The 144,179-nt window shown below is 43.4% G+C and overlaps 1 protein-coding gene across 1 annotated transcript; it reads left to right on the top strand.

Moving 5' to 3' along the window:
- Window positions 1-45,468: 45,468 nt before the first annotated feature.
- Window positions 45,469-129,552, top strand: LOC126213380 (uncharacterized). Its single transcript, XM_049941086.1, has 8 exons — window positions 45,469-45,644; window positions 53,259-53,532; window positions 85,641-85,804; window positions 96,711-96,817; window positions 104,119-104,294; window positions 106,801-107,009; window positions 122,799-123,424; window positions 129,475-129,552. Exons 1-8 carry the CDS (start codon window positions 45,479-45,481, stop codon window positions 129,550-129,552), a joined length of 1,800 nt encoding a protein of 599 aa, XP_049797043.1. The 5' UTR covers window positions 45,469-45,478.
- The last annotated feature ends 14,627 nt before the right edge of the window (window positions 129,553-144,179 follow it).

The raw sequence follows: 144,179 nt of genomic DNA, 5'->3' as shown, positions 1-144,179 counted from the left end.
GGCCATTGTACATCAGGAAAAGCTTGGTGGAGGCGTCCAGTTGATCTGATGCAAAAGAATTGACAGCTGTCATCTTTAACATAATGAAGAGCAAGGCCGAGCATGATGTCACTCCAAAGCCACTGTCAGCGACACCTCTGGCTGTGATCATGAAGACAGCGTGACGGCGCAGCTGATGATGGCTGTGAACTTCCTGTAGTGTGTGGGCAGCTTTCTCGTGACTCAGGTTGAGCTGCCCTGTCTTTTTGTTGAACATTGGAGTCCATATTGCATTCCAGGATGCCACTCCAAGTGTCACAGGCTCATGGTTTAGGCTGTGATTCTAAGACAAGAGCCATTTACTACACGAATGGCTGAGTACTTATATGCTGTAGACTATATTCATTAAAGACTTAAGGCATGTACTCTAAGCATTTTCGTGGTGGCAAGTGAGGGAAGTTTTGCCATCCTTCCGCTAGTGTACTGCAGCGTCGCATGTTGCTATACGGACCACAATGCCACTTGGGCGTGTTTTGCTTCGCAACGCGTAACTCTCACGCCTCCCTGCGGCGGTCTCTGTTGCAAATCATTTCCGCTCCAGAGTATTTTTGGACCAAATACGGTCGATACGCTAGACTGCCGTCCTGTTTATCACATCAGGTCAACCAGACTAGATTATCCTTTACACAAGAGCTCCTGGCGACTTGCTTTGTCAGCCCTGTTTCGTCTTTTAAGAATTATGATAAGAATTGTTTCCTTTAAGTCGATCACTTGATCTTACACATTGTCACAGGGCCCCTTGTCCTGCCCCTTAACTCAAACACCTTGGAACTTGTTCATTATAGGCTTTTCGCGCAAATACTACTCTCTATGCCCAACTTAAAAGCTGAAATGAACCAATTATTCTTAATACTATCCTCCTGTGCGCCCAGCTCCATTCTGTTGCTTTTACGCCCAGAGCATCTAATCCACCTGAATCTGAACAACGGCTGGGTCTTGTGCTTCGTCTTCTATGTACCAAAACAAGAACTACACAGCAGAACAAGTGCTGCTGTAGTGGTTGGTAGGACAATAGTCAATATTGTCTCTTTCCTGTACTGATTTTCCCTCTATGAATTTATATGCTGCAATAAGGTTTCCACGGAGACTTGTCCCTCCTGCTGGTTCAGAAACGTGTTTATAGACTGCGTTAATTCCGACCCTAGAGTTTGATTTGAACTGCTAAGATTTCCGGCAGGTAGCAGTTCCTTAAGCTCCCCTGGCCAATACAAGTGAGGCTCCGAAATACTCAGATGAGTTATCCCTGAAATCAGGTCAAGCAGACAGAGAGTAGGCCACATCATCTTGCACGCTGTTCCATTTAATAACAAATCACTCCCATTTAATTCTAGCCTCTTCGCTGGTTTAAGCTTCCCCTGATCAAAACAACTAGCCGCTACTACCATCTTGTTAGACTATAACGAATGCGCCTCAACCTTCTGAATGTGCAGTTCTGACTCGAGCACTTCTTTATAGCATTCTCTTACTTCCTTTTGTCCCATTAGCAATTTCACTGTGCAGGAATCCGGCCCCTCTCTTATATTTGGACAGACTGTGTATCCCCCTCAGAGGCATTTTTCTAATTTTCCTTCCTCCATTTGTACATATCTTCCCTTGTCTTTTGTAATTAAGCTGGCCGGTGTGGCCGAGCGCTTCTAGGCGCTTCAGTCTGGAACCGCGCGACTGCTGTGGTCGCAGGTTCGAATCCTGCCTCGGGCATGGATGTATGTAATGTCCTTATGTTATTTAGGTTTAAGTAGTTCTAAGTTCTAGGGGACTGATGACCTCAGATGTTAAATCCCATAGTACTCAGAGCCATTTGAACCATTTTTTGTTTGTAATAAACAGCAGTTGCTGCGTTTTTACTCTTACAAATTTCTTCAATGTTCTCCACGTTACAGGATTTGCATGAACTATGTAGCACCAACAATGTGCTTGTGTCCCTGTTACTGGTATAGAAACGGAAATATAAAATTTCGCTTCATCCGTTCTCACTGATGCTATGTCCATCTTGAAATAATAGGGTGAGATTTTGCGCTTGGATTCTAAAACGAACCTCAACTACGGTGGTAGTTCCTTCTGTACTTTAGTTAGACCCTTTAAATACTGCTCTGCCGACAGCAAATTTACCCCTAACTGACCCCTTACAGCCTGCTACATAGCCTCCTATAGTTCTCTCCCTTTCCCTTGTGCTTTCCAAACACCAACTCCTACGAACTGCAAGCACTTTGTCATTGGTACATCCCTATGTAAGACTTCTAGCTCAGTTTGTAGTTCCCTGGTATTCTGATTAAGTGCCTGTTCTGCAGCTCTGGCATACTGCTTTACTTTCCAGGTGAGTTGTAGTAGTCGTGTGTTATTCAATACATCCTTCTCTAAATCTCGTCTATGAGCAGGAGTATCTATTACTACCCTCCTCCTTTAATTCTTTGCTGCTCCTACTAAATGCACTAAATGTATACATAACCTTAAAAAAATGTTAATCTCTGTTTCCTAGGCCTTAATCTATACGGGTTCCTCATTACTGTTTCTTTCACAACTTCTTTTTTCCTCTTCTGATACCTTTCGCCTCACTCTCCATTTTTGGTTCACGTTCCTATCCCTGATTTAACTTTCGCACTCTCTCAAAAAGCTTTCAACCGCTCTACACACACAATTATTGGTCTCCTCGACAACTGAATATTGACGTTTACTGGTGATGTAGTGCCTATCACTTGGTATGGTCGCTGATACTTTGCAAAAAAACTTCTTTGTCTTTCCCTTAGGCGTATATGAAATTGACAGCGTCACCCGCGGATCAAACTTATACTGTGACATTCTCTCTGTATGACTCTCTAGTTTTCCCTTTCTTCACTTTCAATATGTCAAATGGTGATGTCGCTTTACGACCATATGCTATTTCATATAACCATAATCTTGGATTTGTATGCTGCTTTAAATTGTAGATGGAGACGATGTACTCCAAATAGACATTCTAGTTGGTTTGATGTGAGTCATTGCAGTATCCAAGCATGTCCCTGATCGTCCTATGCACTCTTTCACTTCTTCCATTGACTTGTCGATGGCGAGTGCTCATTCTTAACTTCTTCACATTCAGTAACTTACGCAAGTCCTTGAATAAATCTGACATGGAGTTCGTTCCCTGGGTCTGTTGTTATTGTTCCAGGCAATCCAAAATTCAATATCCTATTACTCAAAAGAGCTTGTGCCACTGTTTCTGCTTACACGTTTGGCATTGTGGCCGTTTCCAAGTGTCGTGAAAGCTGATTTATGATTGTGAGTACGTACTTATTTCCTGCAGGTGTTTTATTAAATGAACCTAAAACATCAATCCCCAGAAAAACCTTATGCTTTAGGTAACCCCCACTCTCGTTGGACACAAATCCGCTCTCAGTGTGCACTGTATGCAGTTCCGCAACATCTGTCTGCCTGTTCCTCCATCAATACTTTTCCACTACTCTTCTGCTGGTCGATCTGCAACCTCCATGACCGACTAATATGTGATTATGAGCTTCTTGTAGCACTCTATTCCTTAGCTTCTTCTGCGGCCCCAACTTGGTTTCTCTGCATAGGATTCCATCCTCCATACAAAACTATGACTGCTTAAAATACTGCTTAATTCTTCATCCGCTGTTTGTGGAACTTGCCATCCATAAGCTTATTATCCCCAATATGTAAAACTGCTACTTTTCTACTTAAGCTGCCCACATTTCTGTGGTTCTTCCCAAGTTTTATGCATAACATCAAAATCAAATTCACCTAGTCTTACAGTCCAATCTGACAATCTACTGGAAGTATTCTTTAATCCTAACAACCATTTTAATGCCGCATGATCCGTTATTACTCTAAACTTTTTACTGTACAGATAACATTTGAAATATGTTGTTGCATAAATAAGGCTTAATATCTCTTTCTACATTGTCGAATAATATCTTTCCACAAAATTTAGTTACCTTGATGCACTGGTTTCCGGATGTTCTATGGCTTCTATTTCTTGTGGCAAAACAAAATCTAGTGTATGGTTTCATGCATCACACGATAAATAAATTCTCTGTTAAAATCCGGAAATACCAATATCGGACTCGATGTTAAAAGCTCTTTTCATTCCTCCGAAGCACGCTGGCACTCTTCTGACCACAAAAATTTAGTACCCATTTTTAACAATTTGTAATATATTGATTATTCCTTGCTGCTGTAGCGTTATGTCGAAGCTGTGAGAAAGGACAGGCGTTCCAAGGCGTGGAAGCAGAGACGATGCAGAGGGCAGACGAAACTAGGAGAGATATTGTTACATGAAGTAAACCGTAAGGGGAGAGCCTTGCGAAAATGCAGTCGCTCCCAGAAGCGGTCCCAGGGTGTTAGGTACTCTTCAAGGAATTAACATGTAACCTTATATGTCGTCCAGACGCTGTGGTAGGTTGCGACCGTAGAACTTTGTAAACAACAGGCACGTAGTAGCGTATAAAGCCAGCTTTATACCAGCCCTGAGAACAGCAACGTCAGTAGGCTCACAAGGGGCAGAAAGAGAGCGACAACGCCAAAAACTGTTGACCCAGCAGTCCGTATTCCGGGGAGCCCGAGGGTCGGGCCTAAATAACGTACAACAATAATGTTGCAAGCCTTATTTGGCAGAGCAGTTACGTTCAGCTTTCAGCTGAACAATGTTGATACCAAATACGGACTTAGTTAGTGCAACTACATTAACATCCCCGACTTAGGAGCAGTAGAGGGGACCTAACTAAGCCGTGATTGGCAGGCACCTGCAAGAGACCTACGGGATTGGCTAGGTTGCTTTAAGTGGGAAAAACAGTGTCCCCACACGACTCCTTAAATTCCTTAGATTCCGCATTTTGGCGGAGTTCTCAGTCAGATGATCTGGGCGCCGCATCCGCGTCCGTCAATTCCAGCCTCAGTCCAGCACCACGTATGTCTTCTCTCTCACTTGGAGTGCCTCAGTGAACAGTGCCACATTCAGTGCGTTTTGTTTTGCAATTAAGTTATTGCCTTAAAATGCTGCTAGTGTTTGCTACTGTGGTTAGCAACCACCCCTGGGAGTTCTCACTTATGCACTGATCTGTTAAAACAGTGTTATTCATGCTTTTTCTAACCCTAGAATTAGCCACCAGTGTATTAGTTAGTCCTGTCTGGAATAAACAACTATTTGAAAACCCCGTTTGTCCAAGAGTCTCCACAATGAACTCCCTACCGAGTCTCACCACCTGCATTTCTAGTAAATGCCTGTACCAGTGTTGGCTCAGATAGAAGAAAACAATCAAATGCCTTTACTGTGAGTTGTCCTTCTGCCTTCTACTCTGTACCGCTCGGGAGCGCAGACTGACCAGTAATCCATTTGCTCCCTCTCCCGCCTATGTCTGGACATGACATAGGAACAATATTTTGGTGCCAGGTGTGGGGTTATTTTCGGTTTAACTCTGTCATCCCGAGGTCTTGACAGGACTGTCGGCTTTGAAACTCTGTTAGACGCAGCACTGGCACTGCAGTGAGAGCAGACGGAGCGAGAAGAAGAAAGAAGAAGAGGCCGGACGTGGATGCCGGACGCCGGAAGACGGGGCCAGGGCAGCCTGAGTTCACGGCTGCCGACACCGCGGACGTCGTGGGGGCGGCGGAGCGCCAACGAGACGTGGCCTTATCGCGGTCCTGGGAGGACTGCCAGGGCATCGCACCCACGACCCGAGCCAGGACAGCGCCGAGACACGTCCTTCAGGCGTCAGCAGGCGCCTTCAGCAGCGGCAGCGGCTTCAGTGGCTGCGGAAAGGCGATAGCAACTCGGTTCGAAGGACAGCACATCGGCACGCATCTGTCGGTACCAGAAAAGCGCAGCGCCAGCTACTCAACACGTCGCATTGCAAACACAGTGAGTCATGACGACCCTTAACTCTGCCTATACTGAGAGCGGACTGGCTATGGCTAGTATTTCAATAAGCAACACGTTAAAGTTGATCCCCCAGGCCTTTGATGACAAGAAGTCAAAAAATGGTTCAAATGGCTCTGAGCACTATGGAACTTAACATCTGAGGTCATCAGTCCCCTAGAACTTAGAACTACTTAAACCCAACTAACCTAAGGACATCACACACATCCATGCCTGAGGCAGGATTCGCGATTCGCACCTGCGATCATAGGGCTCGCGCGGTTCTAGACTGTGTAAGGAAATAAATCGTGTTTGAAAAATTTGTAAACAAAAGTTTGTTTTAATGTCCACGTACGATCATGAAACGTGTGAAGGTAGAATGCTGCAACCCATAAGGAAAATTCCTAGCGATTGCATTCAAAAGTGTGTGAAATTGTATAAGTGTATATGGATTCCCTTGAGTCAGGATCAATGGTTGTTCGTTGCCGCAAAAGAGGAAGGGTTGACAGTTTTGTGTAACGATAACAAGCCCACAGATGTACGAGTAAAAGGTACAGAAAAACTGACCTTTTATGGCAGGTGCAAGGGATATGGAACACAAGTTCATACAGTCTGAAGAAATCATAAGTTCTAACATGACTAATGAGGATATGGTGCCCGCTCTAAACATGCAGATTGATGGTTGTATAATTAACAAAGAACAAAGATACATATCGGAGCTGACGCTAGACATGCCGTTAGAAGATGTAGTACAGCATTTAGACGACCTCAAGGTCACCGGTCATAAAATAGCTGAAATAGAGGAAGAGATAGCAATCCAGGAACAGCACAGTTTCTTGGAAATCTCTTGGTATCATTATTCGTTCTGGTCTTACCTAGGAGTTGTATTACTGACTATTTTGTTTAAATGTTGTTTGTACCAAAATTGCAAATGTTTCCGAGATTGTTTCAAATACTGTGGAAAGGCGTTGGAGATAATTGTTGTGGCCAAATATGTGCGCGAACAACAATAGTAAATATGTGCGAAGGGTCATAAATGACACGCATCCAGAGTAGACGACCCCTCCAAAACAACGGTCGAAGTAGTGACGAGCGAAATGAGGACTCTGCTGCTTCAGCACGAAATGAAGGAAATATCCTGCTACCGATGCGAGTTCCATGTAGGGATCAAAGATTAAAAAAAAGACACTGCAGAAAACCCCCATTAGTAAATAAGAAACCAATATTGTGATTCATGTCACTCTATGTAAACTGAATAATGTAAAAATGTATACTATTTTGACATTCCATATATTAAATGTAACATTCAACTTCTGTTTTTTGTGTATCTGTGGTGAAAAAAGAAGTTATGGAATAAAGAAAAACAATTAACCAAAAATAGCAATTAAGTAAGTAAATGTATTAAATTTTGGATGTATATGTACATGTGATGTATTTTTAAGGTGAACATTTTGTAAAACAATCTGTGACAACGATGTTTTCATGTAAAGTATATTTAACAAAAGAGAACCATTTTATAGTGATGACCTATTATTGTAGGGAAGCAGCCTACTCACGCCGTATAAAATTCACATCAGTCTTTCCATTGTGTGACAGCCAGTCCGCTGTCTGACGTCATAAATGTTGCGCAATACTTTAAAAATCAGGTAAATAACCTGAAACGTTCCTAGCATGTCAGGAGTAATACTAAATCAATATGTGTTGAATATCAGTTCAATAACTAACCATTTTCGAAATTTGGACGTTTTTCTATAAAAATCATTGGCACAACAGAAAAGAGCTAGAAACTGAAAAATTTATATTTAGATTCCTTTTGCATAATAATTTAGTAGAAATAGTATTCTGGATCTCATAAATTAAAATCTTAGTTTAAATTCATGATTTTCTGGTTTTTATCTTAAAAATTAAGGAAGCAAGATAGATTAAGTAGGCGAATAAATAAAGCTAGGATGTTTAAATTTAAGTAGAAGGGAGATCCGCTATAATCATAAAGATGTGAGAAGTTTCAACAGAACAACTATAAAACTATAGCGAAAGCGTATCTCCAAAGGGCAAGTTCAGAGCTCGTCTACTGCGTGTAGTGTAATTAAATTAATTCTCTCGCCCAAAATATTTGACTGAGCCACGTCAGACTTTTATTATGATTACTTACCTGTGTGCTGATTGCACATTTAAATTGAGAGCTTCATCGTCCATCAGCAAAGGAAGCAATGATTTATTTGATAACTTAAAGTGTGCATTAATAGCCCAGCTGCTAGTCGGGAGAGCGGATTTAATCAGGCGTTGCCTTAGCCGTCCGCACCGCGGCTTTATATGTAAGAACGCTGCGCGAGAAAAAAAGGCCCTAGTTCTCTCCAGACGCTGATCAGCGCACCATATGTGCCAGGAGTCACGTCGCATCGGTATCATTGCTATAAACAGCCTAGGGTGCCGTAATAAGTTACTCGGGATACGCGTAACCATGAAATCGTTTTCGAGTGAAGTGTTAATTCTGGGATGACTTTAATGATCTATCTTTAGTTTGCATATGTCGTATTTTCACGTGCCGCCGCGGGACAGACATTCTACCATCATTTAGCGTGGCGTTTGATGAACATTATCATCAAATTATGGCGAGCATTCACTTAAACATTTAATTTGAACAGTTACAGTTGCGTCAGCGCATTAGACTCTGAACTGCTCTGGTAGTTGGATTGTGTGGATTCTTTTTGGTCTGTGACTTTCAGAATATAGTGAACATTTTAGAGTGAATCGTTTTTGATTATGAATTCCAGACAATCTTCTAATTCCTCAGAGCTATAAGCTGTAGCTATAAGTGTATTTCTTAGATGAAGTGGGCACTAGGAATTCTAATTACAGGCTTCACGTTTTGCTAATCACTTTCTGGTTGCCAATACTGTAGTTAGAGAGCCAGTGTTGAGAACGGCAAACAACAGCATTAAATAAATCATAGGAACATTTTAATAACAATATTTCCACCCGCCGCCCCACGAATGGTGCATGTGCCGGGAAAGACAAACAAAACATTTTTGTCATTATTCATTTCATTAAAAACTATTTCCACCCGCCGCCCCACACTATGTGTGCAGTGAAAAGTGATTTGTGTTGCGAGAAGACACTAAAGGACTGTTCATAGACTGAAGTGTTTAGCAAAAAATGAATATAATTAATATCATTTCTAGAGGTAAGATATTTTAAGCACAACAGAAGCCAGTTTACAAATTTGTTGGCTATTGATTGTCAACAAATTTCTTCCACAAGGGGAAGTGAAATATATTTATTTTTCATACTACTGTGGTGTTATCTTGAAGCTGTGAGAAAGGAGGACAGGACCTCCAAGGCACGGAAGTAGAGACGATGCTGAAGGCAGACGAAACTTGGAGAGATATTGTTACATGAAATAAACCATAAGGGGAGAGCCTTGCGAAAATGCAGACGCCCCCAGACGTGGTCCCACTTCAAGAAGTTAACATGTAACTTCATATGTCGTCCAGACACTGTGGTAGGTTGCGACCGTAGAACTTTGTAACCAACAGGCACGTAGTAGCGTATGAAGCCAGCTTCATACCAGCCCTGAGAACAGCAACGTCAGTAGGCTCACAAGGGGCAGAAAGAGAGCGAAAACGCAAAAAAACTGTTGACCTAACAGTATCTACTGCAGGGAGCCCGAGGGTCGGGGCTAAATGACGTATAATAATGTTGCAAGTCTTATTTGGCAGAGCAGTTACGGTTAACTTTCATCTGAACAATATTGATACCAAATACGGACTTAGTTAGTGCAACTGCATTAACATCCCCGACTTAGGAGCAGTAGAGGGGACCTAACTAAGCCGTGATTGGCAGGCACCTGCAAGAGACCTGCGAGATTGGCTGGGTTGCTTTATTAAGTGGGAAAAACAGTGTCCCCACGCGACTCCTTAAATCCCTTAGATTCCGCATTTTGGCGGAGTTCTCAGTCAGATGATCTGGGTACCGAATCCGCGCCCATCGATTCCAGCCTCGGGCCAGCTCCACGTAAGTCTGCTCTCTCACTTGGAGTGCCTGAGTGAACAGTGTCACATTCAGTGTGTTTTGTTTTGCAAGTAATTCCTCGTGCAACGACTTTCCTGGGCAGAAAACCGTAAATTTACAATCTTTTGATACACCTCAAGCGATAATAACTCAGATTATTCAATGGAAATGAGAGGAAAAATCAAGTGAACTTTGAGGCTTAATTCCGTGCACACCAGGAAGTAACTCATCGATCACAGATTTGCCAAACATACCTTGCCTTGTTGCCAAATCTCAGTTACATTACCAGCAGGAAGAAGACGAACTTATGTGATTCTACAGCGGGCTGGGAAGTGACCAGAGCTGGAGTCTCAAAGTCGCAGCTGCTACGGCCTGGAATACGTAATGCGTCTGATTCACATTTCTGTAACGAGGTTTAGGGATTGGAGCGTAGTTACTAATAATACTCAGAACTGACTGCAAACAAAGCATCATGAATCAGTAACTCTCATAGTTGTTTTTATATTTCTTTCGTAAGTGTACTCAAAACTAAGAAACTCATTGATGGACGTTGTTGTGCCTCGCCGATAGTCGAGCACTACAAACAAATAAAAATAAAAAAGAATGTCTGTGTGTGTGTGTGTGTGTGTGAGTGTGTGTGTGTGTGAAAGAGAGAGAGAGACAGAGAGGGAGAGAGACAGAGAGAAGAGAGAGAGAGATAAAAATAAAGAAAGGATGAGAGAGAGAGAGTAAACATCGTTATAAAGATACTGAATCATCTTATGTAAAGAAATCTTTCATTAAAATGACACGTTCCACATCATTACGAAATGTCATATTCGTGATCTATGGAACAAGTATTAATCTAATCTAATCTAATCATATCATATTTCTGACTAGCCATGAAGAGCCATGAATTACCGAAATTTTCGCCAATATCAGTAACCAAATTTAAACTTGAAAATAAAAGACGACGGTTTTTGTAATAAACCGGGACTCCTATCGAGACCCTTTCGTTCCTGTTAACTAACCATGAAGATGTCAGCATTCAGAAGTAACAAAGTGAGCACGCATTTGCAAGGTGCCGGGGCTAGCAGTGTATTTAACACTAAATTCTTCTAGCATCTACATATGTAAATGATGCTCTAAGCCCCCCCCCTATTCTAACTCCGACTTTTGCTGTTGCACAAGGATAAAAAAAAACACGCGAACTGACTCTAATCAACCCTGCCAGTGGAGTAGAAGAGAGTTTGGCACCTGCAATAATTTAATTTGATAAATAAGTTAAATAAACGAAGGTTTCATCAATAAACACTTCCGGGCTAAGTTGCCGTGGTCGATCTGTAAAACTTCTTCTACCTAACGTTTCGTTCTCAACTACGGAGAACATCTTCGGAGGTGAGTCAACGACTCAAGACGCCGGCCATGAAAGCCTACATGGAATGAAACGAAGATTTCATTAACATAGTGAGAAATGATGGGTTGCTCTACCGATTAACAGAATGAAAGTTCTGTCCAAAATAACAATATGATTTATTAAGACTAAACACAAAATAATAAACAAAAACACATAAACATTTACAATAAATCAAATTGGCTCAAATTGGATACTCATACAAACACTGTAAAGGTGAAGTTGTCCCTGAACTAGATTGTGAGGTTTAAGACGAAGCGGTATGTGGAGCCAATTCCTTGCCACTCAAATCTTAAGGGAGACAGACAGCTAACCTAACAATAATTGCTGCTACTCAAGACAGAACAAAGTTAGAAAAAAAACGAACAGGCGCGCTCTGCTGAGCTCTGATTATCACCTAGGAAAATCCCTATCTGCCGGTGCTGCGGACATACATTACCAAACTGTCTTCTTATCTCCCAGAACACGATCTGGCGTACCGGAGGCGAGGGCTGGTTGCTTCGACGTCCTCGACCGAAAGGCGACAGCCGACCACCTAGAGCACCCGTACAGGCCGAACACAGAACATTCCCGCCCCCACGACAGTGGCCGTGGTTAAACATTCCAATCAGCAACTCGAAAACTGGCGGAAAATTCCACTCCATTGCCGCAACACTACCATTCCACCAATGGAAATTCTTGGCGCCAATTTCTGCGCTGAATTTGCTACGTCACGGAGCTATGCCCTGAGCAAGTCAATCACAGTTACTATTATGCAGAAAGTGCGGGAATTTTCCCGCCACAACTGCCTGGGTACACAAGTCATTCCCACGCCTCGCTGGTAGCCCGCCAGAAAGTGTTTTCGCTAAGTTTCTGCGAAGTAACGGAACCTCTAGCCCAGCCGCTACTTCCGGCCTCTGCGGGCGTGCCTCTTGACAATGTCGGCGTCTGGAAAGCATTCACTCGACCCCTCACACCTGTCGGCTTACCCTTTCAAAGTCAGAAGAGCCCGCCTGTCACTGGACCACCCAGGTGACGAGAGACGCTGCATGGGAAGTCCGCGTGTGAAGGAATAGCAACTTCCCACCGCATGCAAATAGAGAGGAGAATCGTAAGATAGAAATATGAGAGGGGGCTCATGCCACCTCTCATTGCCCCTACGCCATTTTAGATTGTAATTGGTGAGCGGTTGGCTCACTTAGGAGCAAGGTAGTGAGTCAATCGCCCAAGAACAATCTTACAAACTGACTCCACATGCCGCACTCTATAAAAAAATCATTGTAACTGAAAAAATGCAGCTCATAGAGGGAGGATTATTTATGATGTAGCCAACTTCACCTTCTTAATATGGAACACAAACACTCACATCACACATCCATACCCAGGGAGCCCCTTCCAAACACCGATTCACACAGACATTCACGCTCTAAATATGGCCCGGGCATGTGAGCCAAATATGGAGCAGTTTATTCTTTACAATCAGAGTTGGAGTGCTCCGCAATTAAATGCCCAAGATTTTACAACAATTTGAATCATGAAACTAACCTGAACTCACTCACACATGATACTATTTAAGTTAACAATCTCTTTGTGAGCTTTCAGAATCTAGTTACAACCTCCGATTCATTCTGTCTCCCTGCAGCAAGAATAACCTTTACAAAATGTTCCCTGAACTGATGGTCCATTCACAATGACAGTGGTGGTATCTGCTTCAGTTTATGGGGACTTCAGGCACACTGTTTGCATACACACAACAATAAATACAAAATACAAAAAAAAACATGGTGTGGAGAACAATACAGTAATTTGTAATAAGAATTACAGTGTAAAACACAAACGCATACAAGGTATAACATACATTACAAAAACAACATAAGAGAAAAAAATTTAAGAGAAAGAACAAGGTTCATGGGGCATCAAATTGTGCGTGCACATTGCCCAAAGTTCACGACTGTGCTGAGAATGAGGCACTAAATCACATTGTTAGAAATATCCGTAGCACTTCACAAATTCCACAGTACTGACATCACATAGGGCTAAACGTCGGGTGTTGTTGCTACGTTGTTGCAACGGCAATAGGGTGTGCTGGAGCTTCTGCAGTACTCTGTTGAGATTGCACCAAGACCTACGCATATGATCACGGCAGTACGGTAGGAAGACATAGTGATAGGCTCTCCTCACGTCGATTAATTGTCTCTGAGGTCTACTTGCTGGGATACATCACTAGTCTAGGTCTCTTCTCTCGCTGGACAGTACTTTACGTTTCCCAATATTGCAGTTCGACGAGGGATGATGGCACGTGGAGTGACTCCACAAGTGTGTGAGGTCATCCATACAGGATCGAACTAGGAGCGACGATTGCTAAAACTGCTCTCTAATAGAGAGGAGAAGTTAGAAATGAGACCATTCATTTATTAGAGTGTGTGGCACGATACTGCTTTGTGTATGCAGATCGGCCAATACTAGTGAGTTGTAAAAACCCAAACAGGTGAGTATAGAGCGTCCCTTTCTGTCCTGAGGCACATGAGACGCCGGTTATGACACCATATGTTATCTTCTTCGTGTACTCACGACAACGTGGTCTGCCGCAGGGAATCCCTCCAAACGGCTGCCGCGTCCGGAGAGCTAGCAGGCTGTCGCGTGTGGGTCGCGTGTCAGGGTCAACGGCCAGCCTCACTTTCGCTTGTGGCCCGGCGAGGATCCCGCCTAATCCCTCAGGTATACGGCCCGGTGACTGTCAGCTTGCAGGACCGGACGCTCGCCCTCTTGCAGGTAGCCGAAGGCCTCTCGTTTTTGCGCTGGCTGGCCTCTGCATTGCCACGATACCCATCATCTGCACAGTTCTGATAAAAATCTTATGCCTAAGTTTTTCCCATGACCTTCTATGTTATAATAAATTGACCTAATGACACATTGATGGTCTGTCATTTCAGACACTCTTATTTTACGTTTATAGTTATTAATCTATAGCTATCATTTTTTAAAAAATCTTGGTGTATCAAATTTAGACATGGAAATAATTTATTTTGATATATGTGTAGAGACCAATCTCAGTATTGTACATGGTGTGTGATAACTGATGCTATGTAATGGATGAACAACTAAATGTGCGGGCCCGCACCAATATTACTATTACTTACATAGATCGACAGTAGACATGCTCAAGAATTAACTACCATATCCCAACGATCTACATTCTACGTCTTTTAATTAAATTATGTTGTTATGCAGGTCTAAGTTTTACTGTGCTATAAAGAACATGCAACTATGCTACTTTCGCTCGCCCGTCGTCCCTCCATCTCGGGTCTGTGGTTTGGTGACCTGAAAAATAGCATCTCAACAGGCGCGCGCCAAACACAACACTTGTGATAGAAAACCCCCACAATATTAATCTAGTTATTGTTAAATCATACAGTTTAACTTATCCTAGTATATCGTACCCTTTTTATTTATTTATTTATTTATTATTATTTTTTTGTTTACCTTATACAATACTCTTACATAATTCCTGTTACGCTGAGATGTCTCGCTGCTATTGACGACAGTGATGTGCGCGCCGTACGACATGGCCTCCGAGTTCTCACTACGCCTCACTGAAACTCTAGAGACTGGGTTAGCCATGGCTATACAAGACAATAAATTTATAGTTGAACTTAATTTTGTATGTGATGCAGTTTTAGCAATGAAAGCGCACCTTTCCATAGGCAATGTAATTTGACCAAGCCAAGTCTGGTTCCTGTTGAGGATTCAGTCGCCCACCACACGCCAGCTACACAGCATGTCACGAATATCCTAGTATGAGTCCCTGGTTATTCATCTGTGACAGTCGCAAGCATCATGCTAAATCCCCAACCAGCACATTGGCATGGTAGGCTTTATGCCCGCATTTCTACCGTCTAGGGCAACATTGGAGTCAAACGCTCACAGGTTCACCCCAACTTGCAAGACAACGATGCTGGCGCAGCTATGCAAAAAACTATACTGCCCATATTCATCCTCGAAATCACGCAATATACCACAATCTTGCAGTGCACTGACGCGTGCCTGCAAGCATTGGTATGAACGTCTCACGAACTGGTTGTGTCCGCTATGGAGCGTATCACGACTTCTCAGAGCGCTTCTAAGAGCACGTTCTTGTATGCGCCCGTTAGTGCAACATCTCGTCACTCATCTTTATCCCTTAACATGGACACCAGATAGGAAAGGACAAAAACATTGCTCATGGAAAGGTAGTGCCTCTTATCGCAACGACAGAGGAGATCCCGAACATAGACAAAAAAGTTAACAGCAGTAAATTCTTATGCGAGAAAACGCAGCGTGTTAATACTTTAACAATCTTAATCTATTAATGCAACGATTATTGTTCCCCGAAGAAAGGTTCATATCCTTGCCTATTCTACTATGTAAACCACTTAAACTACTATTATTCCACGAACTTCTTTATGTGAGAGAAGTGGTGGAGTCCTATGGACTAGCATCAATCCCTTCTTAGACTCCCCCTCCTCTGACGTGCATTAGGATTTGGAGGTCTAATTTCAGTCTCCTGGTTCTCCTGTTGTCCCTGATTTCGCTCTCTCCAATTACGGTCGCTTTGCCGTTCGTCATTCCTCCTGTCCCAGATTGCTTGTCTAGATTGAACCTGTTCCCTGACGTTCGGGTTTCTGTGTCTCTGGTTTCCATAACCTTGAATAGCGTAACCTTGATTTCCGTAACCCTGGTTTCCTAACTGACCAGTGCGATTATGTGATCTGTTGTCGTCTTCCCTTGCTGGCCCGTGGTATTTGTTATTTTGCGCCTTCTTCCTGTCCTTTGCGTCTTGTTTATCGAAGACTACTTCGAGTTCGCGCAGTAGACTCTTGAATGCATCTATGTCAGATCCACACTTCCCGACAAGTGTCTGTTGATACCTAACTGGCAATTTGGAAAAGCAAAATTTAATGATTTCTCCGTTGCTATATGGACTACCTAAAAACTGATTCTTCTTGAGTAACTCATCAAAAAATTTGGTTGCGCTCCTATGCCCGGACACTTCCAGTTCAGGACAAAATATTATTTCCTCTTTAATCCTATCTTGCGTTTCCTTTGACCAGTAGGTCCGCAGGAATGCACCAACAAATTCCTGATAAGTCCGACACGTCGCTGCCACGCCCCGCATCTTTTCCGCGGCTTGACCTTCGATGTGTCCACACATGAATTCTAATTTTGCCTGGGTTGGCCATGATGCCGGTAATAAATTTGTAAACTGCATCACCCAGCTCTTCGGATGCATCGACCCTCCATTTTCTTTGAACTTCTGGTATTTTAGTATCGACAGGAAGTGGTTGTTATCAAAATCCTGTCTGATCCTCGCACTGGTGTTGTCACTCGTTTCCGATACTTGCTCGTCTGCGGCCGCGGTGGTCTCGCGGTTCTAGGCGCGCAGTCCGGAACCGGGGGACTGCTACGGTCGCAGGTTCGAATCCTGCCTCGGGCATGGATGTGTGTGATGTCCTTAGGTTAGTTAGGTTTAAGTAGTTCTAAGTTCTAGGGGACTGATAACCACAGCAGTTGAGTCCCATAGTGCTCAGAGCCATTTTTTGCACGTCTGCTGAGTGTCCTGTTCTATCTTGCTGATAACTGTGATGTGCTACGTCTGTATCACAGTGGACGTGGCATTCAGCATTCACTCTTCTAAGTGGGCTACAATTATAGGAGCTATTACTCGCTGTTTCTGCGTGTGCATTGTTCGTTCCGCACGCTGTCACTGGGCTAGAGCACGGCGGGCTTTTCCTCGGAGACATAATCCTGTGTACTCCATCATTGGTATCCGAACGCGCAGTGCTCGTGTGCCTGTTTCGCTCTAGTTTTGATATCCGACTCTCTACTTCTTTCATTCGTTTCGTGATGTTCGTAACCGCAATATTACCTTGAGTCTTTAAGGCCGCTAGGGATTTGGAGTGGACTTGTGTCGCACGTCGCAAGCGCCCTGCGAGTTGAGAAGTTACTCTTGCGATTTTCATTGCCCCTGTTGCTGCAGTTTTGGCTAGGCCTGCTACTTTTTGTGCTACCATTGACATTTGTTTTGCTTCTTTATTGTTAATAATTCCCCACGAATTTCCCCTATATGCGAAATTATTGCCTCCGTGTCCTTCTTACGCTGTTCGTCAGCTTCTTCTTTCTCCTTCTTACGTTGTTTCTCAGCTTCTTCCTTCTCCTTCTTACGCTGTTTCTCATCTTCTTCCTTCTCCTTCTTACGTTGTTTCTCATCTTCTTCCTTCTCCTTCTTACGTTGTTCATCAGCTTCTTCTTTCACTGATCATAGGAAGCTCAGTATTGGGTTTACGTCATCTTTTTGATCCTCTTCAAACATGGGCGATATAACTCTGGACACCTGGGAGCTAGAGCTCTGACATGACCGATCTGGCCTCTGTCTGCACTCATTCGTTTGACTATAAACGTCTGCTACCGTCTCGACCTGTGTGCCTGTCTCTGTTCCATCCTCCAATTCACTATCATAATCATGGCCGCGACGTTGCTCTAAGATCGCGTCCAAATCACCGTGCTCATCAATGGCCCTGTCGTCCTGTCCTGCTAAAAATGTGCCCATCTCATCTGCGAACCTATCCCCGTCAGTAACGTGTCTCTTATCCATTATAGTATCCACTTTTGTTTTAGCTTTGCTCACTAATAGTCGTGCCTTACTTCTCGTGATCATTCATGAGAAACAAAATTTATCTAAAATACACAATAAAAATAATCTACTCCCTGTATTTTTACACATAGACATAAAATTTAAACAACGCTGTTCCAACACTGTAATTACAAGCACAATTTGATGTGGTACAGAAACCGCACACAAATCCGACAAAGTGCGATGTGGTACGGACACCACATCAACGAAACACAAAAAACAATGAACAAAAAAATATATACACTGAAAACAAAAACTGTAATTCCCACGCCTCGCTGGTAGCCCGCCAGAAAGTGTTTTCGCTAAGTTTCTGCGAAGTAACGGAACCTCTAGCCCAGCCGCTACTTCCGGCCTCTGCGGGCGTGCCTCTTGACAATGTCGGCGTCTGGAAAGCATTCACTCGACCCCTCACACCTGTCGGCTTACCCTTTCAAAGTCAGAAGAGCCCGCCTGTCACTGGACCACCCGGGTGACGAGAGACGCTGCATGGGAAGTCCGCGTGTGAAGGAATAGCAACTTCCCACCGCATGCAAATAGAGAGGAGAATCGTAAGATAGAAATATGAGAGGGGGCTCATGCCATGAAGAGCCATGAATTACCGAAATTTTCGCCAATATCAGTAACCAAATTTAAACTTGAAAATAAAAGACGACGGTTTTTGTAATAAACCGGGACTCCTATCGAGACCCTTTCGTTCCTGTTAACTAACCACGAAGATGTCAGCATTCAGAAGTAGCAAAGTGTGCATGCATTTAAAGATGAAGCACATGATGTGAAGTTCTGTGATGGAGGGACGAACCCAACAAGTAATCTGATTGTTAACTAAGTAAAATCAAATATTACGATCTGGTTTTTCTTATTAGCTGCTAGGTTTGGAATCTAAAACAAGGATACAAATTTTTGTGCCTGAGCGTCAATCGAACCACGCACCTACTGTCCTTCTTTATCATCCACAAAAATAGCTTAAGTATCAATTGCTTACTCACGAACAGTAAGATGTGTGCGTATTTGACCAGAAATAACGATACCTATTGCGATTTTTGGCAACACATGAAGAGACATTAAAAATGCACGTTAATTTTCACTAGCCTAGCACGTGATAGGGCTTCAAATGAAATTATAATTTTTTTTTACTTGATCAGGATTCGGACCTACATACTTATCTTTGGAGGAGGCCTAAAGAAGATTTCGGCCTTGGGAAAAGGAACGAAATGATTGAACTATACTGTTCCAAGGGATTCAGATCCTCGAAAGAGGAGATACGAATTCGAATCACAGTCCAGCACCAAATTTTTCGTCCCTAGTTCAATCAAATACAAGTAAATTAAGAGCCCTGTTCCTTAGAATGGCTAGCGGTTCATCAAATAAAATAAAATTTACTGGCGACAATATTTCTGTTTAACATGACTTTCGCCTGTGTCATTTCCCAACGTAAACCAGCTCTGCGCAGTTGGTAATGAAGGAACGTGATGTTTAATGAGGATTCTGGATTATAGCGTCTTTCTCTTGAGGTTGCCAGAGGTAAAGTAAATATTTTTGTGCCTCTTAAAAGTAAATGCCTGAACCCACGCATTGCACCTATGATAGTTCGTTCTACCAGACCACAGTGGCCACATTTCCCAGCCCCAGGAGTGTGCTGTAACGGATGATGTGCTTAGCTTACAAAATTAGTCACAGTGGAAAAAAATGCGAGTCTGTTAAATGGTTAAGAAGCAAGCAAGGTTCTGTCGCGGAGATTATGCAATTCTCATGTCAGCAGAATGTAAAGACTCTTCTAGGAATCATAGCCTCGATGTGAAGCCATTTTGAAATTTTCACTAATTCAGCAAATATCTTAGTTCGAGAAAATACACTGTGAAGTGTGATGTTACCAGGTAATTCGATGATGACCGTCATTATTACTATTATTTTCTTCTTACCGCTGCTGCAACACATGTGCTTGAAGATCATTTAATGCCTTTTGGTCATTATAGAAGTAGTTGCCCAAGAACAGGTTCTTTCCCTGTCTATGGAATCCTTTTCATGTTAATACCAAACATCAGCAATTACTCGTAGATTAGATTAAAACTAAAGTAATTGATGAAGACGTTACTTGATAACAAAAACGCGCTGCCTTTCTTAATTTACTTGCTCCTAGAAATGGCTGTCGAAAACTGCCAGCCTAAAAGCCAAGGGATCTTACTGCCTTCCGATGTACGTCACTGTCAGTTCTTCAATATGATTTGGTCGAGGTGACCTGTTTCAAGTTGTGTGTGACAGAGCATGCTTTAGAAAATTAATTGTTTTCCTTTGCAATGAACAGGAAGATTTTCATTCAAGCCATCCAAGTTCAAAATTTTCGCAATATTAGTTCAAATTTAATATTCACTTCTATAATGTAGGAAAATATTTCACAGTTGCAAAACCTTCATCCGACTCATTGACCTAACGCTTAGTCACTGACCATAAATTCTAGCTCAGAGTGACACCACTGTAAGGAATCTAATGTAGCGAAGACTGTTCGCCAGTGCTCTTTCTCACCGGAAAATATGCAATTCACTCATTGGGCTCCATTAGTACACTGAAACAGTAATTTCTGTGTGTATTCAATGCATACGGATTGTAGAATTTAGTGGTGCTCTCTCTTCCACTTCTTTATACAACATGCCTGACCTAAACAGGCCCTTTATCATTACAGACCCTGGGCAGTGCATCATACTGACAACAGTAATGTGCTTATACTGACAGCTTCACTGTTCGTTTTAGCTGATTTTGTAATCATTTAAATAAAACAACATGACCTTCCAGTGGGAGACATCTCGTCCCCTTTCCCCTTCTGTGAAACTTGTCAATAAGCTTTTTTTTTTTTCTTTTGCCTTCCAACCAGAGGAATGCGGCAGAGTACGGCCAGTAAACGATTCACAAACCACGATTTGGCACCGTTAGGACGATTTCTTTAAACATTGTCGTAGCTGAAGGAATTTAGTTTCTTCTTAAATCATCTTATGCAGCAACTTTCACAGATATCTCAAATAGGAAAAGCTCTTTATCCAGGTACAAAGGTTGGTAAACAAACTTCCCAAAGTTTGTGTCAGGTTGATCTTTTCGTCTGACAGCACTGCGTAAGTATTTTGCCTAAGAGGTATCACAAGTAGTGTTCCTGTACCAGTGGGAATCATTGGTTGAAAACGAGTTTAACACCAATGGATAAAGTACTGCTGAATATTCAAAATGATTATCAAGCAAAGTCTGAGTTCATCCACAAACTGAGCGGTATTTATAGTATTGAAGCTACACTGTGTATCCTTGTCTTCCTTGAGTGGGCATTGGAAGGCATTTACACACACTTACACAACACCATGAATACTTCAAACGTTGCAGCTACCGTTGCTCTCATAAACTAGTTTTGTTGTATTTAATTCTTCTGGGTCTTCAGTGTGCAATATATGTTGTAGATACAGTCTTAGACAAAAAAAAAATGGACCACCAATTCGTTCATGTAATGTGGACAATACAGTTGTGCTCCCTTCAGAATTCTATGTCCGGAAATATGATCGATCTGGCAACACTGTAGACTGCAGCTACTCCCGGAGGAAGTCTTGACTGCAGTCTGAGTACTTCATTCTTGACTACGACTGTAGTCATGATGTAAAACGCGAGACTAGCTAATACGACGTCTGGCAACCGAAAGCACGTGTCGAAAAAATTTTAATCGGCCCTTTCCTTTCGGTGCTGAAGTTATGAGTGTATTTCAAGCGAATCTACAAAATATTTCGCTTTCTGTCACATTGGTAATAACAGTTTGGTTCAACAATATTTTAGCGTGAGATTTCTTGGCCGAGAACGTCTGTCAATAAGTTTCTTAGTTTTGAGTACACTTACGAAAGAAATATAAAAACAACTGTGAGAGTTACTGATTTATGATGCTTTGTTTGCAGTCAGTTCTGAGTATTATTAATAACTACGCTCCAATCCCTAAACCTAGTTACAGAAACGTGAATCACACGCATTACGTATTCCAGGCCGTAGCAGCCGCGACTTAGAGACGCCAGCTCCGGCCACTTCCCAGCCCGCTGTAGAATCACATCGGTTCGTCTTCTTCCTGCTGGTAATGTAACTGAGATTTGACAACAAGGCAAGGTATATTTGGCAACTCTGTGATCGACGAGTTACTTCCTGGTGTGCACGGAATTAAGCCTCAAAGTACACTTGATTTTTCCTCTCATTCCCATTGAATAATCTGAGTTATTATCGCTTGAGGTGTAACAAAAGATTGTAAATTTACACTTTTCTGCCCAGGAAAGTCGTTGCACGTGGAAATCGCAACTAATCTCGTACTTTAAATAGCTGTTTACGAGTTCTAGCCACTATTGGTCTCGTAAGTGGAAACCAAGAGACGTCTCTCTTCCCTAGCTCTGTGGTAATGTGCTGACCTGAGAAAAAGCGTCTTTTATGGTTTGTAGTTCCAGTCTTGAGGACTGTAACGTTTTTATCCCTTCTGTGAAAGAGCTACAAACAGTCAGATCAAACATCGGCAAAGAAATCTCAAGAAAATACTTTCGGCTCATAGTGCAATGGTGAAAAACTTACAATGCTGAACAACAGGTAACGCCTCTTTCCGCTGCTGACAAACAAATTTTGAGTTTCTAGGAATACATAACTTTATTTATGAAATGCCACATTTGCATACCACTTGAGTATGACACAGCAGCCGGCCGAAGTGGCCATGCGGTTAAAGGCGCTGCAGTCTGGAACTGCAAGACCGCTACGGTCGCAGGTTCGAATCCTGCCTCGGGCATGGATGTTTGTGAAGTCCTTAGGTTAGTTAGGTTTAACTAGTTCTAAGTTCTATGGGACTAATGACCTCAGCAGTTGAGTCCCATAGTGCTCAGAGCCATTTGAACCATGACACAGCATACCAATCAAACACAGACAAAATCGAAATCTAATTGGGTAGTATTTTACTAATTCGTGCAGATAGGGGCAAGCTTCTGTACAGACACTCAGTTTTATTGACAGACTTTCGTCGCAAGGTTATCATTGGTAGTTTAATTTCATTGTTTATAATGCAGTGCACAATTTTCGTAAGGTTTCCTTTAGTGTTGTTAAAAGAATGGTAAACATGCGAGAGAAATTAATCATCAACGATATATGCGAATTCTCTGATGTTATCTATAACAGTCTGACAATGCACATGCAGTTTATTGATTATATGCATGTAGAAAACGTGTTCTGAGTTAAAGCTGTCAAACAAGGTTTGATGAAGAAGAAAATACCACTACTACCCGACTGCTAATGTAGAAAATACTTTTCTGACGTATTTTGGCATGATGCGCTCTCCCCATAGATAATACAAAAGTTTCGAGATGCATATGCTGCATGGCCTTCTATTAAACCTGAAAAGAACAAAATGTCACAGAAGTTAGCCCTTTTTCCACATGCGACTATTTTGGTTTGAGAAGTGAAGGGAATTATGTTCAAAGTTCCATTAGATTGATAACTTCAGCAGACAGCAGAATTGCAATTTTTTAAATGTAGCAGTGAATGTGTTCGAACTCGCGACGTTTACCATTACGATATGAGCTGAAACATAGCTACAGCGCGTCCAGAAGTCAACAACAATTTCTCCAGAAGTTCCGCATTCCACAGTGCTTTGAGCTAATGCATATGGCCGGATATAGACTTACGAGAGACAGGCAGTTACAGCTTTTCTTTTGCACTGTACGACGTTTTCAACAAACGGATAGCGCAATAGAGTAGCTCAAGTGGAAAGGAACACTTCCTATTTAAATTTCTGCATCCTGCACTGTTGGCAGTTCTGTGTAGGTGGCAGGTACGTGATTTTATTTCGGTAATTACAAAATAGAGTCGAATGTATGCACTAGGTAGCCGAGGCAGCTAGTTCATGGCAATGAATGTATTGAACATGTTGCAAACCACTACAGGGAGCCTGTGTGTCAAAATTCTCATCCAGTGTGGAGCAACGTTGTTATGATAGAAAAATGAGTCACAGAGAAGAGGATCGGTGGTCTGTTGTATTGATGATAGGTTCATATACTTATGGTGTGGGTTCGATTCCAGCTTCTGCTGATGATTTTTGATAAGGAGAGACAAATTCTATTCTCTTCTGGCTACGAAGAGTGAAGAAGGTATAATGGCATTGTGGTCTGAAAATCATGTTAATCACGATATTCCTTCTCTACCATGTAGACGTTAGGTTGACCCACAATAAAGTCAAGAGTCGCGACTCGTAGAACTCTATCACCAGTAACCTTTCTTATGCTAATTATTTATTTCAAGTGACGAAACAAACGCTATGTAGGGTCAAATAAAATGGTTCAAATGGCCCTGAGCACTATGGGACTTAACTTCTGAGGTCATTAGGCCCCTAGAACTCAGAACTACTTAAACCTAACTAACCTAAGGACATCACTCACATCCATGACCGAGGCAGGATTCGAACTTGTGACCGTAGCAGTCCCTCGGTTCCGGACTGCAGCGCCTAGAACCGCAGGGCCACTACGGCCGGCCTCTTTGTGTGCAGTCAACAACGATATGTGTGGGGTTCGATTCCCAGTCAGCACTGAACTCTTCGTAATATTATTTCTAGTTCAAAGATGCCCACAAATCATTGCTGGTGTAACAAACCCATATTTAACGTTCGTTTTCTCTAGACTATAACAGCGATAGGTGCCAGGTTGGAGTCCTGGGAAGGAAAAAATTAATGTTTCGCCTCCTCATTTCAGTTAAAACATCTAGCTACTGCCGAGAAAATTCGATATGTCACAGTTGATTGTGCTTCGATAACATTCCGATTAGGTTCTGGGTTCGATTCCCTGTCCAACACAAAGCTTTACCTCACGGCATTTCAAGTAAGTTACTTGTGAAAAAGCAATATTTAACATCTCTTGTATTTCGTTAACAGGGAAAATAGATGCTGGGTAGGAATTTGCGTCCGTTAAAAATATTTACGTTTTGTAATTTAAAGTTGATATTTGCTAACTGATACTGTCTAAAATCGAGGTATATCACTCTCTGTGTGCATAGTCAGGAATGACTGTTAGTTTCCGTCAGGCATGAAGTCTTTGCTTAGTCTGTATGACCTGGGTTTGAATCCATATGCAGAACGAGACAGTTCGTCGTGTCATTTGAAGTTCATACATATTCTCAACTAGCTGCTCGTGAGTAACTTAAATTTTTAATGTAATTTTGTGTTAGACAATAAGTACAGTATGTTACGTTGAAGAGGAAATCATGGATACGACGAACTTACTACGTGCATTAGCTATCTGATGTAATAATGAGAGTGGTAACATTTCACGTATGTCATTTATTGTAATAAATGTGAGCTTACAAGCCTTAAGGACAGTCTTATCTGTGATAAGGTGTTCCCTGATATTTGCTGTACCTTGGTATTACTTTACATATTCTCAACTAGCTGCTCGTGAGTAACTTAAATTTTTAATGTAATTTTGTGTTAGACAATAAGTACAGTATGTTACGTTGAAGAGGAAATCATGGATACGACGAACTTACTACGTGCATTAGCTATCTGATGTAATAATGAGAGTGGTAACATTTCACGTATGTCATTTATTGTAATAAATGTGAGCTTACAAGCCTTAAGGACAGTCTTATCTGTGATAAGGTGTTCCCTGATATTTGCTGTACCTTGGTATTACTTTACATCTTGAGTTATTGCAATACAGAGCAGTGCTTTCTAGTGGTGAATTGTTGGAACCATTTTCAATAGTCAAACGACTGTACCAAGGACCAATTAGAGGACCTGCTAGGCAGCTGCGTTATGTGGGTTGCATGCGAATCAGGCGAAATGCAATTCAGGTGGTTCGGATACTTTTGAGCACGACTGTACCTATCAAGTTTTCTTTCCGGTGTGTAAAGGCTGAATGACTACTCACAACAAAGCAAATAATTGTATCGTAGTCATTCAGTCGTCCAGAAAAGAATTCTGAGTTTTCAAACCAATCATACAGCATAGGGCGACTACCAAACCACAACATGCTAATTACATTTCCTGAAATTCAGTCTGCCTACATCCTCTCTTGTGCTGCTACAAACACCATTCTCTGACGACGTTCTTCATTCTGGTAGAAATATTCTGAAATATTTTATTTGGCGAAAGTTGAAGTGCCAACTTATAGCCTGTACAAAATAATGCTGAAAATAATATGGGTAATCGAGTTCATAATGAAGACTTACAGATTAGAAGTCATGAAAATTATGGAACGAATCGATTGACAGCATCCATCGTCAAGTATCAAGGAATCATAATCAGGTAATGGAACGAAGTGTGTGGTAGTACAGAAAAACTAAGAAGCTAAACACTGAATGGTTGCAGGTATCGGGAATTCTTTGTGTCATTAGCTACAACTGAAAACATTATTTACAGATATTAGCATCCATAGGTTTAATCCTGATTCGCAGGGCAATTGTTCATTATTTCTGGCCCTGTACATTACGAACGACTATACAAAGAGTGTGACTAAAATATTGGTCAAAGGTTTTGCTTCGGACGAGAGTTTTTCATCAGTCAGTACCATACTAGTCTTGTAACGTCCCCTTAGAAAAATTATGAATGACTGTGCTAGTAAACGTCTACGTTATTTGATACAAAGACAGCTGAGTAAAACTGAACGTACTCAGACATTTCTCTCTTTACTTATTCTGATCATCACTAAACTGACACACAATACTTTTTAGCCCAACGCAATCTGACTTTCAATAATCCCTACAAAAGAATGGTCCTGACTAACAATAACCTATACCTTTCATGAATCACTTACCTCAAAAAAAATCTTCGTTACTCGAAGTACTGTAGTACAGCGAGCGTCAATACTGGCAGATAAATAAAAGATTCTAACTACTGAAGGCACTAGCTACTGATGGGCATAGTTAGCAAATGAAAGATTCTGATAGAGAACAAACAATGTATTTACCTTAATAGTGTTCAAAGGTCATCATATATATATATATATATATATATATATATATATATATATATATATATATATACTCCTGGAAATGGAAAAAAGAACACATTGACACCGGTGTGTCAGACCCACCATACTTGCTCCGGACACTGCGAGAGGGCTGTACAAGCAATGATCACACGCACGGCACAGCGGACACACCAGGAACCGCGGTGTTGGCCGTCGAATGGCGCTAGCTGCGCAGCATTTGTGCACCGCCGCCGTCAGTGGCAGCCAGTTTGCCGTGGCATACGGAGCTCCATCACAGTCTTTAACACTGGTAGCATGCCGCGACAGCGTGGACGTGAACCGTTACTCGAAGTACTGTAGTACAGCGAGCGTCAATACTGGCAGATAAATAAAAGATTCTAACTACTGAAGGCACTAGCTACTGATGGGCATAGTTAGCAAATGAAAGATTCTGATAGAGAACAAACAATGTATTTACCTTAATAGTGTTCAAAGGTCATCATATATATATATATATATATATATATATATATATATATATATATATATATACTCCTGGAAATGGAAAAAAGAACACATTGACACCGGTGTGTCAGACCCACCATACTTGCTCCGGACACTGCGAGAGGGCTGTACAAGCAATGATCACACGCACGGCACAGCGGACACACCAGGAACCGCGGTGTTGGCCGTCGAATGGCGCTAGCTGCGCAGCATTTGTGCACCGCCGCCGTCAGTGGCAGCCAGTTTGCCGTGGCATACGGAGCTCCATCACAGTCTTTAACACTGGTAGCATGCCGCGACAGCGTGGACGTGAACCGTATGTGCAGTTGACGGACTTTGAGCGAGGGCGTATAGTGGGCATGCGGGAGGCCGGGTGGACGTACCGCCGAATTGCTCAACACGTGGGGCGTGAGGTCTCCACAGTACATCGATGTTGTCGCCAGTGGTCGGCGGAAGGTGCACGTGCCCGTCGACCTGGGACCGGACCGCAGCGACGCACGGATGCACGCCAAGACCGTAGGATCCTACGCAGTGCTGTAGGGGACCGCACCGCCACTTCCCAGCAAATTAGGGACACTGTTGCTCCTGGGGTATCGGCGAGGACCATTCGCAACCGTCTCCATGAAGCTGGGCTACGGTCCCGCACACCGTTAGGCCGTCTTCCGCTCACGCCCCAACATCGTGCAGCCCGCCTCCAGTGGTGTCGCGACAGGCGTGAATGGAGGGACGAATGGAGACGTGTCGTCTTCAGCGATGAGAGTCGCTTCTGCCTTGGTGCCAATGATGGTCGTATGCGTGTTTGGCGCCGTGCAGGTGAGCGCCACAATCTGGACTGCATACGACCGAGGCACACAGGGCCAACACCCGGCATCATGGTGTGGGGAGCGATCTCCTACACTGGCCGTACACCACTGGTGATCGTCGAGGGGACACTGAATAGTGCACGGTACATCCAAACCGTCATCGAACCCATCGTTCTACCATTCCTAGACCGGCAAGGGAACTTGCTGTTCCAACAGGACAATGCACGTCCGCATGTATCCCGTGCCACCCAACGTGCTCTAGAAGGTGTAAGTCAACTACCCTGGCCAGCAAGATCTCCGGATCTGTCCCCCATTGAGCATGTTTGGGACTGGATGAAGCGTCGTCTCACGCGGTCTGCACGTCCAGCACGAACGCTGGTCCAACTGAGGCGCCAGGTGGAAATGGCATGGCAAGCCGTTCCACAGGACTACATCCAGCATCTCTACGATCGTCTCCATGGGAGAATAGCAGCCTGCATTGCTGCGAAAGGTGGATATACACTGTACTAGTGCCGACATTGTGCATGCTCTGTTGCCTGTGTCTATGTGCCTGTGGTTCTGTCAGTGTGATCATGTGATGTATCTGACCCCAGGAATGTGTCAATAAAGTTTCCCCTTCCTGGGACAATGAATTCACGGTGTTTTTATTTCAATTTCCAGGAGTATATATATATATATATATATATATATATATATATATATATATATATATATATATATATATATATATATATATATATCCATTCATGACATCCAACTTCACAAATTTCCTTTTTCTGGCGGACACACGTCCAACGTCCAGATCGTCTGCTTATGGCAACCTCTCAAACTCCGCCATCTCTCTGCCCACATCCACCACAGCTGGTGGCTCACCTCCAACTGCGCAACGCAACGCGCTGTTCACATCTAACTGCCGAACACTACACATGCGAATATTCCAACAATGAGTCCAACCCGCCACAGACTGCACACAGCATAGAGAGTGATTTTCATACAGAGTGCTACGTGGCGTTACCAACATGAAAACCTAAACAGCCTACTTACACTCTATCTGTGTTCTTCACAAGTACAGTGCAATGTTCTTTCGGACATGCATGGATATATGCACGCATGCATGTCCGCAGAGACACCGCTTCGTATTTCTGAACAACACAGAAACTGCAGCATCGCAATTATGTGCCGACACCGGGGAAGCGACTCTCAATTAACACGTCTCCCCTATACGGGAATATGCATACTGTACCTGTCTATTTTATGTGTTTGTGTTGTAAAGATTGATATCGGGTCTGTCCTTATGGCCGCCATTTGTGTTGTGTGTGAATGTGTGACTGGTGGTAACATTTATGGTTCAGGTTTCACCATTCAAATTTAATGTGTGTAATGTATCGCGAAGAAGTGTACGTTGGGCATAAGTGTGTAATAAAATTTGATTGCAAGCTTGCTGCAGCATAAACACAGTATGGTAGCAGTGGATGGATTATAATGTTTCGGATCAATCTTTGAGATAAATAATCTTCTAATGTAATTCAAGAATTCAAGGCTCCTCATTCGTCGCTCATCTGACTGGATTCTCAGCCTAAAAATGTTGGCCGGAGAGTCTAGATACGCATATCGATGTTGGTCTATTGAATTTCCAGTTAAAACGTGATCGTGAATTTTATATTGCTGTTAGTTATACGGGGGGCTCATATTCTACAGAGGCAGCGTCCCACTGCCACACTTTTCTTAATGTGAAGAGGGGTGGCCGAGCGGTTCTAGGCGCTACAGTCTGGAATCGCGCTACCGCTACGGTCGCAGGTTCGAATCCTGCCTCGGGCATGGATGTGTGTGATGTCGTTAGGTTAGTTAGGTTTAAGTATTTCTAAGTTCTAGGGGACTGATGACCTCAGAAGTTAAGTCCCATAGTTCTCAGAGCCATTTTAACCATACTGGAAGCGTGTGCACCTGCACGATATAGCGACTTATTTGCCAGTATGTTGAGCCTTGTATTTTGTCGTCAAGGTATCGGTTGAGTTAGCCAGTCTTTGTTGTATTCTCGTCATCGCCCATTAGGTATATTAATTCACAGTTTATCAAATCTTTTGACATTGTTGGTCTCGTTTCAAATCAGAAAAAAGAAAAGGGCTGGAAATACTGTTTTATTACATTTTGAATAGAAAATGTGTTATGGAATTTTTAAAAAAAGTAAAAGTGGTAGACCACTTAGCTACGAACCATAGGATCACAGGATCTAATGCTGCTTGGGTAATTTTTTTTGCAATCTGTTAAAAAAAAAGTAAGCAGTTGGTGCTAAATCCCTTAGTTTATTAAGCACTTTCAAACTTCCCATAATAAGATTACAAAAAAGTGGGTTAGTGTCTTTTATTAGTAATAAAAACGTCCTGGGGCGCTGGTTCTAACCTCGGCTCTGCTTAATTTTTGAATAAAAATCAACAGCAATGGCAGCTGAAGACTTCCGGCATAAGAAATCAAGTCAGCCTCGTTTCGCCAATGGCCTTGTCAAAGACGGAAGACGGTGGACAGGCGATGGTGGTTCAGGACCCTGTCTTATCCTAGGGGTGGGAAACTGCCCCTATAAGACGGAAGAATTAGTAGTTATCAAGCATTAGGATGTAGAAAGTAATGAAAACCACTACATTAAAGGCACATAATGTGTATCCACAGGACATGGGGCGTGTAACTGAAAAAGTTTCATGACTGTCACTGCATTGGCAAAAGATTTCAAACTAATCCCACATTCGGATATCCTGTAGGTGACTGTCGAGGGTGAGGAGACCATGAGAAAGAGACTGATTATCCAGTAAAAGGGTAACATTTTACGAGTCGGTGCGTTGAACGTCAGAAGACTCAAAAATGAAATCCTAAGGCTAAGTCCAGATGTAGTGAGGGCCAGTGAAGTGACGTAGAGCCTGGACATCTGACACTCAGCCATTATTTGGCCATTTGCCAGCACCGTCTCGCTTCAAGTCCAGAAAAAGTTTTGTAAGGGTCTATGTAAAGAACAACAACACAAACCAAAGGCTAGGCACGTGGAGAAAGAGAGTAGAGACTGCTCCTCTAGGCTGGAGACAACCAAAAGAAGAACTACCTCCTGGTGATAAAGAGAGCTGGTGTGCCTGGGAGTCCCTCAACAGATTACTAACTGGTGTTGGGCGGTGAAAAGAAACTCTTGAAAAATGGGGAATAGGAACGCCGTGTTGGTCTGTCTCGTGCATAGGCGCCCCTTCCACGCTGCTGCAGCTGCTGTATGGCTGTCTGCATCACTGAGGCACGCACGCCACCCCACAACGGCGAGGATCTTCTCGCTAAACAATGGAGGTGGAGTCGGGATGGAGTAATTTAGTTTACATTGTCCAATATTTTAGTTAGAGCATAAACGACATGAGGGTATCACAGATTCTCTGTATTCTCCGTTGCACTGATAATCGCCAGGTAAAATTTGCTACTCTGATATGTATATGTCTACTTAATCGTATTAATCTTCTCCTTATATGCTTATAAAAAATTTATAAATTAGTTAGGTATATATGTAGATACACAGTTAAAACTTAATGAAGCCGTTACCAGTGGGTGTAGCTATTCGAAACAGAGGAAATTTGTAGGCATTTTGCGTGAAGCCCATGGTGACACGCGCAACATGGAAGCGACAAACGGTGTCACGCCAAAAATTTAGGTATCGATGTCAGAGAGCGCAGTGCCGCCATAGCAAGGACGACGGCTTCAACGTTTTGGAAGATGCTGATTCAAAAGTGTGCAGCGCCTTCCGTTTTACTGTTCTTGCTAACGATGAAAATTCTGAATTTTATTTTTCGTTTTCTGTACTGCTTATCGACGTACCGGTAACCGTCGACTGCATTACGTACCACCACTACAATGATTCTGGGTTGGCCTGAACGGTGGGCCCCGCACTGTGTGGACTCTGCCCGTGTTGTTACGACGCCCACAGCCGGGATGTCGGAAGCGGGAAGCGGTTCAGACCACAAACGGGAGATTAGCTGACCGCTGACCGCTAACCGCATGCTGTCACAGCGAGGACATGACGCACTTCCCACACACACACACACACACACACACACACACACACACACACACACGTAAACGCCTGGAGTATTGCTGGCGCACATCCACAATGGTCCACTTACGCAAATACGACCTGGAGGCGAGAAATCGCGATCCTGCAATAGTAGCTTCCCACTAATCGACAGATTTGTGCCAAACATGTTAATAAGAGACGGCACTATTGTCCCTTGCAGAAGAAAAGAAAAAAAAAGGCATGGGAAATTTAAGAGTACGCAATATCAGCAAGATTGGTGATTTTTATAGAAACACAAAATATTGCGCGGACTTCAATGCGGCGTGCTTTTAATAGTTTTCACAACATCTTTTGCCTTCACATCTGCAGAAAACCCACCATTGTAAACACGTCGTCAACACAGGTCGCTCAATCCTTTTGACGAGGCTTGCAACCGGCAGGGTTAAAAACGAACTAATAGATGTCCACCATTTAAAATAAAAATTTGTTGAAGCTACGTTACAACACAATAATGGTCATCGCATTCTAAAACAGCTTTTCTGCTTAAAGGAACGAATAATTTGGAGGAGTGAAAGTTGTATTGTGTCACAAATTAGCAAATCAGTCATCGACACCGTACTCGTCTGTACTGTAAACGTGTCTGTAAGCTTACAACCAGTGGTCTTGCTAACAAAACACAGTGGGCATCTGCTGTTCTTTGTTTCATCTGATACAGGATCAGTGATTTAACAAGTAACTGTGTTCACTATACTGCGTATCGTGCTGTGGTCGGTATTAGTTCTCATCAAGCAACACTTCTAGCGAGCGTAGTACTGCATTACGTTCACTAATAGGACCACAGACACAAGTTTACGGAAAAATCTAGTGAACAAATCGCCGACGCGAATGTAGAATTTCGGCGTACACCACTATTGGTAGCTGCTGTTAAACCTTGTGTTATTCACGTCCCTCCGGTTTACACACGCGAGCGAACCAACATTGATCACAGTGTATGAAGCTCTACAGTACGCCGTCCTACGTGAAAAGCTTCCGACAGCAAGTCTGCGCTAACTGAGGCGGGCGGGCAGCCGCGGTGCCGCAGCGCAGCGCTCGGCCCCCGGCCGCCCCCACACCAGAGGCGGCGCCGGCCTCTGCCGCCGCCGCGTGGGGGCGGAGCGGCGGCCCGGCGCTGACCGCTCTGCCACTGGGGGGCCGCGGCAGCTCGCAGGGCGGCCGCGCCTGCCGTCCAGCTGCTCCAGCAGCCGCGGCTGCTCTGACTCCAGCTTCTGCCGCTCTAACACGCACACACACACACACTGACAACTCCTCTAATAACTCGGTAGTAATATCCAATAACAGTAGCTCAATTCCTTCACTAATACAGTAACGATACGAGATGAAAATAATACTGGATTTACGGTTGAAGCCCGTCTTAGTACTAAATATCTCAACAGCTATCATTTCTTTCCTTTTGCAACGCTGTATCAGTCAAACTTATATGCCGTTCCGCCACGTACTCTCAAACTTTCCATGATTATATCGTGCTATTCACTTCAAGAAACTTACTGAACAACGAATTCAACTCAAATGAAAGACAGAACAGTCAAAGTAATGCTCTTCAAGTAAGCAAAACGAATATTCTCATTATGTTCATACGACAAATCACGGTCAAATATTTTCGTCACAGAGTCCAAATGTTTCCTCTACATTCAACGATGAATTTAACTACACGTCAGCTACATAAGCTTTTGCCTGACTGTCTGTTGAGAGTCTCTTCATTTATTACCAGAACAGGATGTTTCGTAACATTAACCAACCAAAAATCTTATATTCTTTTCACAAAACTCAAATTTCAAATGGTTCAAATGGCTCTGAGCGCTATGGGACTCAACATCTTAGGTCATAAGTCCCCTAGAACTTAGAACTACTTAAACCTAACTAACCTAAGGACATCACACACACCCATGCCCGAGGCAGGATCAGAACCTGCGACCGTAGCAGTCCCGCGGTTCCGGACTGCAGCGCCAGAACCGCACGGCCACCGCGGCCGGCAAAACTCAAATTTTCCCTGATCATTCTTCATAAATATTTCATACACTCATATATTTGTAAGATGTCAAATTGTCGTCCTTTCAGAGAACTGCCGCATAAGGTGGACGTGCTGCGTCAGTCGTGCTGCTATCAGTGGTCACGTGAACAGTCTCGCACTCACAGACGAGGTTCTGCGCGCCCACACAGCACTGACGCCCGCCGTATTCCAGGGGCAGCAGTGACAGACAGTACAGCTACCACACCTCAGACAAGACAGCTCGTGAGACCAGACGCGCGAACAAAAACTGTTCCGAACCACGTATTAGTAGTGAGACTACGGGCACCCACACTTCTGGCTCGTCTCCCCCCCCCCTCCCACCCACACACACACCACTGCCTCGACGTGCAGAGCTCGACTGGTGCCGCCAGAGCTTCACCTGGAAGAAGGAATGGCGCGCCGTGGTCTTCAGCGACGGCAGCAGATCCTGCCTGTGTGCAAGTGACGGTCGGTTGTGTGTACGATGCAGAGCTGGTGAGTGCTGTCTCAAAGAGTCTACTCTTCCAAAACACACTGGCCTTTCCGTTCACCTATGGTGTTTCTTGAGAGGACATGCAAAGTCTTGTTAAACATGTTCTTTCGCTTTTCTTGCAACAGGAAGATGGTCTGTTGTTCCAAGAGGATAATGCTCGCCCACATACTGCTCTTCAAGCTCAATCTGGCGTGTAAGACGTGTGGTAACTTCCCTAGCTGGCACGATCTCTCCAGTTGAGCATGTGTGGGATATGATGGGACAGGTGCGACATGTCAAGCGAGAACTCTTACACAACTAAGTGGCATAACATATCCCCGGGCTGTATTCACCATCCGTACAATCGACTGGATGACAGAGTCTTTGACGTACTCCACATGCAGTGTTGCAACAATAAATCTTGAGTGAGCTATCAACCTCCAAAAGCACCTACTTTTTTTTCTGGCAGTGTATTATCAACCGTGAGTCGCAACATTTGAAGACAATAATTCTATACTGTGAGATCATCAGCGTCCATCTTCTACCTCTAGTTCACGCTAGCCATATACATAAAATCACAAGTAACTTCTAGTTAAAATAGGTAACTTTGCCAGCCGTTGAGGCCGAGTGGATCTAGGCGCTTCAGTCCGGAACCGCGCGACCGCTACAGTCGCAGGTTCGACTCCTACCTCGGGCATGGATGTGTGTGATGTCCTTAGGTTAGTTAGGTTTAAGTACTTCTAAGTTTAGGGGACCGATCATCTCAGATGTTAAGTCCCATAGTCAGAACCATTTGCACCATTTTTTGGAAGTGTCCGTGGAAGCCTTGTAGGCTTGTTTTAGCTGTAATCCTGATCTGGCGACAATGATTTGCAACTCATAGGGGGTGTGGGGTTACAAGTTCTGACGTCTAGTTTATAATCAATATGTATTAAGGGAGAACAATCTGAAAATGGCAATTCAAATTTGTCGAAACTAGTCATCACTCTACACCGAGCGAGGTGGCGCAGTGGTTAGCACACTGGACTCGCATTCGGAAGGACTACGGTTCAATCCCGCGTCCGGCCATCCTGATTTAGGTTTTCCGTGATTTCCCTAAATCTCTCCAGGCAAATGCCGGGATGGCTCCTTTGAAAGGGCACGGCCGACTTCCTTCCCCATTCTTCCCTAATCCGATGAGACCGATGACCTCGCTGTTTGGTCTCTTCCCCCAAATAACCAACCAACCAACCATCACTGTACAATCAATTCTGATTTTGGCAAATAAAGTTTTTGTATCAGAAGACTTCACCATCTGAAGTTACAGAGTGTCTTCTACAAGACTGTCTTTGTGCCAGTTGCAGGGAAGTCAAAAAGGAATTTGCTTCTTTACAATGATATAGAAAATTATTGAGATAACTTATAGAATCGGTAGATGTATGATTCTGGAGCAAACAACCTCAGGTATATCAGTCCATCAGTACCCCATTCCGCCCCCAGGAGCGCCAGCGTTGTGCACAGTTAAGATGGCTGCTTTCACTGGTGTCGAGTGTGCTCGCTGTGTGTTCTGGTTCCATGAGGCGAACGCTGCTAAAACTGTTAGGTGGTTTCATTAAAGAGCGTGTTTATGTTCCTCGCCTAGCAAACAATTTAGCTGACCCGAAAAATCGAATCTACGCTGCTGTTGCACAAGTTACGCCCTATTTGCTGCAACGAATGTGGGAAGAAATTGACTACCAGTGAGATGTTTTCCGCATCATAAATGGTAGTCAAATCAAAAACAAAATTACACTTTTATTTCAAACTTGAGGTTCTTTGCTACGAAATGACACATCAATCGATTCTGTAGTTTTCTCAGTATATCTCTGTATCATTCCAAAGCTACTAGCTCCTTTTTGGCACACCCTGTATGTTTAGTATCATCAGTGTGCAGTTTTCTAGATTGCTACTGTTGACGAAAGAAGATCTCTGCCCAAACGCAACGTCGTTAAACCTTAGGCGTAGTCAGACTCTTTGGTTCATTTACACCCTGAGGAACAAGTGTTGGCTGTGGCAAAGTTTGTGTATTGCTGTGTGATCAATCCAACTGGAAAACAGGGACTACGTTGTCCAGTGTGGCTTGTGAGCAATGGGTAAACTGGTGGATGTTAATTGCTGCAAGTAATACCATCAAGCTGACCTTGCCGGGTAAGTAATTCTGGATACCTCGCCACATTCTGTGATTCTTTCTATTGTCTTTTCTGTCTTCCCACGAGTACATTTAGACATTAGAACCAGAGTGACTGGTCTCGTGACATTCAAGGCGTGAAATATCTCATGTGATAAAGTAATAATGGGAGGCACTGCCCAGGGCAGTCGGGCTCCAGGACATGTTCTGAGACCACCTTCCTCAGTAGTGCCGGTGAGGGGACAACTACTACTCATACCTACTTTGCTTTTTTTTCTCTTCTCAAAAATTAAAAATTTAATAATTTTCCTTTTCTAAATTGCACATATAATTTCATGAAGTAATTAATTACAGCTGTATCTTATACAAAAAAGGACAGAATACCTCCACGCGGCAGTGCACGGGCAACGGCGGCCGTGACCTCACCTGCACAGCCAGATATCGCTGTGAGGTGGGGGCTGTTGGTGTCGGCTGAGTCCACTCAGTGGAGCACTAAGGTCCGCAAAATCAGATGGCGGACGCTGGCTGTCCAAATGTAGACTAGGAAAAAAAGAAAATGCAGCCTTTGCTGGTGTCACGATGCCGTAGCCCTGGCGGCTATTTCGACAGTGAGCGCTCAGCGACTCGCACCGCAGCCCCCACTGCCTGAGAGAACAGCGCCGGCCGCCACCGAGAGTCGTCGTGAGCCTCCAGGTACCCACTTTGCCGCCGACTACGTATTTTCATGCGGCTGGGCAGACAAGTTGTTGTACTGCATTTACGACATTCTTAGTGGTCTTCCCTGCACGGAAAGCGAGCTGCCAGTAGTTCACACCACTCAGAAGCCCGTTGAGTCGACAGTTTGGCGCCAACCAGCTTCTCAGATGCATTTCACAGAACATCCAGCAAGCAACTAGATCTATCGGACTTACTTCATTGTAACTACCTCTGTGATTTTCCATGGCCTATTTCTAGACATACACTCCTGGAAATGGAAAAAAGAACACATTGACACCGGTGTGTCAGACCCACCATACTTGCTCCGGACACTGCGAGAGGGCTGTACAAGCAATGATCACACGCACGGCACAGCGGACACACCAGGAACCGCGGTGTTGGCCGTCGAATGGCGCTAGCTGCGCAGCATTTGTGCACCGCCGCCGTCAGTGTCAGCCAGTTTGCCGTGGCATACGGAGCTCCATCGCAGTCTTTAACACTGGTAGCATGCCGCGACAGCGTGGACGTGAACCGTATGTGCAGTTGACGGACTTTGAGCGAGGGCGTATAGTGGGCATGCGGGAGGCCAGGTGGACGTACCGCCGAATTGCTCAACACGTGGGGCGTGAGGTCTCCACAGTACATCGATGTTGTCGCCAGTGGTCGGCGGAAGGTGCACGTGCCCGTCGACCTGGGACCGGACCGCAGCGACGCACGGATGCACGCCAAGACCGTAGGATCCTACACAGTGCCGTAGGGGACCGCACCGCCACTTCCCAGCAAATTAGGGACACTGTTGCTCCTGGGGTATCGGCGAGGACCATTCGCAACCGTCTCCATGAAGCTGGGCTACGGTCCCGCACACCGTTAGGCCGTCTTCCGCTCACGCCCCAACATCGTGCAGCCCGCCTCCAGTGGTGTCGCGACAGGCGTGAATGGAGGGACGAATGGAGACGTGTCGTCTTCAGCGATGAGAGTCGCTTCTGCCTTGGTGCCAATGATGGTCGTATGCGTGTTTGGCGCCGTGCAGGTGAGCGCCACAATCAGGACTGCATACGACCGAGGCACACAGGGCCAACACCCGGCATCATGGTGTGGGGAGCGATCTCCTACACTGGCCGTACACCACTGGTGATCGTCGAGGGGACACTGAATAGTGCACGGTACATCCAAACCGTTATCGAACCCATCGTTCTACCATTCCTAGACCGGCAAGGGAACTTGCTGTTCCAACAGGACAATGCACGTCCGCATGTATCCCGTGCCACCCAACGTGCTCTAGAAGGTGTAAGTCAACTACCCTGGCCAGCAAGATCTCCGGATCTGTCCCCCATTGAGCATGTTTGGGACTGGATGAAGCGTCGTCTCACGCGGTCTGCACGTCCAGCACGAACGCTGGTCCAACTGAGGCGCCAGGTGGAAATGGCATGGCAAGCCGTTCCACAGGACTACATCCAGCATCTCTACGATCGTCTCCATGGGAGAATAGCAGCCTGCATTGCTGCGAAAGGTGGATATACACTGTACTAGTGCTGACATTGTGCATGCTCTGTTGCCTGTGTCTATGTGCCTGTGGTTCTGTCAGTGTGATCATGTGATGTATCTGACCCCAGGAGTGTGTCAATAAAGTTTCCCCTTCCTGGGACAATGAATTCACGGTGTTCTTATTTCAATTTCCAGAAGTGTAGATTATAAACGAGACATAAACACGGAGCTAACTTTGGCGCCATAACTTCTTCTGGTAGTCCATGAGGACCTTGGACTGTGTGTCAAACAAGACTATTCCAGGGTATGGAGACAAACTTATGAATCCATGTACTCTGCATGTCAGCAGGGGACAGTTCAAGGGGCTGGAGGCTCTGTAATGGTATGGAGCGTGTGGGATTGGAGTAGTATGGGACCTCTGATACGTCTAAATACAACTCTGATGGGTGACACGTGCGTAAGCATCCTGTGTGATCACCTACATCCATTCATGTAAATTGTGCACTCCGCCGGAATTGGGAAATTCTAGCAGGATAATGCGACACCCCACACGTCCGGAATTGTTACAGAGTGGCTCCAGGAACATTCTTCTGAATTTAAAAACTACCGCTGGCGACCAAAATCCCCAGATGTCAACATTATTGAGCATATCGGGGACGCCTTGCAATGTGCTGTTCAGAAGAGATCTCCACCCGATCCGACTCTGACGGATTTATGGACAGTCCTGCAAGAGTCATGTTGTCAATTACCTCCAGCGCTACTTCAGGCATTAATCGAGTGCGAGTCACATCGTGTTGTGGCACTTGTCTGTGCTTGTGGGGCCCCTACACAATATTAGGCTGATGTACCAGTTACTTTGGCTCTTCAGTATATATATGTGTGCATGTGTCTATGACTAGTTCTTTTCTCACCTACTGCTACTATTCCACCAATATTATTTTCACATACAGATGTTAAACAGAAAATAAGAAATGGTTGACTGGGAAAACAGAGTCCTTATTAGTTTTTAATTTGTACGTTGAATTAAATGCAAATATGGTAGACAATTAAATGGAAGAAAACAGATTGTTTGTTAGTTTGAAAATGTATATGGAATTAAATGTGAAATATTATATGTGATTAAGTAATATACGAAATGTGCATAATAAAAAATACACATCGATCATTAACTAAAAACCATTAGTTACTGTTTTGTTATATCATTGTTATTTCGGAGAAAAGAACGTAATCCCTACAAACGACTAGCCAGATGTAAATGATGAAAAAGGAGGATTTTCTTAAACAATATTGTAAGATGTGGTTAGTTATTTACTGTGTGCTGCATTACGCATTTCTTTATCTATCAGCATAAAGTGTGTTCAGTAGTAAACTTCTAGGTAAAAAAATAGGAATTAATAATATTATGTACAGTCACTGAGTTACAGTAACTAAATACAATTGATCATCAACATTAAAGTGCTGACTCCTGCTGGCCACATGCTTTGACGTGGCACCTCTCTAGCAGCTCTCCTGCGTCCACCACGAGCTGTGGCGCCAGCACTACTGTGGAGGCACAGGCTGGGTGGGGAGCTGGCTGCGCCCCCCCCCCCTCCCACACCTCTTCAGGTCTCATCCTGCTCGCCGCCACCAGTAACCAGGTGGGGCCCGCGGCGGCAGCTCTGCGCCGGTCTGCTGGAGTGCGGCTTCCCCACAGAGGCGTCTCGCGCCCTGACAACGAGCACAGTGCTGGAGACTTTCCAGCAAGCACTGACTCTTGGCACGTTTATGGGCAGTTGAATGGTGGGGATTGGGATGTGATGGGACGGAAAGAACAATTTAATTCGTACTTTTTTATTTACATATGTACATTTTATACTCATTGTGTTGAGCAACGTTTTCCGAGAAGTTGCTTTATATGAGTCTTACATTCGGCTTTGTGCAGTATTCAGTCCTGCAAGTCCATCAACATATATATTAGTAGATATACCATCCCTGAATTCTGCTTCAGTGCCCTTGATACTAATAGGCTCTCTGGCACTGCGAGAATACATGCATTTATACACTGCCCCTCTTAAATTCAGATCCCTGTATGTAGTCTGTCTGTAGCAGTCGCTAACACACAGCATAAATCATCCAAATTCTGCACATTCGAATGCCTTATTTAAATGCTTGTGTCCCCTGAAGTTGATTCACTCATAGCTCCCCTGTATATATCCACTGTCGAAACCTAGCTCCCACACATTTTAATGTCAGCTGGTGATTGTAGTGCGCCACACGCTGTTGTCATCTACTACTCTGTATACTCCGTCTTGCTACACAGATAGTCCTGTGCTATCAAAAACACGTCGAAAGTTTTCTACTTCTACAGCCATCCCAAACTCACTGTCGGGTTCTGCACCTACATTCACACATTTACATAGACCAACAGTCAAATTACATGTGTTGGTCAAAAGCGGTACACTTCTGCAACTTAACTGAGACATGGGGACTTGAGAAAGCTCTGATGTCTGCGTGAAACAGTAGAAAGACTGAAGGTCTGGTAAATCTGGAAGGTAGTCTGTGGCTTGCTGCTGTGTTCCAGCTGGAGTTCGTTGCCCTGCTGAAAAAATACATAGGTGCAATGGAATATATTTGGTTTTTGACCCGTCCTTCTGCCAGCGCTTTGTATACAGACCTGAAGTGATCCTTATTGGGTGAGAGCAGTGTGGGGGAGGGGAATGTAGGGGGATTGGAGTGGGGAGGGAATGGTGAGCGGACGGGAGGGCGACATAAGCAGTGGAGTCTGCTGTGATATGACACCAGAAAAAAAGTACTGAGACATCCTCAGTCAGCGATTTGGTTCGCAATCCACAGTCATCCTGTGCTACAGTGCCTCACTGCAGTCTGTTATCGAATGAACGAGCCTACTGAATAGGTGTCTAGATACGTGAGTGGTAAGAAAATTTCTTAATAACAGAACCCCTTACATTGTACTCGGCAGCGAGTGTTCATGAGAGACAGAGGTATCGCCGGGAGTGCCACATAACATAATCTGACAGACAGGATGAGCTGATGATGTTGTGGTATACGGGGAGGTGTGATTGTTGATTCACTGTAGGAGGGTACAAGATGAGTTAAACAAATTTCCCAGTTGGTAAGATGAATGGTGGTTAGCTCTAAATGTAGAAATATTCGAATACAGCATTATCATTGCGCTGCTTGACACACTCACGTCCATGAAATATCTATGTGTAACGTTGCAAAGCGATCTGAAATGAAATGAGCATGTAAGGGCGCAGCAGAGAAGGTGAATGCTCGACTTCGAGTGGGAGAATTTTAAACAAGAACGGTTCATCTGTAGAAGACAGAATATAGGACACTAGTACAACGCATTATTGCGTGTTGTTGGAGTGTTTTGGATCCACACAACGTCGAAGCAATTGAACTGTGCAGCCACAGTTGTTCTGCATTCGAACAACATGCTAGTGTTGTGCAAGTGGTTTCCCCTGTAGGGAAGACGATGTTATTTTCTAGGAAAACTATTCAGGAAATTTAGAGAAACCGACATTCGAAGCTGACCGCAGTACGATTTCACTGGCGTCAACGTTCATTTCGCGTAAGGAGCACTAAAGAGAGAAATTAGGGTGTCTGTGGAAGCATGGTGAAGAAATGGGATCTACAGAAGATAAGATCCAACCAAGAACATATTACAGAAATGCTGTCACTTGAGTTTCTAAACACATTACGAGACAAAGACCGACCTGATACTGTCAGCGACTAGTGGAATATGCTGAAAGAAGGAATCATTAAAGCAGGACATCAAGATGTAAGAAGATTTACCGAAGGTTAAATAATGAACTGCGAAGAGAAACAGAGCACGCTAGGAAAAATTGGCTAAAAGAGGAATGTGATGTAATTGGACAGGAAGGGAAGATACGGCTTACTATGCGACAGAATAAAGACTATGACATGGGATCAAAACAGCAAGTGCTACTATGGAAATTTTGAGTAAAGACGAACAGGTAGTGTACAAAGATCTTGACGATGTCCTCCAGTGATAGCGAGAATATGTAAAATGCTATATGACACAGATCGCAAACCAGAAACTCTGGAACTTGAATTACTCAACAGTGTGAGTGATGACGAGAAAGGACCAACCGTCATAATGGAAGAGGTAAAGTCTTCCATAGCTGCAATGAAAAATGGAAAAGCAATAGGTACTGATACGATACCGGGATAAATATTAAAATGCTTGAACCAAGATGGAATAAGAGAAATATTGAAGTTATGTAATAAAACATATCGCAGTGGAGAATCGCCTGAGAACTTCCTGACAATAGTAATGAATCCATTACCGAAAAAACAAGGAACCAAGAAATGCAGTGAGCACAGGACAATCCGCTTCATTTCACATGCAGCCAAAGTGATGTTAAGAATAATTAATAAGAGACTTGAAAAAGTAATGGAGGAGAATCTTGGCGAGGAGCAGTTTGGCTTCAGACGGAATACGGGCAGCAGAGATGCAATAGGGCTCCTACGAATCGTGGGAGAAAGGTTTATTGAAAAAGGAAGAGACCTCTATATGTGCTTCATCGATCTAGAAAAAGCATTTGACAATGTGACATAGGACAAGCCTATAATGAGGGAAAAGAGAGTGGACTGGAAAAGCAGAAGGTTTGTAAACTCATTATAACTGAATCAATGAGCCTCAGTTAAAGAGAGGGGGGAGTGTACAAACTCGATTAGACTAGGAAAAGGAGTAAGACAAGGATGCTGTCTATCACCTACCCTTTTCAGCCTGCACTTGGAAAATATGCACATTAGATGACAAAGGAGTAGAAAGTGGAGGAAGAAGAGTAGGGTGTTTGAGGTTTGCTTCTAGCCACAGGGGAAAAAGAATTACAGGATTTAGTGGACACCATTGAAGCTAACAGAAATAATTATGGAGTTAAAATTAACACAAAGAAACAAAAGTATTGGCACTAGGAGCAAATAATGAAATAAAAATTATGCTGAATGGAGAAATATTACAACAGGTGCAAAATTTTAAGTATCTTGGAAGCAGGATAGACACCAACTGGACGTACAGCATAGAAATTAAAACAAGGATAGCAATGGTAAAACAGGCATTTTATAAGAAAAGGAGAATTTTCTGCACCAGTCTGGACAGAGAACTGAGGAAAAGACTCATAAAATGTTTTGTATGGAGTGTTCTTCTGTATGGCCCTGAAACATGGACTTTGAGGAAGAAAGAGAGAGAAAGGCTCGAGGCTTTTGAGATGTAGACATGTCGGAGTACGGAAAGAATAAGTTGTATAGACAGAGCAAAAAATTAAGAGGTACCGTACTGAGAAGAGTTGGAGAGAAAAGACAGTTACTAGATGTAATAAAAAGAAGAAAATGAAATGGAATTGGGCTGTTAAAAGCAGTTTTAGAAGGTTATGTAGAAGGGAAAAGGAAGCGAGGAAGGAGGAGATTTCAGATACTGGATGACGTGATGGACGGTACAACATACAGCAGCCTTAAGAAGGAAGCAATGGATCGCAGAAAATGGAGAGGCATAGGACCTGCTAATATAGCAGAAAACTGATGATGACGGAGGCATAAAGAGAGTCGCTTTTCCCTCGCTGTATTTACGAGCGTAACAGGAAAGAAAATGACTAGTGATGGTGCAAAACAACTTCCGCCATGCACCATATTGTGACTTATGGCGTATGCGTGGAGATGTAGACGTACATCTACATCTGCAGCAGTACTCCACATGCCACATGACTGTGTGTGGTGGAGGGTGCTTCTAGCACCACCAAGTGACAGTCTCCTTAGTGGACTTGTCGCATCGTCTAGGTGTTCTGCAAGCAAAACACAGTCTTTGGCTCGTCTTCCCTACAGGATTTTCTATTTGATAGTACCTATTTAAGTTGGCCCTAATCGTAACCTCTTGGCATTTAGCTGAAACGGTACCCTTTGGATTTGTGTGACTCATCGAGTAAAACAAATTTAAAGACTTCCTTCTAGTTCTCCTGTGGATGACGTAACACTTTTCCTTATTTATAATCAACTGGCACTTTACGTACCACATCGATACCGTTTAAAAACCATTTTGCAATGGGTTTTGATCTTCTTATGACTTTACTAGATCGTAAAAGACTGCATCATCGGTAAGCAATGGCTGTTCAGATTGACTCCTAAATCGTTTTTATAGATTAGGAACAGCAGGACGCCTACAACACTTCCGTGCGGAAGCCTAGATATCACTTTTATTTTACTCGACGACTTTTGTGAGTTGCTACTAAGCAAACGGGACTACGGCTGTGATCCGGATGCGAGAAGCCACGCTTCCTGTGGTTTGGCCGTCCTGCGGCAGACTTCCGCTGCGCTTGTCCTCATATCGAGCGCGCGCTCCCTGCTGACGCGCAGTGCTTCTGTTTGCTCCCCAGTGTCGACAGCAGACAATGCAGCCGGCGGTCGTCGTCGCCACGCTGGCGGCTCTGTTGGCATCAGACGGGACGGTGCTGGACTGCGTCTGCACCCACCTCCGCCACGTCACTGCCTCTGGCAGCATCTGGGGAGCGAGTGCCGGTGAACGCTACATCTGGTTCCACTACTGTGAATATCCCGGTAAGTGTTTTCTCGTGCAGCACAGATCGGCAAGACGTTATGTACAGTGCAGTTTTCACACACTGGCAGGCGGCTCGGCCTACACATGCTGTTATCAAAGATTATACGTTTCTCCCTGTCAGTTTATTAGGGGTAAACTGCATTTCGTTCACAACATTTTCGGTCAATGAACTTTGTAACATCCCATTCCGAGTGACAAGATGTAAGATTTCGAAAGACGGTAAATTAACCATCTATATTTCCTAATTGAGTCCAAAACGTTTTCCATATGTGTGAGAATACACGGAAGTAAGATGTTGCCAAATATAATGAGTTCATTTTGTAAAACCAAAACACTTTCGTGCAGAGATTTCTTACGTGCCTGATCATTATCGCACTCTTTACGTATTTTCTGTAGTTATGTATTCTACAAATAATTATGGAGATTGACATTACAATAATAAACAATTCAGAATCAATATAGCGATGTCAAACGGCTCTTAACTATTTAAAGTACAGGGATACATCGACAAGAAAGAGAATGAAATACAAACTGAGCACAAAATTTCCATAATTGCGCAAACACAGTGAAGAGTGGAAAGTTCCGAGTGATAAGGGAAAATGGCGGACGGCATTCTGCGCGTCGGAAATTAAGTCGCCTGCGTCGGCTGATGCCTAAAGTGATTGGGACGGATTTCGCTGCCCTCGCCGCAATGTACATCTTACCTTTCCGAATAATTTAATTTTCTAAATTAAGTAAAATATTTATGTAGCTCTAAAATTACATTACAATGAGCCTGAGAAAGTTCGTGGGACTGAATCACCTGTAGACGCACGCAGAAAGTCCATCCTCCTTTTCTTTTTCGTGAAGGATCAATGACTCTGTCGTTGAAATGTGGAGACCTGTGAATTTGCTCCTTTTCAATGGAAAGCATGTCAAGAGCAGACAGCCTATCTTCATCTATGGTACTTCTAAGAAACTGTTTGATGTGCGACAGAGTGCGGAAACACCTCTCTGCCTCACACGTCCTCACGGGATAACAGCCGCTAATTTCAGCAGATTCATGACGTCTCCAAAAGGTTCCTCCAGATTATTTTCAACGACAAACTTTATGAGGGCTACTGCGCTTTTCTTTTCTTGAAAATTATTTCCAGAACAAATGGTCTGTAGTTCTGTTTTTAACTCAGCTTTACTTCAAAAATGGAAAGGACTGCGCAACAGCAGAAAGAATTTGTTCAGGACACTTATTTTACAGTGAAGGGAAGAAGTGCTGGTTAAGTAAATTGGAGGCCAACAAGTGGCTGCAGAATTTAAGCCTCTCACTGCTCTGTGATATCATCGAGTTTTAGGCTCAGACCATATGTTTGATTCACAACCGATTGATGGCGTCTTCAGTGTGTTTAACATTCTTGAAGGGCCTCTTTATGCTCGTGAACTGTGAGGACTTTTTTCGATTTAATCCGTCATGGTTGATACATGAAGGATTCTTCGTTTCACAGTTGCATATGGAACAGACTATTTTCGTGCTGAATGACGGAAAGATATTGCTACCTCTGCAGTAGTTCTGAAAACAGTTTTATTTGTTTGTTTTGACTTGTAGCTTGGGCAAGAATTAAGTTCAGTCAGCGTTCACAACAATGCACATAATACACGAAATTATGCTCCTCTCTTACACTTGTTTGGATTTTTGTATGACAGTCACGCATGACGCAGGCTCCATCATAAATTTGAGATTTTACGTTTCCTTTCGTTTCTTGGACAACATCGGCGAGTACATCTTTAATTGAATCAGCCAAGGAGGAAGCACTGATACGCGATTGATTTGAAAATATGCAAAGACTTTCAACTGGGTCCTCAGTAGATAACAGAAAACTAAATACTACAAACAACTGAAATTTAGAACGTACATCAGATGTTTCATCTGCTGTTACAGACACAAAATCTGTCTTAGGTATTTCTGAATTACTTTCGTCCTGACACACACGTAACGTACACTCTAGTAAATTCTTTTGTATACCACTGGATGCACCTAAAAGACAGCAACATTGTTAAACGTGCTCTTTCACATCCGCAGCTAAAGCGGAAGTGAAATTTACCCGCTTTCTGAATATTCTAGGATTGTTACATTCTACTGCTTCATCATGTACACGTAACGCAGGTTCAGACTCACTGCATAAGTTAATACAGCCAGTTATCTTGGAAAGAACATTGCGATTTTCTCTTGTATTGCAGTTCTGCCTTTCTGTATTTTGCCTGAAAGCTAAGGTGTTGCTTAATTTCTGTTTTTCCAACGACTGACAAACCTAAATAAGCTTTCTTATGTCCATTAGATTCCTCAAGCTTCTTAAGCTTCTCCGTTAGATGACTTACAAGGAACCTGTTGAGTGCCAGTTCGCAAGAGCAACCTTTAGTGAGGCTTATTTGAAAGTGAAAATTACGTCAGGAAAAATATTAACTAGTAATGACTCAGCACGTCCACAGAAAACGAGAGTCCAGGAGGTGCGGAGATGAACCTTCTATGGGATGCATTATTACACTTAACAAAATGGACGTTGTCGACATTCAAGAAATGTTCGAAACAAACCATTAACTTGGACCATGAAAACCGAATAAAAATGGCCCGTCTCAATGATAACAAAGGTTAGCACCATCAAGATCAAAAGCGAGCTGCTTGGGAGTTACAAACCGTGTAAAACGTTCAGCTAGGTGTCCACTCTTAAGGAATGCATATAGAAATCACATTGGTGTAACAGGGTGACGGGAACTGATGGAATGTGATGGCGTGCAACCGAATGCGAAACAGCCTGTCGTGGAGCTAATCGTAAAACTGGCTGTCCTTTAAGGAGTTGCTGCAGATAGTGCGGTAATATGTTTAATACGCACAGAAAAGACAAACATCTGGAGGCTGAATTCATTTGGTGGTTCCAGGTGGTATGAACTGCAATGTCTGACACTTTCAAATGGTTCAAACGGCTCTGACCACTATAGAACTTAACTTCTGAGGTCATCAGTCCCCTAGAACTTAGAACTACTTAAACCTAACTAACCTAAGGCCATCACACACATCCATGCCTAAGGCAGGATTCGAACCTGCGAGCGTAGCGGTCGCGCAGCTCCAGACTGTAGCGCCTAGAACCGCTCGGCCACTTCAGCCGGCTCTGACACTTTCCAGAAGCGATAGTTTGTTCTTTAGGAGTATGATTCTCATACTCAGACTAGGAATCAAACAAAAGCAACTCATTCAGACGAGCTATTGGCCAAAAGCAGTGTTCATACCATAGCTGTAGTTCTCTCACACCCGATCTCCCGCTCTTGCTGTGATATAAATATTCCCTATTGCCCTTGCCAAAATCACACACACGAGAAAGAATCAAAGGGCGCAGAGCAATAAATAGCGTTCCGGCCAATTTACCATCCGGTTAATCAGTCGGCATAACTGTATACGAATGCGTCAAGGAACTGATATCAGATGATCTTGATAGATCTCTCTTGGTACCTATAATTTCCAGGGTCCCTTTTATGTACGTTTCCTCTTCAAGTGCCGATTGGCTGCAGTTGAAAACAAATTCCTTACTGAACAATGGGATAAGTTTGTTTACCTCCTCTACAAATTTTTGGGCCGATTCCGTAGTTTGCTGTGCATCGACAAGTTGACGCTTTGTTTGAAATTTTATTATCTCACGTCTTCCACTTCTGTAGCACTGTTTGATGTTATGGAAGCACCCACTGCTCCTCTTGATATCACTATAATGTACGTCGCGCGCAATTTTATGTAAACGTAGTGGGTCACTAGCATCTACATCCCGTAATTTGCATCGAGCATCCTTGAAATGTGCAAACATCAGTTTCTGTGATAAGTGCGCCTTGTCCTGCAATGAATGTCCGCAGTTTTTCTTACGCATTAACGCTCATATTTCTGCGGACTTGTTCAAAATATGTTCGTAATTGTTGTTTTGTTGTGCTGTGTGTCACTTTCCAAGTACGCAATTACGTTTAGCATCCGCTCATTGGACAACGATTGTCCTTCAGTACGTTTCACTGGAGACGGGAATTGCGGCTCCCTGTCCGACAACGACGATTAACTACACCACACCTGTTTCAGTACCACTTTCTACTGCTATGCACGTGTCGTCATCACTGCACTCCTCTCGTGCATTGTTCGCACGGCACCAAGCATTCCACTGACTCATCTTGCAGAAAGGCTAATGTTTCATCCGCGACTTCTTTCTCTCCCTGCGAAATTTCTTGGGTTCCTTTCTGACGAAATCTCAACTTTGGCTACTGTTATTGCAGACATAATGGAATGATGGCTTTGTTTATCGTTGCCATTGCTCTGCTTTGTATCACCATCAGTAGCACTGTGGCACTGTCGTGAGTTACTCGTCGACCAATTAGTCCAACTACGCTCTGTAGCCTCGTGCTGTCGACAGCCTTCGATACCTCCAGTCCCGCCCCCGGTTGGCATTAGCAGCCAGTGTTGGGTTAGGAATGTCCGCCTCCGTAGCGTAGGGGTACCGTTACCGCCTACCACGCAGGGGGCCCGGGTTCGATTCCCGGCAGGGGACTGGGTGTTGTGTGTCCATTTTCATCATCATTGACAAGCAAGTCACCGGCGTGGCGTCACCTAAAAGGGACTTGCAACACGGCGGCCGAAAATCCCCGAATGGGGACTCCCAGCCAACAATGCCATACAATCACTTCCACGGTAGGCAATATATAGGGCGTCGAATGCCGTTAGATCTGACATGCCAGTACATTTCCAGGTTGTACCTTTACCCTTAGCTAACAGCAAACACGGAAAACGAAATGAGTTATTGGTAGCAGTGAAGCAGGAAATCGAAATGTTCCTTTTACATACATTTACATTAAAGGAGCTGCAGAATGCCTTTGTTTCACAGTTGCCTTCGAAGCATTAAGGTGTGTCATCTAGAGAAATGTACTACCGAAATTTCATTACTCTACAATAATTTTTTTTTCTTTTTTTTTTCTGCGCTGCGATTTTTGTCCGCCAGTGTATTACTGGCGAGCTATCCCATCGCTCCTCTGTGCTGAAGCAAAGCGCATAAAACTTACTCGTGGAGGTTCAGAGGAGAAGGTGAACCTTAGCAGTCCCCGAGTAATGCTTTCAGACATACGCTTGGTATCTGAACAACTTAAAAGTTTATCAAACGATAAAAACTGAAGATGCAGATAAAACGATCTCATACGGAGGCAGAATCGAAGGGCGATTATTTAGTTACATACATTTGTAATTTGCACAGCCAGCTCTTTTCCGGGGCTTATAGAGTTTCCGGGCCTGTAGAGGTTCCAGGCTGTGGCTGGAGTGTGTTCCCACGGCCGGAGAACGCGAGCGGCCCGAGGCGCCAGTCGTCCAGTGCGGGGGTGGGGGCCGTGGGGAGCCACCCCGCCTGCAGCCGGCCACGCAGGCCGGGGGGTGCGTGGAGGGGGCGCGCCAGCCGGCCGTAGCTCGCTCAGTGATGTAAGGAGCGGTTTCTTTTCGTTACAGAGTTTGTCAGGGAAAGTCCCTCAGTTATTGGCCGTAACTGTGGTACTGTTCCTCCAGCACGGGAAGCTTCAAGTATCGCTACACAGTTGACGGGGACAGGCACCCGCGAGAATATACGAGAAACACCAAGTCGCACAAGAGTACATCATCGCAGGTTATGGAGCGCACCAAGTGAGTCAGTCGGCACTCAGACACGACGAGGCCGAGGTCTCCGTGTTGGGTCAGGAGCGTGGACTTTCTCTGTAGGAGTTAATTACGTTATTGGTATCAGGTGTGTATTACTCGAACGTTCACAGTGGATAATTACAGTAGACGTACCGTAATGGTAGTAGCCGCACGCAGTCCCATCAGAAGCCAGCGTTTGTATGTTTACAGCCCGGTAGCCACACCGACTGCGAGAGACGTCATCAGAATTAGCAGGCTCACTGGACGGGTACGAAACTTTTATAATGCTTGCTGGACAGCCTTCGCGAAGCGGATCTGTCGCGTGTAGCCACGCGGGCTAACCGTCGTTTCCCTACAGAGATATTACGCTTTCTTCTTTCCTTTTGCTTCATTTTGCAGTCTAACTCACTGCGGGTTTTATTTCGCATTTGCTCAAAAAGACTTGAGTCGCCCTCGTCCGTTATTGTTTCATCCTTCGTGAGGGAATGAGCAGGCAGAATACCTTTTGTGTGTCCAGAGACTCTGCCGTAAACTTTCTGGCAGATGAAAACTGATCAGCACTTTCTAGCGCAGAGCCACTCTCTGGCACTCAGTGCCTTCGTTACTGCTTCACTTGCGGCGAGGAACCGTTTGTCAACCGCACTAGCACATCGGTCGACAATTTCAGTTCGATTATTTCTAAGGTGATCTCAATATTTGATGAGTACTTCGCTATTACATTTGTTTTCTCCCTGTTCCGTAATCGCTGAACGTTCCCACACAAGTACAAAGGAACAGAAGTGGATGTACTGCCTCGGAAGTGTACAGAACAAGCAACGGCAGCGCATCTGCTACCTACGTAATGAGATACCCTGGGTAAAAACGGCCACAACTAAGGGTAAAATACTGTTCAGAGGCGTATTCCAGCGATTAGAGCGAGAAAAGAGTGGTATGCCGATTACATCAATGAGAATTCCAGCTTTTCTGGCTGCAGTTGTTGTGACTCTGACGCAATGCTTGGCAGGTAGACTGTGACGAGATAGGCTAAGTGTGTGGCGCTCCAGGAGATGGGAGTACAGAATGCCTGGAGTCACCGTTCACGGCCCAGCCTGGACTGGAGCTCTGGAGTCACCTGGAGAGGCTCCCATCGGCTACGACTACAGCGAGGGGGTGACGCCTGGAGCGGCCTGGAGCCTGCAGTCCAGCTGCCTCTCGGCCAGCCTGGAGTCTCCTGTCCAGCCCCGCACTGCCAGCTCCGACACCAACGTGAAACTGTCTCTGCCCTGGCATTCTGCAAAGATTTATGAGCATCGGCCCGTATGTCTTATCCCCAATCTCGCGAATCAAATCATTTAACCATAAGTGCAGTTTTGACTTGAATAATACTGTCTGCGCGCAGCCAGGTACATCCCATGTATCCTGTGGTAGCCGTGCAGAACACCACGGCTGACATGCGGCCTCGAATTATCTTGTGGAAAGGATGTCGAAAATATCGCAAGCGATCTGTCTCAAAGAGTCATAAATGTAACAGCTGCGATCCATGTAACCAATTACGTATTGTATACCAAGTGCCTCCCCATGAGATGAGCGAGAATGAGAACGAAGAATGCAACGTGCCATCCTCCACCCTGCATGGGTCCTCGATGCACGGATCGTCCATTGCGATGCTGTGATCAGAACGAAGGCTCGTCTGGAATGACGGCACAGTGTTGAGTGTCCAGTGTTGTGGTGTCGGCGCAGCTCTGCCCGCTTCCTCGTCAAGGGGATCCACAGCAGTGGCCGCCGTGCTGACAGCTGACTTGCTGACCGTTTGCTTGCAAAAGTGTGCAGTACACCTCGCGCCGTGTCGAGTATTGTTGGCCGCTGCTTTCTTAGTGTTTCACTTTCAGTGACTGTTAGTACTGGTGTGGATAGCAGTAGTCAATGGAAGCTCGTGTCAGTTGTCAGCGTGCTGACCTCGAGGTGAGTGAGCCGCGTTTTGCAGAATGGTTCCCGGTGGCCGTAGCATTCGGGACCCCAGAGCATCATCCGTCCGCCGCAGACTCACCTGTGGAGCGCCTGTCGGCCCGCATCTGGGACTACGGACTGCCGCCGCCGCCGCCGCCGCCCGCAGGTGGTGGGCGGCAGGGAGGGGGAGGGGGGTGCGCCGGCGCCCTGGCCGAGCTCCGCCGCCTCGCGTGGGAGGAAGCCTGGCAGCTCGTCGAGGAGCTCGACTGCCGGATCGCCGGCGACTGCATCGACTCCTGCTCTGTGCCGAGGTACGCACGCCACTCGACGCCGTATCTACTTAACTGTACAACTAATCCTGTTCCCCTTCCCTTAAATTTATTCTCAATGCTCTCACCTACATTTCATATTTTCCGAGGCTAAACCTCTGGCAATAAGTACTCATTAGTGAGACTCAAGGAGGCAGCTCGCCAATACCTTTTGCCTCCGCCTCTTCTGTTGACACTTTCCACCGATTAGTCAATGTGCCTTGAGGCATATGTCTCTCTTCGTTCGCTGTCTCCACATATCGCTACAGGAGACAGTAAATGGTCTGATGAAGATAGTCAAACATTGAAAGCGCTGACCAGCAATAAAACATTTTGCGATCGAGATTGATTGCCTTACTAAAATTGAATTTATATCCGTATTTCCCAAACGTATTATCAAAAATTAATAAAACTACTGTGTCACTTGAGACGACAACAGCTATAACTTGATCTCGTAGTTAGTTGCAAACAAGTTCAAAAATGAACAATAAACACTAACAGTGGCTAAATTAATTATTTTTTAGAAAGAAGTAATTATAGATTGGCAACTCCATGGCGTGTTGTGTGCACCACGACCAAATAGTGGATAGAATTGGAAGGAAAATCAGCATTGGCCGTATTTTGTTGTTTTATTGTCAGCATAATCGATTTTCGGTCACTTAATGACCATCCTCAGTGCTGGAAGCTAAAAATTTCCACATAACGATCAGAGAGTATAAAACCGAAAATCACAACTACATCTGCGTATGAACATAACAGTTGGTACAAACATATCTGTAATATACAATTTAAATTGGTAGGCACTGGTATCAAGCTATAACCACAAGCTAGAGCGATCACATAAACTGAGGCCGCTGTTTACATGCATCTGTACAGCAGACCTCGGTTTCACAGGGCTTGGAACGCCCTCTATGTGACATGTGTCACGTGAAGAATTAATATTGCTGGTTTTGGAAGATATTAACACAAAATACTTCTTGTGCATTTGTGACTCATGAAGTAATTCAAATTTAAAATGTAAGTAAAAAACATAGCAGACGAAGGTGGAAAGAAACATCTAAAATACACTGGCGTATTGTTTTTTTTAAAAAACCAACTTACAAAACATAAGACAGTTCGATAATAAGTTGTCAGAGTGCAGGACAAGTAAAAGATAAAGAAAAGGAAAAAGAATAATACATGAATAACATGAAATGAGGTATAACACAGTTTTTTAAAAGACATATTACCCACCATCTGGCGAGGGAAGTTACAACTACAACGTTCGTGATTTACGTAAACCTTTACGTTAAGACTAGGGAGCCAAATATATAAAAAAACAACAGTAATAGTACGAAAATGCCATTACGTAATAATTAAAATGCCGTGAAACACAATATTCATTATAAAAAAGTTTTGAAAGTGTACACAAACAATTTTGTTATCGTGAAACATCCTGGCAGATTAAAACTGTGTGCCGGACTGAGACTCGAAATCGGGACCTTTGCCTTTCGCGGGCAAGTGCTCTACCAACTGAGCTACCCAAGCACAACTCACGCCCCGTCCTCACAGCTTTACTTCTGCCAGTACCTCGTCTCCTACCTTCCCAACTGTACAGAAGCTCTCCTGCGAACCTTGCAGAACTAGCACTCCTGTAAGAAAGGATATTGCGGAGACATGGCTTAGCCACAGCCTGAGGAATCTTTCCAGAATGAGATTCTTTCAGGAGTGCTAGTTCTGCAAGGTTCGCAGGAGAGCTTCTGTAAAGTTTGGAAAGTGGGAGACGAGGTACTGGCAGAAGTAAAGCTGTGAGGAGGGGGCGTGAGTCGTGCTTGGTTAGCTCAGTTGGTAGAGCACTTGCCCGCGAAAGGCAAAGGTCCCGAGTTCGAGTCTCGGTCCGGCACACAGTTTCAATCTGCCAGGAAGTTTCATACCAGCGCATACTCCGCTGCAGAGTGAAAATCTCATTCTGGAATTTCGTTATCATATTTAACCGAAATGATGATGTACATCTCGTTTGTCCCTTTGGACAAGCTAACATTATTATAAAAATGGTTATACGCTTCCGCATAAGCACTGGGTCAGAACCCATACATACATGACATCAAACATATACGGTTGCTTAATTTAAAACATTGCACCCACAATTTGGCGTCGGAAGTTAGAAGTACCTATATCGTTCTTGAGTTACGCAAAATTGTACGTTAAAACTGAGATGTCAAATATATAAGAAATAGTAATAGTACGAAAAACGCCACTAAGTATCAATGCAAATGCCATGAAATAATATTCATTACAGCAAAAAAAAATGTTTTTAGGATGCGGATTAACATTTTGTTATATTTAACGAGGCGATGATGTACATATCATTTGTCCCATTTGGAGAAGCTAACATTTTTTATAGTACTGGTTGTACGCTTCCACATCAGCATTGGGTCAGAACCCATACATACATTCACAGGTTGATAAAACAGTAATAAAATTGACAAGCAACCGGTTTTGAATACTAATAAAAATAATTTGATTTTACATAATTAATAGTAGCAGTGGGACCCATATGAAATAAAAGCAGACTTAACATTACCTATAATTCTAATTGTGTTATTGAAATAAATTTAAAATAGAAAGTGTGAACAAGTAGTATACATCATAGATCGAGAATCCATCATGAGTGACAATTGCACAAGACGTATTTTGTATAGTGATAACGGTAATAAAGTTATTTCACATTAACATATTTCAGTAATGGGACGGACGAAAATCTTGCTGACAGATGGAAAGCCGGCCGGAGTGGCCGAGCGGTTCTAGGCGCTACAGTCTGGAGCCGCGCGACCGCTACGGTCGCAGGTTCGAATCCTGCCTCGGGCATGGATGTGTGTGATGTCCTTAGGTTAGTTAGGTCTAAGTAGTTCTAAGTTCTAGGGGACTGATGACCTTAGAAGTTAAGGCCTGTAGTGCTCAGAGCCATTTGAACCATTTTTTTGAACAGATGGAAACTGCGTGTCAGGCTGGGACTCAAACCCAGTCCTCCTCCTTTTGCGGACATTGATCTCACCAACTGAAGTACGGAGACGTGAACAACAATACGGGAATTGGGGATCCGCCTTGATGCAAAACACTTTTGTTGTTTAATTATTTAGTCCCCAAACTAGTTTCAGCGACAAATATCCCCATCATCACTGGGTTTAAATCTAAAACATACAAAAAACAGCATGGTTATAACACGCTGTAAAACCTTATTAGTGTACTGTTTGTTTTTTAAATACTATTTTCTGTGAGCACTTTCATAATATTTATTATACATTACAGCATGGTTTTAAGATTGTTGTCGCTGTTTGCGGCATATTTTCTGTGTTTCTCTGTTGCCGTTTTTTTCGGCATACATCATGTCATCTGCAGCTTCTAGTATGATAAAAAAAATTAGGTTAAATATATATGAATTTTTTTTTTTCAATTTTAATCTGATAATTACACACACACACACACACACACACACACACACACACACATATATATATATATATATATATATATATATATATATATATATATATATATATATATAGTGTTTCATACTAGAATGTCGTGTTCCCAGTTTGGCACAGCTTTGGCACAGGAAACACGAAAGCGGTCGAAGACGTCCGTCTTCAGGTCGGCTCCTGATCGTTGTCAGAAGGATTACGCAAAGGCTTCTATTACTTGGAAAAGAACAACCCGGATATCTTTAAGTAATCAGTATGAAATTTATAATCACCTATGGGACCTTTAACAACGAACAATAAAAAAAATTGCATTTGCAAATGAAATCATTAATAAATGGGGCAGCTATGAGTTGTATAGAAGACAAGGAGCGGCCTTCTGTCTACGACCAGGATGCCGCAGTATTCTCTGCTGTAGTAAAGGCTGTTTTGACACCTATAAAAATAACATTAAATGGAGGTAAAAAAAATAAAGGAAAAAAATAGAATAAGAAATCTGGTAAACACTAAATATATTCAAACAAATCTCACAAGCAAGTTAGGGCTTATTTATAAGCAGTATAACTTACATAAGTACTTTTCTAACTGTATGGTGCGATCAGATTTCAGCCTGTCCTGTGCTAGCTCCTTGGTTCACGTTTTTGTCACAAATTACAGTCATTACTTTTCTCCTTCGTTAAAGACAATTCTTGCACTGTTCAACACCTTCATAACAATAACTTGCCGATTTACAGTTTCGAACATAAATTACTTGAGTTTTATTAATTAATAATGTTGTCTGCACGCTGGAAAGACCGCTCACTTTTATAGCTTAGTCGACCTTCTTTACGTTTTCACATTACAAGCAGAAGTACATTAAAATCTGAAGATCTACAAAAGTTTTTTACTGTCATCTTTTATTTAGGTCGAAGCGTAACGTCAGTTCAGCTTCTGTTAAAATGTTTCTTTGACTGCGCAATCGATGTATTAACGTCCGCGCTAGATGCGCATCTTTACAGTTACGTAAATTATATAAAACAAATGTCTTTCAAAGAATAGGTCTCATATCATAAGTTGATCTTTTAATATACAGATAGGTGAATGCCTTTCCGAGGGTACTCGCAGCTTTCATACTACGGAAATCCCAATAATATTATAAGCTGTGTGGGCGGTTGTCAGTAAACAAATACGAAAACGTGAACTTACGTATGTTATGCAGTGTACACCAAAACTGTATCCACAACACTACTATAATCCCAAGTTGTCACTTAGTTTCTCGTGTACTCATGTTCGCTGGACGACTTGCAGCTGCTTTTATACACAGAAAAACGTAACTTTCTGACTTCGTTCATAATGCAAAACATTACGCCATCTTGCCGTTAGCATGTGTCGCAAGAAATGTAGCGCATGTTGCAAGAAGGCTATCAAAATTGTAACGAAAGTTCTGAATGTCTCTGTGTGTGATGGGCGAGTGGTTCTTTTGCATGTGTGTGCTTTCTGTTATGTGTCCTGGGTCTGTTCTCACAGAGCAGGAAAGGGTGTGCTTTTGCAGAGGGTTGTGTTTTCGTTTATTACGTTTTTCCCTTCGACTATATCCTTTTGTATGTAATAATTTTCTTCTGTTGTTGTTGGTATAAACAGAAATATTTCTGGAAGAGAAAAAAATAACCAAGATAACCAATGATCCAACACAAACATATCAAAGGAACCTAAAGACTCTCTTAAAAAGCATCACACGCACCCCTACACAGAACCAGACAAAAAGAAAGACACAAAAGAATCCTAAAGCTTCTCTCTCTCTTACCCCGGTCAGACCAGTGGTGGACTTCAGAGAGACACTTGTACACATTTCTAGAGAAAACACATATGCACGAACAACAGAAGCCTTAAAAACAGCAGGACACATAATAGAGAAAATTAAGAGCATCAACATCCTCCCAACAGCAAAACTGGGTATCTTCTGACAATACATCCATGTGCACACACATACCCACAGAAGAAACTATGAACATTACATAACAACAGCTAAAATAAAGAAATTCCCAGACATACAAATAAATGAAATCTCATCCATTATTTGGTTAATCACTCAACAAAACTGCTTCACTCTCAACAACAACTTCTATTCGCAAAAAGAGGGGCTAGCCTTGGGCTCCCTCATCAGTGGAACATTTTTCAGCATTTTCTTGGCTCATATAGAGAAAACAATATTCAACATCATTTTAAAACAAGAAGGATACAAAATAATTGACTGGTATCGATACGAGGTTGACATAATTCTCTTATAGATGAAACACAAAACAGACAGATGACCTACGCAGTAACATAGATACAGTACACCCACAAATCCACTTCACAAGGGAAAGAGAAGAAAACAATAAACGGAATTTCTTGGATCTTACAACTGCAAGAAACAAGCACCAGCATTAGTTTTCCATCTTAAGAAAACCCACATCCACAACCACTGTTGTCCATAGCTCTTCCAACCATCTGATACTGTGTAAATACGCCAATTTCGGACACATGCTCCACAGAGTAAACAGAACACGTCTTAAACTGGAAGACAAAACACAGGAACTAAATATAGTCAATCAAATTGCTGTTAAAAATGACTACAAAAAAGACCTCATAAAGAAGCTGAACAGCAAGGTAAAAATGAAACATAAAAATAGTGGACTCCCACTCAAGAGCACAAGGAAAGGATCTGAAAACCCACAGGCAAAACACACAGACAACACAGCAGACCACACCACATCGGGAAACGGAAACAAAGGGTGCACGCTAATACACAGTAATAAAATATCACATAGAATTGGAAACTTCTTGGAAAAGCAAGGGATCCTAATAACACTCAAAACAGACAACACAGTTCAAAAAAAGGCTAAGGCCAGACAAAAGAATCTCAGAAAAATTCAGCAGTCATGGAATGTACCAGCTCACATGTAACTCCTGTCACGTCCAACCCACAGGACAAACAAGCAAAAATTTCCGAACGATGTACACAAGGCACATGACAGTCCTAAAAAGTGACAGCACACATTCCACTTTCGCAGAACAGCTAATGAACAAAAACTATAACTCCATTAATATCGAAAGTGATCTATACATAACAGAGAGCACATACACGCGAAAGAACCACTCCCCGATCACGCATAGAGACATAAATGAAAAACAGATGTCGTCAGAACTTCCACTACAATTTTCATAGCCTTTTTGTAACATGCGATACATCTCTCGCGACGCATGCTAACGGCAAGATGGCGTAATGTTCTGGATTTTGAACGAAGTACGAAAGTTATTTTTTTCTGTGTATAAAAGTAGCTGAAAGTCGTCCAGCGAACATGACTTCACGAGAAACTAAGTAACAACTCAGTATACACCAAAACTGTATCCACAACACTACTACAATCCCAACTGCATAACGCCGGCATACGTAAGTTCATTTTTTTGTATTTGTTTACAAACAGCCGCCCACACAGTTTCAGATGACATGATGTATCCCGAGACAAACGGCAACAGAGAAACACAGAAAATATGCCACAAACAGCGACAACAATCTTAAAACCATGCTGAACTGTATAATAAAAGAGATATTATGATAATACTCACAGAAAACAATATTTATAAAACAAACAGGACACATGTAATCACGTTTTACAGTGTTTTATAACTATGCTAGTTTTTGCATGTTTTAGATTTAAGGAACCCATTGCTGATGGCGATATTTGTCGCTGAAAATATTTTGTGGAATAAATAGAGAAACAAGTAAAGCGTTTTGCATGAAACCGGACCCAAAATTCCCATTTCGATATTTTTTTTTTAATGTGAACACGGAGCAAGTGGAAGAGCTCCAGATAAAATTATTGTATCGAGACATGACTCACGAATTATACTCGCAGGTTCAATTGTGACATTATCTTTTCTCTGGTACCTCATTTTCGAAATGATAAGATGTGGACCATGGCATTTTGGTATGTATGTTCCTGTCATTTCTTCCGAATGATTTGGGCAAATAGTAGAAAGCCTAAGTGACAACAGAGGGAACAGGTATCATTGTTTGACAAACAGTTTACAAGTTTTTCAATGTATTTTAGTGACTTATACTTTTTGAAGTAGACATGAGGCACTCAGGTATCTGAAAGAAATAACACATTGTCAGGAGAAATCTTTTAGCTTGGGTTTGTAGTGCCTAGGTTCGACTCTACCAGACCTCAGTTCCTTCTTTTGTCTTGCATACTGTGAATGCCTGCTACTATTCCCTTCAAACAAGTGCATGTTGTCATCCAAAAATCTCGTAATAAATGAAATGTGCTGTCATGTCAGTACGAGGATGTCGCTCTCTTTAAATGAAAGTGTACTTGATATATGTGAATTACACCACAAAGTGTTTGGGCAGGTCGCTTTTGGCCTAAAACGTCATTCGCTACTTATATGAATTCTTTTGTAATATTATCTCACATGCTGTTATGGTGAATAGCATTCCGTGAAGCACTGGCAGTGTGGACAGTCCTTTAACCGCCGGCCGGTGTGGCCGTGCGGTCCTAGGCGCTAGGTTCGAATCCTGCCTCGGGCATGGGTGTGTGTGATGTCCTTAGGTTAGTTAGGTTTAAGTAGTTATAAGTTCTAGGGGACTGATGACCACAGATGTTAAGTCCCATAGTGCTCAGAGCCATTTGAACCATTCAGTCCTTTAACCAGCAGTGCAGCTTTATGTGGCATCTCGATATATGCCTTTGATGAGAGATTACAATCTAAGTTCAGTCATAAAAACTCGCTGTTTTCTGATAGCACCATCACTGTAAGATTCTAATGCCAGCAACGACTGATTTGTTCATGAATGAATTCACAGAGTGTTATTCTAATCAAGTGCCACCCTATTAGCTATAAACCAAAACTTACTTCTCTCCAGAACATGATTAACTGTGTCATTGAGTTCCTAATTTCATTGCATAACCATAGTGTTAGTGCAATTCCAACACTGTGTTGGTATCAGTCAACAACTCAATATATTTGTATTTTTAGTAATTAACATGTCATCAGAGTTGCAAATAATGTTTTACCGAGCGAGGTGGCGCAGTGGTTAGACACTGGACTCGCATTCGGGAGGACGACGGTTCAATCCCGCGTCCGGTCATCCTGATTTAGGTTTTCCGTGATTTCCCTAAATCACTCTAGGCAAATGCTGGGATGGTTCCTCTGAAAGGGCACGGCCGACTTCCTTCCCCATCCTTCCCTAATCCGATGAGACCGATGACCACGCTGTCTGGTCTCCTTCCCCAAACCAACCAACCAACCAAATAATGTTTTTATTAGTGCCTAGTTTAAACAATTTTGTTCATTGACAAACCAGTAACTGCATTTGTAATGTTTCACTGTACATAATATATTTGGTTTATAACCGACCAACATAAAAAATTTTATTTGACAGTATTGCAATCCTCTTGACACATTCAAAATTCGATATGATTTTCAGTTGATTATGCATAACAATGTGACAGTTCTGTCCATGATCATGAGACAACATCTACCAAGGAAAAAAATTGTACAACAAATTTTCTAAGAGGACTAAGGAGACTAATAAAAGAAATTGTTTACAGGGACAGTTAATAACGAACTGTATTTCTTAGACAGTTCTATTTCTTAAATAACACGGAGAAGGTAATAACTAGCTGTATTTCTTAGCCAGTTGAATTTCTTGGATAGCACAGAGTAGAGGTTTGGTAAACAATGTCAGGAAAGTAAATAATAGTAAAACACCTTTGTCATTTCCAACTCACATTCGCACGATGTTTTCTTTTTATTGAATTTACCAACATCTTTCTTACCTCAACTTCTCCTGCATTGTCCAGTAATGAGAGCTCAATTTTTCAGGAAAGCTAATGAAAAAAGTGAAACCCAACCATATCGATATGACCCTACCCTCTGCTGATGGTGTGCATGTAGGGGGTGTAGAGTGTGAACTGGTTGGTGTTAATAAATGAGTGAACAGTGTAGTGCTAGATTTTTATGTGATGAAGTAACATCATTGCATGATTACATGCATCAAGCAGTACTGTGCGTTAGGAAAAAATGGAACGACGCTGCGATGTTCCAACACTCTGGCCTTGTATTCAGGATGATGCTGGCTGTAAATCCCACCAGATGTCCTGATTATGTTACTTCGTAATTACCCTAAGTTACTTCAAGCAAACGCCCAAATGATTCCTTCTATGACTTCACAGCCGACTGTCTGCCCCATCCTTGCCAAACTAGACTTGTAGGTGTCCAGATGTCTGTACATACGAGTCATGTTTTCAGTTGACAACCTGCAAAGCAACCACATGTCCCGTTTTCTTGAAAGATGGATCCTCGGCTGGATAAAATTGTACTACACCTGCGACATGATCCGGGTTGAGGGAGGTTGAGACTGGCTGAAAGTTTCAGCACGTCTTGACGGGAACCCTCTCCACAGTCGTCACGTGAGCTCTCGAGGCCTGTGGCGGTACAGGCCCGAGAAGCGACGGCTCGGCCAACCTGCGGACAGCACGCCGAGGGTCACTGACAGGCGCGTCCCAGGGGGGCTGTTGGGCTCCTGCTGTACATGTAGGACGTTAATGATGTAGCAGACATAGTCGGCAGTCGCCGCAGATTTTGTGCACATGGTGTAGTGGTCTGTAATAAAGGAGGGGAGGAAAACGTTGCTGGATTCTGCTTGCGACGACAACGTACAGGAGTTCGAGCAATCAGGGCTTGTAAGGGAGCATACAGGGCTGCCTTTAAATGACAGAACAGGAAATTTGGTAAAATAAAGAGAGTATATATCAGTGTAAAGTGTGGAAGCTGCGCACCTAGAGTCGGAAGTTACCAGGTTTATGCCAGTCTATGAGGTCGAACAACTAATGGAAGTGGGCAACGGAAGGGGAGGCGATTCATGTTAACTGATGTTGGTGGCCGGTCACGGAACAGAGAGCCAGACGCTCTGCCTCCCGAGAAAGACGTCTGTTCTGCTCGAGGTCTGGATCACGAGACAGAGAAGCAACTGTGTTCTGCACTGCAGAGTGCTCCAGCGTCCACACACGTGACCTGTATCCCACGCACGCTATTGGCTAAAACCGATGACGTGAATTCATTAACAGTTTCAGTGCAGGGCTCAGGCGCCACTTCTCAGCAGCTTTAACTGCCACGGTCTACATCTACATCTACATTTATACTCCGCAAGCCACCCAATGGTGTGTGGCGGAGGGCACTTTACGTGCCACTGTCATTACCTCCCTTTCCTGTTCCAGTCGCGTATGGTTCGCGGGAACAACGACTGCCGGAAAGCCTCCATGCGTGCTCGAATCTCTCTGATTTTACATTAGTGATCTCCTCGGGAGATAGAAGTAGGGGGAAGCAATATATTCGATACCTCATCCAGAAACGCACCCCCTCGAAAGCTGGACAGCAAGCTACACCGCGATGCAGAGCGCCTCTCTTGCAGAGTCTGCCACTTGAGTTTGCCAAACATCTCCGTAACGCTATCTCGCTTACCAAATAACCCTGTGACGAAACGCGCCGCTCTTCTTTGGATCTTCTGTATCTCCTCTGTCAACCCGACCTGGTATGGATCCCACACTGATGAGCAATACCCAAGTATAGGTCGAACGAGTGTTTTGTAAGCTACCTCCTTTGTTGATGGACTTCATTTTCTAAGGACTCTCCCAATGAATCTCAACCTGGCACCCGCCTTACCAACAATTAATTTTATATGGTCATTCCACTTCAAATCGTTCCGCAAGCATACTCCCAGATATTTTATAGAAGTAACTGCTACCAGTGTTTGTTCCGCTATCATATAATCATACAATAAAGGCTCCTTCTTTCTATGTATTCGCAATACATTACATTTGTCTATGTTAAGGGTCAGTTGCCACTCCCTGCACCAAGTGCCTATCCGTTGCAGATCTTTCTGCATTTCGCTGCAATTTTCTAATGCTGCAACTTCTCTGTATACTACGGCATCATCCGCGAAAAGCCGCATGGAACTTCCGACACTATCTACTAGGTCATTTATATATATTGTGAAAAGCAATGGTCCCATTACACTCCCCTGTGACACGCCAGAGGTTACTTTAACGTCTGTAGACGTCTCTCCATTGATAACAACATGCTGTGTTCTGTTTGCTAAAAACTCTTCAATCCAGCCACACAGCTGGTCTGATATTCCGTTGGCTCTTACTTTGTTTATCAGGCGACAGTGCGGAACTGTATCGAACGCCTTCCGGAAGTGATGGAAAATGGCATCTACCTGGGAGCCTTTATCTAATATTTTCCTGGGTCTCATGAACAAATAAAGCGAGTTGGGTATCACACGATCGCTGTTTACGGAATCCATGTTGATTCCTACAGAGTAGATTCTGGGTTTCCAGAAATGACATGAGACGCGAGCAAAAAACATGTTCTAAAATTCTACAACAGATTGATGTCAGAGATATAGGTCTATAGTTTTGCGCATCTGCTCGACGACCCTTCTTGAAGACTGGGACTACCTGTGCTCTTTTCCAATCATTTGGAACCTTCCGTTCCTCTAGAGACTTGCTTTACACGGCTGTTAGAAGGGGGACAAGTTTTTTCGCGTACTCTGTGTAGAATCGAATAGGTATTCCGTCAGGTCCAGTGGACTTTCCTCTGTTGAGTGACTTCAGTTGCTTTTCTATTCCTTGGACACTTATTTCGATGTCAGTCATTTTTTCGTTAATGCGAGGATTTAGAGAAGGAAATGCAGTGTGGTCTTCCTCTGTGAAACAGCTTGGGAAAAAGGTCTTTAGTATTTCAGTTTTACGCGTGTTATCCTGTCTTTCAATGCCATCATCATCCCAGAGTGTCTGGATATGCTGTTTCGAGCCACTTACTGATGTAACGTAAGACCAGAACTTCCTAGGATTTTCTGTCAAGTCGGTACATAGAATTTTACTTTCGAATTTACTGAACGCTTCACGCATAGCCCTGCTTTTGCTAACTTTGACATCGTTCAGCTTCTGTTTGTCTGAGAGGTTTTGGCTGCGTTTAAACTTGCAGTGAAGCTCTCTTTGTTTTCGCAGTAGTTTCCTAACTTTGTTCTTGAACCACGGTGGGTTTTTCCCGCCCCTCACAGTTTTACTCGGCACGAACCTGTTTAAAACGCATTTTGCGATTGCCTTGAACTTTTTCCATAAACACTCAACATTGTCAGTGTCGGAACAGAAATTTTCGTTTTGATCTGTTAGGTAGTCTGAAATCTGCCTTTATTACCCTTGTTAAACAGATAAACCTTCCTCCCTTTTTTGATATTCCTATTTACTTCCATATTCAGGGATGCTGCAACGGCCTTATGATCACTGATTCCCTCTTCTGCACTTACAGAGTCGAAAAGTTCGGGTCTGTTTGTAATCAGTAGGTCCAAGATGTTATCTCCACGTGTCGGTTCTCTGTTTAATTGCTCGAGGTAATTTTCGGATAGTGCACTCAGTATAATGTCACTCGATGCTCTGTCCCTACCACCCGTCCTAAACATCTGAGTGTCCCAGTCCATATCTGGTAAATTGAAATCTCCACCTAAGACTATAACATGCCGAGGAAATTTATGTAAAATGTATTCCAGATTTCCTCTCAGTTGTTCTGCCACTAATGCTGCTGAGTCTAGAGGTCGGTAAAAGGAGCCAATTATTAACCTAGCTCTGTTGTTGAGTGTAACCTCCACCCATAATAATTCACAGGAACTATCCACTTCTACTTCACTACAGGATAAACTACTACTAACAGCGACAAACACGCCACCACCAGTTGCATGCAATCTATCCTTTCTAAACACCATCTGTGCCTTTGTAAAAATTTCGGCAGAATTTATCTCTGGCTTCAGCCAGCTTTCCGTACCTATAAAGATTTCAGCTTCGGTGCTTTCTATCAGCGCTTGAAGTTCCGGTATTTTACCAACGCAGCTTCGACAGTTTACATTTACAATACCGATTGCTGCTTGGTCCCCGCATGTCCTGACTTTGCCCCGCACCCTTTGAGGCTGTTGCCCGTTCTGTACTTGCCCGAGGCCATCTAACCTAAAAAAACCGCCCAGTCCACGCCACACAACCCCTGCTACCCGTGTAGCCACCTGCTGTGTATAGTGGACTCCTGACCCATGCAGCGGAACCCGAAACCCCACCACCCTATGGCGCAAGTCGAGGAATCCGCAGCCCACACGGTCGCAGAACCGTCTCAGCCTCTGATTCAGACCCTCCACTCGGCTCTGTACCAAAGGTCCGCCGTCAGTCCTGTCGACGATGCTGCAGATGGTGAGCTCTGCTTTCATCCCGCTAGTGAGACTGGCAGTCTTCACCAAATCAGATAGCCGCCGGAAGCCAGAGGGGATTTCCTCTGATCCATAGCGACACACATCATTAGTGCCGATATGAGCGACCACCTGCAGATGGGTGCACCCTGTACCCTTCATGGCCTCCGGAAGTACCCTTTCGCCGGCCGCGGTGGTCTAGCGGTTCTGGCGCTGCAGTCCAGAACCGCGGGACTGCTACCGTCGCAGGTTCGAATCCTGCCTCGGGCATGGGTGTGTGTGATGTCCTTTGATTAGTTAGGTTTAAGTAGTTCTAAGTTCTAGGGGACTTATGACCTAAGATGGCGAGTCCCATACTGCTCAGAGCCATTTTTGAAGGACCCTTTCCACAGGCAACTTGTATCACGTAGTCACTGCGTAAGTTGCTCTGGGAGAAAACTTGTAATGATTTCATTGGGCCTTTGAAGTAAATTCTTTAAACCAATTCCCTAAAATATTCCTTTACTAGCTACCACCATGTCCAAAAGTACTACCTCAAAGCAGAAGCATCACGTATACCTAATCACACGTGGATAAAATTTTAACCTTCTAGTTTGAAGTGTCAGTTATCACAAGTTTCATTCGATCTGAACAGTTAACTGTCTTACGCATTTTCGAGTACTACTTGAAACTTTTCACATGTTAGCGCTGTTTTCCCGTGCGTTTTGCTAAAAAAAGCAGCGGCATGAGCTGCAACTTAATGTAGTAGAGGCGTTTTATTTTTCTCGTCCACATGTCACACGCCGTCTTTTGTTGGTGGCAGGTTACCAGTTGTTTCAACCAAAGTATCTTAGAATTTCTCTAGGAAAGTTGCTATGTCGCCAGGAAGTGAAGTAATCTTATCTGTTTTTACTAGCTGAGGCTTCGTAAGGGAGACTGCTAAATCTCCCAAGAAAATGCTCCTCTTCCTTTTTGGATTTACCTCATTTGCATGGAAACTGATTTGAGCTCTTAATTCCTCCATATCCGTTAGTGAATAGGATACAACCAATGGCCATCTTCTTGTCACCCGTGCTATGGAATACGCACCTCCCAGTTGATCGACTACGTAGACTCCTCTCTTTGTTACATTGTAATCCTTGCCTTATTGCAGAAAGTTTATCAGTTGCTCTCCTTCCTTGCCTTGAGATTTTGTCGTCAAAACGGATGCAAAGTAAAATAAACAGGAGTCTTCTGTAGCTCATCACAACTCTCGTAATCTCCATACCCCCGCCATCTCCTCTCCACACTTCGACAATATTAGTATGGCTTGCTTGCGTAAAGAGATAAAGCAATCCCAATAATGCCATTATTTCACATTTTGTAGTTCTTTTACAGCATCCCTCTCTCTCGAATACTGCACACTTTCTTTCTTAGATTGATGACATAAATTTGTGTACTTACTATTTCCTGAATGATTTCCGGGCTAAGTACTGTCCATTTCACTTGCGACCTTCCTGCCTACACTTTCAGACTCAGGAAGTATTTTTACAACATTCTTTCTTTTTGTTCTTGCGGCCACATTAGCGCATAATTCATTCCATTTTTATGTTTCTCCCTTCCTGCCTGCTTGTGGACAGAAGGTAACGAGATGACAGGAATATCACTTACATGGCTGGGTGCACTGTGTACCTTGTGTTCAAAGCTGGTGTAAGGCGGCTGTAATTTCGCACCTTACAGGCACTCATCCACATACTCTGCCGTGATCTACAACAACAATTAGGTATCATTTTACGGGTTGTACATAGTATATATGAATATTTAAAGGAGACTGACATTGTCGCATACGCCTTGTAGATAATTGTTAAGGCTTATTGCATGAAAGGTGACAGAATTTCTTCATTATATAAATGGGCTAGTGAATGATTGCCTATATGAGTAGAGGTTGGAACGACAGTGGAAATGTAATGGCAGGCGAAACTCAAGCCCTGGGTGGAAGGCCGACACGGGTGTGGTGGTCCAGCTCCACACAGGATGTGCCAAGACGGACAGTCTGGACGCCTGAGAGCGAGGACATAATACAGGGGCGGCCGGCCGCTATTGTAGTAGAGCCGGAAGGATAATTGGATAATACTTCCGAACTCTGCAAAACTTGGACGCAGCTGAGAGGAACGAAGAAGTGTCGCCTCGGAAACCACGCAGGCGGGGTTATTTCCAAGGATTTTTACTCTGAAGCGTACCATTGTACGAGTATAGGTATTTTCTTGCAAACTTTGTGCGATAGACGACGAAAGACTAAAATATTGTTGGTCGGCGTTCGGAAGAATCTGTAGAGGGGTAGAATATTCCGTGGTTACGAGAACATGATTTGCCTTCTGTGTTACGGGGGTGTGGAGCCGAGCTTTCCTGGGAAGCCAGCAGAGGAGAGAAGTGCTCTTCCGTGTTGAGCTCCCGTGAGTAACGGTCGCTCGCTATCAGCTTTTGTTGGTACAGACGGACTTGCTGTCTTTGCTATGATTTTATAGTTAGAACAGTTACGAACTGTACTGTTGCGAACCTATACGATTCTCTACTTCACCTCCAGGTTGTAAGTCATCGCTGAGTACGCGGCGTTCAGCAACTGAGAGAACTTCTGCCTATACTTACGTTGAGACGTTATCTGAACTCCGTCCCTGTGGCTGGGAGTTCACGTTTCTCGCCTGTAGAACACAGAGGAGAAGACAGTATTAGAGTATATTAGTCAGAGCACCGCCTTCTGCCGTCCTCGTGTTTGGAAGAGTTCACTTTGTGGCTGGAGTTCCTTCCATCGCCGCAGACGAGTACGAGAACCAGCACGCCGACGCACCAGACGCAGTACATACGGTGATATCGCTTCGGCTTATGAGGGCTATAAAGCTACACAGTTTGATCACATTAGTTTATTTCCATTGAGGTTCAACATCACCGTAGATCATCTTTATAAGTAGTGTTTTCTAGTGTTTGGTGCGTAGATGATGTCAGTCATTTCGTGTTATTTAAGTTAGATCTCATTGCCATAAAAAAGGGGCAGAGTGGGCAATTGGTCTGCAATTTTAGTTAGGAAATATAGACAATTGTACTTAAAGGGTTGTTTTTAACCTATAATAATAATACACTCCTGGAAATGGAAAAAAGAACACATTGACACCGGTGTGTCAAACCCACCATACTTGCTCCGGACACTGCGAGAGGGCTGTACAAGCAATGATCACACGCACGGCACAGCGGACACACCAGGAACCGCGGTGTTGGCCGTCGAATTGCGCTAGCTGCGCAGCATTTGTGCACCGCCGCCGTCAGTGTCAGCCAGTTTGCCGTGGCATACGGAGCTCCATCGCAGTCTTTAACACTGGTAGCATGCCGCGACAGCGTGGACGTGAACCGTATGTGCAGTTGACGGACTTTGAGCGAGGGCGTATAGTGAGCATGCGGGAGGCCGGGTGGACGTACGGCCGAATTGCTCAACACGTGGGGCGTGAGGTCTCCACAGTACATCGATGTTGTCGCCAGTGGTCGGCGGAAGGTGCACGTGCCCGTCGACCTGGGACCGGACCGCAGCGACGCACGGAAGCACGCCAAGACCGTAGGATCCTACGCAGTGCCGTAGGGGACCGCACCGCCACTTCCCAGCAAATTAGGGACACTGTTGCTCCTGGGGTATCGGCGAGGACCATTCGCAACCGTCTCCATGAAGCTGGGCTACGGTCCCGCACACCGTTAGGCCGTCTTCCGCTCACGCCCCAACATCGTGCAGCCCGCCTCCAGTGGTGTCGCGACAGGCGTGAATGGACGGACGAATGGAGACGTGTCGTCTTCAGCGATGAGAGTCGCTTCTGCCTTGGTGCCAATGATGGTCGTATGCGTGTTTGGCGCCGTGCAGGTGAGCGCCACAATCAGGACTGCATACGACCGAGGCACACAGGGCCAACACCCGGCATCATGGTGTGGGGAGCGATCTCCTACACTGGCCGTACACCACTGGTGATCGTCGAGGGGACACTGAATAGTGCACGGTACATCCAAACCGTCATCGAACCCATCGTTCTACCATTCCTACACCGGCAAGGGAACTTGCTGTTCCAACAGGACAATGCACGTCCGCATGTATCCCGTGCTACCCAACATGCTCTAGAAGGTGTAAGTCAACTACCCTGGCCAGCAAGATCTCCGGATCTGTCCCCCATTGAGCATGTTTGGGACTGGATGAAGCGTCGTCTCACGCGGTCTGCACGTCCAGCACGAACGCTGGTCCAACTGAGGCGCCAGGTGGAAATGGCATGGCAAGCCGTTCCACAGGACTACATCCAGCATCTCTACGATCGTCTCCATGGGAGAATAGCAGCCTGCATTGCTGCGAAAGGTGGATATACACTGTACTAGTGCCGACATTGTCCATGCTCTGTTGCCTGTGTCTATGTGCCTGTGGTTCTGTCAGTGTGATCATGTGATGTATCTGACCCCAGGAATGTGTCAATAAAGTTTCCCCTTCCTGGGACAATGAATTCACGGTGTTCTTATTTCAATTTCCAGGAGTGTATATTGAGCAACAACGTTTATCATTTAGTAATATTAATTGCCGTAAGCATACACTCATGTTTAGATGGTAATTTATATAAAAAAGAGAATTAAGAGATCCTAAGATTTGCTTCAGGGGGTAGTCAGACAGGGCTAAATCAACATTTTAGCGTTTATTATTTTCCGTTGCGCAAATTCATTTTACACCCGCCTAGAGTAGCATCTTGGAATGGCACACGCGTTGTTTGTTTTACGTTACAGCTGCTCACTTGGAAGTATAACAACACAACTTACCACTGAGTTAGCTGAAGCAATAATGAAGGTATCGGTAATATCCGTAATTTTGTAAAAACAATTAAAAGTTTTATTTATTACGCAGAGAATTGCACAAGACAATGCTATTAGCGGTTGGGGCACTTTATACATGGACGCACCCACTCGAGCGTTAAACTGCTGTAAAGGCTGGGAACTTCCTTTAATTGTTTGTAAATGTAAAATTGTGCACCTCAAAAAAAGCAGCTAATAGTTTTCCTACGATTACCATACCAGTGAGTCATATCTGGAATCAGTCAATTCACAGAAACACGTGGTGTATGCAATACAGAAACTTGTACTGGCAATCTCTTGAGTTAGAGGCCAAATATTTTGTAAAAGCCTACCTGCAAATAAATATTATTTGAAAATATTCTTCCTACAGCAAGGCACAATTTCTTCCTTTTTTATCATTAATCGATACATGTACATAGAGATTTACAGCCACCACGCAGGAGCAGCAAATATAAATAATAATAGATTTAGTTGCTGCTATGCGATGGTTCATTTCTTTGACATTACAATTGTTCGATAACTTCAGGCCATCAGCCGTTTACTGTTCAGCGTATATTAATGTTTGTGAGGCGAAAATTACTAATATTACAGTGCAGTGTACCAGGTCACAAGTTCAGTGAAACCAAATGCTAGCCTTAGCCAGGTGTCTGAAAACTTAGGTGAGCAATGGAGAGGCTTTGAGAAGGGAGATCAGGTAATTATATTTGGGGGAGCAGGAAACAAAAAAATGGTTCAAATGCCTCTGAGCACTATGGGACTCAACATCTTAGGTCATAAGTCCCCTAGAACTTAGAACTACTTAAACCTAACTAACCTAAGGACATCACACACACCCATACCCGAGGCAGGATTCGAACCTGCGACCGTAGCAGTCCCGTGGTTCCGGACTGCAGCGCCAGAACCGCTAGACCACCGCAGCCGGCAAGCAGGAAACAACCTAGGGTATGAATCCAAGGTGTACTATTGGGAGTAACCTGGATAAAATAGGAGCAAGAACTGGCCACACAAATGTCGTGTTTGTGGAGGCCTTTCAGCGCCAGGATCGGTCCTGGGTAAAAACTGCTGTAAGGCGTGTTAACACTGAGCTGAACGGAATGTTCCAGACACCGCCAAAACCTCACATAAGTGATGTTCCTGGTGATACTGGTGGTAGGTGGGAATACACTACGCAAAACTGGGTGTAGAACACCATAGACGAACTGGTGTGCTGTAAGGGTGCGACAGATGGCAACCAGAGAGGTCCCGCTGTGAAAACAAATAAATGCTGGAGAACATATGGCGGACCACAGTAAGGTTGGTATCCCATGACCATCTGGGTCGTCTCCAGACGCGACTTTGGCCAGGAATCTCATTGATTTGAACAGTATTCTGCGATGAGCCCCACTTCTAATTGAGCCCCAATGTCCAGCAAAGACGTGTCTGGAGACGCCTTGGAAACTGGGGGGTACCACCCTGACTGTTGCCCACCATAAGGCTCAGGAACCAGGAGTGATGGTCTGGTGTGCCATTCACTTTCAGGACACTTTAGTAGTCACCCATACAGCAGAGCGATACGTCGACGATATTCCACTTCCAGTTTTGTTGCCCTTCGTGGGAAGCCATACTGGCCTTACGTTTCAGCTAAGTAATTTCCCGCCCATACTCGGCGAGAGTTTCTCCTGCTTGTCTTCGTCCTCGCCAAATCTCTCCCCAGCTGAGAACGTTTGGGGCATACTGGGCAGGGTCCTCCAACCATCTCGGGATTTTCATGATCTAACCTGCCAGTTGGAAATAATTTCGAACGATATCCCTCAGGTGGACATTCAACAGCTCTGCCAATAAATGCGAAGGCGAATAACTGCATGCAGAAGGACCAGAGTGGACCAAAGCGTTACTGACTTTGCTCAGTTTGTGAGGCTCTTTCTCTAGAATAAATCATCCAGTTTTATGAAACTGTATTCATTTGTTTGTCTGCTTGTGCACATCACGTCCACCAATTTCCGTCACTTTCCGATAATTCTTTTATGGTGCGTCGTTTTCATTTCATTTTTTTTTCTTGTCATAGAATGAATTTAGTCTAAAGACAAGTATTATCGATTAAAATATTCTTTCACAATGACTCATTTTCAATAGGATAACAAACTCTTTGAAAAAGCTGGCAGCGTGATTACGGGAAACACACTCAACACAGTTACGACGGAATTTTATATGTAAAACTGGAAGGAACAGCTCATCAGCCTACCAAGAAAAATGACTAACGTTGATTTTGTTATATTGATGAAACTCATACTTTATTACATAGCCTTATGGACAAAGAGAACTCAGAATTTCTCAACTTTCCAAATGATGTTAGTTATATGATAAAATCCAGTATAGAAGAAGAGAAAGAAGTTTAAACATTTTAGAATGTACAGCTACTTAAAAAATCCACAGATGTTAGGCACAGAAGGTCTGCAGAAACCTCACTCACACATGTGGATACATTCACAAAAATTCCAGTCACTGTCCCAAACTGAAATGATAAGTGATGAGAACATTGGTGGCTTAAATAATCTATCACCACAGTAGCTGGAGGAACACAACGACCATTTAAGCACTACTTTCAGAAGAAATGATTAATCTGAGAAAGAGATAAATAGGGCAATATCTCCTAAAAGGTATGGAGCTACTCGTGAAGAAGAACCAAAGATTTACTCCCATTCGTAAAAGCAGTCACCGTTCACATGATCAGAGCACGAAGAATACATAGTATTTATGCAGTGTTTATACTAGCAACAAAGAAGCTTGAATGTTTTGAACACTGTAAAGTACCACTTGCCACAGGAGGAGTATATAAAATGTCTTGCCCACACGGAGAAGCACACATGTGAAAGTACAAACGGAAGTATTAATTTCTTGCGTAAGGAACAGAAAAGCAGTTGTCATCTGTGAAAAAGAAATAAATCGGCAGTTGCAGAATATCCACAGGGACTAGGGAAACTAAAAATTCGTCTCTGCGATGCAGAATCAATATTACAGTACTTGAAATTACAGAGAGGACATAGAAATTCCAAAGCATGAAGCAACTTTAACGGAAAGAAGAATGACTAAAATTAGACGAGTTGCTGGCCTTTGTGCTGAATACAGAGACCAGCGTCAAGTGTTCCCCTGCACAAGCTCAACAACACATGCACTCGTGACTGCGCTCTTAAGCAGCCTTCTGATGACATCATAGCGTGGATGCGTACAAACAGTTCAGCTTGTTGAATTTATAGAAGTTTCAAACTGCTGCCTGGCCCTTTATAGCCTCTGAACATATCTCCAGCATTTGGAGACGAAACCGAAACGTTAGAGACCTTTCCTGCTTTCTTTCTTTCTTTCTCTTTTTTTGTTATCGTTCTTCTCCTACCCCCATGAACCATGGACCTTATAGACGTTGCCGTTGGTGAGGAGGCTTGCGTGCCTTAGCGATACAGATGGCCGTACCGTAGGTGCAACCACAATGAAGGGGTATCTGTTGAGAGGCCAGACAAACGTGTGGTTCCTGAAGAGGGGCAGCAGCCTTTTCAGTAGTTGCAGGGGCAACAGTCTGGATGATTGACTGATCTGGCCTTGCAACACTAACCAAAACGGCCTTGCTATGCTGGTACTGCGAACGGCTGAAAGCAAGGGGAAACTACAGCCGTAATTTTTCCCAATGGCATGCAGCTTTACTGTATGGTTAAATGATGATGGCGTCCTCTTGGGTAAAATATTCTGGACGTAAAATAGTCCCCCATTCGGATCTCCAGGCGGGGACTACTCAAGAGGACGTCGTTATCAGGAGAAAGAAAACTGGCGTTCTACGGACTGGAGCGTGGAATGTCAGATCCCTTAATCGGGCAGGTAGGTTAGAAAATTTAAAAAGGGAAATGAATAGGTTGAAGTTAGATATAGTGAGAATTAGTGAAGTTCGGTGGCAGGAGGAACAAGACTTTTGGTCAGGTGAATACAGGGTTATAAATACAAAATCAAATAGGGGTAATGCAGGAGTAGGTTTAATAATGAATAAAAAATAGGAGTGCGGGTAAGCTACTACCAACAGCATAGTGAATGCATTATTGTGGGCAAGACACGAAGCCCATGCCTACTACAGTAGTACAAGTTTATATGCCAACTAGCTCAGCAGATGAAGAAATTGAAGAAATGTATGGTGAGATAAAAGAAATTATTCAGGTAGTGAAGGGAGACGAAAATTTAATAGTCATGGGTGACTGGAATTCGAGAGTAGGAAACATAGTGGGTGAATATGGATTGGGGGAGAGAAATGAAAGAGGAAGCCATCTGGTAGAATTTGGCACAGACCATAACTTAATCATAGCTAACACTTGGTTGAAGAATCAAAAAAGAAGGTTGCATACATGGAAGAATCCTGGAGATACTAGAAGGTGTCAGATAGATTATATAATGGTAAGACAGAGATTTAGGAACGAGGTTTTAAATTGTAAGACATTTCCAGGGACAGATGTGGACTCTGACCACAATCTATTGGTTATGAACTGTAGATTAAAATTGCAAAAAGGTGGGAATTTAAGGAGATGGGACCTGGATAAACTGAAAGAACCAGAGGTTGTACAGAGTTTCAGGGAGAGCATAAGGGAACAATCGACAGGAATGGGGGAAAGAAATACAGTAGAAGAAGAATGGGTAGCTCTGAGGGGTGAAGTAGTGAAGGCAGCAGAGGATCAAGTAGGTAAAAAGACGAGGGCTAGCAGAAATCCTTGGGTAACAGAAGAAATACTGAATTTAACTGACGAAAGGAGAAAACATAAAAACGCAGTAAATGAAGCAAGCAAAAGGGAATACAAACGTTTCAAAAATGAGATCGACAGGAAGTGCAAAATGGCTAAGCAGGGATGGCTAGAGGACAAATGTAAGGATGTAGAGGCTTATCTCACTAGGGGTAAGATAGATACCGCCCACAGGAAAATTAAAGAGACCTTTGGAGAAAAGAGAGCCACTTGTATGAATATCAAAATCTCAGATGGAAACCCAGTTCTAAGCAAAGAAGGGAAAGCAGAAAGGTGGAAGGAGTATATAGAGGGCGATGTACTTGAGGACAATATTATGGAAATGGAAGAGGATGTAGATGAAGATGAAATGGGATATACGATACTGCGTGAAGAATTTGACAGAGCACAAGGCCCCGGGAGTAGACAACATTCCATTGGAACTACTGACGGCCTTGGGAGAGCCAGTCCTGACAAAACTCTACCATCTGGTGAGCAAGATGTATGAGACAGGCGAAATACCCTCAGACTTTAAGAAGTATATAATAATTCCAATCCCAAAGAAAGCAGGTGTTGACAGATGTGAAAATTACCGAACTATCAGCTGCAAAATACTAACGCGAATTCTTTACAGACGAATGGAAAAACTGATAGAAGCCGACCTCGGCGAAGATCAGTTTGGATTCCGCAGAAATGTTGGAACACGTGAGGCAATACTGACCCTACGACTTATCTTAGAAAATATATTAAGGAAAGGCAAACCTACATTTCTAGCATTTGTGGACTTTGAGAAAGCTTTTGACAATATTGACTGGAATACTCTGTTTCAAATTCTAAAGGTGGCAGGGGTAAAATACAGGGAGCGAAAGGTTATTTACAATTTGTACAGAAACCAGATGGCAGTTATAAGAGTCGAGGGGCATGAAAGGGAAGCAGCGGTTGGGAAGGAAGTGAGACAGGGTTGTAGCCTGTCCCCGATGTTATTCAATCTGTATATTGAGCACAAAATGGCTCAAATGGCTCTGAGCACTATGGGACTCAACTGCTGTGATCATAAGTCCCCTAGAACTTAGAACTACTTCAACCTAACTAACCTAAGGACATCACACACATCCATGCCCGAGGCAGGATTCGAACCTGCGACCGTAGCGGTCGTGCGGTTCCAGACTGTAGCGCCGTTAAGCTGTAGAGGAAAGAAAAGAAAATATCGGAGTAGGTATTAAAGTACATGGAGAAGAAATAAAAACTTTGAGGTTCGCCGATGACATTGTAATTCTCTCAGAGACAGCAAAGGACTTGGAAGAGCAGTTGAACGGAATGGACAGTGTCTTGAAAGGAGGATATAAGATGAACATCAACAAAAGCAAAACGAGGATAATGGAATGTAGTCGAATTAAGTCGGGTGATGCTGAGGGAATTAGATTAGGAAATTAGACACTTAATGTAGTAAAGGAGTTTTGCTATTTGGGGAGCAAAATAACTGATGATGGTCGAAGTAGAGAGGATATAAAATGTAGTCTGGCAATGGCATGGAAAGCGTTACAGAAGAAGAGAAATTTGTTAACATCGAGTATAGATTTAAGTGTCAGGAAGTCGTTTCTGAAAGTATTTGTATGGAGTGTAGCCATGTATGGAAGTGAATCATGGACGATAAATAGTTTGAACAAGAAGAGAATAGAAGCTTTCGAAATGTGGTGCTACAGAAGAATGCTGAAGATTAGATGGGTAGATCACATAACTAATGAGAAGGTACTGAATAGAATTGGGGAGAAGAGGAGTTTGTGGCACAACTTGACAAGAAGAAGGGACTAGTTGGTAGGACATGTTCTGAGGCATCAAGGGATAACAAATTTAGCATTGGAGGGCAGCGTGGAGGGTAAAAATCGCAGAGGGAGACCAAGAGATGAATACACTAAGCAGATTCAGAAGAATGTAAGTTGCAGTAAGTACTGGGAGATGAAGAAGCTTGCACAGGACAGAGTAGCATGGAGAGCTGCATCAAACCAGTCTCAGGACTGAAGACAACAACAACAACATCAGTCTTCTGACTGGTTTGATGGGGTCCGCCACGAATTCCTCTCCTATGCCTACCTCTTCATCTCAGAGCAGCACTTGTGACCTACGTCCTCGATTATTTGCTGAACGTATTCTCCAATCTAGTAACATGGAAGTCATTCCCTGATGTCCTAACAGATGTTCTATCATCGTGTCCCTTCTCCTTGTCGGTGTTTCCCACATATTCCTTTCCTCATCGATTCTGTCCAGAACCTCCTTACTTTGTAAGTTCACCTAATATTCAGCATTCGTCTGTAACCCATCATTTCAAATGCTTCGATTCCCTTCTGCTCAGGTTTTCCTACAGTGCATGTTTCGCTACCATTCAATGCTCTGCTCTAGACGCACATTCTCAGAAAATTCTTCCTCAAATTAAGGGATATGTCTCATACTAGTAGACTTCTCTTGCTCAGGAATGCCCTTTTTGCCAGTGCTAATCTGCTTTTGATGTATTCCTTGCTTCATCTGTCATTGGTTATTTGCCACCTAGGTAGTAGAATGCCTTAATTTCATCTACTTTGTGACCATTAATCCTGATGTTATGTTTCTCTCTGTTCTCTTTTCTGCTACTTCCTTCTGTCTTTCTTCGATTTACTCTCAATCCATATTCTGTACCCATTAGGTGGTCCATTCCATTCAGCCCATCATGTAATTCTTCTTCGCTTTCACTCAGGATAGCAATGCTATCAGCGAATCGTATCAATGATATCCTTCATCTTGAATTTTAATCCCACTCCTGAACCTTTCTTCTATTTCCATCATTGCTGCTTCGATGTACATATTGAAAGTAGTGGTGAAAGACTACATCCCTACTTTACATCCTTTTTAATCTGAGCACTTCAATCTTGGTCGTCCACTCTTGTTATTCCCTCTTGGCTCCGTATAGCTTACCCCTGTTTGTCTCAGAATTTCGAAAACCTTGCACTATTTTACATTGCTGAACGACTTTTCCAGGTCAACAAATCCTATAGATGGCACTTTATTGTTCTTTAGTCTTGCTTCTATCACCAACAGCAACGTCAGAAATGCCGCTATGATGCATTTACCTTTCGTAAAACCAAATTGAGAGTCATCTAGAACATCCTCAATTTTCTTTTCCATTCTTCTGTAGATTATTTTTGTCAGCAACTTGGATGCATGAGCTGTTAAGCAGACTGGTCGATAATTGTCACATGTGTCAGCTCTTGCAGTCTTAGGATTTAAGTGGATGGTATTTTTCCGAAAGCCAGATGGTATGTCGACAGACTCATACATTCTACACACCAACGTGAATAGTCGCTTTGTTGCCACTTCCCCCAACGATTTTAGAAATCCTGATGGAAAGTTATCTATCTCTTCTGCCGTATTTGCTCTTAAGTCCTCCAAAGCTCTTTTAAATTCTGATTCTATTCCTGGATCTCCCATCTCTTCTAAATCAACCCTTTTTTCTTCTTCTATCACATAAGACAAATCTTCCCTCCTCATAGAGGCCTTCAAGGTTGTCTTTCCAAATATCCACTTCCTCCTCTGTATTTAACAGTGAAATTCCAACTGCACTCTTAATGTTACCACCCTTGCTAATAATTTCACTCAAGGTTGCTCTGACGTTCTTACATGCTGACTCAGTCCTTCCAACAATCATTTCTGTTTAGATTTCTTCTCATTTTTCAGGCAGCCATTTCGTCTTAGCTTCCCTACACATCCTGTCTAGTTTGTCACTCAGTGACTTGTATTTCTTTATTCCTGAATTTCCATGAACATTTTTGAACTTCCTTCTTTCATCATGGGTAATAAAAGAAATACTTCAGTTATTTCTTTTATCAGATAGATTATATAATGGTAAGACAGAGATTTGGGAACCAGGTTTTAAATTGTAAGACATTTCCAGGGGCAGATGTGGATTCTGACCACAATCTATTGGTTATGAACTGCAGATTGAAACTGAAGAAACTGCAAAAAGGTGGGAATTTAAGGAGATGGGACCTGAATAAACTGAAAGAACCAGAGGTTGTAGAGAGTTTCAGGGAGAGCATAAGGGAACAATTGACAGGAATGGGGGAAAGAAATACAGTACAAGAAGAATGGGTAGCTCTGAGGGATGAAGTAGTGAAGGCAGCAGAGGATCAAGTAGGTAAAAAGACGAGGGCTAATAGAAATCCTTGGGTAACAGAAGAAATATTGAATTTAATTGATGAAAGGAGAAAATATAAAAATGCAGTAAATGAAGCAGGCAAAAAGGAATACAAACGTCTCAAAAATGAGATTGACAGGAAGTGCAAAATGGCTAAGCAGGGATGGCTAGAGGACAAATGTAAGGATGTAGAGGCTTGTCTCACTAGGGGTAAGATAGATACTGCCTACAGGAAAATTAAAGAGACCTTTGGAGAGAAGAGAACCACTTGTATTAATATCAAGAGCTCAGATGGTAACCCAGTTCTAAGCAAAGAAGGGAAGGCAGAAAGGTGGAAGGAGTATATAGAGGGTTTATACAAGGGCGATGTACTTGAGGACAATATTATGGAAATGGAAGAGGATGTAGGTGAAGATGAAATGGGCGATAAGATACTGCGTGAAGAGTTTGACAGAGCACTGAAAGACCTGAGTCGAAACAAGGCCCCGGGAGTAGACAACATTCCATTAGAACTACTGATGGCCTTGGGAGAGCCAGTCATGACAAAACTCTACCATCTGGTGAGCAAGCTGTATGAGACAGGCGAAATACCCACAGACTTCAAGAAGAATATAAGAATTCCTATCCCGAAGAAAGCAGGTGTTGACAGATGTGAAAATTACCGAACTATCAGTTTAATAAGTCACAGCTGCAAAATACTAACGCGAATTCTTTACAGACGAATGGAAAACCTGGTAGAAGCGGACCTCGGGGAAGATCAGTTTGGATTCCGTAGAAATGTTGGAACACGTGAGGCAATACTAACCTTACGACTTATCTTAGAAGAAAGATTAAGAAAAGGCAAACCTACGTTTCTAGCATTTGCAGACTTAGAGAAAGCTTTTGACAACGTTAACTGGAATACTCTCTTTCAAATTCTGAAGGTGGCAGGGGTAAAATACAGGGAGCGAAAGGCTATTTACAATTTGTACAGAAACCAGATGGCAGTTATAAGAGTCGAGGGGCATGAAAGGGAAGCAGTGGTTGGGAAAGGAGTGAGACAGGGTTGTAGCCTCTCCCCGATGTTATTCAGTCTGTATATTGAGCAAGCAGTAAAGGAAACAAAAGAAAAATTCGGAGTAGGTATTAAAATTCATGGAGAAGAAGTAAAAACTTTGAGGTTCGCCGATGACATTGTAATTCTCTCAGAGACAGCAAAGGACTTGGAAGAGCAGTTGAACGGAATGGACAGTGTCTTGAAAGGAGGATATAAGATGAACATCAACAAAAGCAAAACGAGGATAATGGAATGTAGTCAAATTAAGTCGGGTGATGCTGAGGGAATTAGATTAGGAAATTAGACACTTAATGTAGTAAAGGAGTTTTGCTATTTAGGGAGTAAAATAACTGATGATGGTCGAAGTAGAGAGGATATAAAATGTAGACTGGCAATGGCAAGGAAATCGTTTCTGAAGAAGAGAATTTGTTAACATCGAGTATAGATTTAAGTGTCAGGAAGTCGTTTCTGAAAGTATTTGTATGGAGTGTAGCCCTGTATGGATGTGAGACATGGACGATAACCAGTTTGGACAGGAAGAGAATAGAAGCTTTCGAAATGTGGTGCTACAGAAGAATGCTGAAGATTGGATGGGTAGATCACGTAACTAATGAGGGTGTATTGAATAGGATTGGGGAGAAGAGAAGTTTGTGGCACAACTTGACTAGAAGAAGGGATCGGTTGGTAGGACATGTTTTGAGGCATCAAGGGATCACAAATTTAGCATTGGAGGGCAGCGTGGAGGGTAAAAATCGTAGAGGGAGACCAAGAGATGAATACACTAAGCTGATTCGGAAGGATGTAGGTTGCAGTAGGTACTGGGAGATGAAGAAGCTTGCACAGGATAGAGTAGCATGGAGAGCTGCATCAAACCAGTCTCAGGACTGAAGACCACAACAACAACAACATTTCTTTTATTACCCATGGTTTCTTTGCAGTTACTTTCTTTGTACCTATGTATTTCTTTCCAACTTATGTGATTGTCCTTTTCAGAGATATCCATTCCTCTTCAACTGTACTGCCTACTAGGCTATTACTTATTGCGTTACAGATCTTCAGGAGTATCTCTTCATTCCTTAGTTCTTCTGTATCTCACATATTTAGGTATCGATTCTTCCAGACTAATCTCTTAAACTTCAAACTACTCTTTATCATTACTACATTGTGATCTGAGTTCTATATCTGCTCCTGGTTATGCCTTACAATCCAGTATATGATTTGGAAATCTCTCTCTGACCATCATGTAATCTAACTGTACTCTCCCCATATCACCCAGCCTTTTCCAATTATACATCCTCCTCTTGTGATTAAGAGTATTCGCTATTACTAGCATAACTGAGGTAGTCTTTCTCCTCTCTCATTCCTTATCCCAAGCTCATATTCTCCAGTAACCATTTCTTCCACTCCTTCCCCTACAACTACATTCCAGTCCCCTGTGACTATTAGAGTTTCATCTACCTTTACGTACTGTATTACCCTTTCAATATATTCATTTACTTCTTCTATCTCTTCATCTTCAGCTTCTGACTTCGGCATGTATATCTGATGTATCGTTGTCGCTGTTGGTTTTTTATTGATTGTGATAAGCATAACTCTATCACTGAACTGTTCATTGTAACACACTCCCCATTCATAATGAATCCTACTCCCGTTATACTATTTTCTGCTACTGTTGATATTACCCTACACTCATCTAACGAGAAATTTTGGTCTTCCTTCCATTCCTCTTCACTGACCCCAACTATATCGAAATTGAGCATTTGAATTTCCCTTTTCAGATTTTCTAGCTGCCCTACCACATTCAATCTTCTGACATTCCACACCCTGACACAAAGAACATTATCCTTTCGTTTATTATTCAACCTTTTTCTAAAGGTTACCTACCCCTTGGCAGTCCCCTCCCAGAGATTTGAATGGTGGACTACTCTGGAAACTTTTCCCAATGGGGGGGGATGATCATGACACCTTTCCAGTTACAGGCCACGTGCCCTGTGGATACAAGTTATGTGTATTTAATGCATTGTTTTCCATTGTCTTCTGCATCCTCATGCCGTTGATCATTGCTGATTGTTCCGCCTGTTAGGGGCTCTTTCCCACTCCAAGGGCAAGAGAGGGTGATTCTTATGCTAGAAGTCTTCGGCCACCAGCCAGCAGCCCTAAATATGACCGCCCTGTCCCCAGCTGAACCCATGGACAGAGACCTGCACCAGTTGCTGGTCACCTACACAGTCTTGTATGACGATCCCCAGGCGTCATTCGAAACCTGTACTCTCCGGTGAACAGAAGCCACTCCACTGGCCCAGGTTCCGTTCCACGTGACCCTTCAGCCAATCTCTTTGCACTCCAAGGTCCTAGGTAGTTTTTTATTGTTGTTCGTAGTGACTCCTAGGGACCCTATTAATCGAGTGAAAATGGCTACTTACTGATTGTGTCGACAAGCCTCCAAGTTGACACCAAGCGGAGTGAGTACTTTTACAAATAGAGACTCCAGCAAACCAGAAGTGAAACAGAGCTCACAGAGTTTTAATTTCATGATAGAGAGGCACACAGGCAGTCATATGTGCCCCTGAATGGGACCAAAATTTCCTGCAGCTACGTCCTTAGTTACCTAGGTGTCTCCCTCTGCCTGTCACTGTCATTTATGCAGAACTGCGCAAACCTGTGAAAGTCGTTTGGTCATATTCTATATCAACTGTACCACATTTCTGGAAACAAGTGGGGAGGAAATGCAGACGAACAAAACAATGCTGCAATTTCTCTTGGTTATGAGCTGTTGCATATTGTGCTAAAGCGTGGGAGAATAGCGCTCATACAATTAAGACAGAAGGGGCCATGTTGACTATTTATGGCATTACTACAACAGGTCCCAGTCAGTGGTTGCTTCCTAAGACAGAGTACAATAAGAATTCAGTCCTACATAGCGGAGTCCACCAACTGATTAAGGTTACGCAGTATGGTCTCTATTGTCAGGAAAGCTCGAGATTCAACCTCATCCCAATGGCGCAAGGGAGACATGACTACGTCTTGAAAAGTGGGTTTAATAGTGGAAGTGCTACCTGTGACTATGGTGCCAAGAAGCAGAGAGTGAGACATGTTGTGGGGGACTGCCCACTCCACGTTTTTAAATGAGGTCTGTTGTGCTTGGTTCAAATGGTTCAAACGGCTCTGGGCACTATGCGACTTAACATCTTAGCTCATCAGTCCCCTATAACTTAGAACTACTTAAACCTAACTAACCTAAGCACATCACACACATCCATGCCCGAGGCAGGATTCGAACCTGCGACTGTAGTAGTCACGCGGTTCCGGACTGAAGCGCCTCGAACCACACGGCCACCGCGGCTGGCCTGTCGTGCTTGTCCAGTCATAGTTCTGGCAGCATGTTTGTATGTGAATTCTTGTACTTCATCAGAAACGATCAGTTCACCAGAATATGTTATTAGACTCGCATACCAGTCATAATTTACGCCTGAATACCTGCCTGACTCCTTGATTCATCTCTAATGGGGTAGTGACCTCTATCAATGGGAAACGTAAAAGCTGGAGAAGGGTGACATTGAGTTTAGTTTTCACTATTCTATTCAATGAAACACAGTCAAGTTTCAGAATATCATTTGCTACATCAGCTGACTCCATTTTATTTTGAAAGGTTGAGCAACATGGAATGGAACATGACAACGCTGCAAACGGATGATCTGAGGCATATCCTGTCTCAGTCACTCCAAGCTGTTCGGCGCATCACAAGAGCCACGGTCGGCAGGATGAGATGTGAGGGCTGGCGTCTACCTGATTCTGAGTGGATGTACAAAACTGGTGAGTATCTTATTTGGAAGTGTGTTATTGTTAAACAAAGCGTAATGAGCTCATTTAGGTAGTTATAAAAAATCTCGTCTAGGTTAATGAACACATGATGATGGAGTTGTGGCTGAGTAGAAAATTCTGTTCTAAGTAAAGTACATAGTGATAAAAACATTAGAACTAAATAATAATCACAGTTATTTGCTCACTACCAATTGCATCTAACAAGGGAAAATTATCAACTTGGTCTCATATAAAAAAACCACACACACTTGCAAATCATCAGCCCCAACTATAGATCTCGCTTGGAGATTCGGGCCATAATTCTGACAGTATGCAGTTATGACCCTCTGAACACATAAAATTTTAATGCATGTGTATCACTTGTTTCTCACACACTCCAGCCCACTGTGGCCACCCAGTTACAGAGTGCGAACTTCTGTATGGTACGGAAAGTAAGGGGTTCCTGTTTATAATGTTGATAAACCAACAAGCAATAATGTGGCACCTGCAGTAGCAGTACACAATGACGGGCAAATTGCAACGTTTAAACGTCAAAGCTCAAGTGAGTTGTGACTTGTTGGCATCATTACATGTGGCTATTTGACTAACTCTTACACGAGGCAAATGAAGGTCTAAGAGTGTTTCTTTCCGCTATTATTTGTACCTTGAGATATAGTTGGAACACTCATAGAGAAGACCCAGTAAATGGAGAGAAGAACAGTTGAGTGAAGTTTGATTCTTGTTAATTCAGATGGTATGTGGTGTCTGGGTCAACTACAGTGCCCCCATTCCCCCCGGTCTGCGTCACCGGTCCCACAAGCTGAGGACGCGACCTCAGCGACCCAGTGCAATGCTCTGCTAAAGTGTCGGCCTCGTACGGCAGCAGTGATATGACGACTCAGGACTGCGACGGCAGCTGATTCAACAGCCTCCATCATGCGCTGCCTCAGCACTGCCCACTGACCAATGCAGGATGGCCCGCACCATGTTTCCTCGCCAGCGTGGTTTGGGTCATGTTTTGGGAACCAAGATGACTGCCTGTGGCAGTGAGCCAAAGAGTGGCCCGCCGCTGGCTGACTGCCTGGCTACGGACCCTGCGTCAGCCTCAGAGGGTCGAAACAACGACCCGCCATGGACTGGGATGCTGGCGCCCCATCTGTTGCTGCGTGTAGCCCGGTGGTGTGACATGCCCCACCATCCAAGAGAGCTACCACACTTGAATGCTATGTTAGTGGAATGGCACCTATTTAGATGTGGCTGTGGCCTCTGTTTTGCTAAACATGCCGTTTCGCATCGCGTGATTTGCGCCAAGCAAAACCGCCACTTTCAGCAATTTGATGGCCCTGCGGCCTCTATTCTACTTTGCAACTGTTGGTATGCATAGCTCACTGCAATCTGGTCTGCACCTGGCTGTAACCTGTGCTCAGAATATTGCACAAAACTAACTTTCCCTATCCCAAATGGTAGTGCCTCTACATAATGAAAGGATGACAATGATCATGCTACCCTCTCGCCTCAATCACTTTCATAAAACAACTTCATTGGTACATTGGGACAGAGACATAAAATCACGAAGTGACTGGTTAAGAGGCTTGCTTTGAAGATGTAATATTATGAAAAACCACTCTGCCTCTGTCCATAACATAGAAGTGTGTGTGTATGTTTTATATATAACTGTGGCGGAATGTTAATACTAGAATATTGCTAAACAGTGTCGGCCATATATGTGCATGGCATTGAGATACTATCTGCTCATATGGTTTAACTGTTTTTCACGTTGAATAACATGCGTTCTGCTTGTAGAAAAAAGTTTCGAAAACATGGGGCAGACGTGATAGGCTCCACTCACTTCTTCCCACACTTTCAACATGAAGTGGGTATGAGGGCTCTGGATGTCACTCCCCCCCCCCCCCCTTTACAGGACTCTGCACACTCGTGCATTAGGCAGTTGCAGTATGGTGCAGCCAGTGACAGGCAACCTGCATGTGCAAAAGTTTAAAAGCTATGCATTCAAGAAATCTAAGATTATCATAATTATGACCATTTTTTAAAGAGGGAGTGGGTGTTCGGTGTTTTAGGGTTGAGATATTGCAAGTCTACCTTTTTCTCCTTAAAACAGAAGGCCATGTTGGTTATGTTTACTTACAAGGTTACAAGTAATAAACATGAAGGTTGAGGACAGATTTCAGTCGATGTCAGATAAGGAGAGATTATGCTAACACAGCAGTAGAGCACACCACCTCTAGCCTTGACGAGGGCCTGAGTTCACCGACAGAGAGACTCTCCAAGTCTCTCCAGTTGCGTCGTGTTCAGCTGACGTTATCAAACAGATCCCGTAGAGCCGCCAGATCGCAGGCACGTTGAGACCGCCGCTTTCCTCACTCTGTTGTGAGACATTTCCTGTGAGGCTGAGATCGGATGGTTTAGCGGGTATGTCGGGATGCGACAGGACGCCTCAGTAGTCGTCAAGCCAGGAGCGCGTCCACGCAGATCTGTGAACACGGCTGCTGTCTTGGGAGAGTCCACAGGATACTCAGAATAAAGCTAGGGCACTGGTCCGGAATTAAAAGATCGCTATGTGATGTGATGCGATCTAGACTGTACTTACACAAGACGTCAGCACAAATGTCTGACTCGTGACATTGTTCTTGTGATAAAAGCGAGAATGCAGGAAGGTGCTGCCATTTTCTTCAGAACTTCTTAGAGTTTTGAGGCCATCTGGTGCTGCGAGTGGCCCACTGACACACATACGCTCCAGAGGGTATGGGGACCCACTACACGATGCCAACCCCAGCAGAACAGACACTATGAGTCGCAACGAAAGGTAGAGCCGGTGGCCTTAGAAATAGTTTAAAGTGGATAACAAGCACCTTACATTTTCACGCTTTTATTTCACCTGATAAAATTAAGGCATATACAACCTGACATCTGAGTGAGTCAACATTACAACATGCATAGTACACGAGCAGCACACAGTAGTGATAATTATACTACTAAACATGAACAATGCAGACAGATATGAACACGCATTTCTCTTGATGGGACATGCACAACTGTTGATATTCGTCACCAGTGATAAAATCAACTACAGTTGTAAAATTTAGCAACTCTAGCTGGTTTTATCATTGATGACAGAAATTAATGTAAATTCCATATGTTACAGTTTGTATCGGAATACACGTAATACAAAAATTCTAGCTTTGCATCTTTAAGTTGATAAAGATGTACAACAGCGTAAAACATCGATTTTTGGAGCAACTGTTTCATACTGTGGATGCATTATTCTTACATGTTTGTTCGGCTTTCTATTAACGAATTATATAATGATAAAAATATCAAAATTTTACGGACTGCAATTTCATAACATTATGGCTGCAGTACGAACATTCATGGTCGCCTTGTAGCGGAGTGGAAGAGAGGGGAGTCTCTTTTTCTCTCTCTCTTTGTCTCCGTCGCTATTTGTTTTAACTCGCAACAGTCGCTAGCTATCGAAAACTCTTGCTTCCCCACAGCAGGTATGCTTAGAAAAGGATCGAGGCACAGGAAAGTTTCAGCCTTAGGTTATGTCCAGGTCAGACAGTAATTCTACCAAGGGTCAGATATAACCTCAGATGTCCATTGAATAACGATGAATTATGGGCTGAAGATGAAGGGAATGGTCTGGAAGAATTAATATGGAAAGGAGTGGCACACTGAAGTACAAGAAAATCATGAAATGCATCTGAATTTCTTTTAATCTGTAGATACAACGGTGATTAATACCATATAGGCAGGAATAGACACCTATGAAAAGGCCATCACAGAAATTGGACAAACAAAGATAGATATAAGGTGTTTACTGAAAAGAAACCTTGAGAAACAGAAAAAACACTTCAATTGAAGTGTGAAGAAGAAATGACAGTGGCAATGGAAAACACTGAAGATCCCATGTAAGCGTCATAGATTGACACAGATTTGGGACGCAGAAGCGACAGGTAACATACCTTCGCAGTTTAAGAAATAATTGGCGCATGTGTCAACCAAGAGCCATACAAGTTGGCGTCTAGACTACATGAGAATGACGGTACACTGTTAGACTGAATCCTGTAGTAAAGAGCAGATACTTGCGACGCCTATCACACAATTAGCATAACACCTCGTCTATGGAATTTGTCGACAGGGATAATACACTATGTGTCAAAAATACCCGGACATCTGGCTGAAAATGACTTCAAAGTTCGTGGCGCCCTCCATCAGTAATGCTGGAATTCAGTATGGTGTTGGCCCACTCTTAGCCTCGATGACAGCTTCCACTCTTGCAGGCATACGTTCAGTCAGGCGCTGGAAAGTTTCTCAGCGAACGGCAGCCTATTCTTCACGGAGTGCTGCACTAAGGAGAGGTATCGACGTCGGTCGCTGAGGCCTGGCACGAAGTCGGCGTTCCAAAACATACCAAAGGTGTTCTATAGGATTCAGGTGCTGCATTATGAACTGGTGTTCGATCGTATTGAAAGACGCAATCGCTATCCCCGAATTGCACTTCAACAGTGGAAGACAATATGGTGCTTGAAACATCAATGTAGACCTGTGCTGTGATAGTGCCATGCGAAACAACAACGGTTGCAAGCCCCTTCCATGAAAAACACTACCACACCATAACAAAACCGCCTCCGAATTTTACTATTGGTACTACACACGCTGGGAGATAACGTTCACCGGGCATTCGCCATACCTGTACCCCGGCATCGGACTGCCAAATTGTTTACCGTGATTCGTTACTCCACACAACGTTTTTCCCTTGTTCATTCGTCCAATGTTTACGCTCCTTACACCAAGCGAGGCGTCGTTTCTCATTTACTGGCGTGATTTGTGGCCTATAAGCAGCTGCTCGACCGTGAAATCCAAGTTTTTTCACCTTCCGGCTATCATGGTACTTCCAGGGGATCATGAGGCATTTTTGGAATTCCTGTGTGATGGTTTGGATAGATGTCTGCGTGTAACACATTACGACCCTCTTCAACTATCGACGGTCACTGTCAGCCAACAGACGAAGTCGGCCTGTACGCTTTTGTGCTGTACGTGTCCCCTCACGTTTCCACTATCGCATCGGAAACAGTGGGCCTACGGATGTTTAGGAGTGTGGAAATCTTGGATAGAGACGTATGACACAAGTGAGACCCAATCACCTGACCACGTTTGAAGTCTGTGAGTTCCGCAGAGCGCCCCATTCAGCTCTCTCACGATATCTAATGACTATTGAGGTCGCTTATATGGAGTACATGCCAATAGGTGGCAGCACAATGCACCTAATATGAAAAACGTATGTTTTTGAGGGTGTCCGGATACTTTTCATCACATAGTGTATATACAGAGTAATAGAAAAGAAAATAGAGGATATGACAGATGAGGATCATTTTGGCTCTCGGAAGGGTAACACTACAAGATAGCAGCACGTCTGACGTTGTAATTGATGAGGGAAGCCAAACTAGAAAATAAAATGGACACATTCATAGGACCTGTAGACCTAGAAAAATCATCTGGAAACGTAAAATTGTGCAAAATGTTCAAAATACTGAGAAAAGCAACAGTAAAATGCAGCGAAGGACGAGTAATATACAATAAGTACAAGAATCAAGAGGGAGCAGTAAGAATGCTAGATGAAGAACAAAATGCTGTCCCATCTTCATACCAACGCGTTCTGTATGTTCCATTGTTCAATGTCCTGCTGAGAACCTTATCATTTCTTGTCTTATCAGTCCATCTAATTTTTAACATTCTTCTGTAGCACCACATCTCAAATGCTTCGATTTTCTTCTGTTCCGATTTTCCCAATGTCCTTGATTAACTTTCATACAATCCTGCTCTCCAAACTTACATGTTCAGTTATTCGTACTCAAACAAAGACCGGCATTTGATATTAGGTGAATTATTTTGGCAGGAATGTCCTCTTTGAAAATTCTTGTCTACTTTTTAAGTCCTCTTTAATTTGTCCATTATGAGGCACTTTGTGCTTAAGGTAGCAGAATTCTTTTAGTTCGTATAGACCTTCGTCTACAATTTTGATGTACCCACCTTATCTTCAGCATTCTTCTGTAGCACCACATTTCGAAAGCTTCTATTCTCTTCTTGTCCAAACTATTTACCGTAGTACATTATCGAAATCTAAAACGATATTTATGTTTAGGAAAGAAAGTTACAAAAATACATAAAATTTTAAGATTTAAACAATCTGATTCATTAATGATGTATATAGACCTAAACACACAGTTAAGAACTAAAGCTAAAAATGATTTTGAAAAAGATTTCTAAAAATTAATGAATAGTTCTGTATTTGGTAAAACAATGGAGAATATAAGAAATAGATAAGATATAAAATTAGTTTCAAATAGTAAAGTATGTGATAAATGTGTAGCTAAACCAAACTTTGAATATAGAACTATATTTGGTGAAAATCTTGCTGCTATTCATATGAATAAAACTAAAATAATATTTAATAAACCTATTTATGTTGGAATAAGTATACTTGATTTATCTAAAGAATTAATGTATGATATTCATTACAGAGTTATGAAACCTAAATATGGAGAAAATATTGAATTATATTATCAAGATACAGATACTTATATTTATAATATTGAAACTGAAGATTTCTATGAAGTTATGAAATCAGTGATTCATTATTTTGATACAGCTGATTATCCAACAGATAATTTATATAATATTCCACAAGTAAAAAAGAAAGTTGTCAGTAAAATGAAAGATGAATTTAATGGAAAAATAATGGAAGAGTTTTGTGGCTTAAGAGCAAAGATGTATGCTTATTAAGTTGGTGACAAAATAGAAAAGTAATTTAAAAGAATTAAAAAATGTGTTGTTAAAAACAGAATGAGTTCAGACGATTATAAAGATTGTTTATTCAAGAATATAGAACAATATACAAAATTTAATATAATTAAAAGTGAAAAACATGAAATATATACAATTAAAGTGAAAAAAAGCACTAACTCCTCATGATAATAAAAGATATGTTTTAGAAAATAGAATAGGTACATTACCATACGGTCATTACGCATTACTGAAAATCTAATGAAAATTATTATATATCAATCTGATAAAATTTATTCTATATAAATGGAGACTACTTTAATCAAGAAGCTAAATAATTTAAATATTTCTAAAGAAATTAGAAAAGTAAATGAGCTACAGATAATTGTATTATACACTCCTGGAAATTGAAATAATAACACCGTGAATTCATTGTCCCAGGAAGGGGAAACTTTATTGACACATTCCTGGGGTCAGATACATCACATGATCACACTGACAGAACCACAGGCACATAGACACAGGCAACAGAGCATGCACAATGTCGGCACTAGTACAGTGTATATCCACCTTTCGCAGCAATGCAGGCTGCTATTCTCCCATGGAGACGATCGTAGAGATGCTGGATGTAGTCCTGTGGAACGGCTTGCCATGCCATTTCCACCTGGCGCCTCAGTTGGACCAGCGTTCGTGCTGGACGTGCAGACCGCGTGAGACGACGCTTCATCCAGTCCCAAACATGCTCAATGGGGGACAGATCCGGAGATCTTGCTGGCCAGGGTAGTTGACTTACACCTTCTAGAGCACGTTGGGTGGCACGGGATACATGCGGACGTGCATTATCCTGTTGGAACAGCAAGTTCCCTTGCCGGTCTAGGAATGGTAGAACGATGGGTTCGATGACGGTTTGGATGTACCGTGCACTATTCAGTGTCCCCTCGACGATCACCAGTGGTGTACGGCCAGTGTAGGAGATCGCTCCCCACACCATGATGCCGGGTGTTGGCCCTGTGTGCCTCGGTCGTATGCAGTCCTGATTGTGGTGCTCAACTGCACGGCGCCAAACACGCATACGACCATCATTGGCACCAAGGCAGAAGCGACTCTCATCGCTGAAGACGACACGTCTCCATTCGGCCCTCCATTCACGCCTGTCGCGACACCACTGGAGGCGGGCTGCACGATGTTGGGGCGTGAGCGGAAGACGGCCTAACGGTGTGCGGGACCGTAGCCCAGCTTCATGGAGACGGTTGCGAATGGTCCTCGCCGATACCCCAGGAGCAACAGTGTCCCTAATTTGCTGGGAAGTGGCGGTGCGGTCCCCTACGGCACTGCGTAGGATCCTACGGTCTTGGCGTGCATCCGTGCGTCGCTGCGGTCCGGTCCCAGGTCGACGGGCACGTGCACCTTCCGCCGACCACTGGCGACAACATCGATGTACTGTGGAGACCTCACGCCCCACGTGTTGAGCAATTCGGCGGTACGTCCACCCGGCCTCCCGCATGCCCACTATACGCCCTCGCTCAAAGTCCGTCAACTGCACATACGGTTCACGTCCACGCTGTCGCGGCATGCTACCAGTGTTAAAGACTGCGATGGAGCTCCGTATGCCACGGCAAACTGGCTGACACTGACGGCGGCGGTGCACAAATGCTGCGCAGCTAGCGCCATTCGACGGCCAACACCGCGGTTCCTGGTGTGTCCGCTGTGCCGTGCGTGTGATCATTGCTTGTACAGCCCTCTCGCAGTGTCCGGAGCAAGTATGGTGTGTCTGACACACCGATGTCAATGTGTTCTTTTTTCCATTTCCAGGAGTGTATAATATTACACACTGTGAATATTTAAATACTAGATTTGGAGAACAACTTTGTCTAGAACTTAATAATGATTTTAAAGTTATTTTACCAAATAGATTTTCTAAATTAATTGACGATTTTGATTTTGATATAATTAAAAGAGGACAAATAAAATTAAAATATAAAGGAATGGAGGAACTAAAAAAAAAGAAATAATGAATTTCATGACATAGATTACTCAATGTAAAAAATTTACTTCTGTTAACTAATACATTTTCTTATGTTGACAATGTAAAATAATTTTATATACTTATTCTTTAATATAATTTTAACAAACACGTTTTTCACGAAAGACAAAAATAGGATAACTTTTGGGACTAAGAAAAAGTCGATAAAATGATTTTTATATACTTACTCTCTAGTATAATCTTAAAAAACATGTTTTTCACAAAAGTCGAAAATAGGACAATTTTTTGGGGCTAAGAAAAAGTTGTAAAAAAAGCTTTTTTAAAAATTTGTTTTTAAAATAATACTTAATTCTCTAATTACATTACATTCACCTATAGGAAATATATGTACAATAAATAATTTTTATTATAGTTATTATTATATTACATTATAATATTTTATATTATTATTAGGTAAAAGGGATAGAAGATAAAAAATGTATGTTCTGGATAACTAGGGCAATTTTATGAGTGTCAACAAACGATATTTTTATTTTCATAAATGTGAGGTACTGAGCCAGAACATACATTTTTTATCTACTTATATACCTCAACTTTGTATCGGTATGTTGAGTCTTCTATCTCTGAGAGTACATCAGCATTAAATGAGCGTAAGGATCATAGAAATGGCATAAGGTAGATTGTTACCAATGCTAATGTAATTAACATAAGTCTTAACAAATCAGTGTTCATGTACACTGTATATGTGGCAACTTAGGTGGTTAGTGGGGGAATACAAGTCGTTCTTCCTTATCTCTCATCAGTAATTGTACATCAGTAAACGTTTTATGTTAGATTATCTTAATATCATGTTTACATTCATGAACAGAATTTGCCATTCTGTATTACGATACAGTCATATGACATAAGGGAATAAAATAAGAAATTTGTTTATTATGATGGGGGATAATAGCATATACGGTATCTGCCGTCAATGACTTACAGTAGTTTAGATGCTCATAAAAATGTGGCATTAATAATGATGTGTATTCATTTTAGCAGATTAACATCACACAGACATAAATCTCATTCACACAATTGTCGTAAATGAATTGATCCACACAACAAATAAAAAGAAGAAGTACAATAAACTGAGATAAAAATGTATGACGGGATACTTTCCACAAATTACAGAACATTATGTGTATACCACCTAACTGTAAAATGTTCAATTAATATGTAATATACCATACTAGTACACATGTAGTCATAGATTTTCATGGTCCTTAGAACGCTTAGGGGAAGAAGGGCTATTTCAGCTGCACTTGCAAAATGCCTCATACAGTTTCTTGCAGAACTACTAAAATATATTACTTATGTTAAAACAAGAGCATCCTAAATATAAAAACACGTATGAGTGGACATGATTCTTCCTCGTTTTCATACAAATCATACAACTCATTGGAAACGTCATAAGAACTACTCATATTATGAAACCAGCATAGACACGATTCTGTGCAAATCATTATGTCATATGCATGTCAGTAAGTCAAAGTAAAATAGGCAAACTACACGTCCTCATTTACGTTACCTTCTGTTATTGGCACATAAAACTGATTGTAAATGCAGGTTCCAATCCTGCCTCGGGCATGGATGTGTGTGATGTCCTTAGGTTACTTAGGATTAAGTAGTTCTAAGTTCTATGGGGCTGATGACCTCATATGTTAAGTCCCTTAGTGCTCAGAGCCATTTGAACCATTTGATTGTAAATTATATCAAGATCTCTTATTCCTTAACTCCGTCTTATTGCTGAGCAAGTCACGTGGTTGATTTTTGAAGCTGTTGTATATTTGCGTTTCTTCTGGCAGGTTGATATCTCTACCCTTAGGCAACGTATGAAGAATTTGTATGACTGAATCTACGTCAGGTTGTTGTACTCCTCTCGCTCTGGCTGTTGTGCTCTTTAAATTTGTCGCTGGAATATGAGCCTTGTAACATCTGGTCGAGGTGTCCATGCTGTAACTCTTACAATTACTGGCAGTGTACATTGATCTAGTTTCAAAATGTGAATGCTACTTGCATACACTTTGTGAGGGCAGAAAGTGAAAGCTGTGCTTATACAGAAATCTGATCCACTGGCTTGTTCACTAGTTTTCCAGGAACGCCTCTCCAGCTACTGGCGAGACGTGGCGCAGCTGCTCTCGCTCAGTGCGATGCACTACTCACAGCTGTTGGTTCCCCTCGCATTCGAAGATATGGTAAGTGGACTTTTCTCCTCCTCTTATAAACTGCCTTATATGTATAGGGGGTGAGAATATGACACACACCGAGTGGTCAGTTCTTGGAGTGTGTTTCCCAGTTTTGCTGGTTCACACACCAGCTATCTTTGGTTCTCCTGTCCTAATACTAACCATCTGGAAGAATTCTGAACCAACCTCTACTTCTGTGAGCCTTTTGGGGCTATGATACAGGGAGGCCAAGATCAGAATGGTTAGAGATAGAGAAGAAAATAGTGTGTATCTATCTTTTTTCGTATTTGCTCGCTACTTCCTTAACAGATTCAGGTAACTTTGCATCAGATCCTGCTTTACAAGCTGAAGCCTGTGAGCTTCATATTAAGTGGAGACTTGTCTAGAGTCTCTGTCTGGCATTTCATGTCACCATCAGCATCTTCGCTTCCTCAGAATCTCTTCTCCTAATGGAAGGAGGAAGGTAGGGGTCTGAGATCACATAGCCTGCTAATTGCAAAGTTTAATAAGAAAGCAGGTAAATAAAGTTTTACACACTGATATGGATGCTGTCGTGGAGAATATCATAAGGATACTTTGCCAAGGGTCAACAGCAGGTGACACAAAAATCATAGCATAAGTAGACGATGTGATTTTATAGAAATAGGATGAGCAGAAATAGCAAGCACATTAGTTTATTAGTCTACAAACGCTGGAACATAACTATATCTTTCTCATCCACAGTGATACAACTCATAATTCGAAGCGCATTTATTTCAGAGAAGCCAAAATTCGATGATGTTGGTTCAGTACTAGTCTGTAAGTACCCTAGGGTCAGCTATAATTTATGGCACAGTAACAATTGGGGTTCATAAGAAATGAGTAAGTTGACATCTGGTCCTATAAAATTACTAGTGCTCAACATGGAGGATCGTCGAATTCACGTCTCCTAATTAACCTGTATACATACCACATAATTTATACAGTTCGATACAACTGTGCAAACTCTTCCCACCCTAACATTCACTTTTCCATTTCCCGCGACTCCATGACCAGACGATAACGCATCTGACACTTGTGACTCGACACCAGTAGTGGCCCCGTGTGCTCACCACTGCCAGCACTGTCCATGTGACACGACAATGCCCCAGCCGCCACAACCACAGAGGACGGGCCACAATAACGAAAACCTGCATTTGAGGTCCACCAGTTAGCGCGTGTTACGCCAGCGAGTGGCTTTGTTAAAGGCACTGTGCCATTACAGTCACAAGAAGAATATTTAATGAATAATTTAATAGGCCAATGAAAATCTGTGCCAGACTAACCTGAAACCGGATGCTGCTTTCTGAGAGCATTCATCTTAGTCGTTAGTCTTTCTGCACGTGTCTCCTGGCATAACTAAAACCTTTATCGAGTCTGAAGTCTATGATTTATGAACACTACTAGCAGTGATTTTCCCACTAACGAGAGTAATAGCTATGTGGTCTTAACACTTAGGATGTCCACGGAGCATTCAGACCGTTTGATTCTGACAGTAGTATACAAGGAAAGCAAAATGACGTAGTATGATCTGTGTCTTAGTGTAACTTTTTGTGGCGCATGTAGCAACGTGCAAATCCCTCAAGTCTTGTGTGACGCTCATCATGGGTCCTTTGAGAAGAGAATTAGGGACTCCTGTTTCAGTGAATTGATAATACTGTGGGTAGATTAAATCTTTTCTCTATAAATGTTATGGGTGTTTGCTGGATGGTAATGTCAAAGACTGATACTTGTGGGTCCCGTATTTAAGACTGGTTTCTGCTGACATCGTATCATGTCGTGTCATTGCATCTTGTTTTCGTTACCATCACCCATGCATTCAATGTCAGCAAAGGCTATTTACCTTATACATATCCAATATTGTGTAGATTTAGTACGTTACAGCTTGCGAGAATGTTTAAAGGACGACTTCTTCATTACCTTTGTGGTGCAGCTTACGCTTCGTTGATCATACACTGCACCTGCTTAGGAAAAATGTAATTATGAAAAGTCATTCCGTAAAACCAATGTTTTACAGATAGTTTCGATTTAAAAACACACTTTGCTTTCTAAATGAAACTTAAGTTTTCAGATAGCCGTAGCAGTCTTGAGGTACGCGTATTCCAGATAATTCCACTCGTAGTTCTTCACTACAGCCCTGCAGAGAGGTATGGCAGGGCGTGTTGTGGCGCAGATAAGGATGCAATCTACGATTTCGACCCTACGATAAGGTAAAATAATCTTATGAATATAAATCAAGGTAGAGTATACAGCTGACTGTCTTACAGGACCCCTTTCCTGCATCTCATAAAAGTGACTCAGTATGGCCACTCTGGTATCGACTCACCCCAATGATGTCGCGACAGTTCTCCCTCAATTTTGGACATTGCTCTTCTCCTCAACACGACGTCGAACTCCTAATAACTCTGCACAGAAGAAGAAGAAAGAGACGCACTTGATAAGTATCTAATGAAGGAGAAATAAAAAACCGTATTCGATCACTGATAAGAATAATAATAAATGTACTTAAATCTGTTGTTGTGTTCATTACTGTAATACACTTCCAGCAACTCATCATCAACTGGCATGTTTGTCATTAAGGGCATATCCAGCATGGGCACTAGTGGAGTTGTATGAGGTCGGCAGGTGAATGTGCCTGAGAGAAGACTGACAAACTCAAACTACAACACAGATGCTGATGCACCAGCAGCTGGTGGTTGTGTCAGAACACCGATATTCTCATAGAGCACATCTACAAACAAGAGCATCTCAAAAATAACAACAAAAAATTTAACACTGTAGAATACTCACGTATCTGCCTCTCAAAGATCGAAGTCCCTAGGGATCATCATAATCGTCATCATCATTATCAGCTGCTGGTTTCAGCTCCCACAGCGAGTCATGGCTGATTGCGTCTGGAATAGAAGAAGTAGAAGCCATAAGAATCACTTATAAACAAAAACACTATAGAAAATATGTATATTTACTTTCATCCTCTGCCAAGCTGATCATGGTGAATGACATCACACGATCGTCGGTAAATAGTGACAACAGTGTGGCGCCATCATTGTTATCCAATGTGGGTGGGCGCTTACCGCAGTCACCATCATCGGCACTGTTGCCGCAAGAGCGCTTCACTCCGGCCTCAGTGCTGCCTGGCAGTCGGAGGCAGAGTAAGACTCGTGTGGCCCTCCGCAGGGCAGTTCACAGACCTCTTCAGCCACGTAGCGTGCGCTGATGAAGAATTCAAGTCGCAGTTCATCACGCGCCTTCTCTCACCACTAACATTACTTACACATAGTACCTTGCGACAGGTCCCAGCGTGTTCGTACATGTTTGAACATGCCTCTCTCAACCTGCTACTACTCTCATTACTTGCAAAGCATGGGTGCAAAGCAGCACAAACGGGTTTATTTCTCGGAAGAAGAAGAATTTCACATTTTAAACGAGTAGGATTATGCTATGACAGAAATGCTCGAAATGGAATACGCTGGCTGCCAGCAGCTGCTGATCGGCTACGTTTTGAGTGGCACATTGCAGACACTTGGAAAATCATCTCGACAAGTCCCGAAAAAGAGATCCTGAGAAATCAGTACCCAGAACACGCCTGGGCACTGAGTCAAACAGAACTTGGATGGCGTGTACCGGTACAGCTGCCCATGCAGCTTCAACACGATACCACAGTTCATCAAGGGTAGTGACTGGCGTATTGTGACAAGCCAGTTGCTCGGCCACCATTGACCAGACGTTTTCAGTTGGTGAAAGATCTGGAGAATGTGCTGGCCAGGGCAGCTGTCGAACATTTTCTGTATCCAGAACTGCCGGTACAGGACCTTCGACATGCGGTCGTGCATTATCCTACTGAAATGTAGGGTTTCGCAGAGATCGAATGAAGGGTAGAGCCACAGGTCGTAACACATCTGAAATGTAACGTCCGCTGTTCAAAGTGCCGTCAATGCGAACAAGAGGTGACCGAGACGTGTAACCAATGGCACCCCATACCATTACGCCGTGTGATATGCCACTATGGCGATGACGAATACACGCTTCCAATGTGCGTTCACCGCGATGCCGCCAAACACGGATGCGACCATCATGATGCTGCAAACAGAACCTGGATTCATCCGAAAAAATGACATTTTGCCATTCGTGCACCTAGGTTCGTCATTGAGTACACCACCGCAGGCGCTCCTGTCTGTGATGCAGCGTCAAGGGTAACCGCAGCCACGGTCTCCGAGCTGATAGTCCATGCTGCTGCAAACGTCGTCGAACTGTTCGTGCAGATGGTTGTGGTCTTGCAAATGCCCCCATCTGTTGACTTAGGGATCGAGACGTGGCTGCACGATCCGTTACAGCCATGCGGATAAGATGCATGTCATCTCGACTGCTAGTGATATGAGGCCGTTGGAATCCAAAAAGGCGTTCCGTATTACCCTCCTGAACCCACAGATTCCATATTCTGCTAAAGTCATTGGATTTCGAACAACACGAGCAGCAATATCGCGATACGATAAACCGCAATCGCAATAGGCTACCGACGTGCTGAAACCACACAATTCTGTGGACAAGAAACGGTACATTCTCCAAGCAATGTGGTAGCATATCTCACAGAAACACCAGGTTATGTGGACAAATCAGATAGAGAGGCAGCAAATAAGGTCCTACTGAGTGATCTTGGATAATGCCCTAAAATACCTTGACAAATAATCTTTGCTGTTGGCCAACGATATGTGTGGCGTGGGGATTGTCCTCATTCCAGATCTGGCTGTTTGGCTGTTGAAGACACCATCACGGATGAATGAGGCATCATCCACAAACAATACAAACTGTATGAAGTTTGCCTGTGCCGCGCTGTGGCCGATAATAGATTGACACAAGCAGATGTAGAGTTCAAAGTCCTTTTGTCCCAGTGCTTGCACATTCCACCTTTGCTTATTCACTGTGCACTGAACACAGCAACACACCCTACAATGAACACGTCACAAGCTATCTGATGCAATGGACCACTGACAGCAGAGATAGTGGTGTGCTTCTAGCACAGGTTAATGCGCCAGTGAGATGCTTGAGAGCTATGAGCCTAGTTGTGTACAGCAGGTCTGTTTGGTGGTCAGGGGTGTACACTGTTTATCAGCTGCTACTGTTCAACTGCACAACGGACACTCGAGATCTTTGCAAGAGTACAAAGAACTGCTGGCATCATTGCAACACATGCATTGAGTCTGACAGTCGTTGCTTGGACCAATTACTATGAGCTCCATTGTTGTTAAGAGGTGATTGCTCTGTATGTCCTTAACACAATAAATATGCATTTTCGAGCATTGGTTACCTAACTCAATATAATCTGTTGTGGAACCCCTGTCACCTGTTTCAGTACGTCCCAAAAGGATTGGTACACCACGTATTGAGAACAAGAGTAGTTCTGTCAGTGTTCGTTCGACCACTACTGATGTAGTGATGAACACTCGCATTCCAGGACAACATACTGGGTGATGCTAAGGTAGATAAAAAAAAAAAAAAGGAAAACAGAATGGGTAAGTGCGAGAGGGACTCACGCACTAAGGGTTCTGTACAAATCCCCCATCCTGGGAATCGAGAATACCAACGAGTTTTGACTGTTATAGAGAATCTGTATCGATACTGGCGAGATATTGGTTCCAGGAATACCAAGATCGGTTCAGAATATCCACATTAGCTCCTCAGCCTACAAAAACAAACAAGAATAAGCGAGCAGGGGAATTCAGTTTATGTATGTAGGGAGAGAAGATTTAATAAGACATTTCTGTTTATCTACTAAAAAATGACTACGACACAAATTTTATGTTTGGATGCAGTAATGTTCTTATGTTATGCTTATATCAGATGATGAATGCAATGTATGTCCAAATAGCAAAGGATATTTTTATGTGATGTAATTACAACTTAACAAGTTTCAGATTTTTTCTTCATTTTTTCCTTCGCTTGTAGCAGAAAACTTAGTTGTTGCCAAATCTCATGATTCTAAGTCAATGAGGAGCACCCTATAGGTTTCAATGAGTGAGTTTCCGAGTATCAAAATATGTAACGTTAATGGCCATATCGTTTGATTGCATTGACTTAGAAGCTTACAATTTGTACAACGCCAAGGGAGCAAAGACCTTAATATGTGACATAAATTTGAATTTCGTACCCGAAACTGGTCCAGGAAAAATGATCTTGACACTCCGACAGGCAGCTAGACAGACTGATAAGAACATGAAAAAGAAGTACTTTTTCGTGTTATATAATTAGAGATTAATAATTTTCGGATTCTTTTCCTTTACTTACGCTGTGAAACCTTGCTTCTTGCCAAATTTCACTATTGTGGATCAACGGAAAGCACCTTCCAGGGTTCGACGAGTGAGTTTTCGAGTATTAATAAATGTGACTCAAATGGCCGCATCTATAAGGGTTCCATTTCTACAGACTGAGACATGGAACCTTAATCATTCCACAGTATTCTCTTTCCATCCACCGGAATTGTTTCGAGACATCTTCTCTGATTTGGTTTATCTGTTAATGTCAGCAAGAGCAACTGGGACAGGCTCATTTTTTCCCCTCTGAAACTTGCAAAGTCAATAAACCGTGCTACATTCCTTCAAATCTGCAATATTCGAGACGTGTTCAGATATAGACGGCATCGGGTTAGATGACGAGCAAGAAACTGAACATTTTCGGCAAAAGCGAGCAGCCAGGCAATGGACAAACGCTACAAAATTTTGAGTGAAACTGACATTTCATGTGTGCACCATTAATTCAGACAATTTTTCTGATATGGAGCGGCTGATGCCTATAACTGCGATTGTAAAAGGTCGCAACATGTGTTCAGGTTTCTCACAGCGTTGGTAACGAGTAAGATTTTTACGGATTTGTCAACAATCTGGCCATTCTATTTTCGAAAATCGTTCCAATGTTAGAATTGAATGTCATCAGAGTCCCAGTCACGCCATGTGGCTCCACATGTGGTAACTCGACGCTGCTGGCAGCCTCAGAACGTTTCAGTCGGACTTGCCGTCACAAGAGTTTGCTTTCATACATTCAGACGTTTGTAATGTCCCAACTACCAAGAAATATCTCCAGCTCTCTTAGATTCACAAATGTGTGTATTTAATAAAACACCACTAGGCATCTGCTGTGCATTAATGTTTTAGTACCTGTACAAAACTGAATGTACTACACTCTTGCACTGGCAGTAATTTCAGTGTTATGTACTAGTGGTACATGTAACTGTAAATTAAGACAGGCTGCTACTCGTGAATGTCATGCAAGTAATTTGAACTATTTTCTGTGTGTCTCAGGGTAACCACACGAGTGGTCAGCAACTCCACGGTTGGATCAAGGACGTGGAACGTGTGAAAGACATGCTGCACACGAAATTAATCGGATTGGTACACGACGCGCAATACGTCAGCAAACAGGTAGAGCACTACGAGATGGAAGAAGACAAGGACAGGCCGGGACGCTTGATATTCAGGTATGAACCAGTGCACACTCACATCTTTGTTGTACTCACTAAGATTTATTAAGAGTTTATTTCACTTTTAACCATGGAAGTATTCATTACTGATATAGAAAATAATGGGAACATTTAATTCAGAATGGTAGGAGATGGTGACGGAAACTCATTTACAGTTTTTTGATTGTTTAGCCTTCCATTTTTTTATTCGTATTTTGTCTAAAAATGTGCCAAGTATTAAACAGCAGACGAGCGGAGAAAACCAACACAATGGACGGTGTTACTGATTTGACTAGAGAAAGTATTGACGGTTGCAAATACATCCGAAGTTTTCATAATTCGTGGAAATAGTGATGTGGAACCTGACACGAAAACTGAGCGTGTCCCCACATTATGTGGGAAGAAAAAAAAGTCATCTCCAGGACAAATTACGCTAATACCGTGTAGTAGCGGCTCTAGCCCATATATTGGCATCCAGTCGGCGAGGCTACAATTCATGTTCATCTCAATATACGAAGGAAAAATCTAAGTAGTGATGAGGGAAGACGGGAAGACGCCAGAAGAGGGGAGAAAGCGCACATATTTTGTCCTGTGGCCGGTGTCTTTAAATAAGTTCGTAGCACAGAGACTAAATACTGGAAGTTGTGAGTGAGAGGAAAGCGGAGTTGTCTCTCGAGTGGTTGACATGTGGGGCCGTGGGAGGGAGAGGTGTAGGAAATATGCTGGCAGTATGGAGGGCGACAAGGTGGTTCCCTATGTGGGAATGGGTGAGCTCCCAGTAGGTCTTGTGGTGGTGTTCTCCGATTCCTTTAGGTGGCTTATTGTGGCGTAGTTATGGAAGTGGAAAACGTGGATAGGATGGACAGTTAGAATCTGTCGTGATTGCTATCAATTGTCGGTTGTCCGTTGTGCATTCGAACAGTAGCAGCTGATAAACAGTGTAAACTCCTGACCACCAAACAGACCTACTGTACACAATTACAGTTACACCCGAAGAGGTTGGTACTAGAGTCACTTTGAAGAATTATGTGTCTGGGAAGTGGACTAGGTCTTTTCAAACGAAGGTGATCAACTGACATCCCCAGTTAAGTTCATCATGGTAACTGATGTGGTATACGGGTGTGGAGAGGCAGTGGTCAGTGTGAGCAAGGAACTTGTGTGGTGTAGGGTGGCTTGAACAGAGAAAGGCAGTAGCTGAGGTGTCTGTTAGGGTGGTAAAATACATACTCCGGATAAAGTGTTATGTAGGATTATTTGCAGCCAACTGGGGCTGTTTTTGGGGAACCCTATTCTTACTCCACATTGGTTATGGTGTGGGGATTTTTGGTTCGCTACTCCACGACTGTCATCGGCATTGTGAGTGGGTTACTGATTCACTACATATGGAGACCTGCAGATATTGGGATGCGATAAAAGTGCAGATATTATGTCAGGCAGTGAGCATGAAGGTACGAGTGGTAGGGGAGGCTCTGGCTCTGAGCACTATGGGACTTAACATCTGTGGTCATCAGTCCCCTAGAACTTAGGACTACTTAAACATAACTAACCTAAGGACATCACACACATCCATGCCCGAGGCAGGATTCGAACCTGCGACCGTTGCGGTCGCGCGGTTCCAGACTGTAGCGCCTAGAACCGCTCGGCCACCCCGGCCGGCCGGTTGGGTAGGTGGATTGAAAAGTGTAGATGAGTATATTGTAAGACAGGGTTGTACTACACGAAGAAAGCTGCAATTCAGGTTGCACAGTACTTGTGGAGTTCGAATGGGGTGTTTTAGGCTAGGCAGTAGTTTGAGTTACTCTCATGAACACTCGTCAGTTGGTACAGATATAGGGAAATCAGACCGCTTTCAGAGTAAGAGTTCTACTGCAAAAATTGTATCATTAAAGTGTAACTTCGTAGAAAAGCTCCCGAATTTACTGCCATCCAGGAAAGCTCTCACGCTCAAATTATTCTTGGAACCGAGAGCTGGCTGAAATCTGAAGTGGAAAGCTCTGAGATATTTAGCGAGTCGTGGAACGTGTATTGGAGTCACAGATTAGACGCCACAGGAGAGGGTGTGTTCATTGCAGTAGACAAAAACATTGTCCATATTGAGGTCGAAGTTTAGTGTGTCAGTGAAGTCATCTAGTCGCTTATTACATCTATAGGTGAAAGAAACCAAGTTAATTGTTGATTGTTTTTACTAGACACCCGTGGCCGAGCGGTTCTAGGCGCTACAGTCTGGAATCGCGCGACCGCTACTGTCGCAGGTTCGAATCCTGCCTCGGGCACGGATGTGTGTGATGTCCTTAGGTTGGTTAGGTTTAAGTAGTTCTAGGGGACTGATGACCTCAGATGTTAAGTCCCACAGTGCTCAGAGCCATTTGAACCATTTGAGTGCCAGTCTGGCACACAGTTTTAATCTGCCGGGAAGTCTCTAGTCCACTGCTGAGTGGAAATCCAGTCTGGATACTTTTACATTCTTGCATAAACCATACATGCTTGGTTTTTAACTTTTAACCTCGCAGCTTTTGTGTTACAGGCGGCCGCTGTTGAGTGAACGCCTACTGCGCTATCAGCCGTGGAACCTCTCCTTTCCCGACGACTTCAGTGCGCTGTGCGAGGAGCGGCAGCCAGAGCTGTCGCAGGTGTTCAACCTAGCTGCCTCACTGTACGCCGCCTATCGCGTCTACTGGTACGCTGCCGCTGAGTACATCGATTTATTATACGAAGATGAATTCAAGACTGTAGGTAAGTTTAATACCGGGACCCGCCCACTTCACGGTTATGCGCTGAAGACTGTCCAGTTATTTGAGGAATGAGGTTCAAATACCCTTCTGAATATCTAGTTTTAGATCTTACGTGATTATACTTGCTACGCAAGATAATCACTGGTGCTCTTTCAAACTGCTTGACAACTCTCAATCTGGACCTGTTAAAACCTAACTACTCTATTTAGATGTATTATTGACTCTTTTATTATAAGGGAGTAAAAAAGACTACATACACAAAATTTTCGAGTGCTTAGAGAAGATGAAAAAAAAAACAATTTATATGTGACACAAATTTCACAGGTGCACCCTCTACCTGCTAGTGGTCCGTGAAGGTTCCTACGCTAGTGATGTACAGAGACTGTGTGATGTTTTAGAGACATTACTCAAGTGCCAGCTGGGTGCTAATGATTGCATAACACACTCGAAACATGTGGATGTTCCACAAATAATGGTTGTAGCCTCAGCCTAACAGGCAACCGGCTCACCTGGGGTGTCTGCCAGTGCCTGCTACACCGAACAACTCGTCTCCCACCAGCAGGAGCCCCGCAACATCTCTAAAAAAATGCCCATCCAACAGCACTTTGAACACCGTCTCTGAACATCAGTGGAGGTAACACCTTCATACATCTGCGACATTTGCTTCGTATACAAAAGTGTCCCTTTTTATCTTCTACAAACACTCTAAGATTCTGTACATGTAGTTTTTATCAGACCCAGTCTAAGGCTTGTTTCAAAAATGGCGATTGGAATCTGTAACATAATGGCTACAGACAAACTAATTTTTTGTCAATACTGTAACTGGTGTAGTGTTCTAAATTTCTCATGTATTATAATGGTATGATACTGTTCGTATTTACTAATTTTCTTTGATGAATAATATTTCGACTTGTAATTGAACAGTTAATTGGACAAGATGTATTGTTAATGTTATTCTTACATATGTTGACATCTTGGGTTGTCGGGTGTTCTACCGGATATCAGCGTCGTACTTGCACGATATTTCGGTCATATAGCTCGTAACCTTCATCAGGTGCGACCTGAGACTGCTCCTCGAGTGGACCTGGTCCAGTATTTATGCCTATGGCCTTCCCCCTCCACCAACGGCTGCAGGCGCTTCCTCCGTGGTCCGCGCCCAGTCCCTGCGACCTGCTGGAGCGTTGCTGCTCCGTTTTCCGTCCGCTGCGGTTCTAGGTGTTCCCTCTGCGGTCCGCGCCCACCAAACCCGCTCCTGGGGGTTTCATCTACGGTCTGGGGTACCAAGCGTACCCCCTGCCGTCCGCGCCCGCTCACCACGACCTGTTGGAGCGTTGCCGCTCCGTTTTTCGTCCGCTGCGGCTCTGGATGTTCCCTCTGCGGTCCGCGCCCACCAGTCGCACTTCTGGGTGTTCCATCTTCGGTCTGGTGCGCCTGGCAGTCCGTCAGCGGCTCGTTTTCCATATCCATGTCTCTGGTTCTTCTGTTTGTGTAGTGTTGCAGCTGGCCCCGTTGCTCCTTTAACAATTCCAGAGCCGGATCCCAGGCTCTGTTTAGCTGGTACCCTGTGTCACGGTTCATAAGATCGTCAGCCATTTTAATTTCTATCGATTCTCTTATAACACTGTCCCAAAATCTGGGTGTTTGTGCTAGAATCTTGGTATCCTCATACTTCATGGCATGATCTAGTTCTAGACAGTGTTCAGCAATGGCTGACTTAGTCACCTGTCTTAATCTAGTGTGCCTCTGATGTTCTTTGCACCTGATCTCCACAGTTCTTGTCGTCTGGCCACATTGACAAGGTATATTGTAAATCCCTGGTTTTCGTAACCCCAGGTCGTCTTTGACACTCCCCAGCAGTCCCCCGATCTTGTTGGATGGACAGAAAACACACTTGATCCTACTGATTCTGGCAGAAATAGAGCCAGCATAGGGCAGATATGTCACCTTCTTTGCTTCATCTTGCTCTTCTTCAGGAACCTGTGGTATAGTGGCTGGTTGGAGTGCCCTCTCAATTTGTCTGTCCGTGTATCCATTCTTGGAGAAAACTGTTTTGAGACGTTCTGTCTCTATAGGTAGATTCTCTTGGTCTGACAGGGCATGTGCTCTGTGTACCAAAGTCTTCAGAACCCCATTCTTCTGTGCAAGGTGGTGACAGCTGCTGGTCTGCAGATATAAATCAGTGTGTGTTGGTTTTCGGGACACGCTGTGGCCAATTGATCCATCTGCTTTCCTCTGGACTAGTACATCCAGAAATGGCAGCTGGCCATTCTTCTCCAGTTCCATGGTGAACTTCATATTAGGGTAGCATAAGATGTTCAAGAAACACATTGAGCCTGTCCATCCCATGTGGCCAGATCACGAAGGTGTCATCCACATACCTAAAGAAGCATGTGGGTTTAAATGTGGCTGTCTCCAATGCCCTCTCCTCAAAACTCTCCATAAACATGTTGGCAACCACAGGGGACAGTGGGCTGTCCATAGCTACACCTTCAGTTTCCTCGTAATATTGGTTTCTGTACAGGAAATACGTGGATGTCAGTGTATGACTGAACAGGTCCAACAGAGCACCGTCAAATTTCTCTGCAATCAGTTCTAGTGAGTCCTTCAGTGGGACCCTGGTGAACAGCGATACCACATCAAAACTAACCATGATGTCCGAATCTGTGATGTGCAGTTGCTTGAGGCGTTGCAGGAAATCTTCTGAGTTGCGGATGTGGTGAATACATTTCCCCACATATGGAGACAGGAGACCTTTCAAGTACTTGGCTGTTGTGTACGTAGGTGCCCCAATATTACTGACAATTGGACGTAGGGACACGCCCTCCTTGTGTATTTTAGGCAGACCATACAGTCTAGGTGGCACTGGCGCTTTTTCCCGTAGTTGTCTTATGATCTTATCGGGCATCCCTGTTTCCTTCAAGAGAGCATTAGTCTTCTTGCCCACCTTGTCCGTGGGGTCACACTCCAGAATTCTGTATGCAGGGTCCTCCAGAAGTTGGCGTACTTTCTCATCATAATCCACCCGCTGCAAGATGACAGTGGAGTTCCCTTTGTCTGCTGGCAGTACCACAATGCTGTTGTCTTCCCGGAGTTTCTTGAGTGCAAGCCTCTCCTTGGTTGTGATGTTCGATTTCGGCGGCCTGGCCTTGGTGAGGGCCCTGCAGGTCTCTCGGCGGACTTCCTCTGCCACATTAGGTGGAAGTGTGGCTGCAACTTGCTCTACTGCACTGACGAAATCTGAAATGGGTACGTTTCTAGGGGTCGTAGCAAAGTTGAGACCCTTGCTGAGTACCTTTAAGGTTGTATCATCAAACTGTATGCCACTCAGATTCGTCACAGTGCGTGTCTCTTCCATCTGCTGTGCTTTCTTACTCATGCGGTCAAACTTTGCAGATTGGCAAGATGAGGCATTCCTTCTAGCACACTCAGCTAGAGACCAGGAGGCACGGTCTACCCAATCCCAATCTTCTCTTGTTGAGGAGGCTGCCATGTACAGATGAATGTGTAACAGCTCCCTGGCCACAACATATCTCGAATCCTCTCTCTCACCAGTGCCATGCTGGCTCAGCGTTTTATCTTGTTCGCCGCTCTGGAGTTGATGTGATGTTTAATTCTGGCGAATACTGGTACCACTTTTCCATCTCGACACCTCAGCAAAAAACTGGGAGAACTCAGCATCTTCCCTTTCTTCTGCCGTAGCTTGTCCAGCTTATTGATACATCTCCTCCCCATAGAGACTTTTGATGTAACTCTTCAGGCTTTCCCAGCGATCTAATGACATCTTGGATTGTCAGGTGTTCTGCCGGATATCAGCGTCGTACTTGCACGATATTTCGGTCACGTAGCTCGTAACCTTCATCAGGTGCGACCTGAGACTGATCCTCGAGTGGACCTGGTCCAGTATTTACGCCTATGGCCTTCCCCCTCCACCAACGGCTGCAGGAGCTTCCTCTGTGGTCCGCGCCCATTCCCTGCGACCTGCTGGAGCGTTGCTGCTCCGTTTTCCGTCCGCTGCGGCTCTAGGTGTTCTCTCTGCGGGTTTGGTGGGTGCGGACCGCAGCCTGAAGAGTTACTTACATATGTTAATACTAGGTCTGAGAAAACTCTGTACGAATGTGTAATCGTGATGGAGAGTAGTTTTAAAAAGTTCCTCTTAAAGTGCTGCACACCAGCGAGATAGTCGGGCGCGAGTCGCCGGACTGTGCACTACAGTGGGCACTCACGGCGGGAACCGGGAGGGAGGGGGGTCGGCTCAGTGGTCGCCCTCGCAGCGGCGGCTGTGGGGGGGGGGGGGGGGGTGAGTGCAGTGCATGCTGCCGACTTGACTGCTCGCCTGCCTGGGGAAGGGGAGGGGGGGTGGATGGAGCTGGCATGGGCAAAGTCAGTCAGATGGATGTGGGGGTGTGAGGAGGCAGGGGTTGGCACACACTCAACGAATCTGACTATGTGGTTTCGTCAATCCAACATTCTGCTGATGTGCCCTCCCCGAACTGGTCCCACTACAATGATAAGATTTGAATTGTAAACTTGGTCACTCATCTCGTTCACAAAGGCTGAAACATATATACAGGCTGGTCCATTGATCGTGACCAGGCCAAATACCTCACGGAATAAGCATCAAACGAAAAAACTACTAAAAAATAAACTTGTCTAGCTCTTAGGGGGAAACCGGATGGCGCTATGGTTGGCCCGCTAGATGGCACTGCCATAGGTCAAACGGATATCAACTGTGTTTTTTAAAATAGGAACCCCCATTTTTTATAACATATTCGTGTAGTACGTCAAGAAATATGAATGTTTTAGTTGGACCACTTTTTTCGCTTTGTGATAGATGCCACTGTAATAGTCACAAACATATGGCTCACAATTTTAGATGAACAGTTCGTAACAGGTAGGTTTTTTTAAATTAAAATACAGAACGTAGGTACGTTTGAACATTTTATTTCGGTTTTTTCAATGTGATACATGTGAACTTATCATTTCCAAGAACGCATGCTGTTACAGTGTGATTACCCGTAAATACCACATTAATGCAATAAATGGTCTACATGATGTCTGTCAACCTCAATGCATTTGGTAATACGTGTAACGACATTCCTCTCAACAGTGAGTAGTTCGCCTTCCGTAATGTTCGCACATGCATTGACAATGCGCTGACGTCTGTTGTCAGACATATTCGGTGGATCACGATAGCAAATATCCTTCAACTTTCCCCACAGAAAGAAATCCGGGGACGTCAGATCCAGTGAACGTGAGGGCCGTGGTATGGTGCTTCAATGACCAATCCACCTGTCATGAAATATGCTATTCCATACCGCTTGAACCACACTCGAGCTATGTGCTGGACACCCATCATGTTGGAAGTACATCGCCATTCTGTCATGCAGTGAAACATCTTGTAGTAACATTGGTAGAACATTAAGTAGGAAATCTGCATACATTGCACCATTTAGATTGCCGCCGATAAAATGGGGGCCAATTATCCTCCCTCCCATAATGCCGCACCATACATTAACCCACCAAATGCAAAGCATTATTCACTACACTAAACTTACCATCCTCGTCCCAATAACTCCATGCATTGCATCCCAACCCTGAAAAATATCGAGTTCAGAACCACAGTTTTCCACACCATTAGTCGAACTCACTGTCATCATCCCAACAGTTTCTTGTGTCGCATCCCTAACATGAGAGGCATTCAGTTTAGAACCACTGTTCTCCACAACATTCAGTCTCTTTGAACGTCCACATACAGTCCAACAAATAATGATAACATCCCCATTCACCTTTCATTTTAACATATAAGTCACCTACTCCAAAAACGAATCCTACTTTATCTTCAGCCACCCCAAAACATCAGCTTAAAACCTATACCTAACCTTATTTCTCCACATAACACATCAAGGCAAAGCAATAGCGTACCATTCCATTCATACGTCTGTTCCATCAGCTCCAGCGAGATCATCATCACTCACATGTTATCTCAATGCTACAACTATACCTTAATGAAAATTGTTACAATCACATAACACAATCCCATTGTCACTCTACACTCTACAAAGCACAGGTAATTGCTACAACATTCCATCAAATGATGTTGCGAATGGGTGCTTGTGAGATATCTTGTTACCAGCCTCTCATTCGACAGACCAAAAAATCCCTGGCATTGGTGACACACATGAAGAAAACCACTACCACATTTTGCATAATATGAACAATGCATTGAAAAGGATTCATTCTCTTCATTATCCTCTCGTCCATAACAACCACATGTTGCGAAACAACCTCAACAAGCCAGACTCAGTGCCTCATATCTTAAAGATATCTTCATTGATCCTCATTGTTCCTAATGACTGTTCGACAATTCGGTACATACAGTGTCGCACAAATACGACGACCACATCTTTTGCTCGCAGTTTAAAGTACCTGTCCGTAACACCACAAAGCGAATTAAATATATCATTTAAAACACAAGACTAAAACGACACATTCCAGAAAATGCTGCTGAGACGCTGCTCATAACTCCATTACTTTCAACCATTTTAGAAATCTCTTATTTCCTACTAGCTCTAGTAAAGTTGTGTGATGTCATTCTGTATGCAAGTTTCTATCCCTATGACTTAAGGGTAGCGTCTCTGAATACTTAGCAAATCGTCCTGGGATACAAATTCAAACTCTGCTACTGCTTAAATTTAGAAAATAATCATCAGTAAATCAGTAATGGTGCAGGGGCGGACAGAGTTTCAGGACGCTCTTTTGCCCTTGGCATAGGTAACTGCTCCTAAAAGCCTAAGGGTCAGCAGTGTTCAAAGGCAGAAGGTAATGGGAACCACTGATCTGTATCCACAGGGCATGTGGCCTGTAATTGAAAAGTATTATGATGACCCCTCCATTGGCGAAATATTCCAGACTAGTCCCCTATTCGGAACTGTGGGAGGAAATTGCCAAAGGGCAGGTGTCCCATTGAATTATGTTTGCTATATAACTCCTTGTCCTACACATCACGCATCTTTTGTCACTGTAAATCTTACTCAACAGCATATCTTCATCTGCTTCAATAACTTCACCTCATGGTGTAGCCTCTGCTACATCAAAATCAATTATGTTAAAAACCCAAGGAATTATTACAATAAATACCACCAATCATTTCTATCTCGTTAACTTCCACCATGGCATACATAAACATGGTTGTGTGGTGGCACTCGCATCGGAGGTAAGATGGTTCCAATCCAGGTGATGGAAGAAATTTCCGTCCCTAGTATTTCATCTACATCTACGTGATTACTCTACTGTTCACAATAAAGTGCCGGGCAGAGCGTTCAATGAACCACCTTCAAGCTGTCTCTCTACCGTTCCACTCTTAACGGCAGGCGGAAAAAATGAGCACTTAAATTTTTCTGTGCGAGCCCTGATTTCTCTTATTTTATCGTGGTGATCATTTTTTCCCTATACAGGTGGGTGCCATCCAAGTGTTTTCGCAATCGGAGACGAAAACTGATGATTGAAATTTCATGAGGAAATCCCGTCGCAACGAAATACTCCTTTGTTTTAATGATTGCCACTCCAAATCACGTATCGTGTCTGTGACACTATATCCCCTATTTCGCGATAATAGAAAACGAGCTGTCCTTCTTTTCCATGTCATCCCTCAGTCCCACATGATGCGGATCCCACACCACACAGCAGTACTCAAGAATACCGCGGACAAGCGTCGTGTAAGCAGTCTCTTTAGTAGACCTGTTGCACCCTCTAAGTGTTATGCCAATGAATCGCTGTCTTTGGTTGGCTCTACCCAAAATATTATCTATGTGATCGTTCCAATTTAGGTTATTTGTAATTGTAATCCCTAGGTATTTAGCTGAATTTACAGCCTTCAGATTTGTGTGAGTTATCGCGTAATCGAAATTTAGCTGATTTCTTTTAGTACTCGTGTGAATAACTTCACACTTTTCTTTATTTAGGGTCAATTGCCACTTTTCGCACTATACAGATATCTTATCTAATTCGTTTTGCAAGTCGTTTTGATCATCTGATAACTTTACAAGATGGTAAATGACAGCATCATCTGCAAACAGTCTAAGACGGCTACTCAGATTGTCTCCTAAGTCGTTGTTCCTGATCTATATTGATCTATCTATATTGATCAGGAACAACAGAGGGCCTATAACACTTCCTTGGGGAACGCCGGATGTTACTTCTGTTTTACTCGATGACTTGCCGTCTTTTACTACGAACTGTGACCTTTCTGAGAGGAAATCACGAATCCAGTCGCAAAACTGAGGCGATACTCCGCAGGCACGCAGTTTGGTTAGAAAACGCTTGTGAGGAACGGTGTCGAAAGCCTTCTGGAAATCTAAAAATATGGAATTAATTTGACATCCCCTGTCGATAGCATTCATTATTTCATGAGTATAAAGAGCTAGTTGTGTTTCACAAGAACGACATTTTCTGTATCCGTGCTATGTTTCAATAAATCGTTTTCTTCGAGGTACTTCATAATGTTCGAATACAGTATATGTTCCAAAACCCTACTGCAAATCAACGATATTGATATAGGCCTGTAATTCAGCGGATTACGCCTACTTCCCTTTTTGGATATTGGTGTGACTTGAGCAATTTTCCAGCCTTTAGGTACGGATCTTTCTGTGAGAGAGTGGTTGTATATAATTGCTAAATATGGAGCTATTTTATCACCATACTCTGAGAGGAACTTGACTGGTATACAATCTGGATCGGAGGCCTCGCCTTTATTAAGTGATTTAAGCTGCTTTGTTATACCGAGGATATCTATTTCTATATTTCTCATCTTGGCAGTTGTTCGTGATTGGAATTCAGGAATATTTACTTCGTCTTCTTTGGTGAAAGAGTTTCGGAAAACCGTGCTTAATAACTCTGCTTTAGTGGCACTGTCAATCAGTGACTTCACCGTTGTTATCGCGCAGTGAAGGTACTGATTGCGTCTTACCAGTGGCGTGCTTTATGTATGACCAGAATCTCTATGGGTTTTCTGCCAGATTTCGAGACAGAATTTCGTTGTGGAAATTATTAAATGCATCTCGCACTGAAGTACGCGCTATATTTCAAACTTCGGTAAAGCTTTGGACGTCTTGAAGATTTTGCGTTCTTTTAAATTTGGCATGCTTTTTTCGTTACTTCTGCAACGACGATCAAACCCGTATTGTGTACCATGGGGGATCAGTACCATCACTTATTAAATATGTGGTTTATATCTCTCAATTACTGTCGATACTATCACTTTGAAAACATTCCATGACTTTTCTACACTTACATGATCAGATCTGAAGGAGTGAAGCCTGTCTCTTAAAAATGCGTTAAGAGCATTTTTATCAGCTTTTTCAAATAGATACACTTTGCGTTTCTTTTTGATGGTTGTAGGTGTTGCTGAAAGGTCAAGTATGCTGTCGCAACCATTTACGCTTCGAGTGGGCTCAAGAACCAATTGTTCAAAATAATTTTCTGAGAAGGCATTCAGTACAATTTCGGATGACGTTTTATGCCTGCCGCCGGCTTTAATCGTATAATTTTTCCAGCTTATCGAGGGTAGATTGATGTCACCACAGACTATAACTGTATGAGCGGAGTACTTATTTGAAATGAGACTCAAGTTTTCTTTGAACTGTTCAGCAACTATATCTTCTGAGTCGGGGGGGTCGGTAAAACGATCTAATTAATAGTTTAATCTGATGGTCAATTGCGATCCAAGGCCAACTACCTCTGACAGCAATAAATAATCCACCACCAACTGTATTTAATCTATCTTTGCTAAACACTGTTAGATCATTTGAAAACAATTCGGCTGAACTTATTTCCGGCTTTAGCCAGCTCTCTGTACCTACAACTATTTGAGCTTCAGTGCTTCTATTAGGGCTTGGAGCTGTGGTTCTTTCCCCAACACAGCTGCGACAATTTACAACTACAATACCAATCGTTTCTACACCTACCTTACTGCGTTCTACCTGCTCACTTTTAGATAGACGCCCCTTCTGTGGTCCCCTGCGACATTCTAACCTAAGAAACTGCCCAGTCTCTTCCACACAGCCCCCGCTACCCGTGTAGCCACCTCCTGTGTGTAGTAAACTCCTGACCTATTAAGCGGAAACCGGAAACCCGCCACCCAATGACGCAAGTCAAGGAATCTGCAGCCTACACAGTCACAGAACCGCTTGAGCTTCTGATTAAGACCCTCCACTCGGCTCTGTACCAAAGGACCACAGTCGGTTCTATCGACGATGCTGCAGATGGTGAGCTCTGCCTTAATCTCGGAAGCAAAGACTGGCAGTCTTTACCATTTCAGCTAACTGCCCGAAACCAGACAGAATCTGCTCCAATCCAAAGCGACACACGTCATTGCTACCGACCTGAGCCATCACCTGCAGATGGGAGCACCCTGTACTCTTCATGGCATCTGGAAGCACCCTTTCCACATCTGAAATGAATCCCCCTGGAATGCACACGAAGTGCACACTGGCTTCCTTCCCCATCTTGGCAGCCATGTTCCTAAGGGGCCCCATTACGCGCGCCTAACGTTGGAGCCCCCAACTACCAGCAAACCCACCCTCTGTGAATGCCCAGACATCGTCAGCCAGAGATAACACCCGAAACCTGCTCTTCAAACGAACCAGGGAGCCCTACGATCGGCCCCTCGGAATGTTTTTCGCTGCCTGCCAGACTTTCGTATGATCTTCCACTCGACCATGTGTTAGGGGTCAACCTCAGTGCAGGCAGTACCCAGGGTGGTCACAGCAGTGGACCGATCGGAGGACACGTGAGACGTGCTCAACGTCCCTCGCATCCTGCGTTTGGTCCCCCACAGTGGCGCCCCTTGGCAGCAGCCTCAAGCTGTGTGATGGAAGCCAACGCAGCCTGGAGCTATGAGGAAAGAGTCGCCAACTCAGCTCGCATCTGTACACAACAATCACAGTTCCTATCCATTACTGCAGTCACTCCTGTTTGAAGCTCGGTGTCCTCGCCTTATTAGCAGTGGGAAATCGAAGTGCTCTCTCACTGACCGTCCAACTGACACTCAGTTGTTCTAACCAAACAAACGAAAGCCTGTATGGTACGAGGGTCGATAGCAACGGCGGTACTGTATACTAAACTGTTATTGAAATAAAATGCTGTAAGCACTCGAACACACAAGAAATTACAAAAAATAAACTAGTAACTACACAGATAACTGAAAATAAGTCACTCCTGTTTGAAGCTCGTAAAAAATATGTAACAATCGGATGGTGCACTTGCCTTATTAGTAGCAGGAACTCAGGGTGCTCTCTCGCTGACGATCTAACACCAGTAATGGGAGGGGGGATGCAAGCATAAAGTTTCTCATCACCGGGCCTTGCGTCAGTGTTCTACATTAAATTACCTCTCCTCAGTGTATCATGACATATGGGCCTGAGACACTGTTGAAGGTGACACCTGTGGTGTCCACGATAATTGCCTGCAGCTAATCGTCAATCGATCATCACAGAGATGCTGTACGCCTAAGCAGCATCACCAGGTACCAATGAGAATGAAACAGTAAGCCACTCCTATAGTTTTGAGGCATCACACACGACAAGTTTCTCCAGCTCTGCCAGCGCCTGGTACGAGTTCTTTCAGAGACCAACCTGTCTATGAGAGTATCAACAGTTCCATGATGACAGCAGAGAAGTGACAAAGTTCCACTTCTGCCTTCAGAGTGCAGTGTTGGTGTAACGTCACTCAGTCAAGCCTAGACCAGGCATGCATATACAGAGAGTCGATGGCCAACAATAGACACATACTTGTCCCAGCTGCAGTAAACGTTCAGTGTCCGTCATCTGCAGACTGGAGCTGTAATGCCACTCGGTGTTTTTGCAGTTCCTGAGTATTTGAAGCCCAATTAATACCACACATGCTCATACAGCCACAGCCAAAAGGAGATAAAGATAAGTGTATTGCTTTCCAAACAATAAGGCGTTTTGTTCATTGACTGTTTCATTTATCTACTTGTAAATTTATTAAAAGCATACACAACAACATGCGTGTCAGATGTGGATATTAAGCTATTAACGCATCCACACCTATACTGAACAGATAAATTAGAGTCACAGTTCTCTCACAATACGAGAACAGTGCCCAATTACGTGGAGGAAGATAAGCGTTTACAGTAAGGCGGCGGACCTGCTGCTCCAGTTCTCTTTGCTGACATGGGCAGAGGACTCTCACTTTCTTTCTCATATCTTGGAATAATCATGCATCCCCAGCCTACAACAAACTCAAATCAAGAAAACAGCAAACTCGACAATGTGGGGATTCCATCATTCAACCATCCTCTGTTCTTGGAAAAACCCACTGGTTGAGGCAATGCTGTGGTAAGCTGGTGTGTCCAAACTTGATTTTCGACCAAGTTTTGTTTCTCTGTGATGTCCCTCCACAGCTTAAGGTGAATGATACGACGGTTCCTATGGATGGAAACAGCTGTCCTGCTTCCCCATTCTTCCCAATTCTGGGTTATGCTATGTCTCTAATACCTGTTTCATCCACAGGATGTTAACCCCTAATCTTGTTTCTTGCTTCGTCTTTCCAAAAGCCTTAACCGCCCCAGTGTTACTTCCACCAATATAGCTTCGATCTCAGCACTCTTAAAATTTTACCATTCCTTACAGTCTTAGAACACCTTTGCATTCTGTATTGTCTTTTGCGTCTCACACGCAACCTCTACTAGCTGATTAGATTGCCCTCTCTTCTGAAGTTCCTCAAACTTTGTCACAAATTGTATACGTTCCATAAACTTGGGGATCAAAAGCAGATTTTTCTCGCCTATCCTCTGCATACTTAGGCTTCTGCTGCGCCTATACCAGCGTGTCATACCTACCCTCCATTTGCCCCCCCTTCTGTATCCTATTCCAGCGAAACGTCAACTGGCTGTTTCTTCCTGTACCAGAACAGTATGTAGACAATTACTCATCCAACCAGCTATAATACTAGCGTCTATGTCTCTTCAATATGTAGATCTTCCCGCTTCCTACCTCCTGACCACCGTAATCTCTGCCTCACACCTCACTCTACCCACATCAACTTCTCAATCATACTTCCCAGCCCACTCCAACACCTTGAAATATATACACCCTTTCTGACCTACACCATGCTGTATTGCTCTCATAGTAGTTATTGGGAATTGACTCCCCAATGACTTGCCAGATGCACTAGCTTTATCCTCACCACAGCACCATCATCAACTTCAATGTACGTGTTTTTTTTAGAGACGCTATTCCTTTTTCTTTAACCTATCATTTTATTCATTCTAACCGTAAAAACTATACAGGCATTTCTAACCTGGGTAGGCTGAAGAGCAGCAACGTGTCTGCAGCTTGCCCACCACCCAGTCATGTGGTGGGAGTGAAGTAAGTAAAAAAAAAAGTTGTGTCTACATCAAAGTCGTATATTACGCCTTTCACAGAATCTGCCTGTGTATAAGACTCTTTCGGAACTTATTCGTCTTACTGGGTCTACATTTGCGCTCAACATGCCAATGAACTATATACATAGGGTGATGTATAGCGTATCAGTATCATTCTTCTTTGATTTGTACTCTGAACATGAATAGTGCTCGAGGAAAACAACTATCAGGACTTCTCAGATTGCAGTCGATAAAGCTGTCCTCAAGCTGAGGCCTGGTTTGGTCACCACAGTGCTTTGCGAGCCATTGTTCTACTTCAGGTTGTGGTCACTCGCCGTCTTCCTACTTTTGAACTAACTATCCCCGTTAATAATTGTGGGACACAGTTGATTATTGGGTCTCCGAACAATTCTGCAGTTCCAACATTTTCGATTTCGATAAAGCAGTGTCAGAGGTGAAAGAAGTGATAAGTGACTGAAGGAATCTCGAGAGCAATGCCTGAATCCCAAGTCTCTGGAGTTGTTATCCCACATTCATCCACTCAGGAGCCGAGGCATATATGTCCCAATTGCGTTTATTGCTGCATTATTATCATCACACAAGAGACGAGTGAGACGATGTAATTACATTTTTCTGGGTGTCTTTGAATTTATGCTAACAGAATACTGAGAGTAACCGTTCATCGTGGTAAAGGTACTCCCTAAATCGTCAGCTACTTTATTTTGTAGGGCTTTTCCTCGACATTCTCGCGTTAGCGAAACAAACTGGTGACAAATCAGCTCCATCACTTTTCTTTACGCTGCGTGATGGGGTCTCTAAGTTCACGGAGGAAAGCGAAATATCAGAAAGACGAGAATTCAGCCTGTATCCTCTTTCTTTGTACAGCATGCCCATAGAGTTATGTCAAAAGAGCATGTTCTATATTGACGTACTTAGATATAAAAAATACGTACCCAGCAGATCGGTATATGGACGGTCACACCTTACACAGAGATCTATGTGTCTCGCTGTCCCCTTTGCTTTACTGTGGATCGTAATTCTGCTTAGAAAGACTTCCTCAACACTTGCGTCAATTTTCCATTGATCTCTTAACGTTGAGCCACATGGGACTTAATTAATCATCATACTGAGTTACTGGCGTGGTAAGATCTGAAATCTGTCATGCCCATTTCCAAGGGTTGTTGAGGTGGTAATATTGGGATATAGTGGTCACCTGTTTAATGTGCTTCAAATGTTGCAGAACAGCACACAATCCGAGGTCAAATTGTTGATTAAGGAACCCACACACCTCAGTAACAAAACGTGACCCAAGCTCCTTCCTGCTACAACCACACACGATCTGTGACTGCATTGTCATGGAGCTGAGGTACCGGGCTTTTCCATTGTACAGAGAAATGAAAGTTCCCATTCATGTAAGCTTCAAAAGAATGCGGTCCTAACAGGTATTGTAATCACGCCATGGCCCACATAAGATGAGGTGGGTTCCTTACCAACTCTTACTGATAATGAGTATTTCCCTTAGACAAGAAAACAATATTTTTCCTGAGCAAACTCTTATATATGGCACATTTATCAGTAAGCAACACTCTTGAGCGAGGCATGGCAGAAGTTGTCACAACGAAGTACCGTAGGCTACAAATTGTTACTCCATATCTTTGTCAGATAATTCCGTAACAAACACCGCCCTAAATCCTTTCGTATTCAAATTTTTTCAGTGTGGTTGTGCATTGTTCAGCAAGATGTCTGAAGTCGAACTACTCTTTTGCAAAGGTATTTCATTGGAGACTGCTCATCTGATTAAGAGACATGACACATGTTTCCTCTCACTTTTTACTGCTTCAAATACGTGACCTGTCTTTGAGACAGCCTGAAAATACAGGACATTTATCTCAATCAGGAGGGGCTGCTTTACGAGGTGGACCGTGGCAAACGGTCTCATCATGCCTTTCATAGTTTTTACTAATGCAGGTGTTCATGCACCCACAACACCACTAATGTCTCCTTTACAATATAACTGCTGCTCCATGGATTCGGAACTCAAAGACTGCAGCGCTGAAACAAAAATATAATTCTGATAACATTGTTTTTTTGGCCATCTTCAAAGCAGGAATATCAATAAAACCTATTCACTTCCTCTTTTTTATTAAGAGCGTTAGAAGGACTATTTGGACACCCTGTAGATGAAATAGACTTGCATACTTAACAATGATGTCTATTTTTGTCAATACTCTTAACTTGTGTTGGCTTGTCGCCTTACATCATTCTGGGTAAATGCTCCAGGATAATGTAGGAAAACAACGCCCAATTTCATCATCCAGATAAGGCCCTGGATTCCGCTACCTGCAGTGTATGGGCACCACGTACTTGCTGTCTTTTTTTTTTTTTTTTTTTTTTTTTTTTTTGTAGACGAGGAGTGGCAGCTGGAGGACAGAAGCAGCGCTACACTCTCCGTGGACACTGACTGCGTGCAGCTGTTGGCGAACGCCCTGGACCACCCCACGTGTCCGCTGGAAGACCTGCCTCTGGAAGCGGTTAAGCAGCGCGAGCAGTGCCGTGTGCAGCTGTGGGACGACGTGGTGCAGAGGTCGCCCCTCATACCCGTGACCAGCTACCTGGCCTACACGCAGAGGGTGAACGTCAACCTCTGTCTGCTGGCCTGGATGGCAGTCAACTCGTACAGCATTTGTCAGGGCGTCCCGTTTAGTATGATACAGTCCGTGAGAGATGCTCGTTGCTATTTCGATAGACCTGACGATCAATCGTGTCTGCAATCGAACGCTACAGATGCCATCTGCTCTGTTTCCAGAGCTATTCTGTTGCTGAAGTGCCGCGATTTTTCCTCCTTTAAGCATTGCCATAATTGTACGCTCATTTATTTCCAATTTCTATCGAGCGATCGTACTAGCAGCATGCTGCATCAAAAGCTAACAGAAGAAACACTGAACTACAAAAACAGTTTAAATAACGCTACCTTAAAATACAAGGATTTCAAAATCGACAGCTTGAAGCCTTTAGAAATCTCATTTATAATGGTAAATATTATTTTCCGTTTTTCGACAGTCGGAGTATACATGTACCTTCCACAGTTACGTAACTTGCCTGGAAAGATACTCTTGTCCTTTCAGATCACGTGCATAATCCAGATCCTGTGTTCTGAGGTCGTGTATCGTTTGGCAGGCGTCCCTGACTTACCTACAGCAGTGCTGGTAGATAGCGCCCTCACACTTCTCAGCTGTATCTGGCTAAACTCATTCTGCTACCACATGTATGCTTGTGTTCGTCACCTCAGGCTTCCAAACGACCTGCTACCTGCTGAAGTAAGCAAGTTATTCTGTCGTCAGGTGTTGTATGTGTTAATACCGTGGAGTATAGTATGTGTGGCAGCTGTTGCTTTGGAAAAGACGAGTAAATATTACCTGATCCACAGTCGTGTGTTAGTCCTTCTGGGGACTTCAATGTCAGTGGCTTTCAATTTGGTTTTTCTCGGCCTGGTTGGATACATGTACCTACGTACTCGGTATTCATTGCGGCAACTCAAAATTGTTGACAACACTAAATTTGCCTCAAAGAAGGAATGTCTTTTTATGTCAGTTAAGGCCGTTATTTTAAGTGGAATAGGAATTATTATTAGAACTGGGTTCCACCAGGCTCAAGGGATAGCGCAGTTAGTGTATTATGTACATCTAGCTACAATGGTGCAAGGACCAGTGCTCTTCGTCTGTTTCGTTTGTAATGGAACGACGCTCCCCGTAGTGAAGAACAGGGTACTGGCATGGTGGAACCCAAATAGCATCCCTGCTGGGCTAGAGCTGTGTTCAGCAGCTGAGAGGAATCTAGCCAGGAGAAACAATGAACAGTCTCTGGTTACAGAATCCTCTCTGTAACCTCCTTCAGTATTTTTCGCAAGTAACTGTCTTGACAGTAGTCTGCATTAAAGCCAGCAATAAAAATTGAATCTACCTGATATGACAATATTAAACGTCATTAAATGTGATATAGTACAGCCAGTACTTCTCTTTCCTTATGTCTTCTTCATTTATAACTGCATGCTTGCTTGCGAGTGGTAACCTCTGTCTACACATTCTAACACACTGAGATTACTTACTAGAATTGTTGGGAAACGCTTTGTGTACCCAAAAATATCTGGTACCGTACACCGCGGAATTTGAATCCCCGCCAGACGTTATGGACGTCTAAGACCCCTAGAGGTCTCTGCACCATCGCGCCGTAAGCTGTGGCGGCGCTCGCCCCCTGGCCCGCAATTAGCGTGAGGGCGCCACAGTGGAACACGTGGTTGCACCGGCCAATAGCGGCGTCCTCGATAGAGTGCTTAAGCGCCTGCCTCTCGCTCAGCCAGCCAGTCTAACATTGCGTACATCTCTGGACATAACGCCTCATCTTAGACAGCGTATTTACTTTCGTGTTTTGTTTACGAGTGGACGTCGTTGTTTAGTTAGGTTTTCTTGACGCTGTCGTCTTGTTCTTCTTGTTGTCGTAAGGTCCTTCGTTGATCGTGTTCGTCCTCTCCCGTTGTGTTGTTCGCGGGCCGCTCCGCGGGTCCCGCCGCATTTTCCGTCACTTCAACCCTGCGACTGTTCCGGTCGCCGTTACAACATTTTGATGACGAGGTAAAAGGTGGTCGTTGTTGGTATGGAAGCGAAGTTGGTCTGTCTGCTGGAGCAACAGCAGCAGCTCATGCAGCAGCAGCAGCTCCAGTTAGACATCTTACAAAAGTCGCTGCAGTTGCTAACGGACATAGTCGATGCCCGGGATGCATTACCACGACAGCTTCAGAGTCTTTGGGTGTCCGATGCTTTCCCACGTCCGCCGTCGTTTCCACCCTTTAATGACGCTAACGAGGACTGGGAAACCTACTTACGTCGGCTGAAACAACATGTCACTGCTTTTCAAGTCATGGAAGACTCCTTGCAACGGTCGTTGTTTTTGTCTTGGGCCTCCCCGGATCTTTCTTCTCCGCAAGTTGGCACCGTTGTCCGATCCTGTGGCTCTCTTTCCAGGAGAGCTGCCTTTTGCTGACAAACTATTATTCCCAGTGCTACCATGTGGTCGCCTCTCGGCTGGAGTTCCACCAGTACCAGAAACAGCCTGGTCAATCGTATCGTTCGTGGCTCATGGATTTGCTGGGTCTCAGCCATCGATGCGATTTTGTATGCACCAATCATCAGTGTAAGGCTTCGTATGCAGATTCCCTGATCTGGGATGTTTTGGTTCAGCTGGCTCCCGATCCTGAGGTCCGTACTGCGGCGTTGAAACTGAACAACCCCTCCTTGAAAGTGATTCTCCGCATTGCCCACTCCTTTGAAATTACTCAAGCAGCTAACGAGCGTCTTATGGCGCGACCGCAGGTGACGGCGATCGTGGCGACACGACGGGTTTCGCCCTTGCAAAGTTGACGTGGCCCGGCCGACAGAGGCTGGCGCCATCGTAACTCCTCGTTGTCCGACGTCTCTATGGCATCGGCACCTTCGGTTGCCCCTCGTCGCCGGTCGAACGGCCCACTTCCATCATGCCCACAGTGCTTTACTGCACATTCGCAGGCTAATTGTCCCCACCGCTGGAAAAAGTGCGCGCTGTGTAACAAGGAGGGCCACATCGGTTTGTCGTAGTCGCTTTAACTAGCTCCAATCCTGCCCTTCCAGGGCCTCAAGATACAGTCCATGCTCCGCAATCAATCGTCCCACAGGATGACCCATCAGTGTGGAAGCTTTACCTCACGCTCCGCATTTTCGCGAAGGATGCCAGTTTTCAGGTCGACACTGGGGCCACCACCTCCCTGATTACTGTGGCGACATATACCCAGTTGGGATATCCTGCGTTGTCGCCTTCCTCTCGCCCTCGCCGTTTGGCCGCCTACAGAGACAGTTTCATTCCCCGTCGTGGGCAGTTCGTTGTCCAGGCGACATACAAGCGTGTTCCCCGGCTCCTTATCCTCTTTATCGCCGACCATCTGCCGGCTACGAATATGTTTGGCCTGGATGCGTTTCAACTGTTTGGCTTTTCAATTTCCGACGAAGTTAAGGTCGTTTCCACAGCTGTTCCCTTTCAGGACTTGGACGATCTGTGCTCCGCTTTTGTGTCGTTGTTTGCACCGGATCTCGGACTTGCTTCCAGCTTTCAGGTGCACATCACCCTAGGGCTGGATGCACAACCTCGCTTTTTCCAAACCCAGCCCCTTCCGACCTGCAGTCAAGCAGGAACTTGATCGGCTCCAGGCCACTGGCGTGCGGGAGCCTGAAACTTACAGTCCATGGGCGACACCACTGGTGGTCATATGGAAACCCAATGGGTCCCCTTGGTTGTGTGGGGACTTCGGCGCTACAGTCAATGCTCAGTCCCTCATTGACACTTACCCCATTCCCTGACAGGACGACCTTCTTGCCAAGCTTGCCAGGGGAGAGTATTTTTCCAAGATCGACCTGGCCGAGGCATACCAGCAGTTGCCCTTGGATGCCGAATCTCAGAACATCATGGTTATCAACACGCCTTTCTGATTGTATAAGTACAAGCGCCTTCCCATTGGTGTCTCTTTGGCGCCGGCCATTTTCCAGCGATTCCTGGAATAGCTTACACACCCTATCCCTGCCTGTGTCAATTATCTGGATGACATCTTGGTCACCAGGTGTTCCCGCATATCATATACTGAAAATTCATGATCTATTAAGATAAAGTCTCAAAAATCAAGAATTATTCTCTCTATAACATTTGCAAAACCTCAGCACCTTACTTCACGCTCTGCAGTCTCCTGGTTTATGCTGCAGGGCTGGATAATTGTTGTTTTTTTTTTCAACCGGAGGTGGAATACTTAGGCCATTGGCTTAGCTAACATGGCATTCACCCTTCAGGTCGTAATGTCGTGGCCATTGAGGCCCTTCCTCATCCGAAAGACTTACCTGAACTCCAGGTGTTTTTGGCCAAGGTTACTTGAAGATTTTGCCCCAGGTTGCCTCCGTTGCTCAACCCCTCAATCACTTGCATGTACCTTTTGATTGGACTCCTGCCTGTGACCAGGCTTTCCTCCATTTAAAGGTAATGCAAAAGTCCGCCCCTTGTCTTTACTCCCTTTTCTCCAGACCGCCACTAGGTTGTGGCAGCTGATGTGTCGGCATACGGCAAGGACCATTCTTGCGCACTGGGATGCTGATGGCTCCGAACAGCCCATAGCTTATGCCTCTAAGACGTTGACCCCAGCACAATGGAACTACTCCCAGATTGAAAAGGAGGCTCTGGCAATAGTGTTGCTGTCCAAAAATTGCACACCTATCTCTTTGGGGCAAAGTTCACCCTCCTGATGGACCATAAACCCTTGGTTAGACTTTTCGGACCCCACTCTCACCTTCCAGAGCAGACGACTCAACGTCTCCAGTGCTGGGCATTTTTTTAACATAATTACGCTTACACCACCCGGTATAAGCCCACCACCCACCATGCTAACGCTGACGCTTTGTCACGTCTCCCAGCTGGCCCCGATCCTGCCTCTGACCAACAGGAGGTCCTCTGCTGTCACATTGATTCCGCCTGCCAGGATGTGCTGGACAGTCTGTCTCTTAGGGCTGCTCACATTGCTGCTGCTACCCGCTGGCGACCCTGTCTTGTGATAGGTTCTCAACTACGTGGTCGACTGGTGGCCATCCTCCGTTACTCGTTGGATGCAGTCTGATTTCAGCCCCTGGCGCCACCTGTCCCACAGGCTCTCCATGGTCGATGATGTCCTTCTATTGACCACGGAGTCGGATGCCCATCAGGTGGTCATCCCTCCAGAATCATGGCTTCGGGTGCTTGGTTTGTTACACCGTGGGCACTGGGGTCCTGTATGAAAGTCTTGGCTCACCAGCATGTGTATTGGTCTGGCATCGATGGCGATATTGAGCGCATGGTCCATGGGTGCACAGTCTGTGCACATCACCAGGCGAGTCCTCCTCAGTCATTTGCACCCTGGCCTGTGCCTCGCCAGCCCTGGGATCGCATCCATATCGATTTTGCGGGCCCGTTTTTGGGGTCCATGTGGTTACTCATCATTGATGCCTACTCCAAATACCCATATGTTTTCCGAATGGCATCCAACACCACAGAGGCTACACTCACGGCCCTGGCCCAAGTTTTCGCCATCGAGTGTCTGCCATGCACATTGGTCTCCGATAATGGTCCCCAATTCACGATGCTCTCCCCCACAACTTCTGTTGGGCCAACAGTATCAAACATATCTGTAGCCCCCCATTCCACCCTTCGTCCAGTGGTGCAGCAGAGAGGCTTGTCCACACTTTTAAACAACTGTTGACTAAGGCGGTCGACACATCTCCGACCACGTCGGCCCTCACCCTGTTTTTGAGCATCTATCGAACTACGCCAATTGATGGACACGGCAGAGCTCCTTAATGGGCGACAGCCGTGGAACCTGCTCCATTTGCTGATGCCCTCCTTTTCTTGTCCCCACTCCTGGCCCTTGCAGCGGTATGACCCTGGCATGGCAATATGGGCCCACGAGTATGGGTGCACGGTGGGTTGGACTCGCGCCACGGTCATCGCGGCCCATGGGTGGCGGGTGACGTCGGTGCAGACGTCGAAAGGGTTGCAGCGCCGCTATCATAATCAGCTCTGCCTGTGTGCCCCCACGGGACACGTGCTGCCGTCTCTTTCCCTACCTCCTTCTGGTAGAGACATGGTCCTCGAGTCACCATCCCTGCCCCCGGTTGCCATCTCCCTGAGGGCCTCTGGGTGGATTGGTGGCTCCCTCCTCCACCCGGGACTCTGGATCGGATGTCATGGATACCTCAGGCACCCCTTCCTCCCTGCCAATAGTGGTTGATGAGCCTGGCTCCCCTTCCCACTGCCAGACACCTCGGCACTGTCCTGGGCGTTTCCTCCCCTACTCGAAAGTTTACTGTGGCACATGTTCATAGGATGTTTTTTTTTTCTCCCTTTTCCGCTGGGGCGCTGTCTTTGCAGTTTGTCGGTTTTATTAATGTACAATGTATAATATATGTATATAACATATGTTGTCTCAAACAAGGAAATTTTCTATATGTGCGTGAAAGTTGTACTTTTATGTGATTTGAAATTTAAGTACTATGAGAAGAGACAGTCAGATCCTTACAAAATCAAAAGAGAATCCAATGGAAGCAGTATGTGGATGAACGTGTAAATGGGTTTGTTGAGCTTATTAGTGGTTCTATTCCATAGAGTGGCTCAAACAGGTATGGTAACAAAGTAATAAATAACTTCTTGTGTGAAATGTGGCTTGAAGTGAACGCCAAGAGTCGAATGACAGAGTTATATGAGATTAGAGTTATTGCGTTTCTGAGACGATTACCCCAGGCAAGTCAATTACTTTGAACTGAACCACCACTGTCACTTAGCTAATATCATCAAGTTACAACTCGCCGAAAACACCCGCACTCATTGCTCTGCAATGTTCGCAGAGAACGACAGGAAAGTCCTTGAGCGGTAATCGATGCGCGCAAACGAGAACGCGTTATGAAAGTCCAGAACTCTGGTGTGGTAACCGCGTCACGACACAAAACTTTGCTCCAGAGAAGCCGCGATCCGCCACGACAGCCACACGGGTGCCGACGGCCAACTTGTCGACTTCCTGAGCTCCGAGCCTCTCCACGAAATCATTCTACACGAGGGCCTCTCAACCAGTCTAGACCAGGAGAGAACTGGAAGCCCCAGCCCTGGCCACTCCCTGCTGCTGCTTACAGCCGCTTCTGTCACGTTCTGATCTTCAAAAAGGCGAACCAGCTAGCAGACACGGGTGCTCAGGAAATCACCTGTTACAACGCATTCACTCGTGGCGTATCAAACATTAACTTCTGGAACCAATGTACCTATTAAGGCCTTTCCTCTGATATATCTGGAGACAAGCATTCTCGCAGCCGAAAATGCTCGAACTGTTGTTACATGTACGTAGTTGTTCGACATCACACGTGTCATTCAGACAAAACTGCTGCCAACTACATCGTACGTAACTCGTTCCATTGCCGTAAAATGCGGCACCGTCGCGTGCCTTGCCAGAGCCCTTCAGATTTGGGGTCAGCAGTCTGCACAGCCGCCACACTCGGCGACAGGCAGGGATGGACGCGGTTCCAGACTGTTCGTGTTGAAACCGAATGCAACCGCTTAACATCCACTACTTCGTAAGAATAAGGAATCTGAAGTGGAAGAAAAGCAGCTGAGGAACTAGAGGCTCTGGAAGATAACTACGTAAATCGCACCTTTCACAAGACACCTGCCTCAAACACATTAAAAAGTTTCTTCATCCCAGCCATGAAACTGAAAGCAGTAGCTCTGAAATAGAAGCAAGCTAAAATGAAGGGGTTTCCAAACCTGATAGACCAAAAAACAACCTCAACTCATAGATTACCGTGCTCTTAGGGAAAACCTTCGAGACAGACTAAAAAAATTCAAGGAATAAAGCAACATAATCCCACAAGAACATGCCGGATTCAGCGGCAACCACAGCGCAGGTAACCCGGTCCTAGGACTCAGCAGCTCGGCCGGCCGGAGTGGCCGAGCGGTTAAAGGCGCTACAGTCTGGAACCGCACGACCGCTACGGTCGCAGGTTCGAATCCTGCCTCGGGCATGGATGTGTGTGATCTCCTTAGGTTAGTTAGGTTTAAGTAGTTCTAAGTTCAAGGGGACTTATGACCACAGCAGTTGAGTCCCATAGTGCTCAGAGCCATTTGAACCATTTTTGAACTGAGCAGCAAAGCGACACAGGCTCAACGCAGCACGGCAGACGCAACGGCAGCACGCTACCTGGTGGACACCGAGCGCGCGTTCCATTGGTTGTGGCATGCTGGGCTGTTCTTTGAAACGTTAATTTTGAACTTCCCATGCCAAACTGTGCAGTTTATTAAAAAATGTTGTCCGAAACAGGTAAGTATAAGCGCTGCTTGGCGATCATCATTCGATAAGTATTACGCCAGCCGCAGCGATGCCACGTGGAACAGCCACATCTCCACTGGTACACACAAACGACACATCTGACATCGCTAAAGCTCGGTCAAGGAATGAAAGAACAGCCCTGTACGCAGACGACACTGCATACTGGTGTCAAGGCCCAACATGTGGCAGAATTAACGAGCAGGTCAGCCCTTCACAAACAAGCAGGATCCTTCGCTAAGCAAGTCGATGTTAAGAGCCAACCCCACAAAAAGTCTGTTAACATAGTTCTAGCACCGACACCATATTAATTTGCAAGTAGAAAAACCAAACAAGCTAAATATTCTACTCTCTGTCCAAGATCACCCTACAAACCCATGTAAAACCCTTGGAATGCACTTAGACGAACTATTAAATGGGGTGAAAAACAAAACAGACCAAAAAAGCAGAGAATACACTCATGCTGTTATGACTCGTGAAACATACAATGTTGAACCAGTGTCATTGTTTACAAATCAAATTCTCGTTCACTCAGAACTTGAACATGCAATATAGGCATGGCTAATGACAAGCAATCAAACTAAGAAAATCATATCTAACAATAAGATGATCCTGTGAGTAACTCAGAATCTAGCATATGACTTTCCCAGTGCATCTCTAACGATACACTCAATACCAAAAAGGGAAAGACGCTAATATAAGCTCAATAGATTAAAATACAGTGGATCAACGAAATCTATCCTTCAGCACCAACCTGGGAACTTCATCCACCCATATTTTAAATACATTTGTATTTCCCTATATCCTTTGCAAGCCTCTTCCTGTCCTTCTGAATCTGCTTACTGTATTCCCCACTTTGTCTTCCTCTACGATTTTAACCCCACCCACACACATACACTTCGCTTCAAGACTAAATTGGTTACCTCTTGATGTTTGAGAACCTGTCCTACCAACCGATCCCTCTATTTCAAGTTGTGCCGCAGATTTCTTGTCCCTAGAATTCTACTCAGTATATCCTCACTAGTAACGTGATCCACTCATCTACTCTTCAAAATTCTTCTGTAGCACCCCATCTCGAAAACTGCTATTTTCTTTTTGTCTAAACTGGTTATCATCCATGTTTCATTTCCATACATGGCTACAGTCCATAAAAATAGCTTCAGATAAGACTTCCAAAGACTTAAGTCTATATTTGTAATTAACAAATTTTTCTTTCTCAGAAATACTTTTCTTGTCATTGCCAGTCTACATTTTACATCCTCTCTACTTTGGCTATTTCGCTGCCGAAACATCAAAACTCATCTGCTACTTTCAGTGCTTCATGGCCTAATCTAATTTCCTTAACATCATCTGATTTTAACATGTAAGCTTTCACAGCCGGCGTCTTCATTAATTAAAACTTCTGGGCTGAATTGCCGTGGTCCATACATAAAATTTCTTCTCCTTCCTGACGTTTCGTTGCCTACTACGTGCAGCATCTTCTGAGGTGAGTCGGCGACTGGCTGCTAGGCCGCTGCAGAATATATTGGGGCATCAACAATTGCCCAGTCTGAGAATAGAAGTTCAAGCCATGCGGCTACGCTTTCAATAATAAAAATTGACATTAAAACGATAGCTTTTTGATTGTCATATTTTTCTGCTTTTAAATGATTTAAAAATACATTAGCTGTATGGTAGATTTTTTTGTATCTTTTTTCTTTTTTTTCTATTTTATTCTTTTTTTTCCATTCGCTCACACATTCACACAATATATACATTGTACACACACATACATATTACAGTTAACACATTCTCACACTCATTCATTTTTTTTCTTTTTTTTTTACTGCTACTGTCGTGCTGAAGAGTGAGGATTATCATAGAAAGATCAGTGACCTCTTGAATCCTACCACCTATAAGAAACTGAAAAAGGACCCTACAACGAAAGTGTTAAATGCTACCCAGCGATTAATAAAAAGCTCTTCCATTCCTACAGAAGATAAAAGATACCTTTGCAAAACTGAAACTTACCCTCCTAGATTGTATGGGTTACCTAAGATACACCAGCCCAATGTCCCATTGAGACCGATAGTAAGTGCCACTGGGGCTCCTACTCAAGAGATGGCTAGATATCTTGCTTCTTTGCTGCAACCGTATATAGGTAAAACTGACACTCATATTAAAAATTCCATGCATTTTATCGACAAACTGAGATCACAGTTAGTCCAAGTGACATCCCTGTCAGTTTCGATGTGGCAGACACTTCAAGAAAGGCGTTACGCAATACGGAGAGGTTTATTATCGAAATTACGAGAGAGCACATTCCGGGAAGAGATGGGCAACATATTACTACCGCCCACATATATCTCGCGTAATGATCACAACGAAAAGATCCGAGAAATTAGAGCAAATACGGAGACTTACAAGCAGTCGTTCTTCCCACGCACAATTCGTGAATGGAACAGGGAAGGGGGGATCAGATAGTGGTACAATAAGTACCCTCCGCCACACACCGTAAGGTGGCTCGCGGAGTATAGATGTAGATGTAGATGTAGATGTAGTATCCCTGTTCACCATGGTCCCTGTTGACGAAGCTCATTCTTACGTAGCTGATATGTTTCCTACTGATATAATAGCTTTGTTTCGACATTGTCTATCCTCGACTTATTTTCAATATAACAACGTGTTTTATGAACAAATTGATGGGGTGGCCATGGGTAGCCCTCTAAGCCCTGCTATTGCTAATCTATTTATGGAATTTTTCGAACAACAGGTGCTGCAGTCGTCCAAAAAAAGCCCTTTGAAATGGTATCGATACGTTGATGACATCTTTGTGATACGGAATCATGCAGAAGAGGAACTGAGTGATTTTTTGGTGCACATAAACAGTTTAAATCCAAAGATACAATTCTCCATGGAGAAAGAAAGTAATGGGCAACTAAATTTTTTGGATGTATTTGTTATTAAACGGGCAGATGGGACTTTAGGGCACAAGGTATATAGGAAAGACACACACACCGATCGTTAATTACATAAGGATTCGAATCATCATCCTAGGCAGAAGAGAGGAGTCATGAAAACTTTAGTGGACGGAGCTAATAACATCTGTGAGCCAATTTACTTGCAAGATGAGTTAAGTCACTTGCAAACAGCTTTCAAGAGAAATGGGTACACTGACAAGGAAGTAGATCGTGTACTCCACCCTAGAAGAAAAGTGTCAGAAAATACACGACAACAACAACTGTCGGCTGGAAAAGTTTTTCTTCCATTTATAAATAACATCACGGACCGTATTGGTAAAGTTTTGGCCAAGTTTCAAGTGGAGACAATCTTTCGACCTACCAAGAAAATCAGTGAAAGTGTAAGATCGGAGAAAGACGCACGACACCCCTTAGCTACCCCAGGTGTGTATAAAATTCCGTGTAGCTGTGGTATAGTTTATATTGGAACAACTAAAAGGAGTGTTAATACCCGCCTAACGGAACACAAAAGGAACTGTAGATTGGGACGGATTTACAAATCAGCTGTAGCGGAACACGTTTTCAAAGACGGTGATCACGAAATAAAATTTAGTGAGGCAAACGTGATAGCTAGGACCTCACATTGTTATACCCGTATGTATAGAGAAGCTATAGAGATCTACAAGCACGGAAAAAAATTTAATAGAAAAGAAGAAGGATTAAAACCAGACAAGATATGGCAGTCGACTTTGTACCAACGAAGTGACAATCAATTACCTGTAATCGACAGAGCTGACACTAGCCAGAGATAGTTTTAAAGTCGAAAGCACGTGGCGAGTGGTGGCGCCATCTAAGCGCTCTGTATAAGCGGGACCACCAACGCCTAGCAGCCAGTCGCCGACTCACCTCAGAAGATGTTGCCCGCAGCCGGCAACGAAACGAACGTATAGACCACGGAAATTCATCCCGGAAGTTATAATTAATGAATTATCTGATTTACTTCGATTACACTCCATCATCCTCGTTTTGCTTTTGTTGATTTTCATCTTATACCCTCCTTTCAAGACACTGTCCATTCCATTCAACTGTTCTTCCAAGTCCTTTACTATATCTCACAGAATTACAATTCATCAGAAAACGTCAAAGCTTTCATGTCTTTTCCCCAAAATTTAACTACTACTTCAAATTCTCTTTCATCTTCGACCAGGATCAATAGTGTTCACACTAAGAAGGTAGATGTGCAACTCAATCAGGCATTATGAGATGTATTCAGAGTACAAACACTTAAAGACTTCCCGTTCTCAGCATCTCTCCACCTCCAGCTGTAAGAAGATCAGCTCTCCTAAAGGTCTGGAAGAACATTCACAAGAATTCTCAGCTACCCATTCATCGAGACATTGCACAAGCAGAATACCAACGCTTGAAATCTAGGAAACCTTGTTGTGTCCTCTTTCATTGTCAATCATTCATGGAAAATTCAGTAAGAGCAGTCATCAGTAGTCAGCAAACATCTAGTCAAGGACCCTTTCATGCAGACAGACGGATTCGGTCTTCCAAGACGTCAGTAGAGGATCATGAAATGGATTAGCACTGGACAAGGAAGATGTGCTTATCTAAAGTAGGGAGTCAGTGTTCTTTTACAGACAATTCTATGTCACTTTCTAAATATTCCATTTGCCCTAGCCTCAATATTATCATAACAACAAAAAGGTCACATGTTGCAACACCCTCTGAGGCGGGTGCATGCCCTGCCCCCTGTCATGACATCACATGATGATCCAATTGTGCTAATCCAGAGATCCCTTTATCCTCAAAAAGATTCTATTATCTCCATGTTTAATCATCAGGGTATGTATGTTAACAGCATATGGTTCTAAACATGAAAATGTAAGAGTAGTATATCTTTGTGAATGTGAAATTATAGTAGAAACTGAGAATGTTCGTCATAATGCTAAAACACAATTTACAGAGATGAATTAGGGAGAGCAATGTAGCCAATGAAGCACACTGAGAAGTCAATGACAGCAGACTATGTTCCGTCTCAAATTCCTCCTGACATGAACATCTGTAGAAATAAGGCAACCATCATCAACCTGTATGATAATCCTGTATTGAAGTTCTCATCATCATCACAGGACTCTTCACAACGTATTTATTTAAAACTTTGAAGTGTTATGAAATTGTATTGGCAATAAAATGCAATATGCATTGCAACAGCAAAGTCGGTGGTAACGATATGTGAAAGCATTACTTAACGATGTTATAAGTTATGTACATGAAATGTACCATACAAAATCATTTAGACCAATGCATAAGTGTATGTATGCTTGCAGCACCATAGTATCCTACCATAACTCCTATAAATATTAAATCTGTAGAACTTGGTTTACAGATGGAGAACCGAAATATATCCTTCATCCTGTTGGTTTGAACACAATGCAAGCAGCATTTATAGGGTATAAAAATGCTATTTCAACAATGATGTAGAGATGTAAGGCAGAATGAATAATAAGAAATGTGTCAACAACATTCTTTTTATTTCCTGTATGTAAAAACGTTAATAAACATAATTATTTACAATGTATATTTGTTTTTTATTGCAACAAAAGCATTGGGAAACAAATATTATGCAAGATACTTGCATATTTGATAAACAGGACATACTATTGTGCAAAAACTCAAACATATATACATAAATGTACTCACTCACTGAGTGAATAGTTTGAGTATGCCAGAGAGTCAATAAGTTTAGACAATATAAACACACATTTAAAACAGCATAAAAAGGGTTCAAGTTACTTGCAAATACCAAGACACTTAAAGCAGAGATATGAGCAACTAAAGAGGGTACTGACTTTGCAAATGAAGGTTCAGTAACACTACCTTTAGGCTTTTTGAGAGGAGAACATCTAGCATTAGAAGCTGAAAAGGTTTACAAATATGACCTGCCTGTAAATATATGTATTTAAAGGATAAGCTGCTACATACAATTTCGGTTTTTATTTTTTTTCCTGCAGTTTGTGCTGTATACAAAATATTAGAGGCTTCATCTAATGTTAGGTATCTCCCTGTAACTGTTCAAACTTTGCATATTCTTGAGGTGAATGTTGTTGACCAAGACAGTCAACTTGCAACATCTGCGGAGAAGAAATAATTTTACAATTACATTTGAAAAAAGGTGATGGGGATATGCTATAAATGTGGTATATGCACATTGCAGAGCAAGACTTCTGTGTGTAAACTCGTTACATCAACATAGGCAAGGAGGTGGCCATGGTGGGTGCAGCAGCATGATGTCAGTGGGAAATACGCTGCTATTCTCGCTCCAACACCTACATCACATAGCAGTGGCAGAAGCAGCGTGACATCACCTCAACCTGGATGTTCACTCTGGGAAACACACCACCTTTCACCCATGCTGGTGGTGCACAATCGGTGCAAACGATGCGACTGCAGTAGAGTTCCATCAGTGGTGAGTACAGAAGTACCAGCAGCAGTTCCAGTAATAAAGACCAGTTGCTTGCAATCAGCCAGACCGCAAACCTAAATTATTCAGTGATTTGGTATTCTATTAAAAACAGAATTGCACAAGCTCGTATTAGGAGGGCTGTTGGATATATGGAACCCCCCCCCCTTATATTTCTGGTGCATGTAAGCCTGTTTGGAGGCCAAGGATGTCTCATATTTAAAGAACTCTCAGTATTCTTCAATTAAGTTAAAGCAATGCTATGCTATGCTATGAGTTTGCAATTCCTACACATCACAATGTGACTGAGATGACAATCATACATTTGTAGAGCAGAATAAATGTAGTATTGCAAAGCACCTCGCTCACTGAATGGTAAGAGAAGTATGTCTATGACCGCTTACGATCAAGGTTATCAGAATTCTAAGAAAGAGCCTCTGGAAAGTATAAAGTAACATGCTGTTTTTGGACGTTTTTGCATACATCCATTATCAATGTAATGAGAGTTCTTCATACATAAAACTTCCAGGAGATACTGTGTCAAAACATATGGCTATTAAAGTAATAAATAAAGCTGAATTCTGTTTTGCATAGTGTGGGCTGTGAGAATAATTTGGAGCATCTGGAATGTCCTGGTAAATATGGCATGTAAGATGTTCCAAGTCATTATAAACATGAAAGCATTGGTTATCCTATGAAAATTCAGGACATCGATAAATTTGAAGAGCAGAATATGCATATCTGTGTTCATGTATACACCTTGGATGCATCCAAGGATAATGATGGTAAGATTGCTCATAAAGTTGTTGGCTCCCTGCATTTTTCAGAATTTGCCAGGCAGCGTGAAAAAATACAGATTTGCCGATCATTTCTGATGAAAAAAATACAAAGCAGCATTACTGTTTCATGAAAAACCTATTATCACATCTTATTTCATCACAGCTGAATAAACGTCATGGTGTACAGACCATCTACAGTAGATATTTCAGTACACTTGACAAGAGCGAAAATTTTTTTGAGCAGTAGCACAACAGTTCTATAAAAGCTCCCCCTTGTATAGACAGGTGATGATAAATACACAGAATTTAAAAATTTTCTCCTCAAACAGCGGCTACCATTCACCGTCTACTCAGACTTGTAATTTGTACTCACACCTGTAGTGCAATCTGAAGAAGATCCCAATATTTCACAAACCGCTATCACAGACCAACATGTACTCTTTGCAGTGGCATAGCAAGCCATATGTTCATACGATTCATCTCTTCACCATATCGAATTGTACATTGGTACAGGTCCTGCAAGATGGTTGCTCTCTGAGCTGGAAGAACTTGCAGTGAGACTTATGATCTTTATAATACCTCTGTTCATATACTCGAAACACCTGAAAGTGATTCATTATATGAGAATGCGTTTGCAATCAACTGTAAGATAAAACAACTGAAAAAGTTATTAGGGATCACTGTTATTTAATTATTAAATTGTGTGATGCAGCACACAACTCATGTAATTTGAGTTATAAACTTCCCTGGCAGATACAATTTGAGCAGATAACATGTTCATTTCCTCACTGAAAACTTGAGTGAATTACGTTTGCCTGATTATTGAGTTAATGTTACAGCCAAGAACCTGAAAAGTGCATTTCATTTTCAAAGAGTATAACGGGAAATATCACATTATGGACAGCATAGTTATCTGACAAACTTATGACATACATCTCAGGACGCAATCCCAGCACCCAAGGAGCAACATAATTGTTTGATAATTCACAGCCCAACGATGGAATAACTCTTTTGCGGAAAATACCTCATTCTTATGTTTTTAGGGAGGGAAATCCAAATATGATACTGAAGAAACTGTATTACCCACCATTTCTTCACGTTTTACAGCTAAATTTATAAAATTAAGCAATTTTTAAAGAATTTAACAGCTTTTATGTAGTTAAAATAATTTAAAAAAGGGGTGTAATGAATGTAGATGACGTTGGTAGCACTGCTGAAAAACATTTGCTGGCAAAAAAGGCCGATTCTCTTTTTTGTTAACAGATGGTGTCTTGTTTACTGTCAACCTAACCTCACTTTCCCCTTTCCTGTACATGTGCTAAGTACAATGTCTAACCGTGGTTGTAAAAACTCTGCTGACAGTTTTTGTTATATTTGTGTTGAATTTGTGATTAAAAAACAACAAAGAAACATTACAGACTTAGTGAAAAAGGTATGTCTCCCATACTTTGCATCTAAACTTGGTGATCAAAAAAATGTTTGGCGCCACATAAGGTATGTAATATGTGTGGAGAAGTTCTGAGAAAATTGTCCAAAAAGGAAAAAAAAGCCTTTAGATTTGCTGTTCCTATGATATGGAGGGAGCCAAGAAATCATTCCAATGATTGCTACCTTAGCACTGTTGATATTACAGGTCATAATTCGAAACAATGAGGGTAATAAGCTACCATAACATTCCGTCAGCCTTCCGACCAGTAGGGCATGCTGTACATTTGCCAGTTCCTGAACCAACAGGTGATTTAAACTCTATTTCAACAGAAGTATTTTCTGATGTACAATCTGATTTAGATGAACCAAACCATGATGAATTCCATTGTAACACAGAAAATCTAGAGCCCAAATTATTTACTGAGACCCAGCTTAACGATTTGGTTAGGCATCTGGGGGTAACAAAAGGAAAAGCTGAATTGCTTGGCTCTAGATTAAAAGAAAAGAACTTATTGGCAGCTGGAACCAGCATATACATGTATAGAAAGAGAGAGCAGCAATTTTTCCGAATTTTTTAAACAAGAAAGTGATTTAGTGTACTGCTCAGACATTCCCAGTCTGATGAATGAGTTTGGTTTTCACCAGGACCTTAAAGTGATGGAAGAATGCTACCAAGGCCGCTGGAACACCAACATGATGGGGGACTACTGTTGGCCACTTTACCGAGAAGTTCAGCAAGCCACTCATCATAGAAAAAGCTACACAAGAAGCTTCAAAGGAAAAAGAGAAAGAAAATAAAAACCAATACCAGCTGACAAGTGAAACCTCTAGTAACTCATAACATTGTTTTATGATAGCTTACTGTAAATGCAAACCATGCTTATGTTGTAACAAAGCATTTAATTAATCTCTCTGTTTACCATACAGCATACGATTTTTATACTATATAGTAAAAAGCATATTGCTCGAAAACTATGGGAGATACAGAAAAACTAAGGCTAGATTTGGATTCAATTCTTGGAAATCTATAAAGATCAGCTATCAAAGTAAAAAAAGTTTTTTAAAAAAGTTTTTCGTTGGCCTGCGTAATATCTTACATAATTACCTGACGAATTGATGACACATATTTCAGGATTCATCATAGTAGGAGGGTAACAACATAATTTGATAATTAAAAATGCAGGTAATCGAACCAAAACATCTGAGGATCCAGAGGTCTCACCACTTTGCAGAGTTGTGTCATTGTGTGACCTTGTTGTTGCTATGACAGTATTGAGACTACTGCAACTGGCGTAATTAGAAACGAACCTTAGATTGTCTTTAAAAGAGCACTTCTCCTCTATTATCTAACTGACAATTGGGGATGAGCTAGTTATGCACATTACGTCTGTGGTACCTCCAAACAGTCAATTCACCATATTGCTGCTGACCATTGTCTTCGAGCCAACAAAGGAACCATAATGGACATTCACTATGCATCACATGAAGCAATCTAATAGATAAGACAGCTAGATCTGGAGATGTAAGATTGTGCAAGCTAGTGACTGTGCGCATTTGTTCACAGATGTTGTATACACATATTTGTTTCCATCATACAATAAATAAATAAGTCAGCGCAGAAGATAACGATAGATATTATGTTTGTTAAGAAGTGATCCTAAGTCTTTACATCCTGATTATAATTGTAGCTTTTCATATTAAAAATGTAAAATACAAAAATATTGAAAGACGCTCAAGCTTGCCTGTCACCATTTGTAGACATCAAAACTGTGTGTGCTTGTTGGCGCCAATCAGATATTGCCAGAATAATCGATATTTGTGCACATAAACATGCATAGTTACAATTCAAATAATAAAATAGGTCTATTATTATCATGATAAGAAATACAAATTATAAAATAAGAGCTTGATTGTGTATGTAAAATGCAAATCACAATGCATGTGTCAGTTTTGCAGTAACTTTGCCACGAATACGTCAAAGCACATAGTAACATTCTGAAGGAAACTATTTAAAGAAAAGCATACAGGTGCGACTCGTACATCTACTTCTTCTTTCAAAATCATTGCCCAGTATGGGAGAAAAGCATCTGCTTTTAACTCAAAAATTTTCCTCGACTTCCGAAAATCATTCGATACAGTTTCGTACGGCCGTGTAATCACCAAAATAACGAGAGCACGGAATATCAGTCCAGCTGTGTGACTGGACTGAAGAGTTGTTACCAAAAGAACACAACACATCAGTCTGAACGGAGAGAAGTCTTCACACGTAAAACAAGCTTCGGGTGTTACCCAGAGAAATGTTACAGGACCGTCACTTTTCACAATACACATATACGTGCCCTAGTATATGAAGCCGGAAGTTCAATGAGGCTTTTTGCAGGTGATGATATAGACAGAGACGTCAAAACGCTAGAAAACTGTAGCGAAATGCAGGAAGGCCCGCAAAGGATCGACGCTTGATGCGGTAAGTGGCAGTTAATGCATAAACAAAAATGACGTATTACGAATACAGACACAGGGAAAACCTTTAGTGTATGATTGCAAAGTTAAACAACAATCACTGGAGGCAGTTACTTCCGTAAAATATCTCGGAGTATGCTTACAGAGCGATACGAACTGGAACGACCACATAAAATTAATCTGCATCTACGTCATACTCCGACAACGGCCTTGCTGCAGTGGTGTCACCTGTCCCTGTCAGATCACCGAAGTTAAGCGCTGTTGGGCTGGGCTAGCATTTTGATGGGTGACCATCCGGTCTGCCGAGCGCTGTTGGCAAGCGGGGTGCACCCAGCCCTTGTGAGGCAAACTGAGGAGCTACTCCATTGAGAAGTAGCGGCTCGGGTCTTGTAAACTGACATACAGTCGGGAAAGCTGAATTGCTTGGCTCTAGATTAAAAGAAAAGAACTTATTGCCAGTTGGAACCAGCGTATACATGTATAGAAAGAGAGAGCAGCAATTTTCCAAATTGTTTGAACAAGAAGGTGATTTAGTGTCCTGCTCAGACATTCCCAGTCTGATGACTGGCCACATGCCCCTCCATATCCGCATTGAGTGACGCCTGTGGGTTGACGACGACACGGCGGCCGGTCGGTACCGTTGGGCCTTCCAATGCCTGTTCGGACGGAGTTACATCACACTCCGCAAGCCACGTAACAGTGTGTGGCGGACGATAGCTACTGTACCACTAACTGATCCCCTCATCCCCGTAACATGTCGTCAGATTCTTATGGAAACTGCTCTCTCTAAAATCCAATAGGAAACCTCACTGTGATGCACAACGCCTCTCTTGCAGCGGCTGCCATTGGCATTTGTTGAGCGTCTGTGTAACGCTCTCGCGCGTAATAAACGAACCCCCTCTCTGTGGAATCTTCTGTCTCTTTCGTCAGTCCTACCTGGTATGTGCCCCAGACTGATGGACAATACTCAAGAATGGGTCACACAAGCGCCTTGTAAGCCACGTCTTGCGTGGGTGAGTTACATGTCCTTAACATTCTCCCTATTAATCTGTCTCGTGTCCAGTTTTCCTACTGACTGGATTATATGGTAGTTCCACATAAGATCGCTCTGGATAGATAGTCCTAGATATTTTATGGTAGAGACTGTTTCCAGCAATTTGTCATCAATAGTGTAGTTGTACAGTAGTAGATTTCTTTTCCTATGTACTCGCAGTATGTTACATTCACTTACGATCAGGGTCAACTGGCACAGCCTGCACCATTCATCAGTCCTCTGCAGGTCCTTCAGCAAATTGATACTGCCTTCTCGCGTCGCTACTTTCTTATACACAACCGCGTCGTCCGCGAACAGTGTTAAAGAGATTCCAGCTGTAACACTATCACATGAGGGCTCCAGAAGCGTTTGTTCAAAATTTAGTCTGCCACTTTGGTCACACACCCACAGACAGCAGACAGGGGAGTGAATGTTCTGCCACAATACGTACCCGGAGATGCACTGTGACGCTACGTGTGATTTACGTCCACCCCACACTTCTCGCCACTGATTTGTAGTCGACTTGCTTACCTGGCGTCTCATAGACGTTGCCCCAGTAGGTTTCTTCTCCTTCGCTCGCGATCTGTAACGTTTCTGCCATAAACAGTGCATAATTATGTGACGAGTGAGTAGGTTTAAATGCTAAGCATAATAAGAACAGTAAAATGTTAGGATGCCAACTATTCTGTTTTATTTCACCAATTGTAAAATTAGTAAGACGATTTCTAGAGCCAGTCTCCCATTAATAATTAAAACTAGTTTCCTGGTCATTAATCATT

This window comes from Schistocerca nitens, chromosome 11 (genome assembly GCF_023898315.1).
Source record: "Schistocerca nitens isolate TAMUIC-IGC-003100 chromosome 11, iqSchNite1.1, whole genome shotgun sequence".
NCBI lineage: Eukaryota > Metazoa > Arthropoda > Insecta > Orthoptera > Acrididae > Schistocerca > Schistocerca nitens.
The sequence above is the reverse complement of the archived record's forward strand: the minus strand, read 5'-3'. Positions and strand labels throughout refer to the sequence as shown.

Coding starts and splice junctions, on each gene's coding strand:
- LOC126213380 (XM_049941086.1), top strand. CDS start 45,479: ATGCAGCCGGCGGTCGTCGTCGCCACGCTGGCGGCTCTGTTGGCATCA. Junction 104,295..106,800: donor CCGGGACGCTTGATATTCAG/GTATGAACCAGT, acceptor TTTGTGTTACAG/GCGGCCGCTGTTGAGTGAAC. Junction 123,425..129,474: donor TAGAAATCTCATTTATAATG/GTAAATATTATT, acceptor TTGAAATTTAAG/TACTATGAGAAGAGACAGTC.